Here is a 144,179-nt window from a genome sequence, read left to right as displayed (position 1 = left end):
CCCCCATACTTAATTTAAAATATATTTTTAAATATTATCAATTTAGAATAAATTACAATAATTGTTTTATTATTATCAATTTGAATAATTAATAAGTTAATAATTACAATATAAATTAAATTAATTTAAAGTACTTTTCTTTTTATTATAGTCAATTCGAGTAATTAATATCATTTTACCAATTAACTTGAATCATTAAATTATTATATTCATTTTCTTTCATTATAGTCAAAAATTTAATCAAGGATCCCTTCATTCTCTCCCATCATTGTCACGACATAATAGTTATACTCTACCTCCATCTTCTATTTAACTATTCTAGCACTCTTCACATTAACGTAAAAGCTTAATGTCCCTGAAGATGGGTGAAGAGTTCACCAGAAATTTTAGGCAAATAAATGACAACACGCAGTTCACCAGAAGTTTTGATCCACAACATTTCTACAAGTGTTGAATCCCAATGTATAATGCCACATATATCACAAAAAAGTTCATATAGCATGAAATTGTGTTACAAATGTGTTGTCATTGATGGCAAGGTTGATCAAGATGAAGGTAGTAGTAGAGATGATTGCAAGAAGAAAGAAGAATAACTTAAATAATGGTGAAGGAAAAGATGGTGATGGTGTAGAGAATTTGAACCCATTTTTAGTTAAGAAGATCATTCTTATTTCACTAGGGACCCATTTAGATGGAAAGATATCTGAAAAAACTTTCCACTAGTATGTAGAAGTTCGAAAATGGCCTTCTCAATTGTAAGTTATGGCCATTCAAAGACAAGGACCTCAAAGTCAATGATTACAAAGCTATCAATGGTAGAGGACCTTTGGTTCATGTTTAAGTTTGGTGTTTTATCCAAACACGATGAAGAAGTTAGAAAAGTGATCAAACAAAGAGCTGAGAATATGTGGCATAGAGGAGTAGGTAGAAAGCATTTCTATTGGCCCGACAGTGGAGCCTATTAACACACAATCTCAAAGGAGTTACCCTGGGAAGAGACAAAAAGTGCGCATAAACCTAGGCAAACATGCCTCTGATAGCAATGGTGGAAAAGAATTTCATTGGTGCAAGTCTACAAGAAGGAGGCTCCACTTGACACATCATCTCAACAGGTGTTTTCCCAAACGATTCAAAAGAGTGCACATAAAGAAGGAGTAGGATGGCATACCTCCAAGTGGAGTCAGCAATAGTGACAAGCTTTATTATTGGCATATTTTTTAAAGTGGGAAGGCCCATTATACAGCTCAACCCTCGAAGGCTAGCCTAAAATTTTATAGGTGCATGCAAAAGGAAAAGGATCGAGATGGAAAAAGGTCGGGTAATGTGGGAACAAAGCCACAAAGCTCTGTACTTATAAAATAAATGGAAAGGAGCCTTTCAATTTTTATGAAAAGGATTGAATGTGGTGCTTTTCGTTTAAATAAATTAACAAAGTAAATGGCCACAAAACACAAGGCTCAAGACCCCTTTCTCTCTCCTCTTTGACAGGACATGTGGCAACATTTTATTGGATAGTGATGACATCAGCATAACATCAATACAGTGGACACATGTCATGCATATTTAGTGGTTTTGGGTACCCTAGTGGTCCAAATCTAAGCGGCATGTGTCACCACTTAGATGGAACCACGAGGAATCAGTGACATTAGTATGATGATATCCTCGAAGGTTTTGATTGGTGCACAGGTAGAGGTTGTGGGTTGACTAAGCATCAGGCACATGTGACAGTTATCATAGACAACTCACCCCAACGTGAATTTGATTGGTTCTTGTATGCAACAAGTGCACCAACATTGAACACGTAAGCTCAGGAGAATTTATCTTGGAAGGTAAAACGATGTTGCACAAAGGAAAATGGTCAAGATAATAGGCCCAAGAGATATAAATATTGATAAAATGTAAAGTTTTGAAAAATGATGGAAGGCACGCCCAGGTCACAATTTTTGTAGCATTATGCAGTGTTTTATATAAAATCGCTTAAGGTCTAAAAAAAATTTGCAGTCTTGATTAAGGCCCTCGGGGCTTAAAGTAAAAAAGGGACTACGAATTTTATGGAATATATATGTGTGTGTGTGGAAATGTTTTTTATGAAAGCTTTCGATCTTTGGCATGAAACAAGTAGGTAGTTTTTGGAGTTTTGCAGTTATACCAAACATAACAGCAGGGCGTTGAAGCTTGATAACATAGGCATCAATGAGTTGGCAACATGATAGCATAATGGAAAAATTTAGAGGTATATTTAGTAGAAAATATAAATTTGGAGATTCACCATAATGGAAAAGCCCAATTAAATTCTGATAAAAATTCCAAAACAATATATTTAAATATTTAAACTCGGTTTTTCAAATGGAAAAGGGTGAGGAATATTACCAGACTTGGAGAGCACATTCAAAAGACTTAATTAAAGAAAGGAAAAACAAAAATTCATGATTTATGCATGAGGAAGAGCTAAATATGACTAAAGTCCAATTCCAAAATTATCAATCCAGAATTCTTTAAACGCATCATTTGAGCAAAAAAGTGGGAGGTTGTTAGTGCGATGAGATGCATAGTGTGAGTGTGCATCAAGGGTGAATCAGAGATCAATTTTTGTGTCTAGAAGATGTTGAGAAGGAAGAGAATGAATTGGTGAATAGATTTTTTAAGGATGAAATCAAAAATTGCAAAGGATTGATGTTATTACTGTGTTTGGGGATTTTTCCAGTTCTCAAAGAATTGTTGAAGGTGTTTGTCATGTTTGTGGTAAGTGATTGAGATCATAAATTTATTTTCTTATGAAAGAAAGTGGCATATTTGTTCTAGTTTCAAAATGGATAAAAGATGGATTAGCAATGCTAGCAAGTGGTAGCTCACATTTCAGGGGAAAGAGTCCCTTTCAATGAGGGCAAATAAATGAGTAGCGGCAAGAGTCCCTTTCAACGCATGCTAATAAATGAGCAGGGTAAAGATTCCTTTTGAACATTGGTTAATAAATGAGCAGGGGAAAGATCCCTTTTAGTGAAAGTTGATAAACGAGCAGGGATAGAATTTCCTTTTAGTAGTAGCTAATAAACCTACAAGTAGTAGCTTGTGGGGCAGTGATATAATTGTAGGTTGAAACTTATGTTTGTCAAAGAAATAAAAGGAAGATTGATGTCTTATATATATATATATATATATATATATATATATATATATATATATATATATATATATATATATATATATATATATCACATGTGTATGACACTAGTAATAATGTTATGTTTTACATGATAGAGTTGTTTTGTTGATTCTTGATTGCTTAAGTGATTAAAAAGTGTAATTTGTGAAAATTTGTGTGCTTTGGTCACACTACTAATTCACCCCCCCCCCCCCTTCAGTAGTGTCCTAATTTCCATTCCTTCTAAAAATTGGTATCAGAGTAAACCAAGTTCCTTCAGGATTAGTTTAAGAGCTAGAAGCAAGATCAAGGACCATGGAAGACTAGGAAGGAAGATTTACCAATAGGGAACCTATGTTCAATGGAACAACTATGTGTTTTGGAAAGTAAGGATGATGACATACATTTAATCACTAGGAGCTAATGTATGGGATGTTATAGAAGAAGAATATCAAAACCCTTCAGTAGTGATTACTAAACACCAAAAGCTAGAATTCAAATGTAATGCAAAAGCCATGAATGCATTGCTTGCTAACTTAACTGAATCAAAACTTGTTAAGGTTATGGATTGCACAAATACAAAGGCTATTTGGGACAAGATGAGAAAATACTATGAAGGTGACAGCAAGCTAAAGCAAGCTAAAATTCAAGGTTTTAGAATGTAATTTGAGTCTTTAAAGACACATGATGTTGAAGACATTGCAAAGTACTTCCTAAGAGTTGATGAAGTTGTGAACATTATAAGAGGCCATAATGATAAATTAGAAGATCTTATAGTAGTTCAAAAGGTGTTGAGATATCTCCCAAAGAAATTTAATAAAAAGGTATCAGTTATTGAGGAGATGAACAATCTGAACTCTCTCACTTTAGATCAACAACTCAGTACCCTTACTGATTATGAGATGAAAAGTTTGAATGGAAAGCCCACAACAAAGGAGTCATACTTCAAAGAAGATAAGAAGCCCAAGGAATAGCATGATGATTCATGTTATGAATCAAATGAAGAAGAAGAAAAGTTTGTGAGGAAGCTTAAGAGAGGCTCAGGAAAATATAAAGGTAAGCTACCTTCTAACACAGGGAATTCGCTCAATGAACCTCTAACATAACATGTATGTTCATGGCATGCTAAACAAGACCCTTAATTTGACTAAATATTGTAAAATACCTCTAAAAATAACTTTATTTAACCCCCTACAAATGCGAACCCAATACACCTTCCCAATTTAAAAAAACCCTACTTTCACTAGACATTGTAGATATCCATTTTTTCATTAACATTTTTTAAACCCCTTTGTATGTTTTCATTAACTTTGAGCTCCATTTTTTATACACAAAATATAAAAACCCTCTACCCCCTATTATATGCTCAATATATTTTGTCATTTTCTCCTCAATATATATCCCCCAATATGAATTCACATGGTATGGTATTGCTCCCCCACTAAATCCCCCATGCCTTTTAAGTGCTTTAATTGTAAGAAATTTTTTCACTATGCTTCTAAGTGTCCTTAAAAGAAGAAGAAGGATTATGATCCTAAAGTGAAATTTAAGAAACCTTAAATCGGCAACTCAATGAAAAGTGTTAAGCATGTGAGAGGCTAGAAAGAGAAGTTGTTTTGCTAAGAAAAGTTTTGGAAAAGGAAAAAACCCAACTGAGTTTCAATCAAAAGTTTGGAAAGGGGTATGATAACTTGAATGAGCTTTTACAAGCATAGAGAGGCTCCAAAAATCAATCTACCCTTTGATTTTAGGTTGAATCCAAAATAGCATTAGAATTAAGGGGAAGGAAACCTATTTCCTTCATTCAAGAAGCCAAAAATGGTGACAAAGAAAAAATCAATAATGATTCAACACAACAACAAAAAGACAAAAGTAGCACGCATCCAATGTTAAAAAATAGATTTTCTCCCAAGTATGCAGACATATTTCCAAGGTATTTATTTACATGTGCTGATTATGGAACAAAACAATGAAATGTAGAGTGAATCTATCGTGTAGGAAGATAAGATCGAGAAGAAGAAATTATCAGCAAAATTGATTAATCAAAGGAAAAATGGACCTAGTTACAAAAATTCCTTTTCTCCTTTCAATAATATGTTTCAAATCATTTATTGTGAAAATTTTGGGCATAGAGCTTCAAATTGAAAACTTAAGAATAAGATACCTAAAACATTTATTGAGCAAGCAAGCTAAAAGCCCAAAAATCTGGAATGAAAGGAGAATTCAAAGAAATGCAACATTTTTTTATATGCTCATAATGAAGGAAGCCATTAGTATGTGGACATTGGTTGTTCTAGACACATTTTAAGAGATAGAAGTAGGTTTATTACATGGAAACCAATAGAAAAAGGTAATGTGGCCTTTTGTAATAATGCACCTGCTACGATTGTTGGTAAAGGAGTTTTCAATTTGTCTAATGGTAGAGGTAAAGTCAATAATGTGTTATTTGCATATCGGTTAAAGCATCATCTACTTAGTGTGCCTTAGATGTGTGACGTAAGCTATGATGTGATTTTCAAGGCTAAGAATTATCAAATCAAGTATACATGCACTAGAAAAGTAGTAGTTGAATCTATGAGAACAGATAACAATGTATATGTCCTAAAAGAGAAAATAGAGAGGTGCTTCTTGTCAAAGGTCGATGACTACTAACTGTGGCATAGGAGACTTTGACATATGAATTTTGATCAGATAGTCATATTGGGAAAGAAGAATGTTGTCAAAGATCTTCCAAAGATATCAAAGCCTGGGAATACTATTTGCAAGTTATTGGTCGATAAAAGGTGCCTTTTAAAACTCCTAATTATCCTCACATTAATTATCAATCTAGGTAAGTCTTCTTATTTCAAGAGTGTACATAGTATGTGCCTGTTATTTAACTCAGAGATTAATGTTTCCTAAATTGCAGTATAGATCTTTTAAATACAAGAGTAAAAAATCTAGTAAATTTCAATTTCAATTAAAGAAAACTCAATCCTTTAACGAAATCAAATCTTACATTCATCAAAGTAACAGCAACATCAGTTGAGAGTACAGTAGTGATAACTCATCCCTCTTTAATTGGTTTAATCTAAATCAAACCCAGTCTTCCATAAATAATCTAAACACCAAATGATATCAATCTGAGAGTTTCAAGAGTGATAGTTAATACTCTTTACAGTTGATTATATCAAGCGGAATATTTATCTAAGTAACTTGATCCAAAATGAAAGTAAACTGAATCAACGACAATACTGCAAATTATATAAAGCAAAGAGATTCTGTCAACACTGGAAAATAATAAACAGCGAAGGAAATAAAATCACAGAAAGCAAGAATACTATCAAACCATCACACTTGCGAGAATTGGAAATGTATGACACAAGGAAAGTAGTGGAATCCACCAAAGGCCGGGCCCTTAGCTACCAGCGAACACTACTAAGTTACTTCAGATAATGCGAGGGAACAACAACTTCACTTATATATTAATCATCAAACTGAATGAGCATTACAATATATTCATGTTCTTCTCGACAGCAAGAGTTTGTAATTACAATTACGATCTTAATAATAACAAAGATTCCTCCCCCTTTTCCTTCTTACAAACATCTACTTTTATAATAGGAAAGGGTAAAAGATAAATGATAAACGCGATCCCTCAAGATCTCTCGATCCTGAGGGATTCGCAACAGTTTTCCAACTTCAGACATCCTTTCCTTTCTCACGCTGATTCTTCTGATTTTCTTTGGCCTTATCTGCAACCACCGCATTCCTTCCTTAGCTTGCTGATTTTTGTTGTTCCTTCATAGGGAACAACATTTGTCCCTTTTATTGTTTTCCTGCATAAAGAAAGGTAATAATTAGCTAAGTTGTAACTGCAGACAATTCCTTCATTTCTTACCATAATTCCTTAATAGATTAGTGCATTAAGATATAGAAAAGATAAGAATAAAGGAAAATGATGATGAGGTTAATGGTAAATGCATACCTTTTCCATGGCTCAACATACTCCCCTGCTTACCCTTTTTCATGTCCTCATGAAACGCATGTAGTTCATATGTAGAGCTGTCAAAGAATAAGTTGGAGAAGGAATGTCGTAAAGTGGTCTAAAACCGTGATTCTTGGTCAAGAGCTCAAAGATGTTCCCTTTCTGTCCTTCAAGGAGTTCATGTATAGCCTGATAACCTTCAGCAAGATACCAAACAATAGGGCTGTGGAACCGATAACCTAGCCAATAAGGACCTTCTCTTAAAATGAGATTGCTATAAGTGACAAAGCGTTCTGTAGCCAATTTAAAATTTTTATAATTAAATGGCTCTCTATTCTATACATTACTAGTGGAGACTGTCCACCTGAGCTTGGCTGCAGCCAAGGAGCTTTCTTGAATGGAGAGGAAGTATTCTACTCCCTTTTGTACAATCTCTTTCTGAATAGGACCCAAAATTTTCATTACCCCTTCCCTTTTCATCAAGCTTTTGTGATTGGCCAGCATTAGCAAAGGGTTTTTGGGTTCACCTTTGATCCAAAGGTCTAGTCCATGCTCTTGCCTCTGGAACACGTTATGAGCCTTGAACCATTTCAATTGATTGGTAGCAAATGAAATAAAAGCTTGGAATTGCACATCCCCCACAAAAGGATTGGGGTTCTTTTCAACTTCTTCCTCTAATACAAAATTATATAGGTAAAATTCACACAGCAATCTTTGAACTTTTACCCCATGCTGTTTGCAATAGTTTATGAAATCATCAATTATTTTTAATTCTATTGGTTTTCCATCCCTGACGGCTTTGATTTTCAGCTACAAGTATTTTTCTAGTAAAAATAAGGAATAATTATTGGCAGGAGATCTGCATGCCAAGATATCAGTGTACAGTTAGCAGATAGTATCCGTTTGACTCATGACCTTTTCTAATCTAAGCTTCATTTTCTCAATTTTCTCTTCTACCCTTCAATATTTGTCGAAGGTCTCACTTTTTGATGTATTCATGTCTCAAAGCTGCCTCTGTAATTCTTGGTATTTTTGTTGGGAAAACATTTCTAACTCAAGTCGTTCGACGACAAGCCAAACCTATGATAAATCTTCTTGAAGAGTCAATATATTGGGGTCGTTGCTCGTTATGATATCTTTGGCTTGAATGGTTGTTTGTGTATTCCTGCTATGAGAAGGAATGCCTGTTGTCTGTGTCCTTTATTATGGGAGGCCCAAGCCTCCATCTGGGTATCCACGCTCTAGGAGGGTACCACCTCCATCTGAATAGCTAAGTCATAAGAAGGTATAGCCTCTGTCTGGGTAACTGCTTCTGCAAGAGTTGCATGTTGTTCCTTAACAAGTTGAGTGAGTGTGGCTCCATTTGAGTCCCTGTAGCTTTTATTTCATATAATTCAGTTTGAACTGTTGTGTTTATTATTTTTGGGGTTTTGTCTGAAACCTTCTCCACTGATAATTTTCTTATCTTTCGTCTAAGCCCTTTTACTATTTTCCAGAGCCTCTGTTGTTCCTTCCTAAGCTTTTAATTTTTTTTCTATGCTTTTTAGGAGGAGCAACTATTTTGTTAATCATCTCTGCTCCTAACGAGCCCAGTTGCTCATCTTGGCTTCATTCTAAAAGAACTGTGTCCCCAAATTGGTAGTCATCTTCCTGGTTTATTTCTATTTCTCCTGTTTGACCTACATTCTCCGTATTTAGGCCTACCTAGCTAGGTTCTCCTGGAGGCATATCACCAGGTTGGTTCACCTCTCCATGAGTGGCCTCTGCCCTTGTTTCTACTTCGCAACTTACATTTTCTGATATAATTTTGTCGTGGCCAGAGTTCTCTAAATATTGGGTTGCTTCAATGTTAAAATTGAGTAGTCTTTCGGGCTATATGAAATCATCCATATTGGCCAGAATCTAGGCCAATTCGATATTGTGCAGTAAATCACCTACAGGACTTGTATTTGATGTTGAGGGGAGTTTTGATTCATTTCTTTCTTTGTCTCTAGAATTCCCTGATTCTTCCTCATGGTCCGACTCAGTGTTATCCTAGCCTTCTATCTGCAAGTGTTGTTCACTTCCTGGGCTAGACAATTCTATGGGCTGGCTGATACTGCCCTTGGGGTTTTCGATCGCTCCTAAGTTTGTCCTCAGCCTAGCAGAATGTCTGCGCTTTTGGGGAATGTTTGCTGTAAGGGTATTCATCTTCCTTTTCGGAATAGGGTTAGGCGCAAGCAAAGCTAAGCCCCATTCAATGGAAAATATTAATTCCCCCCAACTTGATTGCTGCTGGGCGAGGTTGTAACTCACTATCAGCCTAATCAAACAGTGGTGGCTCACAACGGTTTATATATGTTGGGACTTTTTTATCCTTTGAGAGGTGTCATGCAATAGGAAATTCAAATATGAAAGTAAATTCACAGAACACTTTTGTTTCAAGACTGCTAAGAGTTTAAGTTGACGCGGCCTTACCACATCTTTTCGCCCATCGCATGTGATGTAATTCTATATGACTCTAGCTAGTTCTCCCCACGGTTCTTCAAGGGATGATGGTTGAACTCCTTTGCCTTTGATGATCAACTCCTATCCTTCATCCTTGAAGACTGCAATAGCATCCCACAACCTCAATCTTTTATTAGCCCATATGGGTCCTTCTGTTGGTAATCCAGACACTTCAGCTATCACAGCATCTGACACTATGATTTGCCTCCCTCTTATCATAGATTGTCTATTTTGTAAATTTTGTAGTAAGTCAATAGCAATTTCTTCGTTGGGTTGTTGAAATCGTGTGAAGTATGTTATCCACCCAGCTCGGGGTAGAATTTCTTTGGCTGCATTAGAAACAGCTAGTATTAGTGGCTCTCAATGCACTGTTCTTCCTCCCATACTGCTTGAATTCTACAAATAGTTAGTGTAGCAGAGATATCACAACAATATATAGAGCCGAGTGATGGAACAACAAGTTGTTATAATTGTTATATCGGATGATACTTTACAGGCATAAATACCATTATCTAGGACTTGCTATTGTACCACATACTCCATAATCATGGAATATCGTATTTTCCCTGCACAATCGAATAAAGGACTAACACGCATACATAAGTACACTGGAGGTTGCTCCTTGCCCCCCTTTGTAATGATAGGTCGCCTTCGACCAAATGAGTGAAGGAATAACGTGTTGGCGGAAAAGTACAGGGGTGATAAAAGTGGCAAGGTATGCATATTAATGAAAGGATCCCAAAATATATCGGAGTGCTGAAATCAATGCATATAACGAGAATTATCAATAAGTGAGGAGATGCCATGAGGTGATTCAAAAAGGAAAAAGGACAACTGACGCGGGAAAGATACTTTGTTGTTATCATTCCACTTAAAGCTACTATGATTGATTTTTAAAATATCTCGCATGCATAAAGGTTCAAAAATAGATTAGGAACATAATCTCTCTGTGCTAAAGGTAAAAAAATAAGAAAAGGGAGTTATAATAATTATTGATGTTAAAAATACGACTTCAATAGCATCAGTAGAGCTTCTATTACCTGCAGGCATTTATAGCCTCGATAGAGTTGCTTTTTCACCCTTTAGAGCCATGATCCTCTATGTATAATTGGGGAAGTGCATTATGATGTCAGAGTAGAGACCAATGTGCTGGCTTGGTAACCAAATGAACACATTGCCATTTGCTGGGAAGGAGCGAAAGGTGGGTAGGCCAGCTCATAATGAGACCTCCTATTCCAAGGACTTTTTCTTGATGCATCCATTGGATCATATCCTTGGTGTGGTGGCCATAGTGGGAATGCCACTTCGTTGCTTCCTTATGATCATGGTAGGCTGGCTCATGACGAGACCCCCTATCCTCCATCTGAAAAATCATAGAATTGTTAGTAAACATATATATATATATATATATATATATATATATATATATATATATATATATATATATATATATATATATATATATATATATATATATATATATATATATATATATATTATTTTTTTTAACAACACTTCTTATTTATATATAGCCCAACACTCCTTAGGAGTAGGGATGGCGGAAGAAGTCTGAACATATCAATAGAGAAAGGTATGCCCTTAACCTTATTTGATGATAATGAACAGAGAGAATTATAGTGGTTAGGGGAGAACCAACATGGTACAAATAATCAATCAACTCGATTTATAGTGAAAATAAGGACAGTGAAGTGATATAGATGGTTGTGTCCTTTCTTTTTCTATCAATACAAAGAAATCTCATTAAATATGATAATATTCGATTTGCTTGTTCTAGTAAACTTCAGATTTGTATCCTTACATATATATTTGTATACTTGCCCTATAGAGGATCATAAAGAGTGAGCAAAGGAAAGAAATGATATTCACAAAGTGCTATTTCCTAAAGCAAACATCAAAAGAAAACCTCACACAAAAAGCATTGTTCCTTATAGAGGATAGCAAGGAAAAACACACAAAAAAGGTGTTGTTCCTTAGAGGGAATAGCAGTTGTTCCCTATAGTGAACAACAAAGAAAATACATACGAAAATTGTTGTTCCTTAGAGGGAACAACAGTTGTTCCCTATAGGGAATAGCAAGGGAAATACACGCCAAAAGTTTGTTGTTCCCTGTGGGGAACAGCGAATAAAATACACACAAAAATTGTTGTTCCTTACAGGGAACACCGGTTGTTCCTTAGAGGGCACAACAGCTATTCCTTAAACGGAGCAGCAATTGTTCCTTGTAAGGAATAACAAGAAAAAGAAAAAACTGGACACGAAATTGTTGTTCCTTAGAGGGAAAAACAATTGTTCCTTAGATGGAACAGCGGGAAAACAAATACACACGAAATTATTGTTCCTTAGAGGGAACAATAGATGTTCCTTATATGTAACAGCAGGAAAACAAATACACATGAAATTGTTGTTCCTTAGAGGGAACAACAACTTTTCCTTAAAGGGAACAACAAAAAGAAAAAAATAATTAATTGCACACGAAATTTTTGTTCCTTAGGGGGAACAATGGCTGTTCCTTAGAGGGAACAACACAAAAAGAAAAAAAATGGAAAATTGTTCACAAAATTATTGTTCCTTAGAGGGAACAACGGTTGTTCCTTAGAGGGAATGACAATTGTTCCTTAGATGGAACAACAGCTATTCCTTAGAGGGAACAACAAAAAGCAAAAATTGCACATGAAATTGCTATTCCTTTAGAGGGAGCAGCAGTTGTTCCTTAGAGGGAATAACAGTTGTTCCTTAGAGGGAACAACAAGAAAATCTACACACAAAATTGCTTTTCCTCAAATGGAACAACGATTGTTCCTTAGAGGGAACAACAACTATTCCTTAAAGGGAATAGCAAGAAGAAAATCCATACGAACATTGTTGTTTTTTAGAGGGAACAATAGTTGTTCCTTAGAGGGAACAGTAGCTGTTCCTTAGAGGGAACAACAAGGAAAAATAAAAAAGAACTTATATACAATTTATACAAGCAAATTCATTCAAATCGAAAGGGAAATTTATGTACAAATTTCAAAAAAAAGAAAATTTTCACTGGGCTGATGCTGTGGATGGGTTGCCCTCCTCAGCAAGAATTTGTATAGTGGAATCTTCCTGTAACTGTTGGCAAAAGGACTCCTTGGTAAGCGGTTGTGATAGAGTCATACTCGATGTCCATTCACTTTAAAAGAGTAACCAGGCCCATCAATGGTGGCTAATGTGAGGGTGTCGTTATCATGCACCTCTTGTATCTCATAGGGGCCTAACCATCTGGTCTGGAGTTTTCTCGGGAAATCCTAGAACCTAGAATCATACAGAAGTGCCCAATCACCTTCATGGAAGATCTTCTTCTTGATAAGGGCATCATGCCATTTCGCTCTTTGTTTTTGGATCTGTGTAGTATGTTGAAGAGCTGATAGCTGAATTTCATCCAATTCATTGATTTGATGTAGCCTATTAATTTGTGCTTCATTTAATTCCAAACCTACCTCCTGAGCTATTCTCAATGTTTTAATTTCAAACTCGATTGGAAAGATAGGTTCTTTGCCAAACACTAGCTGATATGGGGAATATCTCGTGGTATTTCTCCATGTCATGCGGTATGCCCACAAGGCTTCTGGAAATCGGGTAGCCCAGTCATGTCTATGTGATGCAACTGTCTTTGTGAGTATTGCCTCGATTACTTTATTGGTACTTTCTACCTAGCCATTTGCCTGCGGGTGGTATGGAGTTGTGATTTTGTGCATGATATGATGATTTTTTAATGTTGCAGCAATCTTATGGCCTATAAATTGTGGCCCTCCATCCGTGATTATTTCTCTAGGCAAGCCATATCGCACGAATAGTTGGAAAAGAAAGTGGATTACCAAGTCCTCCATTGCCCTTGGTAATGCTTCTGCCTCCACCCATTTAGTCACATATTCTATTGCAACTAGTATGTATGTCTTTTGATTAGATGATGGGTTTATTGGACCAATGAAATCTAACGCCCATCGTTCAAAAGGTTCAATGACTAATTGCGGATGTAGGGGCATCTCATCAAACTGCCCAGGGCATCCCATTCTTTGGCAACTGTCGCATGCCTGGACAAACTTCTTGGTGTCTTTAAAAATGGTGGGCCAATAATAGCCTGTCTGTAAGACTTTGTGACCAGTCTTGTGATCTACAAAATGACCACTGCAAGGCCCATTGTGGCAAGCTTTCAGGATGTCGAAGACTTCGTCTTCCCTGACACATCTTCAAATGTGCATTTCGGCCCCTGTATGATATAAATATCCTCCGATCTAGGAGAACCAAGTACTATGCTATACTATTTGTTTTCTTTCATTGGGCGTCAGGTGCTTGGGTAATTTTCCCGCTGCTAGGTAGTTTGAGACATCCGCGTACCACGGTGTTTTCATAGTTACAGCAAATAAATGTTCATTGGGGAACCGATCTTCTAACGCTACCGAGTCGTCTGTCTTTGGCATACGTGAAAGGAAGTATGCTACTAGATTTTCTTTTCCTAGTCGATCTTTGATTGTTATGTCGAATTCCTACAAAAGAATCAACCATCTTGTCACTCTTCCATTTGTAACAAGTTTATTAGCTAGATATTTAATAGTAAAGTGATCAGTATACAAAACCATAGGGTATCCTCTTATATAATGTCTGAATTTATTGATAGCATAGATTACAACCAAAAATTCTTTTACAGTCATAGTATAATTTAATTCAACAGGAGATAGATTTTTGTTGATGTACAATATTGCATATGGATTCTTATCTTCCTCTTGGCCAAGAACTGCTCCAATGGCCGTATCTGAAGCGTCGGATGAAATCTGGAATGGAAAATCCCAGTTTAGGCCCAGTAATACTGGGGCTGTTGATACAAGCTGTTTTAAATCTTCAAAAGCAACGTCACATTTGTTAGTCTAAATGAAATCGATATTTCCTGTTAATGCATATAATGGTGCATCAATTTGAGAGAAATTCTTTATAAATCTCCTATAATATCCAGAAAATCCTAAGAAACTGCGTACCTCAGTTTTTGTGGAAGGAGTAGGTATTAAAAGAATTATCTAAATTTTTGTTGGACCTACCTGGATTCCAACTGCTGAGATGTAGTGACCTGGGATGAGGCCCTCAGTCAACATCATGTGGCATTTTTCATGGCTTAAACAGAGCCTGGTAGCAATGCATCTTTACAGAACTTTCTCTAATGTTTGTAATGCCGGCTCGAAGTCATCTCCATAAGGTGTAAAGTCATCCATGTACACCTCGAGTCCCTCGTTTATCAGATTTGAAAAAATGTTGAGTATAGCCCTCTGGAATGTGGCACGTGCATTACATAGCCCAAAAGGTAAGACCCTGTAAGAAAATGTCCCCAAAGGGTAGGTAAAGGTAGTCTTATCCTAGTCTTCAGGGGCAATTTGAATTTGATTGTAGTTGCTAAAACCTTCTAGGAAAGAAAATAATTTTTTTGTGCCAATGTGTCCAAGACCTAGTCAATGAACGGAAGGGGAAAATGGTCTTTTTGGGTTGCTTTATTAAGCTCTCTATAGTCAACACATATATGCCACTTTCCATTCTTTTTAGGCACCACTACAAATGGAGAGACCGATTTGTTGTCAGATATAGGATAGATGAAATTCACATCTACTAATTTTTGTAGTTTAGCTTTAACAATATCTTTAAGGTGAGGGTTTAACCTCCGTTGAGGTTGTCAAATGGGCCTGGCATATTTCTCTGTATAGATGTGGTGCATGCATAATTTGGGATCAATCCCTTTCATGTCTGGGTAATCCCATCCGAAAGCCTATTTGTATTTTCTTAAAAGTTTAACAAGCCTCTGCTCCTGGTCAGCAGTCAGGTTTTTTTTTATATTTAAGGTTTTCCCTGGCTCAATTTCTATGGTTTTACTATTATAAATAGAAGTTGTTGGTATTGACTAGTCATTAATATCTTTTAGGGGATCTTCTTCTATTTTGTTATCCAAGGCTACTGATGAGCCCCAACAATGTACAATTATTTGGGCTCATTCAACTTCCTAATTTGACTTAATCCACCATTCTCATTTGTTTATTGCATGTTTTTTATTATTTTTATGTTAATAGAGTGAATTTGGTTAGTCATTATGCCAACAAGTCTAATGGGTGCTTTGTGTAGCCTTGTTGGTCAACTTGGAGACAAAATTGAAGGTCTTAATGAGCACTTGGCAGCCAAATTCGTGGGAGAACAAGCTAGAGGATTTGTAGGAAGGTGTCCCCCTCATTTATGGGCCCTTACCTCGAATTCTCCACCATCAGCTCGGAGTTCAAAGGCCACCAAATCAATGAGCACAAGGGCAGCCAAGCAAGTCAAGTAGGACTGCTGTTAACTACAAGTATTGGGCAGCCAAGTCCCTAACTTTTAGGAGGACTGTTGGGTCCTCAAATTGTATAAATAAGAAGGCTTGGGGCCTCATTTTGGTTAGCTAGTTGGTAGTCATTTTTGTAGCTAGTTAGTCATTTTGTTTTAGCCATTAGTTAGCTAGCTTGTAGTTCGATTTTTAGGCCATGGATTAGCTTTGCTTTCAGCTCATTCTCAAGCTCTCCTTATGGACAGTTTTGATGTACTTTTCATTTCTTGATTAATAAAGATGGATCCAGCTTTGCACCAGCTCTAAATCGCTCTTGGGAGGCTGTAGTTCTTGGGGTTGGGCCCATCTCAAGCGCCCAGTACCTCCCTTGTTTATCTTTATGTGTTTGCTGCATTCTTGAAATAAAATCTGCTCTTTAGATTTAATTCGTGCTTTGTTACTTAGGTTTCTTTTGATGGTTCAAGTAGCTTCTCATGTTTATAACAGATTGGTAGGAGTTTGTATGCATTTAGATCATTTGGCATGTTCTTTCTCACGCGATGTATATGGTTCTCTTTTCAAACAAGGCTGCTGTTTATTCATTCATTAACCGTTGGATTGAGTTAGCTAGGACTTGGTTTGTTTGCAAGAATTCATTGATTTGTTTGAATAAGCATTGTGCAGGGCATCTCTATCACCTTCATCACCTCCTCATTCATTTGAGCCTCGTTCAGATCAGCTCCTCCATCACCAAGTCTGTTTCCTTATCTCCCATCTGCTCTTTTGCCACGTTACCCTACCTTCTTCTCCATTGTTGCCTCAACTACCTTAAAGCCAAATCAGCCTTCCACATATCATCTCATCACTCCATCCATCAGTTCCTAGGTCACTTCAGACCCCCATCCTACCTCCATAACCATCCATGCATCTTCCATCAACCATCCATCCTCAAAAATCCAATTCGCAAACATCCTGTAGAAGAATTACAGAACATCCTGTAGAAGACTTACAGGACTTTCCTGTAGAAACCCCTGCAGACTTCCTGTAGAAGTTCATAAACACGGTTGCATGTCATCCAAACTTTGTGAAACTCTCAGAGAGAATGTCAGGTATCTCTTAGACCCTCTCTGTACCATCCCAGCCTTTCCCAAAGCATTTCATCCCTTGATCCATCCCTGCACAGTGGAAAACTAGCTAAAAGCACATGCATGACAATTCTTATAACTTAATCAAAAATACAAAAAGATGTTTTCTTCAGATAGTGATAACTTAGACACATGCATTTTACCTTCCTAGAAGTAATGGCATCTCTTCTCATAGTTTGCATTCTCATTTTTTTGCATCAGTAGGACTAGTCGGTAGAATTAGGGTTTGCTAGGGTTTGCGTTTCTTTTTGGCTTTCAGTTTCCTTCCGCAAGTAGATTAGCTTCCTTTGAGTTAGCTTTCATCCATCAGTTAAAAAGATTCTTCTAAGAGCTCATAGAAGTTGGTTTGAGCCCCTAGCGGACTTGTGCCAGCTGACCAAGTGACAGCTGCGGCAAGAGCTAGTACTTGTGCATACAGCACCGTCGCTTCCAAGTTTGTTACGAACTACCGGGTTGATAAAATTAAAGAAGGGAGTTCCAGGAGTTGTAGCATTATTGCTACAATACTGGAGCCCACCATCTTTTTGGCGCCGTTGCCGGGGAAGCGGCAGAGTATTGGTGATTGTTGCTATTCTTCTATTTTCTACTACAACCTTCTGCTAAGTAGTTTGTTTCATTTCCATTATGCAATTTCATTTATGCAAAAGTAGATTAGCATTTCTTGCTTTCATAGATTGGCATTTCAATTCCGCAATTTCATTTCTGCAAGCGTAGGGTAGCATTTCAATTCCGCAAGCATAGCCTAGCATTTCATTCTTGCAATTTGATTTGAGCAAAATAGATTAGTCCTTTCCTGCTTTCATTTCAATTCCGCATTTTCATTTTCGCAAGATAGTTAGTTGTAGTTCCATTTATTTCAGTTTTGCAAGTAGAAGTAGAAAAAAAAGCAAAAATCAACCAAAAAGATTTCATTTCATGCTTTGTAGGAGTAGAGATAAGTTAGAAAAATGATTGCACAACACCCCCACTGCTTCACACAGCCAACGTTCTTCTTCGATGGCTGTGATGAAAGAATCCCTGGGTGGACATCAAGACATATATGAAGAACCTCTAGGGGAGAAGAAGAAGAAACATTCCTCTGAAGCAAATGGCTACAAGTAGAGATGTTGGGAGCAACATCTTGTCCAAAGATGAATTTGAAAATCAGATCAAAGATTTCAAGAGTGATATGAGGCAGTTTCTTGCCATGCAACTGGATACCTTGCGGATCCAAAAGAAGCAAGAAGAAGCCAAGAGGGCTTTGGTCATTTTTTGTCCTGGGTGTCTTAAAAAGCATCCTAGGAACGAATGTCCAATGCACTCCCTAGAAGTGTGTTTTGTATGTGAAGGATACCATCCTATAGATCAGTGCCCTTCCTTGCCCAGAATCAAAGCTGCATATCAAAGAGCCAAGGGAGCCACTGAATCACTCTATTATATGAACCAAAGTTGGCCACATGGACCTAGATCTTACCAGCAGGAACTGCAAGGGATACCCGAGACCTATTATGACCCTTATCAAGCCATTTTCATGCCTTCTTGGGATCCCCCTGCTCATCCTTCCTGGTCTACACCTCCTCCTTGGTCATATTATCCTTGTTCCTTCACAGATCCATATTATGCCCAACCAGTTGCTCATTCATTTCACTCTTATGCTCAGCCACAGCCTCAGTGGAATGCACCTTATCAGGAGTGGAGGCCCCTGTACAACTCTCATCCCGCTCATTTTCCTCCACCACCTGCTCTTCCACAACCATCGCCTCCTCCTCCACCAAGGCAACCCCAAATGCCTACCCAACCACAATGTCATCCATCTCCATCTCAGTTTCACACCTCCACTCAACTACCCGTACCATTTCCAAAACCATGCAGTGGAGCAGCTCAACCCAATTGCAAAGCTGAGGCACAACATGTGCAAATGACTCCTTTTGAGCTCAATGATCTTCACCATAGCTCAGGAAAAGCATTGCAAACAAGAGATCATCTTGGAAGCATTGAAGGATCACATCCAGCAAAAGAAGATTCCAAAGAGGAGATCAAAGAACCATTGATTGCACTTGAGGAAGAGAAGAGATCAGAATCAGAGATCGAGAGAGTTCCTTCATGGTTAACATCAAATCTTCCATGCATTCAAGAGAAAGATCAACAAAAAGAGGAAGATGAGAAAGTCATGATAGAAGGTGACATGAAGAATGATCCAAGTCAGCAAGATGACCAAGGATATCAAAGCTATATTGAGATATGGTTTCAGAAGGTCACTAAGTTGCAGCAGTACTCTCCTCCTCAGCTATGTTTTGTACTTTCAAAGTCAGATCATTTTGTCTCTGAGATCTGGATAGTTGTCAAAGCATGCATTCCAAGCCTTTACATCATCTTGTCTCTAATCTCGATGTGTACATGGCTCCATTGGAAGTATTCTTATACTTGAAAATGATTTTGTTTTTCAAGTAGGGTAGGGTAGAAAAAAGAAAAAAAAGAAAAAGAAAAAAAGGAAAAAAAGGAAAATAGAAATCTAAGGTGAAAACCTCCTCGGAGGCGCCTTAGGTTGGCTCATTGACTGAAAACCTCCATGAGGCGGTCAATGGGTTGAAAAAAAAAAAAAGAGAAAAGAGAAAAAGATCTTTGGGTGAAAACCTCCCTTGGAGGCGCCCAAGGCAGGCAATTAGGGTGAAAACCTCCATGAGGCGCCCTAGTTGTTTTTCAAAAAAAAAAAAAAAAAGAGAGAAAAAGAAAAAGAAAAATAAAGCTAATCTCTATTGAATAAGTTCATGTTGCAGCAATGACATTGCAGGTTAAAGAAGGACGTTTCATGGCAGGAGGAGCACTCCAAATCAAGGTCAAAGGAGTTTTTGTGCCTTCTACAGGAAGTTTCGTATCTTCTACAGGAAGCTTACAAAAAAGCCAAATTGATCTCCAAAGAGGACCTGAAGGCTTGGAATATGTCCATGAGGCATACACTCATCTATGTTTCCACTCCTCACCCCTTTTCCATCATTTTTTTTCATGTCATTATGCTTCTTTCCTCAAAACTGTGTTTTCTACAGGAAAGCTCTGAATTTCTACAGGAAACATCCTATAGAACCTTTGGACGAGCCAAACCCAATTTCAAAAGTGAATCTGATGGTGGGAACCTATTGGTTAGGCCTGCAAGCACTTGTGTGTCCATCCCTTGCCTTCATCCATCATTTTTTTCCACCTCCTTGTGCTTCTCATTGTGCTTCTACAGGATCTTCCTGTAGAAATTGTGGGAAACTAGGCATGCATTTCAAAAAGTGGTTTGGCGAACATGGTAGCTTCCTCAAGGGTTCAGAAGTCCTCATGCAGTCTTCCAACTCATCCTCCATCATCTCCATACCTGCATCACAAACAAAATTCATTCTGTCATCCCATGCAAGCACATGCAAAAAACCTTGAAGCAAAAATACATAGAGCAGAATTTGTTTTTGCCATAACTTCAAAACCATGCATCCATTTGACAAACCGTTTTATGGGGGATTGTACAAGGTCGATGACAACATGCCTGAGCAGTTTCATGCAATTCTGGTGCACGGTTTCCAAGGAATCAGCCTCCATCACCATCAGCCATTTTTGCATTTTCTCCATAACCGTGCATCCGTTTCAAAACCTGTTTCATGGGGAGATGTACATGGATGATAGTAGCCTACCCAAGCAGTTTCAGCCGATTCCGATGCACGGTTTCCGAGAAATCGACCTCTGAAATCTTCAGCCATTTTCCATTTTTCTCAAAATCCGTGCATCCGTCGATCACGAATTTGCTATGGGAGATGCATAATGATGATAGAAACATGCTCGGCAAGTGTTAGCTCGATCCGCTTTGGCGTTTGGGAGAAATGTCGAAAACAAGTTCTGGTTTGGTGAAGATGCAGCAACAGCAGCTTGGACGTGCAGATTTGAACGTGGAAACAATTGTCTGGAGCTTGGATCCGGCCAAAGGACGCCTGCACAAGAAAAAAACAACCATGAATCATCAATAAAGCCACCATGCAACTACATCAACACATGCATGCAGCAAATGAAGATCAACACAGGCATGCAGCAAAGCAACCACGCACGACTTGCAGGTACGTGACTAAACTTGTTCCTCTGTTTGCATAAATCTAATCTAAAGCATTGCATGAATGGATGAGATGGTGAGATTCAGCTAGAAAGGTAGCAAGACACCCAGTTCTCTAGCGCTCAAGGAAAAATCACGCAGCATACGTGTGTGGTCATTCATGAGAAATTTGAAAAACACAGTTAATGGAAGATTTGTTGAACTTCAGTGCACAGGGCTTCAATTGATTAACAAATAGAAGGAGACATACAGTTAATAAATAGAAATGTAGTCTGCATGTGGCCACGTACACCTGGCCACTTCACTCCCTCACCAAGAATCACGCAGCAGTGTAAAATGCTCGGCTGAACCTCACACCACCTGCTGTCCATTTGCACTTGACTGAAGTATGCATCCTCCGATTCCAAAAGTGATGAACTAGTCATCCTCCACTGGTTTCTACCTGTTTTCAAAATTATCCCACGTATCAAGCTCGCTCAGAGGCGTGGGGGCACTCTACAGGTGTTTCTACAGGAAGACGTTCTACAGGAAAGAACAGCAGATCCTTCTAGAGCAGAAAAGCTCGGATTTTTCTTCGACAAGTTGGGAATCCCGAAAGTGGTAGGATCGAAAACACTCTTCCATATACTCCAAAAGAGTGGTGAATTGAGCTGTTGTGAATTGAAGGGTGACCATGCATGAATTTTCTTGAAAAACACTTGCTAATAGAATATGTTTTAATGCTTGAAATAGGAGGCATCACAGCAAATGGGTAAAGCAGATCTGAAGTAGTGCGCTCCCTCTACCCAGTCAGCAGGCATCAGAAACAAGGGTTAAGAATGCTCCCTTCTTAACCCTTCTCTCAAAACAGTGTCTCTTCAAATCTGCCCAATCGTACAAGGACAACACCAATCAAAGAAAATGCTCATATTTGTGTTTTCTACATGACTGTTGATTTGTTTGCAGGGCTTGCACCATACATATTGAAATATACGCGTTGGGTTAGACTCTGACTTTGATTCAGAAACAACAAAAAAAAAAAGGGAAAAAGAAAAAAGGGTCAAACAGTCTCATGGAAGTGCTCCTCTGTAAGCTGGTTACAGGAACACCATACAGTTAGAAAGAAAATTGGGAAGCCTTCAAGGGCATGATAGCAGAAAGTGACATAACAACCCTCACCTATGATATCAGTCCTTCTAACCGTGAGGAAGAAGAGAAGAAAGGGGGAGAAGATGAAGGATAGCCACAGCCAATCTGAAAGGAAAATCACCCACAGCCGAGCAGGATATAGTGGTGCTGTTTTTTTCCCTACAGGAAGCCCAAAATTGCAGAAACAGGCTTCTACAGGAAGCCCGAAATTGCAGAAACAGGCTTCTACAGGAAGCCCCAAAAAGGTAAAACCCAAAGAGACGAAGGTGGACATCCTATCAAAGGAGGCAGCAGCCATACTTGCCACCATTAGCACACCTCCAAGACCAAAAAGGAAGGGAAAGAGGCAAACCTTCATGTACTTTGGAGCCAAAAAAAAGGAGCACACAAATAAAAGTGGGCAAACCCAAACCACTGTCAAAGGAGCAAATTTTCATTAAGGACACGAAAGCGGAACAAAAGGAGGAGCCTCCTTCAAAAATATCCATCAGCTATGAGCAGGGAAGGCCGAAGACATCCACTTAGAGAGAAAGAATGAAAATGTTGGACACAAAGGCCTCTCTACAGGATGCTGAGACAGTTCTACAGGAAGTCCTGAAAACACTATTTTGGCTTGGTTCTAATTGATTGTCTTGTGTCTCCTTATTTCACTGATGTTTGTGAAATTTATAAAAGAGGAAGGTGTTTTCAACTTGGGACTTGGGTGTGTTCGTATATTGCTACTTATTCAATTTACTAATATGCTTAAGCACAATAACCTGCTTACCAAAGCCTTTGAAAGTGGGGTGATTTGGTGATAGCTTCATTCTGCTAACTGGTCCAACTTAGAATTTGAGGAATTGTTGGCAAGGTGTTCATCTTTGGTGATTTCTGTGAAGGTCTTACTTTGGAGCTGAGAGGTGATAGTTTGATGGTATATTTGCTTTCACACAAAATGCTGGTAAATTGTCTTTGACAGAGAAGAGGGCACCATTTCTTCCATACGATTGCATAAACTTGTGCACTCATAACAAGGCTGAGGATTCACTAAGAAAAGCTAGCAGACAGTTTCTACAGGAGGACAGAGACTGTTTCTACAGGAAGCCAGCGAACAGTTTCTACAGGAAAGTCTGAAAAGCGGGAAGCCAAAGGAGAAATCGGCCGAAATGCTAGCCAAGGAAGTCACCAAGGCCATCAAAGACAAGGGGAGAGATTTGGTTGCTCAGAGGATGAGCAACACTTTCAGTAGGGGGGTGATGATGAGCCCCAACAATGTACAATTATTTGGGCTCATTCAACTTCCTAATTTGACTTAATCCACCATTCTCATTTGTTTATTGCATGTTTTTTATTATTTTTATGTTAATAGAGTGAATTTGGTTAGTCATTATGCCAACAAGTCTAATGGGTGCTTTGTGTAGCCTTGTTGGTCAACTTGGAGACAAAATTGAAGGTCTTAATGAGCACTTGGCAGCCAAATTCGTGGGAGAACAAGCTAGAGGATTTGTAGGAAGGTGTCCCCCTCATTTATGGGCCCTTACCTCGAATTCTCCACCATCAGCTCGGAGTTCAAAGGCCACCAAATCAATGAGCACAAGGGCAGCCAAGCAAGTCAAGTAGGACTGCTGTTAACTACAAGTCTTGGGCAGCCAAGTCCCTAACTTTTAGGAGGACTGTTGGGTCCTCAAATTGTATAAATAAGAAGGCTTGGGGCCTCATTTTGGTTAGCTAGTTGGTAGTCATTTTTGTAGCTAGTTAGTCATTTTGTTTTATCCATTAGTTAGCTAGCTTGTAGTTCGATTTTTAGGCCATGGATTAGCTTTGCTTTCAGCTCATTCTCAAGCTCTCCTTATGGACAGTTTTGATGTACTTTTCATTTCTTGATTAATAAAGATGGATCCAGCTTTGCACCAGCTCTAAATCGCTCTTGGGAGGCTGTAGTTCTTGGGGTTGGGCCCATCTCAAGCGCCCAATACCTCCCTTGTTTATCTTTATGTGTTTGCTGCATTCTTGAAATAAAATCTACTCTTTAGATTTAATTCGTGCTTTGTTACTTAGGTTTCTTTTGATGGTTCAAGTAGCTTCTCATGTTTATAACAGATTGGTAGGAGTTTGTATGCATTTAGATCATTTGGCATGTTCTTTCTCACGCGATGTATATGGTTCTCTTTTCAAACAAGGCTGCTGTTTATTCATTCATTAACCGTTGGATTGAGTTAGCTAGGACTTGGTTTGTTTGCAAGAATTCATTGATTTGTTTGAATAAGCATTGTGCAGGGCATCTCTATCACCTTCATCACCTCCTCATTCATTTGAGCCTCGTTCAGATCAGCTCCTCTATCACCAAGTCTGTTTCCTTATCTCCCATCTGCTCTTTTGCCACGTTACCCTACCTTCTTCTCCATTGTTGCCTCAACTACCTTAAAGCCAAATCATCCTTCCACATATCATCTCATCACTCCATCCATCAGTTCCTAGGTCACTTCAGACCCCCATCCTACCTCCATAACCATCCATGCATCTTCCATCAACCATCCATCCTCAAAAACCCAATTCGCAAACATCCTGTAGAAGAATTACAGAACATCCTGTAGAAGACTTACAGGACTTTCCTATAGAAACCCCTGCAGACTTCCTGTAGAAGTTCATAAACACGGTTGCATGTCATCCAAACTTTGTGAAACTCTCAGAGAGAATGTCAGGTATCTCTTAGACCCTCTCTGTACCATCCCAGCCTTTCCCAAAGCATTTCATCCCTTGATCCATCCCTGCACAGTGGAAAACTAGTTAAAAGCACATGCATGACAATTCTTATAACTTAATCAAAAATACAAAAAGATGTTTTCTTCAGATAGTGATAACTTAGACACATGCATTTTACCTTCCTAGAAGTAATGGCATCTCTTCTCATAGTTTGCATTCTCATTTTTTTGCATCAGTAGGACTAGTCGGTAGAATTAGGGTTTGGTAGGGTTTGCGTTTCTTTTTGGCTTTCAGTTTCCTTCCGCAAGTAGATTAGCTTCCTTTGAGTTAGCTTTCGTCCATCAGTTAAAAAGCTTCTTCTAAGAGCTCATAGAAGTTGGCTTGAGCCCCTAGCGGACTTGTGCCAGCTGACCAAGTGACAGCTGCGGCAAGAGCTAGTACTTGTGCATACAGCACCGTCGCTTCCAAGTTTGTTACGAACTACCGGGTTGATAAAATTAAAGAAGGGAGTTCCAGGAGTTGTAGCATTATTGCTACAATACTGGAGCCCACCAGCTACTTCGATCATATGACATTTTTGATGGGATATGGCATCTAGTTGGTTAATGTAAGTGTTAATGATGTCATCTTCTCTTTAATCCTTGAATTCAAGAGCATCTTCTATAGTTAGTAGTGATCTAATGTTTTCAGTTAGATATGATACAGGTTGTTTTCTAGTTTTTATTATTGTTAAACTTGGTTGAGCTGGAGGATATCAGGCTAAATTATTCACATTACTTCCTCTTGCTATAGTCATGCTACCTATTGACAGCTTATGTCAACATCTGCGGTTGCTAGCCAAGGTCTACCTAGAATTAGGGGATGTCCATCTAGCCGGTTTCTAGGATTAATGATCAGAAAATCTGTTGGGTATTCCTAAGAATCTACAGACACCATTACATCCTATAATGTGCCTTCTGGTTTGACTACCGATCAGTCAGCCAATTCCAAAAAGGTTATGGTTGGGTCCAAGGATGTAATGCCAAGCTTTTGACAAGTTGTTGTTGTAAGAATATTGATTGTTGCTCCTAGGTCGACTAATACATTGGGGAAGGAGCATCCATTTATTTGCACTGTGACTATAGGGTTTCCTGGGTCTTCATATTTTACGGGTGTTTCTCTGCCTGATAATAAATCAGATAAAGTACCGACTGAATGGACAGTTGGGGTTTTTTTTTATTTTCCTCTTTGGATTTTTCGTACACAATTCCTTAATAATTTTTGCATAAATTGGAATGTCTTGAATAGCTTGGAGGAGAGGTCTTTTTACACACAAATTTTTCAATTCTCCCAGAAGATCGAAATTGGGATATTTGATTAGGTGGGGTATGATTAATCTTTCTGGGAATGGTGGAGAAGAGGTGATCATTTGATCATGAGTTTTCTGTTTAACCCTGTTCTCCACTTGTGGTTCTTGTTCTACAGGTAACAGGTCTTCAATTTGTATATTTTTATCCGCCTCTCATTCTATTATCTGTTCAGACCTTAATTGAAGCTCATTACACTCCCTCAACTCGATTTCTGGTTCTGGTCCTTCAATAATTTGCACAGATTTGACCGGTCTATTGTTGGGATTTAGGTTGGGTTGGGCTAGGAGTTGTGGTCGTAGGTTGGTCTGAGGGTTCTGTTGCAGTGTGTAGGGTGCTGGCAATGTAGGTTGAGGTAGGGGGATTGTTCATGCTGGTTGGTTTGTAGGTCTATGCCATTTTGACTGCCAGTTCTGGTTCTGTGGAGTGGAGGGTGACCATTGAGATTGATATGCATTATTCTGCCAGAATGGTGGGAAGTAAGAGGAATTTGGCAAATTGTTATTTTGATTTGATTGGTTGGGCCAAGGTGGCATATAGAATGGTTGTTGTGACCAATTGGAAAAAGGTGGCTGGTTCTACCACACAACCCTTGGGTATTGTTGTGAATTATATTGCGAGGGCTGAAAGAAAGAAGATGGGTCAGTAGGCGTACCTGTTTGTCATGGTTTCCATTGGCGACGCTGATTTAGTAGGTAGACTGGTTCTATTTCTTCCTCCACCTCCTTATAGACTGATTTTAACCCTAGGAGTGATGGGCAGCTTTCTATGGCATGATCTTTAGTACATATGGCGCAAGTTTGTACCATATCCAGCAGGCACTCTTTGTGACTATGCTTCTTCCTACATCTAGGACAAAATATCACCAAGTTTTGTTCTACTTCAGCCTACTTCTTCTTGGCTTGCATGATGTCTAATAGTGTCGTCAAAGTTCCCAAGATATCTGTTTTGAAATCCTCTAGCAGGTTGCCAATTTTTGCACGAGTTATACTCCCGCCAGAGATTTTGTTGTCCCTGGTGGTCATGTCGCATTTTGTTGGTTTCAATCTCGTACTGCCTCTTGAGCACCTGATACACAATTTAATAATATCAGCATAGTATTCTTGATATATATCACGTTTACCCATAATGTTTAATGTCTCTATCCATTGTTCTTTCATCCCTTTAATCAGTGTAGTTTTTAGCACATTATGAGGAAAAGGCAGAGTTGCATAGGGAGATCGCTGGAGGTTATATTGAAAACGTTTCACTAGGTCTTGCTACCATTTGGAATATTTCATCTTTCAATTCCCTGGATCTACAATAGTCCTGATATTTTTTAAGGAAAGCAGTTTTCATTTGATCCCAATCATTTATTGAGCCTCCACGTAATCCCATAAACCAACGCAGGGCTGCTCCTTTTAATGTAGAGGGAAACAGCTTTAGTTTTTGGGGTCAGTGGTATAATCATAGCCCTGACCTAATTCAAACAGAAATGCATCAGGATCCTCTGATGTAAGTCCATGAAAGGTGGGAATATTTTGGAGAGGGATAGCTTTCATGGGTGTGTTGACAGCTGTGTCAACGATGGGATACTTCAATGTAGAGGTCTGGGATGCTTGTGGGTTGTTGGCCATTTGATCAAATATATGCCAGTACCCTTCCGGGATCTCTAGAGAGCTATTCCTAGGATGATTAGAAGGGGTGGGAATGATCTTAACAGCACTCCTTCGGTCTGGGATACTGGGTGTTCCTTGTTGAATTAATACCTAAGGGGATCTTGGCTCCTCTAATTTCCCTGTTTCTCCTCCTTCACGAATATTACAAGAATTCCCTTCCTGTGAGGAAATTGGGCGCGAATTTTCAATTTCTTGAAAACTCTGCTCAGTTCCTACCATCTTGTTGTGGACCTTAGCGTAGGCTACAGATGGTGAACCTGTGGCCCGAAGGGAGATAGTAGGTTTCCTGGAAGCAACGTTTCGAGGACCTACTAATGGCTAAGACTCAGCTTTCATAAAGATGTTGTCTATGAAAGTTGATCGTCCAAGGATCACTGGTCCCTTCGATCTGTCGAGTTTAGGTAGTGGAATTGGATTGTTTTTGGGTTTTTTGCTTCTTAGTCATTCATGCAAACAATTCAAATGTTTATCTCTACCCTAAGTTCCTAACAATTCTGCTAGAAAGCGGGCGGGGGAGCAAGCATTTACTTGTTCCGTACGTAGGTTCTTACCTTTCATTTTTAATACCTAGTTCTCTCTCAATAGACCAGCATCAAATACCTACTTTAGTTTTCTGTAATTGTGTTAAAAAGTGGGTGGAGGAGCAAGCACTTTACTTGCTCGTTACGTAGGTTCATATCTTTCATTTTCAATACCCAATTATTCTCCAACAACAATCATCAGATGTACATTACTCTTTAGAAATTGCTACAGTCTCCCCAACAATGGCACCAAAATGTTGGTCGATAAAAGGTGCCTTTTAAAACTCCTAATTATCCTCACATTAATTATCAATCCAGGTAAGTCTTCTTATTTAAAGAGTGTACACAGTATGTGGCTGCTATTTAACTCAGAGAATAATGTTTCCTAAATTGCAGTATAGATCTTTTAAATACAAGAGTAAATAGATGCATCTAGTAAATTCCAATTGCAATTAAAGAAAACTCAATCCTTTAACGAAATCAAATATTACATTCATCAAAGTAACAAAAACATCAGTTGAGAGTACAGTAGTGATAACTCATCCCTCTTTAACTAATTTAATCTAAATCAAACCCAGTCTTCCATAAATAATCTAAACAAAAAATGATATCAATCTGAGAGTTTCAATAGTGATAGTTAATACTCTTTATAGTTGATTATATCAAGCGGAATATTGATCTAAGTAACTTGATCCAAAATTAAAGTAAACTGAATCAACGACAATACTACAAATTATATAAAGCAAAGAGATTCTTTCAACACTGGAAAATAAGAAACAGCAAAGGAAATAAAATCACAGAAAGCAAGAATACTATCAAACCATCACACTTGGGAGAATTGGAAATGTATGACACAAAGAAAGCAGTTGAATCCACCAAAGGCCAGACCCTTAGCCACCAGCAAACACTGCTAAGTTACTTCAAATAACGCGAGGGAACAACAACTTCACTTATATAATAATCATCAAACTAAATGAGCATTACAATATATTCGTGTTCTTCTCGATAGCAAGAGTCTGTAATTACAATTACAATCTTAATAATAACAAAGATTCCTCCCCCTTTTCCTTCTTACAAACATCTGCTTTTATAATAGGAAAGGGTAAAAGATAAATGATAGATGTGATCCTTCAGGATCTCTCAATCCTGAGTGATTCACAATAGTTTTCCAACTTCAGACATCCTTTCCTTTCTCACACTGATTCTTCTGATTTGCTTTGGCCTTATCTGCAACCGTCGTGTTCCTTCCTTAGCTTGCTGATTTTTGTTGTTCTTTCATAGGGAAAAACATTTGTCCCTTTTGTTGTTTTCCTGCATAAAGAAAGGTAATAATTAGCTAAGTCATAACTGCGTATAATTCCTTCATTTCTTACCATAATTCCTTAATAGATTAGTGCATTAAGATATAGAAAAGATAAGAATAAAGGAAAAGGATGATGAGGTTAATAGTAAATGCATACCTTTTCCATGACTCAACACAAGTCTTATCAATTGGGTAAGCAAGCACAAGTACCATCAAAGTCCAAGGAAATCTCATCAACTATGCCATTGTAGTTAGTACATATGGACTTTTGTGCACCATCAAGAATGATGTCATCTACTGGTAAATTATATTTCATGCTTATTATTGATGATTCTAGTAGGATGATGTGGGTTGCATTTCTCAAAGAAAAATTAGAAGCTTTTGAGAAGTTCAAATACTTTAAAGCCACGACTAAGAATGAAATTGATTGTAAATCAAGAGCATAAGGTATGATAATGGAGGTGATTTTACCTCAAAAGAGTTTGATGACTATTGCAAGAAACATGACATCAAAAGGAAGTTCACGATAGTAGAGAATCCACACAAAAAATGGTGTACTAGAGAGAATGAATAGATATGTTCAATAGTTAGCCAAAGTCATGATGAGAGAAAGGAACGTTCAGTGGAGATTTTGGGTTGAAGCCATTCACACAATAATAGTGGTTCTAAACAAATCTCACTTCAGAATAAATAGTGACAAAACTCCCTATGATCTTTGGTATGGAATACCTACAATAGTGATGCATTTCAGAGTATTTGGAAGCAAGTGTTATATCAAGAGGAATGATGACAAGCTTGGTAATTTTGATGCAAGGGCTGATGAAAGAAAGTTTCTTGGATATTCTCATAATAGAAAAGGATATAGATGATATAATAAGGATACCAAGAGGATTATTGATTATATTGATGTCATAGTGGATGAATATGTTGAATTTGAAGTTAATCAACCAATAAATACCAGTTCCACTGATCCAGTCAACATTGGTGAGAAGGTTGATGAAACCTTTTCAGATGAAGACAATGAAAAACCCCTCAAAACTCAAGCCAAAGACCCTTTAAGGTATGTGAAAAAACACCACCGAGTTGATCAAATTATTGGTGACTTAAACATAGGTGTACAAATAAGAAGGAAGTTTCTAAATCCCCTTGCTCAAGCGATTGTATCTTTGTTTTCCATGGAGGAACCAAAGGATGTTGCGCAAGCCATCCAGAATGATAATTGGTTAAAATAAATGCATGAAGAGTTCAACTAGATTGAAAAAAGTTAGACATGAGAGCTTTTTCCTAGACCAACAAATGCGAATGTCATAGGAACTAAGTGGGTCTTCATAAATAAATTAAATGAGCAAGGTGAAGTGGTAATGAACGAGGAAATATTGGTGTGCAAAGGTTATGTAAATAGAAGGTCTAGACTTTCATGAAACTTTATCTTATGTTGATCGATTAGAGGCTATTAGAATCTTTTTGACATTTTCTTGTTTCAAGAAATTTAAGATATATCAGATGGTTGTAAAATATGTTTTTCTAAATGGACAGTTTTAGGAATAATTTTACATAGAGTAGCCAAATGGTTTTCAGCTATCAGATCCACCAGATTATGTTTTCAAGTTGAAGAAAGAATTATATGGTCTCAAGCAAGCCCCAAAGGCTTGGTATTCCATGTTTGGAAGTTACTTGCTCAGGTGTGATTTCAAAAGAGGCACAACTGATAGTAATTTATATGTCAAATATAATAATGGAAAATTGATAGTGGTAATTGTCTATGTTGATGATATTATATTTTCCAGTGATTCAGATTCACTAACATGCTAGTTTTCAGCTGATATGAAGTCCAAGTGTGAGATGTCTATGCTTGGAGATATCTCTTATTTTCTTGGCTTACATATTGCACAAACTTTAAAAGGGATTTTTATCTCAGAAAGAAAGTCTCTCAAGGAAGTATTGAAGAAATTTGGCATGGAGGGGTGTTCTTTGGTGAGCACACCAATGGTTATAGGTTGTAATCTAAGAAAGACTAATGAATCACCAAAAGTGGACCAAACCTTATACTATTATTTTATTTGCAACCTCTTACATTTGACAGCCTCTACACCAGACGTAACGCTGGTAGTTGGTATTGTTGGAAGATTTCAAACAGCCCCTAGACAAATCCATCTTTTAGCAGCCAAGAGGATTCTCAGATATCTAAAAGTAATGATGGACTATGGCTTGGTACCTGAGATAAATATTTTTCATTAATTTTTTTTACTAATGGTGATTGGGCAAGTAATGTACATGATCAAAGAGAACAAGTGGTGGTGCTTTCCTTCTTGGAAAATGTCTAGTTTCATTGTTGAGAAAGAAGCAACATTTAATCTCTTTATCTACTTCTAAAGTAGAATATATAGTAGCAGCTTCTTATTGCACTCAACTTTTATGGATGAAGCAGAATTTACAGGATGGATAAGTGTTTTATGATTAGCCTATTCCTATAATATGTGACAATTTAAGTGCCATAGGCATGTCATAGAATCGTGTATTTCACTCAAAGACAAAGCATATTCCAATCAAGTACCATTTCTTAAGAGAGTAGGTTGTAAATCAGATTGTTAATCTAGAGTGTGTTCCTATGAAGAAGAAGGTTGTTGATATCCTCACGAAACCTCTCCCAATATTTTAGTTTGAGTATATAGGGAAAATATTGGGAGTAGTTTTTCTTGCCTCTCTCCACTAGATCTTCCTTAAGAGGAAGAAAGGCATCCAATCAGATTTCATCATATCAAGATGTTGCTGCGAAGTCCATAGGATCTACAAGACATGGGGATATTTTTGACAAGGGGAGATTGTTGCTAGGGGAAGCATGTTAGTGTCTTTGCCATTGATGTCAAAGGAAGAGAAGTATTGTTGATAAAAAAATTAGATAGGAAAGAACTTTAGAATAAGGGGGAGATGTATTAGTGTTCAGAAATGAAAGAATAAGTACTCCAAAATAGTAGTTCAATAGATTAGAAGTGCATCATAGGTGGAGTAACATCCAAAGAAGGAGAAGATGAGAAATAAGAAAGAGCATCACACTTTTCTTTATTTCTTTATGGTCCTCATTTTATTTGCTCAAGGTGTTTCCATCAATGCCAAATGGGGATAATGTTAGAAATGTGTTGTCAATGATGGTAAAGTGAATTTAGATGAAGGTAATAGCAGAGATGATTGCAAAAAGAAGGAAGAATAGCTCAAAGAATGGTAAAGGAAAATATGGTGATGATGTAGAGACATTGAAGCCATTTTTATTAAAGAAGATCATTTCAATTATAGTTGGGACCCACCCAAATGGAAAGAGCTCTGCAAGAGCTTTCAGTGGTATGTGGAAGCTCAAAAATTCACTCCTATATTGTAAGTTATGGCCAATAAAAGACATGGACCCAAAAATTCAAAGAATGTATAACTATTAGTGGTAGAGTACATTTGGTGCATATTTAAGTATGGTGTTTGAGCCAAACATGATAGACAAGTTATCGGAGTAGTCAAACACAGAGTCAGATAGACTTAGCACAAAGGAAAAGGCGGCAATAATTTTTATTGGCCCAATGGTGGAGCTTGTTAACACGCACTCTGAGCGAACTTACCCTGGGAGGAGCCAAAAGGTGCGCATAAGGGATTGCATAGTGATGGGCCTCTAAAGTAGACATAAATTAAGGCCCATGCCTCTAAATTAAACATAAATTAAGGCCCATCTAACCATCCTTCAACATATTAAACCTCTCTTTTTTCATTAGATAATGTATTTTTAACTTTGATATGTTCATTAGGAATGCTTATGAATAATTTCATATTTGTGCCTAATATTATTTATTTTTGTGGAATATTATGAGAATATTGGGCAGATTATGAAGATTTGGAGGAGGAGATAATTTAGGGACTTTCTCCCTGCTACAAGAGGATCAATTTTAGATAATAAATCAACAAGATATTATGGAATTATGGCACACATTGTGGAACTCCAATGATTGAGAAAAACTAGGAATGTGTTCCCTGCCATTTAATGCAGATTCCTAGTATTGGAACCAGATCCACTAATCAAGGATTTTGGTGGGGAAATCTTCCTCCTTTCATGGGGAATGATTCCTAATAATTTTGTATAAGTACCAAGTCGAATTTTCCTATAGGGGTGGATTTTTATTAGCCTTATTGTGGAGAGAACTCGTATTTTTGCAGCTCCACTGTCATTTCTTCTAGGGATGTCATTGTATTAATGAAAATAATGAAGATTGGTGTCATGTTCAACTTCTAAATAGTTTTCTCATCCGTAGCAATCTAGGTTTCCTTGGGCTTGGCTATCCTAAGAGCCTCAGAGCCCTTTTGTATCATTTTTTTTTATTCTTTTCACTTCTTATTCACATGCATCTCTTGTTCTTGTTTCTTTTTATCTCTGCATTTAGTATTAATGATTTATTGTTGTGGGATTGGGTTAAATGGTTAATGTAAGTTTTTTTTGCAGGTTCAAAAGAATCATTTCATCATTGGAAAATATTTGTAAGGTAATAGTAATCATTGATCTACTTGGATTAGTTTTCTTATTCCCAGATATAGATTTCCAAAACTTCTTTGTTGCAAATAGGAGCAAATTTCTGGTATTTTTTAGGGCATGTTAACAAGCTTCAATCAAGTTTATTACACTTTCATTAGATCACAAAAACATTCTAGTTAATAACAAAATTTATCCCATTTCATTTTCACTTGATTACGTAAGGCATTTTATAGATTTACTAGCTCACTAGTTCTCGAATTTCTAGATTTTAGACTAGTAATTTTCTGTTATTTAATAAATCTTTCACATGTATAGATGAATTTGTGGATAGATGAAGACAATAATGTGTGTTGTTACAAGAGCTTCTACATTGCAAGGATACCTCATCTCGTTCACCTCATCCAAGCCTCATCTACCCATGTCGCCAAAATCCACTAAAATCTCGATCTGAATTCTTGCTTTATAAGCAAGAATTTCCATTTCCATTAAGAAAATCCACCCATCTTGAAGCCCTTGCTTGAGTTCTGGGTAGTATGCACTACCTCCATGCCTTATTATTCTATTATCCACCTTTCTCAAGCTCCATTCCACCTTCTAGACCACTTCCTAAGTTTTCGGCCTGTTCTTGTAATAAAATAGGGGATCCTATAGGAACTAGTACATCTTGTATACATCCTGTAGGAAATCCTGTAGCAACCTGTTTTGAGCCCGAATTGATAAAAATGTTCATTTAAGCTAGGATTAGGGCTCTAATTGACCTCCAAGCCATCAAAACCATTGTACCCCTCTTTCTCCATGCCTATCTCCCCTGCCAAAGAACAAGGAAAGATTAGCATTTGCATTTATAAAATGAAAAGATAAAGAAAAATAGTTCTTTTTATTTCTTAATTAACACATGCATGCAGCAATTAATACACCCTAGATCAGATTCCATGCTCAGTTAGTTTAAATCATCACATGTGCTAAATAGGGTTGACTTAGGTTTCTTTTACATTTAGTTCATGATCTTTATGCAATTAGAATATGTTTCTTTCCTTGTACTTTATTTCTTGCAATAGGTTAGGGTTTCCATTTTGAGCAATTCATTTTCTGCAATTACTTTAGGATTTGATTTCAGTACACACACTCCACTACATCATGGAAAAAAAGGAAGGACACATTTTGTGCTGCACATATAATGTCGATACGTCTTAAGTTTGTACGAACCCTGGGTTGATAATTAAAGTCAGCAGCCTTGGGAGTTGCAGCATTCTTGTTGCAATACAGAGGCTCACCACATAGGATGACACAAACACATATAGACATGGCTCTGACAAGAGCGATGACAAATTGTTTCATTTTTTCAAGTCTACAAGTAGGAAGCCCCACTTGAAACATCATCCCAAAACGTGTTTTTGCAGAGGATTCAAAAGAGTGCACATAAGGGAAGTGCAAGATGATGTAGCTCCAAGTGGAGTCAATAGCAGTGGCAAGATTTGTTACTAGAATATTTGTTAAATTGGTGAGGCCCACTATACATCTTATCCCACAAAGGCTAGCCCATAATGCTAAAGGTGTGTGCAAAAGGAAAGGGCCTTAGATGGAACAAGGTCGGGCAATGTGGCAGTAGAGCAGGAAAGGTTGAGATTTTTAAAGTAAATGGCAAGGACCTTTTGAATTTTTATGAAAATGAATGAATACAATGGTTTTTGTTTAAATAATTTAACAAAGGAAATGGTCATAAAACATAAGGCTCGGGACCCCTTTCTCTCTCCTCTCGAATAGGACATGTGGAAACATTCTATTGGACAGTAATGCCATTGATATAGAGGACACATGGCATGCATATTCAATTTTTTTGGGTACCCTAGTGGCCCAAATATGAGTGACATGTGTCACCACTTAGATTTCACCATGTGGATTTGTTGACGTCAACTTGATGATAGCCCAAAATGGCTTTCTTGGAAGGTTTTGAGCAACGCATAGGGAGAGGCTATAGGTTGACTAAGCATCAGGTGCATGTGGCAATTGTCAGAAACAAATTAGCTCAAGGTGCAATTGACTGGTCCCTGTGTTCAGAAGGAAAACCAAAATTGAACACATAAGCCCAAGATGCTTTATTTCGGAAGGGAAAACAATGGTGCGCAAAGGAAAATGGTCGAGATAACATGCCCAAGAGATAGAAAAATTGCAGACAAGTAAAGTTCTAACAAATGACGGAAGGTGTGTCGAGGCCATGGTTTTTGTGGCATTATGCAGTGTTTTATATAAAAGCACTTAGGGCCTAGAACATATCTATAATATTGATTCAAGCCCTCGAGGGTTAAGGTAAAATGGGCCAGCAAATTTTATGGCATCTATATATATATATATATATATATATATATATATATATATATATATATATATATATATATATATATATATATATATATATACAGAGAGAGAGAGAGAGAGAGAGAGAGAGAGAGAGAGAGAGAGAGAGAGAGAGAGATCCTACAACTATTTCTATTAAAGCCTTCGAACATTGGCATGAAATGAGTCAGCAAATTTTAAAGGAAGATTTAGCAGAAATGTTAAATTTGGAGATTCACCAAAATAGAAAAACCAAACTAAATTCTGATAAAAATTCCAAAATAGCATATATAAGTAGTTAAACTCATTTTTAAAGGCAAAAATAGGTGGGGAGTATTAGAATATTTGGAGAGAATATTCAAAATACTTAATTAAAGTAAGACAAAGTTAAAAGTTAATATTTATGCATGAGGAAGAGTTGAGATGACTATAGTCCAATTCCAAAAATAACAGTCCAGAATTCTTTAAATGCAAAATTCAAGCAACCAAGTGGGAGTTTGTTTCTGCAATGAGATGCATAGTGTGAGTGTGCATAAAGAGTGAATTAGAGATCAATTTTTGTGTTTGAAAGGTGTTGAGAAGGAAAAGAATGAATTGGTGAATACCGTTTTTAATGGTGAAATCATAATTGCAAAGGATTGAGGTTGTTGGTGAGTTTAGGAATTAGTCTAGTAATCAAAAAATTGTTGAAGTTGTTTATGGTGTTTGTGGTAAGTGATTGAGATCTGAAATTTCTTTTTTTTTTCAAAAAAAGTGACATATTTTTTCTAGTTTGAAAATGGATGAAAAATGGATCAATAGGGCTAACAAGTGGTAGATTGCATTCTAGGGGAAAGGGTCACTTTTTCAGTGAAGGATGATAAACGAGAAAAGGCAAGAGTCCCTTTCAACGAAGGTTGATAAATGAGTATGGGAAAGAGTCCCTTTTAGTAATGGTTGATAAATGAGTAGGGATAATAGCCCCTTTAATTAAAAGCTGCTAAATGAGTAGGGGAAAATTCCCTCTCAATGAAAGTTAATAAACGAGCATGGATAGAAGTTCCTTTCGGTAGAAGTTGATAAACCTACAAGTAGTATCTTTTGGGGCAATGATGTAATTTCAATTTGAAGCTTATTTTTTTCAAAGAAATAAATGAATATTGATGTCTTATGTATATGTTTCACATGTGTATGAAAATGGTTATAATGTTATGTTTTACATGATTGAGTTTTGTTGTTTATTCTTGAGTGATTAAGTGATTGAATAGTGTATTTTTTGAAAATATATATACTTTGGTCACACTATTGATTCACCGCCCCACCCTCCCCCCTTAGTAGTGTCTTGGTTTCCATTGTTTCTAAAAAATAGCAGACTCAACTCAGGGTGGTGCAATAGAGAGGGACTTCCTATCAATGTAAGAAGATGGAGATGAGGTCAAGGAGGACATATATTAGGTTTGACTCCTCAAATCTATTCCCTTGGTGAAGGCTTCTACAAGATCATAATTTATTGAATCAAAACTTGAGGAAGAATCTCCATATATGAGGGAAGTATGTAGACTGTGACATTGATTAGTGTGATTTGGTAATGATATCTCAAATGTAAAGAAAATAATATGAATCAGAGAATGCATAGGTGATAGGTACTTATCAATTAAGGAGCATGGTCTCATGTGGAGACTTTAAAAGTGTTATCACTTAGATTTTTTCCTTAGAAGTTATCAAAGAAGGAATAGTCTGAGGTAACCACAAACCTAATATTTTAGACTTGGGTTCTAGCCAACCTAAGTCCAGATAGGGCTCTCTCTTTATAATTTAACTTTGTTTTGAATAAGATTTTAGGCTAGTTCTTAATGTTCATGATTGTTTTTTTTATTGGGTGGTGGAATTAAGGAAACAGATGGGCAGAGCAAGTATTTAGGCCATTGGCCTATGGATTCAATCAAGAAAGGCTTAACTCAATTTGATCTATCACTAAGGTAAGAGTCCACAGGGCAAGCTAGCACAACAAAAGCAAATCTGCAGGTTTAAATGGATGGAGTAGTTCTAACTAGGGCAAAGGGAAATGAAGAATCCTTAACCAGGATTAGGATGAAGAAGGGAAGGATGATCAGTAGCAAATGGCAATGAAGAATCCTTTACTATGGACCAAAGGGGGGGTAAACTATGAAAGTAAGAGAGAGACTAAGAATTCCCAAACCAAGGCAGTTTAGTAGAAAACATAAAGAAAGCAAATAGTTAAAACAAAGAGCACTTAAGATAATTCTGATTGTATCATTCCTTGTTTGCTTTACAGATTTAATAAGAAACACATATGAATTTTCAGAACATGAAGAGAATACAATATTTAAACACGAAAAGATGATACTTATTTGTTCCAACTATGCACAAGAATCCAGTGAAATGTCCTTAGCTTTATTTCATTTCCAGCAAAACCAGTGTCTTGAGTACAATAGCTCCTTGGCTCAAAAATAAAATGTCTACAGAAATGTATTTTAATCCACCCTAATTACTTCAATTTGTGAAGTATTTATACAAAATTGATACAAAATACCTCACAACCATATGATAATTATTCTAGGAAACAAAAAATATCTTCAACATGAAGATAGAGACAGAAAGAGAACTGTCTTCTAGCTGTCCCTTTTATTGTGACTGTGCTGGTTGTTGTAACTCGGATTTGGCTCTTTTAGTTGCTTTGTAGTTATGTGTTGGAATCACTTTCTATCTTCTACCTACTGATACTCTTTACCTATTATGCTTTGATCCTATCTTACCTGTTTTACCTGGCAGCCATGTTTTACCATGTAGAATTACTGTAGTAACTTATATTAAATTAGTCAAATTTGTCCACCATTCACTGTCAGGTAATTTCATCCTTATCATTTTCCTATAAAACTCATCAGCTTCTGTGTACTTGGAAAAATTTGGTTTGCTTGTGAACAAGTGCTTGACTTCATGCTCTATGTAGAATAGATTCCCAAGGCCATCATATAACACCTTTCCAATGGGAAAAGATTTCACCCCTGAAGTACTAGCTTGGCTTCTAGCCAGCTTGTTTAACTTTTCATTGTAATCTTCCTAGGTCATCAGCTTGTCATTTATTACCATAGGACTAGGAAGTCCTTTTTCTCTTAAGATGCCATACTTTAGCATAAAGTTGTCAATGTCTGCTTGGATGCTCTGACATATTTTCTCCAGATTGAGCATTAGATTCCTTTTGGTGAGAACCTGTTTTATTTCTATGATTGTTGTTGTTCTATCTTCTATTTCTAGTTCATCAAGCTAATATCTTTTTTTTCTGTTCAAAAATGTGATTAACTGATTGGCTTCTTCAGGTTTATTTCCCAATTCCTCCACTGTCTTGTGGATTGCTTCTATAGCCATTTTGACTAATTCAGTTTGTTCAAAAATAATCTGAATAGAAGGCCAAACATCATTGATGGAATAAATGATGTTAGCCAAAAGAATTTCTTTCATATCTCCCAATGGCTCTTGTAATGTTAAGTCCTTTTCAAGGGTTTTTATCCTGTCTACGATTCTTTGGTTCTTCTGAGCTTCTTCCTTCTGTTGTATTTGTGCAATTTTACTATTGGTTTATAAAATTGACACTTGTTCTCTGAGTTTCTTAATCTCAGTGGCCTGGATACTCATTTCTATCATGGCCTTCATCAATTCTGCAGTCTTCTCTATTGGTGTCTCTATGCTGGTTGATGTAAATGTGCCTGCTGAAGTACCTGTTATTGGTAACACTATAGCTGGTGGAAGTGTAGGTGCCAAGGAAGCTACTAAGGTGGAGGGTACTGTTGTGTAAACTGTAGGTATTACAGTCTAAGGAGTGGTGGCCAACTCACTCTATTTGGACTGTATCAAACTATCCAATTATTTCTTAGTTTCCTTTAACTGTTCATTAAGCTTTAGGACCAAGTCCATAAGCTCTTCCTCCTTTTTGGTTTCCATTACTTTGGCTGTCTGAGGATGATGAAGAGGAGGAATCTTGAGCTACTTTTTTAGTGTAGTTATGTCGTCATTTTTCTCCTTGATAAGCTTCTTTACAGCTTTCACATCCTTGGGATCATGTCCCAGTTCTATGACCAAGTCCTCTAAGGACTTTATCCTAGTGTCTTTGGCCTGTGAAGAGGCCTTCTCCAACTGGAATTGTGTTGACATGTTATTCAGTGAATTCTAAAGTTTTTGCGCTGCTATTGCCTTGTTGGTCAAAGTGGAGTAGACCATTTCACTAGTTTGCTTATGTAATTCAATTTGGTCAATCACATGGATATCCTTTGCTAGTACTTCAAAATCTATTTTTAGGTAATCTTCCATTGATTTAGGTTGTTGTGTGGTTGGCTTCAAAAAACTCATCCGCATTTTCCCTTCTTCTATGTCAAAGGCTAGTTACATTAGCCTTGTTTGGTTTGTTGGAGTCATCGTTAGATAATGTGCATAACTTTGCACCTTTAGCCTTTCATTCCTTGCTTTGATTTCCTTGTATTTTTCCTTGACATCTAGGCTCTGTCCAGTAGGAGCCCTGAAGGAGGACACTTCCACATTCTGTTGCCTTTCCAAAATTTGAGCTTGTGAGGTGGAAGGTTCTTGTGTCCCTCCTGATGGAGTGGTATGCATGCTTTTTGTCCTTTATACTCCTAAAGTTCCCGCTGTTTCCTTAGTGTATTCATGCTCTGAAAATGGATTCAACCTCTACCTTTTGCCATAGGTTTGGGCAGTAGGTCTACTAGGAGTGGCCTCCTCTCTGTCTCTTTTGGGGTTCCTTTCCTCATTTAGAGGAGTCTACAAAATTGGCAGATTTCTCATGATTTGTTCACGTTGAGCAAGTTCCTCTGAAATCTCAGGCTATTCTGATTCTTCTTGTTGTTCTGATGGCCTTGGTTGCCTTGATGGCCTTCCTTCTGTTGTCTACAAACTGTGTCCCTGTGATTGTCTCTAAGATTGAGACTCTCCTGGCACCTGTACAAATGAATTCTCTTCAAGTCTTCTATCTAAATCAATCAAAACATTATTTACAGCAATCTTTGTGCTATCCCGGTCTACCAAAGTATTTTCCACCCATTCAAGCTGATTTTCATACTGCTCAATTTCAGAGATTCTATGATGGATGTAAGGAGATAATTTATTCTTTTGTCTCCTATTACAAATGAACTCTAAGGGATCATAATTCCATATAAAACTCTGTTTTAGTTTCAACCTTTGAAGGATTTCATCTACTTCCTTTCCTTCTTCTCTACTATTACAAATAAATGGGCCCAGCTAATCTTTTATTCTAAGTTGGGCTTTCTTCTTGGCTTTCACAAAATGCAACTCATCTGAATTGATCATTTGCATGTAGTACTCCAGAGTAAACAATCTCATGGGGAGGTATCTAGGCAGCTTGTAGGGAGCCAGCTCACATCCATAGATTCTAATTTCAGTGTGGTTTTGGTAAAAGTACCAATCCCCCACTTTATACTGCTTAAATAATTGTAGGACCCTCCTAATGTCTACATTGATTCTTGGGGGAGGGCTTCCTAGCAGCATAATTGTCACAGGATACACAAATAGGTGTATGAAATAGGTATAAGAGTATTGAGATCATGATCCGGGGTTACCTCTAGTATCAAGATTTTCGAGGGTGATTGGAAATCTATCAGCTTGATAACACAAGAATAAATGATATAGAACTGAGGAGTATTTAAACACTCTTTCATTTTCCAATCTCATGAATTGATCATGTATTTTGTCAGCAATAAACTTAGCATAGTCAAACATGATGGCTGGTGGTTGGCTAGGAGAGTAGATGGACATGAAGGATATTATGATTTTATCAAAAAATTCACTTGTGGTGTAGACTAGCACATTGGATATCATGTCTATGATATTTCGGCCAGGGTTGGAGAATATAATCCACAAATAAGGGGGAGAGTCCTTTGGGGTGTATTGTTCTTCTATGATGAAGGTCTGGTACAACTGAGCAAGTCTTATTGAAGTGAGTGTAGGGTATCTATTTAGCATATCTCCAATGGAAAGAGGAGTCAGACTTTGGCTGGGTTGTGATTGTAGTATTTGGTTAATGGATTTAGCAGTGATAGTAAACAGAACAAACTGTTCAGGGATTCTCACTGCCCTTTGGATAGTATCATAATTCATGTGACAGTAATGTACAATCTTTGGAAATATATGAACTCTGGGGAACTGGTACTTGGGTAAACCTGATTCCCAAAGTCCAATGGAGTCTGCTTGGTTCAAGTACTGGTCTCTATACTTGCAGAAAAGTTTCAAAGGGGATTTTGAGACAGAGGTATCTTTAATCTGGAAATCTTTGTCTGCAAGTGGGAGATGGTCTAAATCTCTGTGAGGAGTCATAATGGGCATGATATTCAATGCAATTGGGGTGTCCATCCTTGGTTCTTGTGGATTCAAGGACGGGGGCAAAGGGTTTTAGAGAAATTGGGATGAACTGGTCTATTTTAGGATGTTTGAGAGTCACCAGGAAACTTATCTAACTAAATTACTTAGTATTTAAAGCAATTTAGTTCAAACTTGGCAAGAAAACAAGGTTTCTCGGTGAAATTGGGGTAAATACCTAGTTTCGACTATTGAACAGAGTAATGGCGATTGTGCATTATTTGCATGAAGCGCACGGGTCTAAAAGGTGGGCTGGAGTTGAGCAACTTTGGTAAGTTGGTGGTTGATAGCGGGTTGACAGTTGAATATATTTTGCTTTGCATGGAAGTCAGAATATTCTTTTCATGATAAAACAAAAAAATTATAATTTTTTTGGTTTTATGCGTAAAGTCAATGACTTTGGTGGGTACATTGGGAAAAGGACAGTTGGTGCCAATGGGGGATGTGACATTTTGGCGTGTAGCAGAGACGGTAAGCGGAATCCATCACACCACTTTTTGGGATTAGTGGTTTTGGGGGGAGGTCGCCCGATGCCATTCATCGGGCGCCACGTAGCAGCGGGGTGAACAGTGAAACTACTCACATCGGGCAAGTAAAGGTCAGCCTTAAGAGGCCGCCCGATATGAGTGTCGGTCGTTGGATCTGAAGGGGTCAAATCGCATGGTGATTGAGGGATGATTTTCTCAAAGGTTTAAAGGAGGGGCACGATGGGCTTTTAATGAGCGGAAAGGTTAATTAACTACAGATTAGGGAGGCTTAATGACATCAGGGGTTATTTGATTGGCGGCGACAGATTTAATTAATCACTGATTAACTAATTACTCCTTTTATTCGGCAGAGGGTTATGGTTCTTAATTGGCCGCTGATCAACTAATTAATCCATTTAATTAATTTATTAATAAGGTTTATGTTTCAAACCTTGGGGGCGGGATATTTATGATATGGGATTTAATAAAATATACGGGGAAGGGTTTATTTTCGGGAGTTAATAACTATAATTAAGATTAAAGGTTAATATGAAATAAAAGCAGAAAAGTGATTTTTGCACTAAGTATAATGTGTTTGACATTTATTTGCATATTTGCATTTGCACATCATAACTTAGGTTAAATGCTTTTTGTGGGTTTTTGTGGAAAAAGGGGTTTTGTATTGGGGTAATAACTTTCCCTAGGTGAATGGTGATTTCACCTTTGGAAAAGGGATTTTTTAGATGAAATGAATGAATTGTGGAGGGGTGAATGTTGGTAAGGGGGTTTTAGTACTTAGAACCTATAAGTTATTGGGCCGAGGGTTTGGTCCCTCCAGAAGTCAGAGAAATGCTCTGAGCCTGGTGGGCTCCAGTATTGCAACAATAATGCTGCAACTCCTGGGACTCCCGTCTTTACTTTTATCAACCCGGTAGTTCGTAACAAACTTGGAAGCGATGGTGCTGTATGCACAAGTACTAGCTCTTACTGCAGCTGTCACTTGGTCAGCTGGCACAAGTCCGCTAGGAGCTTAAGCCAACTTCTATGAGCTCTTAGAAGAAGCTTTTTAATTGATGGATGAAAGCTAACTCGAAGGAAGCTAATCTATTTGCGAAAAGGGATTGAAAAACTGAAGGAAAACGCAAACCCTAGCAAACCCTAATTCTACCAGCTAGTCCTACTATTGCAAAGGAGAGAATGAAAACTACTGAAAGAGATGCCATTACTTCTATGAAGGTAAAATACATGTGTCTAGACTACCTCTATATGAAGAAAACATCTTTTTGTATTTTTTATTAAGCCGTCAGTTTCATCATGCATATGCTTTCACTGTTCTTTCACTGTGCAGGGGTGGATCAAGGAGGAGAAATGCTTGGAAGAGGTCGGGAAGGTTCAGAGAGGGCCTAAGGAGTCCCTAACACCCTTCCAGAGAGTTTCACAAATTTTGGCTATCAAGAAACCTCATTTGTGAGCTTCTACAAGAAGTCTGCAAGAGTTCTACAGGATGTTCAGGAATTTCTATAGGATGTTTAAAAATTGGATTTTGGAGGATGGGTGAGTGAGGGAAGATGCATGAATGGATATGGAGGTAGGATAGGGGTCTGAAGTGGCCCAGGGACTGGTGGATGGAGTGGCGAGGAGGTGTAGATGGGTAAATTGGCTCAAAGAAGGCTGAAACAATGATTGCACATAAAGGTAGGGTTACGTGGGCAAGAGGACAGATGTGAGACGAGGAACCTAGCTAGGAGATGGAGCAGATGGCTCTGATGAAGCTTAGGTGGATGAAAGAGTGGTAGAGATGCTCTGCACCGTATACATTCAACTGAATCAACAAAGTCTTGCAAGGAATCAAAGTCCTAGCTAATCTAATCTAACTAACAATAAAGTGAATGAACAACAGCTTTATTTGAAAGAGAACCATGTATATCAACTAGGCAATGAAACATTTCAGAGATCTGAACACATAACCAACTTCTGCAAATGAAAACAGTACACTAAGGATTGCATGGTAAAGCAAACTAGTGTTTTTGTTTGGGACAACACAGTTACTTCAATTCCAGCCCCTGATCCAACAAGGAAGAGGTGAAACCAGAAGTGTTTGTTGACCCTTTTTTGGAGCCTTTTTCCTGTTATTATCCTACCAATCTATTCTAAAAATCTGAAGCATTCTATTCATAAACAGTGGCCTAGTTAATCCACACAACTTAATCTGCCTAACAGAAATACGTTTCCAAATGCACAAAAGGAAAACAACAATGCTTAAAGGAAAGATAACAGTACATAAAGGAGGCCCTAGGCTCTCAGGTTGGGCCCAGCCCTGAGAGCTACGACTCCTATAGAAAACTCAAAGTTGATATGAAATAGGACTGCTTATCATTATCAAAAAATAGTCATCACTCAAGAGTTATGCCAAAATGGCTACAAGAAAATGAGCTAAAGCTGACAGCACTGTAGTGAAAAAATATGTAATGGTTTCAAAATGTCCCTTAGGAAGGTTGAGGCCTTATCATTTATACACCACGAGGGCCCTAGCAGGCCTCCTAAATCTAGGGGACTTAGCTATCCAACTGTTAGTAGACAGTCCCTTTTCCAAAATCTGCTTGGCTGCCTTCAAGATCTGATTTTTGGTTGCCTCTGAGCTCGGAGTTTGGGGGTGAAGATCCTGAGGAAGGGCTATTTAATGTCATAGACAACCCCCCTACGAATCCTCACCTCAAGCTTGGCTGTCTTCTAGCCCATGATTGCTCGGTTTTGCTCCAACATGTGTCAAAAAAACCTGAAATAAGCACGTGTTAGCCACCTAGGAAGAGTGACCACCCTTATTCATACAAATGACATAAACATACTAAAAAATAATGCATAAGCTATGAAAAATGGAGGATTGAACAAGGACTGAACAAGGATAATTAGGCAAAATGAGCCCAATAGGTTACCCAATTTGGGGGCTCATCATCACCCCCCTGCTGAATCGGTTTCTCATCCTCTGAGCAACTAGTCCATCTCATCATCCTTCATGGCTTTGATCACCTCCCTCACATCCCAAGCCTCTATTGTGATATCCTCTTCCTGATCATGGAATCCTGCCTTCCTCTCCACTTCTTCCCATTGCCTACCCTCCTCCTCTTCCTTTACTCCTTCTAGCAATCCTAGAAGTAAAGGAGGACTGAATTTCAAGCCAATCCAATTGGCTTGCAAGTTCTGCATCAACTTTTTGTAGAGAGGTACCCTTCCCAAGGCCTCCCCCATCCTAGTGGGAGAATGGTATTCCCTTATCTTCAGGCTGTGAGGTAGTGTGTTCCACCACCTTGTGCAGGCATGCATACAGTTTTCTCCCAACAGTCTCTCCATGTCTTCAAAATGGGCAATGGCTTGAGCCTGTTGCTCAATGTATTCCGGCAGATCCTAAGGATTGTTGGCCAAGTGCTAGTGGGCGCTTATCACTGTTGATGGGTCATCTGGCTCTGCTCTGATCATGAGAGGCTCACTGAGCTCTCTGCCTATGATATTGTGGACTTCTGTTGCCCTCTTCTCCTCATGGCTCATCCAAGAGGCCATGGCCATAAGCTGGATATCCCCTATCACCGTGTTAGGATCCCATGCGTTCATGTCTGGAAGGGCAAATTTGTGCAAGTAGAACTCTACCAATTTGGCCCTATCCTCAGATGAACTACTGCCACATAAAGCTGCAAACTGATGATAATTTTGGAAAGGCGTGATGCCCCTTTGAGCCAAGGCATTGATTTGAAATTGTAACCATTGGTCCTTGAGGTAAAGGGCATAGGATTTGGCAGGCTGCCTGCACTATAGAGCCTCCATTGCCCAGCTGGCCATGCAGGCCAGTTGGGCCTCCTATTCTTGTAGCTATTGTTTTAGAGAATGTATATGTAGTTCTTGTTCTTGGAGCTGCCGGTTCAATGCCTCAATTTTAGTCTGTGTCCCTTCCTTCCTTTTTTTTTCATAAGCGATATCTGTGGCTGTTGTGGGCCCCTCCTGTTGCTTTTGTTCCCCCAAGATGTAAGGCCTGTCTTCCTGCCTATGTCCCTGTGACTGTAGCTATTGTTTGAGCTGCTCATTTTCTTCCTGTAGCCTGACCCATTGGATGCTCTCCACATGTCGCACCATAGCCAATTCTCTTCTAGCCTCTTTGAGCTGCTCCTCCAGAGGACCTATATCTGCTACTCCCTTGGACTTAGCGATTTTCATCCAAGTGTGTGTCATCACCCTCTCTTCCTCTAGTGCAAGGAAGAGTAGCACTGTGAATTTCTGAGGAATGATCTTTCCGATCTCCAAGAAGTTATAATAGGAGCCCAAGCTGGGCTAGGGGCTAGGTTCCATAATGTGCTCGACCACTTCTTCCTTCTATGGTGATTTAGCTAACTCACCCTCCATTTCTTCGGTCTCCTTCAGTCTAGCCAATGTTTCCTGTAGAATAGTTTCAGCATCCTGTAGAGAGGTTTTTGTGTCCAACCTTTCCATTCTCTCCCTCCAGGTGGACATCTTCGGACTTCCCCGCTCATAAGTGATGGATGCCTTGGAGGGGTACCTCTCCTTTGGTGTGGTAGGGGTGTCTACAATGGTAATTGGTTCTTTGGATGGAGGTTGGGGTCTGCCGGTTTTAATTCTTACACTTCTTCTTGCCTTAAAGTACAGGGGAGGCTCCCTCTTTCGCTTTTCCTTCTACTTGGGAGAGGTGCTTAGGGTGGCCAGCACAGCTGCTGCCTCCCTAGCTAGAATCTCGGCCGATTTCTCCTTCTGCTGCCCTTTCTTCAGACTTCCTGTAGAAATGCCTGTAGTGGTTGGTTTCTGGCTTCCTGTAGAAGCAGTTTTTGGACTTCCTGTAGAAATGGCCTTCTGGCTTCCTGTAGAACTAGTTGGCACTGTTTTAGCCTGCTTGGCTGAGGGTGCTTTTTCTTTTAGCTTGGCTGAGGCTGCCTTAGTGTTACAGGGAAAAGTGTCTATATAGAACTGCTCTATCCCACTAAGGTGTGACAGCTGCCTTAGAAACAAATAGAGAAAAACTACTTTTATTTTTCCTTTATGAATTATAGATAAAGAGGAACAGAAAGACCAACCTCTGTCTTGCGCTAATCCTTCGATTCGATCCCTCTCTTCTTTGATAGTCCTCAGCTACCTGCTCCCTTGCACGCCCAGCTTCACAAAGTACCTGTAATATCACAGAAGCATAGCACTATACAAAGACATGGATCTATATTCATAAACAATCTAGGATCAGATGTAAATTGACCATACAAATGTAACAAGCATCAATGATACAAAAGTATGGAGGAAAACTCAAATAGTTTTTATTGATAAACAAGAAAAGATCCAGGAGGAGTTACAACTAGTTGTTCTGACCCAGCATCAACCTCCTAGCAAAGAAGCCCCTCTTCACCTCAAACAAAGCTTAGATCACCCAACAATCTGATGTTTGTCTCCAGAAACCAACAGCAATTCCTTACAATATGCAAAATTCCAGCCTCTGGATCTCTGGGGTGAGGGATCCATATATAGATATCTGTAAGGGGAATGAGTCAGCTTGTGATTTGATTATTGTCTTCTCTCTGATAGTTCTTGCTTCCACTTGGAGACTGAAGGCCTCTTACTCATCCTTAGTCGAATTCAGTGAGGCAAGTGTCACAGGAGAAGATTCTAGAAGCTTCCATTGTCTTTCCACCTCGTGGAATGACACTGCCATTTGTCATTTCTCGCCCATCGCACCCTACAGAAGGGAATTTTGAAATGCAACGCACCCTAACAGTGTATTTACGTGAGATGCAACGCACTTAGCCAGTGGAGCAGCTGCAATGATCCTGTTTTGACCAATTCTGAGCAGTTTCTCATGGAGAACTTCTGGGAGAAGCTGTAATCTGTTGACCTTGTTCCTTTAGGGGTTAGAACAACACTTTTAGGGACTTAGGAGCCCTTGGTTTATGGACATTTCATGCTTGTGATTGCAAGGCACAAAAATGTCTATAACACTTAGGGGTGCCTTCACTGGCTTGGACTTTTTCGGTCCTTTCTGCCCTGCTCTGTAGTCTTTTCTCCTTGGGTGTTTGTGTTATTTTACCACCCACTGTTTTGGCCTCAGCAGCTTGGCCTTTTTCTCGTGGCTCTTTCTGTTCTTTCTTTGGTGGTTTGCCTGGGGTTTCTTGACCTTTAGCTTTCTTTTCTGCCTCGGTGTGCTCCTTCTCCTCGTTGCTGGAGGAAGTGAGCTCCTCGGCCAAAATTCGGATGTCATCATCCTTAGACATATTTCGAAAAATTTCCCAGGAGAGAGGGACAGTGTAAGTATGGAGTGCATCTTCCACGAGGAGCTTGATAAGCCCATGATGGGCCAGCTGGTCTGGTGTCCCCTCCCTCAGCTTTGTGGCACACTCGATCAAGGATTGCAGGAGGAAGTAGGGGATGCTCAATTTTTGTTCTGAGGGCAAATCCATTTGGTGCCTGAGTTCTATTAGCAAACGGAAATGATAACCATATACGATGTTGAATCGCCCCTCACAGGTAATATACTTCATAATTTGGAGGCTGACTTCGCTCCAAAATGGCTATAGGCTGGTACTTCGGACCCCATTCTTGTCCTCTGAAAATTGTTCCTTTGGCAAGAAGAACTCCTTTTTAGCCTTTTGACCCAATTTTCTCTCCTCCTTATCCCAGGGTACCCCCATCGGTAGATCAGTGACTCTGCTAATGAGCTGTGGGGTGAGTCTTAGGGTCAATCCTCTGAAGTTGACAGTGGCTAGTGTCTTCGATTTCGGCTTCAGGGACCTTAGGAATTCTTCTGTAATTTCATCATCGTGACCTTGAAGTTTGTCACAGAATGTCATCCAGTGTGCACGGGAAAATAAGTCTACCACCTCAGGGGTTTCTTGGAGTTTCTTGGAGTCCGAGGGTTCCTTTCGGATAAACCCTCCTGGCATGGTGAAAAAGACTCTATTTTTGCTTGCACTTTGAGCAGAAATGGAATTATAGGTGTGTCTCCTTCTCAGAGCATTAAAAACGGTATCTGCAGGCCTCTTCGTATCAATTCCTCTGTTTTGAAACCTGACTGCTCGTGTACAGAAGGACGACTCGGGATTTCTCTAAACAGAGTGCAGGGATATGTTTCCAGCATACACACAATCATATAACATTCACATTTTTTCCACCGGTTAACCTTGACAGTGTCTCACTTCTCTACAGGAGGAATTTAACTCAGGACTTCGTGGAGAAAATCTTGGATGCAAACCACAAAGACAATTTCATGCAACGATAAGTAAACTGCTTTTGGATTCGCATACAGACTTGCTTTTAAATTTTTCTCTACCCCAGCACATCGAATTCACCACCTTTTGAATTATTTTGCATGGGAAAGGTATGTTCGGGCCTACCTCTCTGAGAATTGCCACCCTTGACGTGAACAATCCAAGCTTCTTCGTAATGCTGGGCTTCCTGTAGCGCACCTTCCTGTAGAAAGCTTTCAAGGCTTCTGGAGGACTTTACGATGGTTCTGGACGAGTCTGAGCTGCGGAAGGACATTGGAACAGATCGAGAAGCTCGGGCTAACAACTTGCAGAGGAGGAGGAAGCGTACTCGACTGCAAAAACAGTTGCAAGTGCAAATGACAGTAGTTTATTGTGAGTTATTCGACTAGCCAATTTGAAATGCTGTGGAATTCATGGCATGGGGGTGAGCTATCCAAGTTGATCCATTAGCCGACGTCACAGCCATCATTCCTCGGCGTGTCTCTGACCGCCGAATCCTTCCCTCTGCATTCACCACCGCCATTTCTGTCATACTGCCGATTCTCCCCGACTGGACACTTCCCACGTGTCAACTGCCCGTCTTTTTGGCATAACCAAGCCCATTCGGATCCTACGAGGCCATCTGACTGGCTGTGGGTGGCCAGTTGAATGGCCACCAACCTTGTTCAATCCGCCCATTCTCACAGTCATGCAAATTTTAGAGTATAGTTCATGTAATTCGACGAATAAGGTTAGGCACTTACCTGTGCGGCCGTGGACGTTTTTTTTCAGGCTTCAGGACGAGGAATGTTGGATTTGCTTGCTGCTGCTTCGCGCACGGGTGCTGGAGCTCCTCTTCCATTAGCTGATGCTGGTTCCAAGACCTTGAGACCCAACTCTCTGGTGGTGAATGCTGCATGCACCAGCTTCGTTTGATGTGAGCTGCTGGTGTCTCCATGGTATGTGCTCTAGCCGGATCAGCTCCTCCTGGGGTGCATGCTGAAACAAACAAAGTTGCATTCACGGATGAAGGGTCCTAAGGGTGCCTTGATAGGTAAAGTGTGCGGGCCTCTACATGCTTTATTTTTCACTTGAAAAAAACAATTTTTTATCTGAGAAAACAGGGTTCTGGTATGACTGTGCAGGTATATTCAACCAGATGGTGGCAATGGTGGTGAAAGGAGATGAAACAAGTGGAGGATGGAAGAAAGGAGTGGTTGCATGCCTCCTCAACAGACTTTAAGCTTCAAATCCCTCTCCATAATTGATTCTAGCCTGCCCAAAGGCTCTACAGGATGTTTCCAGCAGAAATACAGAACTTCCTGTAGAAAGTCCTGTAGCTTCCTGTAGAAGGTTGAACCATGACTAGATTGTGTCTGAACCCTGAAAAAAATGAGTGTTCATGGAGGGAGTGGATGTGAGGATGCCTGGTAACTTGGTAGGGACCCTTATCCTTGTGTTGGGAGGCCTCCTTTCTGCATTGTATTCCTGCAACCTGCAACAATTTCCAGGGATTAAACTTGTTTTTTCTCTCTGTTTCTTCCTTCTTTTTCTTTCTCTCTTTATTTATTTATTTATTTATTTATTTTTTAAAAAGAGACAGCAGGGGTGCCTCAATGAGGTTTTCACCCCTACTATCTACCTTGGGTGCCTCAGAGAGGTTTTCGCCCAAGGGTATTTTTATTCAAATTCTTTTTCAGAGAGACAACAGGGGCGCCTCAATGAGGTTTTCACCCCTACCATCTGCCTTGGGCGCCTCGGAGAGGTTTTCACCCAAGGATCTTTTTTTTTTTATGATGATGCTCAGGTTGTGGTCAAAATAGAGGCAGAACCCTTCTCTATTACCAGCACTGATTTTTCCACAGTTTCGATGAACTCTTGCCTCGAAAGAGGTTTCCTGTAGATCTTTAGTCGATGCCCATTGATGAGCATGGGGATGGCTTCTTCATCAATGGTCCGGATAAGGACAGAACCATTGTCGTTAAATTTCTCCACTGTATATGGTCCTAACCATCTTATCCTCAGCTTCCCTTTGAAATCCTTGTATCTTGAGTCATACAGCAGCGCCCAATCTCCCAGCTGGAATTGCTTCTCATTAAGGTGCCGGTCATGCCATATCTTCCTCTGGATTTGAACTACTTCTGAGTGGAGGAGGGACTTCATTCTTTGTTCGTCTAACCCATTCAGCTGCAATAATCTCTCACGTTGAGCATGGCTGAGATCTAGGTCCAGCTAAGCTGCCACCCTCAATGTATTGTACTCTAACTCTATGGACAACAAAGCTTTCTTCCCGTAGACCAGCTCATAAGGTGTGAAACCGGTTATGGTCTTCCAAGTGGTGTTGTAGGCCCAGGTGGCCTCAACCAGGAGATCGGCCCAATCCTTTCTGCCGCTGCTCACAATATTGGTCAAAATCCCTTGCAATGCTCGATTAGTGACTTCCACCTGCCCATTTGCTTTAGGATGATAGGGGGTGGAAGTCTTGTGCTTGATCTTGTGATGAGCGAGCAAATCTTCAATCAGGTTGGAGGTGAACTGGCTTCCTTGATCTGTGACTAACTCTCTTGGGTAACCAAACTTGTAGAAGATATTTTCCCTCAGAAACTCAACCACCTTTTCTTCTATTGCTGCTTTGATTGCCTTTGTTTCTGCCCACTTGGTCAGATAGTCGGTGCACACAATGATGTAAGACCGTTGCTTTGAAGGAGGGTTGATAGGACCCACAAAATCCATGCCCCACTTCTCAAATGGCTCAAAGGTCACTTGAGGTTGGAGAGGCATTTCATCCCTTGGAGGCGGTTTCCCCATCCTCTGACATCGGTCACACTGGCTGACATATCTTCTGACATCCTGATGGAGAGTAGGCCAATAGTAGCCTGCCCGTAGAATTTTGAAGGCAGTCCTTTTTGCTGCAAAGTGGCTTCCACAAGGTCCATCGTGACAGGTTAGGAGGATGTCAAAGACTTCCTCCTCCCTAACACAATGCCTCAAGATCTGATCTAGACCAAGCTTAAACAAGTTGCCCCCGATCCATGTGAACGGGGCACTCTTCCTTACAATTTTGCTCTTCTCTTTTGAGGACAGATGCGGAGGGAACTGTACTGAGACCAAGTAATTTGCTATATCAGCAAACCATGGAGAGAGTACTGAGATAGAAAATAGATGTTCATTTGGCATCTGGTCATCCACTATTCCTTCTTCACCTGCAGGCAAGTCCACTCTAGACAAGAAGTCAGCAACAACATTTTCCTTACCTAGCTTGTCGACAATTGTCAAATCAAATTGCTGTAACAAAAGTAACCATCTAATAATACGAGCATTGACATCAGGTTTATTCATTAAATATCTAATTGCAGCACGATCAGTATGTACAAATGTTTGATATCCAGTGATGTAGTGTCGGAACTTGTTCAGGGAATGGACCACGGCCAGGAACTCCTTCTCAGTTACAGTATAATTCAATTCTGCCTTGGATAACTTTTTGCTGACAAAGTATATGGCATATGGAAGTTTTTCCTCAACTTGTCCTAAGGCTTCCCCTATGGCTTTGTTCGAGGCATCAGTGTAGATGTGGAAAGGTAGGGCCCAGTTTGGACCTCTCAAGATCGGGGCGGACACCAGCTTTTCTTTCATCTCATCCAGTGCCCCTTGACAGTTGTCAGTCCATTTAAACTCAACATCTTTCCATAAGAGTCCAAACAAAGGCAAGGCTAGCTTGCTGAAGTCTTTAATGAATCTTCGATAATATCCTGCTAAGCCTAGGAAACTCCGAACATCCCTTACCTTTTGAGGAGGTGGGACCCTTTGGATGATAGTAATTTTATTAGGATCCACCTGTAGTCCTTGGCGAGAAATGGTATGTCCTAGCACGGTCCCTTCAATCATCAGGAATTCACATTTTTCGGGACTGAGGGATAGGTTCATCTCAATGCCCTTAGTTAGAACTTTTCCCAGATTGGTCAATGCTTCTCGGAAGTTGGACCCATAAGGAGTGAAGTCATCCATTTAGATTTCTACCGAATCATGGACCAACTCAGAGAAGATGCTCAGTACTGCTCTCTGGAAAGTGGCAGGAGCATTGCATAGCCCAAAGGGAAGGACACTATAGGCAAAGGTACCCCAAGGACAGGTGAAGGTGGTTTTATCTTGGTCTTCCGGACTGATTTGGATCTGGTTATACCCGCTGAACCCATCTAGGAAAGAGAAAAACTTCTTCCCTGCTAGTCCATCAAACACCTATTCTATGAAAGGCAAAGGGAAATGGTCTTTCTTAGTGGCTTTGTTAAGTTCTTGGTAATCTACACAGATTCTCCACTTTCCGTTCTTCTTGGGCACAAGCACTAGGGGCAAGACCCACTCACTATCGGAGATAGGATAGATGAATCCTGCATCCAACAGTTTTTGCAATTCTTCTTTGACAATGTCCTTAAGGGCTGGATTCATTCTCCTCTGAGATTTCTTGACTGGTTTACAATCTTCTTTAATGTAGATGTGATGGGTACAGACCGAAGGATGGACTCCTTTCATCTCCTTATAGCTCCAGGCGAAAGCATCTAAATGTTTGCTCAGTAAGCTACACAGCTCCTTCTCCTGGGAAGGAGATAGGGAGGAGCTGATCTTCAAAGTTCTTCCGGGGCCAAACTCCACATTATTAATTCTGGGAGAGGTTGGATCAGTCACCCAGAGGTCCACTAAGGTGCTGGCTTGGGTATCCTCCACCACGTCCTCTAAGGACAGAGCACTGGGAGGTGGATTCCGAATCAAGGTCTCAATCAAATCATCCTCGGTTTGAGGACCTCCCCTAGTTGTTTCTATGGTGCACAAGGGTGCAGAGTATACCTCATCCTCATCTCCTTCTTCCAGCCAGAGTGGTAAGTCATGTTCTAGCAAGGGCTGGGCAGGAGGGTATAGGACTAGCTGTTTGGACATAGGACCATTTTTGATGGTCATGTTTCCAGCTCAGCAACTGATGTAAGCATTAGCAATGGCTAACCAAGGCCTTCCCAAAATGAGGGGGTATCCAGTAAGCTTTTCCTTTGGTTGAAGGACTAAGAAGTCCGCAGGATACTCCCAAGAGTCAACCGAGACCAAGACATCCTCCACAATCCCTTCGGGAGTCACGGTGGAGCGATCTGCCAATTGCAGGACTATCGAAGTCTTCCTTAAGGAACCTTGAAGGTTGAGTTTAAGCATGGTGTCCCTGGTCATCACATTAATGGCAGCCCCTAGATCAATCAAGGTATGGGGGATAATGGTGCCATTGATGTGGACATCAACTACAGGACTCCCAGGGTCCAAATACTTTGGACAGATTACTTGCCCCAACATTAGATCAGACAGTTGTCCTATGACATTGATCGTCGAGGCATCTCTCTTTCTCCTGCCTGGGTGCTTGAAACACTTCTCCTTAATTAATTTGTTGTATATCGGTACATCTTTGATGGCCTGGAGAAGGGATATTTTCACACACAACTGTTTTAGTTCCCCCAAAAGTTCAGTCTCCTCTGGGTTTGGTTGTGTGGTTATTGTTAGTCGCTCAGGAAAGGGTGGAATGGCTTTGGGTTCACTTTCCTATTTCTCCTCCTCGTCCTCTGGGGGAGGAGGTTGGCGATCTGGAAGGGTCTTTCCGGATCGCAGGTTGATCTCCTGGATCTCCACAGCATAGGTAGGACATCTTGTTTCCCTAGTGTATACCTACTGGGCCTGTTGGTTGTTGGGGTTCGGGTTCGATTGGGCATGCATCTGGGGTTGTCTTGGAGGAGCAGGAGGTAATGGTTGTGGTTGAGCCGGTGGTGGAGGCAGAATGGTGGGAGGAGAGTTGTATTGGGGCCTCCACCCTGGTTGAGGTGCATTCCAGTGAGGCTGTGGCTGGACATGTGAGTGAAACGAATGAGCAGTGGGTTGAGAATGGTATTGAGGTGGATAAGACCACAGAGGAGGTGCAGACCAGGAAGGATGAGCAGGGGGACCCCAAGAAGGCATGTGAGCAGATTGGTTGGGGCTATAATAATATTGGGATGTCCCTTGCATCGCCTGCTGGTAAGGTCTAGGTCCATGCGGTCGCCTTTGGTTGAGGAAGTAGAGAGGTTCAGTGGGTGCCACAGTCCCTTGGTACATGGCTTTGAATCCAAGCAAGGTTGGGCATTGGTTTGTAGGGTGGTTCTCCTCACAAACGAAACATACCTCCTCTAAGTGTAATGGATACTCATTCTTAGGGTGCTTCCTCGTACACCTGGGACAGAAAATGGCCAAAGCCCTCTCAGCTTCCTCTTTCTTTTGTTGGATTCGGAACATATCAAGTTGCATGGCAATGGTCTGTCTCACCTCACTTTTGAGGTCTTCCAGCTGATTAGCAAACTCATTCTTGGAGAAGGTAGTACTAGCTGAAAGTGGATTCCTCCTACCTCTTTTCCGGGCTACCCTAGAGTGGTTTCTAAACACAGTCTTTATATCCTCATAAGGTAGTTGGTAAATATCTCCTCCAGCTAGCATGTGAAGGGTATCTAGAAGGCCTTCAGGGACTCCTCAAAGCAGAACCAGCTTTAGAGATTCAGGGTCAAGTGTGCACCTGGCCCGTTTATAGCTAAGTTGGAACCTTTCCTCATAGTCCTCTAGAGACTCATCATTTCCCATGGTCATCCGAAAGATTTCCCCCTTGATTTCCTTTGACCTATAGTAATCCCAGTATTTGTTGTTAAAGGCTTGCTGCATCTGAGCCTAAGTAGTGATACTATTTCCAAGTAACCCCATGAACCAGAGTAATGTTGCATCCTTGAGGGTGGAGGGAAAAAGTTTCAACTTTTGCTCGTCTTCTGTATAGTCATAAGTTCGACAAAGGACAGCAAACTCAAACATGAAGGTATCAGGGTCTTCAGTGGTCAATCCATGGAAATGAGGTAAGGCTGAGGGACTTATGTTCTTCATTTTCATGTCCACATTAGTCTCTCGGATTGGGAAGGTACCTTCTATTCTTTCATCATCGTCTCTACCATTTCTGTTGTCAGCCATAGTCTCAAAAGGAATATTTTCTTGCAATTCATCTGTTATAGGATCTTCGTATATCTCAGGAGGTTCACCTATAGGTTCTTCTGGATCACTGCCACCAAAGAAGAGTGAAGGGTGACTTAGTGAAGTGGTGGTGGTGTTGGGTTTTCCAGTATTATCTCTGTTCCTACGAGGCATGAAAGGACTTTTGGTTGTTTTTTCTTTTTTCTGCTTGTACCTGCAAAACTGAAATAGATGGAATTGCAACTAACTAAAATCTATCTTGCACAAATGAAAATGCGGAATTGAAATGAAAGAAGGGAAAGACTAATCTATTTTGCTGAAATCAGATTGCGAGAAGGAAATACTAGACTACACTTTAGAGAAAGATTTCGACGAAAATCACATGGAATCTCATTTGTCGACGCGTTTCGAACCAACCAGTGTGGTTCATCGTCAGGACAAGTTGAAGAAACAGATCCAGCTTAGCATGTTATATAGACCGAGCAGAGCCTCCAACGGCTAGTTTGACCAACCGTTAATATTGACTAATGGACCGGGATCAAAACATTTTTTATAATAAAACAGGAGATAAGTTATCTAGGAGACCAATAAATCATTTAAATTAGTGATAATAGTTTATTAATAAATATTTAAAAATTAAAGGTCAATTATTTTTAAAAGGAAATTAGTTGCAAAGGACCGCTTCTATGAATAAATTAAATGTGAATAAGAGTTAAATGTGAATAAAAATAACTAAATGAATAAAAATAAAATAAAAATAATAATAACAAATTAAATAACAATAAAATAAATAAATGAATAAAATAAATACAAAAAAACACAAAATAAAAATAATAAAAAATAAAATAAATAAACAAATAAATATAAATATAAATATAAATATAAATATAAATAAATAAATAAATAAAAATAAAAATAAAATAAAATAATAATAAATAAATAAATAAATAAAATAATAAATAAATAAAAATAAATAACTAAATCTGAATAAGAGTTAAATGTGAATAAAAATAACTAAATGAATAAAAATAAATAAAAATAATAATAACAAATTAAATAACAATAAAATGAATAAATGAATAAAATAAATACAAAAAACACAAAATAAAAATAAACAAATAAATAAAAATAAAAATAAAAATAAAAATAAAAAAAAATAATAATAACTAAATAAATAAAAAAATTAATAAAAAAAATAAAAATAATAATAATAATAATAATAATAATAAAAGATGAGTAAGAAGATGAGGTGCGGCACCACCCTACACCTGCGGTGATCTTTCAACCGCTTGTAGCGAGGTGCGGCACCACCGAACACTTTCTTTTTAACAATACTAACGCTTATGGGCTACGCCTATTCCAACTTACTTAGCTTGTGTTCTTATAACCGAATGAAGTGTTATCCCTTATACTTTAACAAAGAACATTCTCAATCATCAATCATGAACAATAAACCGAGAACAATACAAAAGTATAAAGGGAGGTGCAACTCCCGAACAGTCTGCCCAACAATAATATTATAACAGCTTCTTCAATAATACATCAGCAAGTATACTTGGCAAAACTCCAAGTCTATACTTAGAATAATTTACAACCAAGGCATAGACAGCCTTTTACAACATTTTATGCACCTTTGCATAAGAAGGAGTGCTCACCCGAGCCACTCGACCTTCCCACCAAATCCTACATAAAACAACATACAACTTCCACCTTCACACCTCAAACCGTACTTAAGTCAAAACTACACCTTAGAAGTACTATGCATGAGATATGCGTAGTCTTCTTTACCCTTATGTTGTTTTACCCCTTGTACGAATGAAGATGAGCGAAGATTCCATGATGAAATGAGGTGCATCCACCCCTCATATATATGCTTCATATCTTAGCACATAACTTTGGGCCAACATGTAAAATAATGCCATGAAGCCTTCACGTTATGTTTTATGTGGTCGGTTTTGTATATTTTATGCTCCACGTTTAACATGTATATAAAGCTTCACATATCCCTTTTACATGGCTTGATTATATTATATTTTATTGTTTTATTATTCCACATATATATAAACCCCATATGTTCATATAATATGTGTGTCCACATAATACTTAGTCGTATTATGATTTTACATTATTGTCGCATCGTGTCGTTCATCGTCGCATATGACTCCATGGTATCGTCGCAACTAACTCGCAGAAACGTCGCACCGTCATGTGCGCTCACCCGCCGTGTGCCCGTGCCCGCCCGTGTGCCCGCGCCCGCCCGACGCCCGTCGCACCGCAGCTCGGAGGCCTTACATTCTCCTCCACCTGAAATCGTTGTCGTCCTCGACAACATACCATCTCGGTAGCTCTCCACCAAGATCATCATCATTCAGGATGTCGACCTTTCTACACAAGGCAAACATCCTTGCAACATATGTAGAGATTCTTCTCCACTATGTCTCGGCTTAATGACCACTACCACCAAGCTCACCATACCAAGGTATGTATCTCCATAATCCATGCTCAGGTCCATGGAAACTCCATCCATCTCATCTGCAACATGTCATCACCTATCATACCTGCTCTATATGCTTGAGGACTCACTGCCATGAGCAGCTAGCAATGAGCCCATCTTCTTACTCATCTTCTCCAGTTTCGTTTTTCCCCCTGCTGTTTTTAAAGTTTTGGGCAAAGGCTTAAATTTTGCCTTAGCCCCTAGAAAAATCCCTGTGGAGGATATTATCTGTGATATTGAGTTTGGGATCCGAGGTCTACCTGATAGGATCAAGGATACTATCAGGCAGGATTGTGCAGTGGCCTTGAGAAAGGCTAAGCCGCCCAAGAGTAACCTCAGCAGAGATGAATCTTTAGCTCTCAGATCCTTAAACCAGAACAAGGATATCATTGTTCTTAAGGCTGACAAGGGTGGTGCTGCCGTGATTCTTAACATGGTTGATTACCGCAGCAAGATGTTGGATCATCTTCATAATAGTGGTAGCTACAAAAAGCTTTCCAAAAATCCCTTGAAGAAGGTTGCTAGAAATGTGGTTGTGGCCATTAAATCCATTGGCTCATTGAGTTACTTGTACCATAAGCTCATTGAAAGCAACCCTATTACTCCTAGAATCTATGGCCTCCCAAAGATCCACAAGGAAGGTGCCCCCTTAAGGCCCATCGTCAACACCATTGGAGGTCCTACCTATCTTCTTGCGAAGTTCCTGGCTTTAAAGCTTAAGCCCCTCGTTGGTCGGACGGAGTCCTTCGTAAAAGACTCTGCTTCCTTTATCGATGAGCTCAAGGACATTAAGCTTGATCCTGGGGACATTCTTGTCAGTTTTGATGTTGTCTCCCTGTTCACTTGCATCCCTATTAATGAGGCCATGATTGTGATCAACCGCCTAATGGATCCTGACACGGCTAGGTTGGTTGAGATCTGTCTCACTTCCACCTTTTTCAGTTTTGAAGGGGAGTTCTTCGAGCAAACATGTGGGGTTGCAATGGGATCCCCCCTTTCCCCTGTTGTTGCTAGTCTGTTTATGGAAGATTTTGAGTCCAAAGCTCTGAACTCTTCCCGGCTCCTTCCTAAACTATGGAAGAGGTATGTGGATGACACTAATGTCATATGGTCTCATGGCCAGGATGAGCTTGATCTCTTCTTTGATCATCTTAACAGGCAGTCCTCAGCCATTAAGTTCACTAAGGAGCAGGAAGTTGAGGGATGCCTTCCTTTCCTTGATATTCTTATTTCTAGGAATGATGATGGTTCCCTCGCCCATCAAGTTTTTCGAAAGAAAACTCATACAGAGCAGTACCTTCATGCCAGTTCCCACCATTTCCCAGCTCAAAAGATGGGTGTTCTTAGTACCCTTGCTACTCGGGCCCTGAGGATCTCGGACAAGAAGAGCTTTGAGAAGGAAAAATCCCATCTGCTGGATGTCTTTGTGGAGAATGGTTACAGTAGATACATGGGTCATAGGGCTTTCCTTAAAGCTTCCAAGAATTCTCTGGTGAAAAGAGAGCCAAAAGATTGTGTTCCTGGTGTCCATCTACCTTATGTTCAAGGGACCACTGATAGAATTGGTAGGATTCTCAGGAGACATAGTATCCCTGTGTCCTTCAGGCCCCTGAACACCATTCGTTCGTCTCTCAGATCGGTGAAGGATCCCATCGACCCTAAAGATATGAAGGGTGTTTATATGATCCCTTGTTCTTGTGGGACCCCCTATATTGGGGAGACTGGTCGTTCCATTAATCAGAGGATTAGTGAGCACGCAGCGGATCTGAAGCATAGGAGATTTAAGTCTTCCGCTTTGGCTGAACATGCTGAGAAAACCAATCATCATGTTTGTATCGAAGAAGCCAGTGTTATTGCTAAGGTTCCGCATTTCCATCATCGAAAATTCAGGGAAGCGCTTGAGATCGAAAAGAGACCAAGCAATCTCAATAGAGAGGATGGTTGGAAAGTCAGTAGGTGTTGGGTCCCAGCCCTCTCTTCCTAGTCGTTTTTTCGTCCTCTTTGGTTTTTGGTGTCTTTTATCGTTATTTTCACTTATTTATTTATTTTATTATTGTTATTATTATTTTATTTATTTATTTATTTTTTTTTAATCGTGTTTATAGCAACCTATTTCTTCTGATGCCTTTCCTATTATTTTTATTGATTATTTTATTTAAGGGCCTCCGTGTAACTAATTTCCTTTCTTTACTGCTTATATTTCTAATCTATCATCCTTTGTTTTTCTTTATTACCTTTATTATTTAACACACAATTTTTATAATATTTTTAAAATAAAATTAATTTTATACATTACTCTATACATCTAATTTTTCCTTTTATTTATTTATTAATTTTATTATTATTATTATTATTATTATTATTTTATTAATTTCTTTTTTTTTTATTTAGTTATTATTATTTTATTTTTTTTTATTTTTATTTATTTATTTATTCTTATTTTTATTTATTTGTTTATTTTTATTATTTTTATTTTGTGTTTTTTGTATTTATTTTATTCATTTATTTATTTATTTATTTATTGTTATTTAATTTGTTATTATTATTTTTATTATTTATTATTTTTATTCACATTTAACTCTTATTCACATTTAGTTATTTATTTTTATTTATTTATTATTTTATTTTATTTTTATTTTTATTTATTTATTTATTTTTATTTTTATTTTTATTTTTATTTTTATTTTTATTTATTTGTTTATTTATTTTATTTTTATTATTTTTATTTTGTGTTTTTTGTATTTATTTTATTCATTTATTTATTTTATTGTTATTTAATTTGTTATTATTATTTTATTTTTATTCATTTAGTTATTTTTATTCACATTTAACTCTTATTCACATTTAATTTATTCATAGAAGCGGTCTTTTGCAACTAATTTCCTTTTACAAATAATTGAACTTTAATTTTTAAATATTTATTAATAAACTATTATCACTAATTTAAATGATTTATTGGTCTCCTAGATAACTTATCTCCTGTTTTATTATAAAAAATGTTTTGATCCCGGTCCATTAGGCAATATTAACGGTTGGTCAAACTAGCTGTTGGAGGCTCTGCTCGGTCTATATAACATGTTAAGCTAGATCTGTTTCTTCAACTTGTCCTGACGATGAACCACACTGGTTGGTTCGAAACGCGTTGAGAAATGAGATTCCATGTGATTTTCGCCGAAATCTTTCTCTAACTTGATATGGATCACAGAAGCCTAAACTCTATTATAGACTACACTTGCAGAATTGAAATTCTATTATATGCTTGCAGAATTGAAAGGTTAATCTACGAAAGCAGGAAATGTCTAGTTTACTTTTGCAGAAATGAAATTGCAGAATTGGAAATGAAATAAACTACTTAGCAGAAGGCGAGAGTAGGAAAATAGAAGAAAAGCAACAATCACAAATACTCTGATGCTTCCCCGGAAACGGCACCAGAAAGATGGTGGGCTCCAGTATTGCAGCAATAATTCTGCAACTCCTGGGACTCCCGTCTTTACTTTTATCAAGCTAGTAGTTCGTAACAAACTTGGAAGCGACAGTGTTGTATGCACAAGTACTAGCTCTTGTCGCAGCTGTCACTTGGTCAGCTGGCACAAGTCCGCTAGGAGCTTAAGCCAACTTCTATGAGCTCTTAGAAGAAGCTTTTTAATTGATGGATGAAAGCTAACTCGAAGGAAGCTAATCTATTTGCGGAAAGAGATTGAAAAAATGAAGGAAAATGCAAACCCTAACAAACCCTAATTCTACCAGCTAGTCCTACTGATGCAAAGGAGAGAATGCAAACTACTGAAAGAGATGCCATTACTTCTATGAAGGTAAAATACATGTGTCTAGACTACCTCTATCTAAAGAAAACATCTTTTTGTATTTTTGATTAAGTCGTCAGTTTCATCATGCATATTCTTTCATTGTTCTTTCACTGTGCAGGGGTGGATCAAGGAAGAGAAATGCTGGGAAAAGGTCAGGAAGGTTTAGAGAGGGTCTAAGGAGTCCCTAACACCCTTCCAGAGAGTTTCACAAAGTTTGGCTATCAAGAAACCTCATTTGTGAGCTTCTACAGAAAGTTTGCAAGGGTTCTACAGGACATTCAGGAATTTCTACAGGATGTTTAAAAATTGGATTTTGGAGGATGGGTGAGTGAGGAAAGATGCATGAATGGATATGGAGGTAGGATAGGGATCTGAAGTGGCCCAGGGACTAGTGGATGGAGTGGTGAGGAGGTGTAGATGGCTAAATTGGCTCAAAGAAGGCTGAAACAATGATTGCACAAAAAGGTAGGGTTACGTGGGCAAGAGGATAGATGTGAGAGAAGGAACCTAGCTAAGAGATGGAGCAGATGGCTCTGATGAAGATTAGGTGGATGAAAAAGTGGTAGAGATGCTCTGCACCGTATACATTCAACTGAATCAACAAAGTCTTGCAAGGAATCAAAGTCCTAGCTAATCTAATCTAACTAACAATAAAGTGAATGAACAACAGCTTTATTTGAAAGAGAACCATGTATATCAACTAGGAAATGGAACATTTCAAAGATCTGAACACATAACCAACTTCTGCAAATGAAAACAATACACTAAGGATTGCATGGTAAAGCAAACTAGTGTTTTTGTTTGGGACAACATGGTTACTTCAATTCCAACCCCTAATCCAATAAGGAAGAGGTGAAACCAAAAGTGTTTGTTGACCCTTTTTGGAGCCTTTTTCCTATTATTATCCTACCACTCTATTCTAAAAATCTGAAGCATTCTATTCATAAACAATGACCTAGTTAATCCACACAACTTAATCTGCCTAACAGAAATACGTTTCCAAATGCACAAAAGGAAAACAATGATGCTTAAAGGAAAGATGACAGTACATAAAGGAGGCCCTAGGCTCTCAGGTTGGGCCCAACCCTGATAGCTATGGCTCCTATAGAAAACTAAGAGTTGATATGAAATAGGACTGCTTATCATTATCAAAAAATAGTCATTAGTCAAGAGTTATGCCAAAATGGCTACAAGAAAACGAGCTAAAGCTAACAGCACTGTAGTGAAAAAATATGCAATGGTTTTAAAAATTCCCTTACGAAGGTTGAGGCCTTATCATTTATACACCACGAGGGCCCTAGCAGGCCTCCTAAATCTGGGGGACTTGGCTGTCCAACTATTAGTAGACAGTCCCTTTTCCAAAATCTGCTTGGCTGCCTTCAAGATCCGGTTTTTGGTGGCCTGTGAGCTCGGAGTTTGGGGGTGAAGATCCCGAAGAAGGGCTATTTAATGTCATAGACAACCCCCTTACAAATCCTCACCTCAAGCTTGGTTGTCTTCTAGCCCACGATTGCTCGGTTTTGCTCCAACATGTGTCAAAAAAACCTGAAATAAGCATGTGTTAGCCACCTAGGAAGAGTGACCACCCTTATTCGTACAAATGACATAAACATACTAAAAAATAATGCATAAGCTATGAAAAATGGAGGATTGAACAAGGACTGAACAAGGATAATTAGGCAAAATGAGCCCAATAGGTTATCCAATTTGAGGGCTCATCAGAGCCCCTTTAACTTAAGGTTTTAGGTACTTTTGCCTTTACTTATGGGAAATTAGTAAACTTTAGGGTAAAGTGAATGGGGAAATTAATCACTTGACTTTGTAAATGTTCCATTGTCATCCATACTTTTAGCAACTTGATGATGAAGGTAAATGATATGATTTCATCCAATAAATCACCATAATTCTTTCACCATCCAACTACTTACCCATCTACTCATCCTACCATTTTTTCTACTCTTTATTAGGGTGCACTTAAGCTGAAAAACCCTTATCAAAATTTGTTTCTTTTATTTTACAATAGAAATCTATTTAAGTCTATCCTTATTACATCCAATGGCTCAGATTAAACAATTAAGCTCCTTTTATTAACACTACCTATCTACTTATCTGCTAAGATTAAACAATTTGGTCAAATTTTATTCTCTATCTCCAAGCATGAAATTCAAAACATGGAATAACCAAGATTAAACTATTTGGTTACCATGGATTGTGGCATAAATAACAAGTTGCACACAATCATTATTACACAGAAAAATAAATAGCAGTGGCATTTGGACTTGCACACTTTCATGGTATTTTTCTTTCTTGGGGTTCATTTTTTCATCTTTTTTGACCTTTTTTAATCTTTTGTCCCTTGATTTTTCTTTTGGGACATACCCTCTTTATATTTTTAAAATTTTTTTGATTTTTTGAATATGGAAAACATTTGTAGAAAGCAAAGGTATGTACATATTACAGATTTTACCTTAGCCATTCAAAAAATATGATACCTATTGGTATAGGAACATAACAGTGGCTCCACTTGGGGATGGCATTTCCTGGTGAAATGTCAAGAACTAGTAGATCAATGGCCTTCTGAATTACTGTGTTTTTACTTTGCAACTTTTCCCTTTTACTTTGTTGCTTTATTGATACTTATGATAGTAAACTTTTGAAGCTTAGGGCCTTCTCTTCGGGCTTCAACTCCAAAATTTACCATCCAATCCACACTAAACTTTGTGAAGGATATATTATGTACAAGTGATTAGTGAAATCAGTGACTAGGATCTATATAGTGCTTAAGCATCCGACCATTGACTGGTCCTCCTTCTACTTCTACACCATCCAATTCTTTGAGGAAATAAGCATTGTTACCTCTGAAAGCATAAATAATGTAAGGGCCTTTCCATAGGAAGTCAAACTTCCCATGTTTACCTTTATCCTCCCTTCTTGAGTCCCATTTCAAAACTTTATCTCCTAGATAGAAATCTTCTACCTTGGTTCTTTTGTCAAAAGATTTCTTAATTCTTTCCTGCACAATCTGGGATCTGATATACACCTCCTCCCTAGTTTGTTGCAAGTGAATTGTCTGATTGATCCTCCTTTGAATATCATTTGGCTCAACCTATGCTTCTTGGAGTAATTTCATCACTAGGGTTCCCAAAGAAGATGGGAAGACAACCTCCATTCCATAGACTAGCTAATAAGGACCAGTGCCAATGGATTTCTTTGTGGTTAGCCTGTCTTCCCACAAGGCATTTACTAGTTTCTTATTCCAGGTTTTCTTGTTATCTTCCAACAGTTTTTTGATGATATTCATTAAGCTCTTATTGGAAGACTCTGCAAGTCCATTTCCTTCGAGATAGTAGGTTATGGAGTGACCAAGGGTTATGTGATATTTGTTGTAGAAATCAATCATCCTTTTTTATTTAAAGGTTGTTGCATTGTCTGTGATAATTTTGTTGGGGCAACCGAATCTGGACAAAATGTTGGCCTCAAGGAAACCTATTATGACAGTATCAGTGGCTTGTCTTGAGGGCATGGCTTCTATCCACTTTGTAAAATAATCTGTGGCAGTTAAGATCCATCTATGTTGGGCAGAGGAAGGGGGATGAATTTCACCAATGACGTCAAGATCCCACTGTTCAAATGGTGTTTCAGTAAATATAGGTTTCGAAGGTAATGGCAGTAGTTTTCTTTTTCCTTCAAAAATCTGACATTTGTGGCATGAGGTTACAAACTTATTTACATCAGCAAATAGAGTAGGCTAGTAAAAACCAGCCCTTAGAATCTTATTAGTTGTTGTCTTCCAATAAAGATGTCCCCCACAATCACCTACATGAAACTCTTGCAATATTTTGTAAGATTCTTCTTTTAACAAACAATTTAAGAGGGTGCCTTCATGATTTTTCCAAAATAAAGCATTGTCAATTACGCAAAACTTCAAAGATTTCATTTTTAAGAACCTACTTTTAGTCCTGGATAACTCTGGAGGAGCTTGAAGATTTTGTAAAATGTATATTATGTCAGCATACCATGGTGAATCTGTAAAGGCTTGGTTGATCTGTGGAGTCGCCATCTCCTCTTCGTTATCCAATTCTGCAATGAATTTTATGTCTAGGGCCTGGTAGTTTGATTCAGCCATGAGCTTGGCTAAACCTTGGCCTTTGATCAATTTTGTAGGTTTAATTTCTAAATCATACTCTAATATTATAGCTATCCACTTCCCTCTTTTTCCATCAGGTCCATCTTGTGTTAGAATGTCTTTGACTACAACATTGGGAACATAAGCCACTATATGAGAGTACAAGATATAAACTCTGAAATCTTTAATAGCTTTAACTAGAGAAAAAACCTACTTTTCCATTATATTATACTTTAAAGGTGCATCTCTTAGGGTTTTACTGAAGAAGGCTATTGGTTGTTCGAAACCCTAATCATTTTTCTGCGGTAGGACTGTAACAATTGTGTGTTCTGAAGCAAAAGAAAATATGATGAATTCCCTATCAAACATTGGACTGATGAGAATTGGTGTCTGTGTTAGGGCCAACTTTATATCTTCAAATGACTTTTTAGCCTCTAGAGTTCATTTAATGGTTGAATATTTCTTTAACATGTTATTCAGTAATCTAATTAACTCATCTAAATTAGAAACAAATCTCCTCAAAAATTTTATTTTGCCTAAAAATTCTTGAAGTTCTTTGATGTTCCTAGGATGTGGTATCTCTAAAATGGCTCAATTCTTGTTGGGTAAATTTGAATACCATCTTTGGAGATAATGTGGCCTAGCAATTTCCCTTCTTCCAACCCAAATAAAGACTTTTTAGGATTCAGAGAAATCCCATACTTCCTACACTTAGTAAAGACCTACCTAAGATGATCCAGGTGTTGCTGATCTGATTTAGAGAATATTGTGATATCATCTAGGTAGATTACCAAGAAGTCATGGATTTCCTTAGCAAAGGTTATGTCCATTTCTCTTTGAAAGGTGGCCCCTGCATTGTTTAACCTAAATGGCATCTTCACATACATGAAAGTGCCCCATGGTGTAGTGAATGCAGTTTTTGCCTGATCATCTAGGTGGACTAGGATTTGGTTATAACCAGAGAACCCATTAGTAGTGAGATTCTGGTGGAACCTACTACCCTCTGTAATATGTGATCCATTTTAGGAAGAGGATAGTTATCTTTAAGTGAAACTTTATTTAAATTCCTAAGGTCAACACACAGTCTAATTTTGCCAATTTTCTTTCTAGTAGGTACCAAATTAGAAACCCAATCTGAGAGTCTAATTGGTGCAATAATATTGGCTTCATACATTCTTTTGATCTCTTTTTCAATAGAAGGCAGTAGAACATGGTTAATCCTTCTGAGCTTCTGTCTAAAAGGATTTTAGTTTTCCTTTAATGGAATGGTGTGTTGTATTATGCTGGTATCATAGGATTTCAGGCCCTCATAATTCCAGGCAAAAACATCTTGGAATTCCTTTAACAGTTCTATATATTTCACTTTTTCATTGAGAGGTAATGTTTTTGAAAGTTTTATTAGCTTGGGATCCTCTTCAGAACCTATGTTAAATTCCTCAATGTCTAATTTCAAGGGTTCCATTTTAGGATTTTTAGGAATATCATTTGAATCAAATAAGTCCTCCAAAGGAGTTAATCCCTTGGGTAAAAAATTATCTTTAAGATTAATGACTTCAAATTCTTCATCAATTGCTTCATCAATTTCCATTTGTTTTAGATTTCGAATATCTGATTTTATAAACTTTGTGGGATGAAATCTATCTATTTGATCATCTTCTACTTTGTTAATTCCTACTTCATCAGTGTAATCAAAATCTAATGCTATGTCTGTGTCTATGTTGCTATTTACAAATTCCTCATCTAAAGTCAAAAAATTGTTAATTTGTTGATCATTCTCAAATACTTGCCAGTTCTTTAAGTTGTCAGGAATGGCAGGTCTATGCCTAACCTCAGCAGTGTACTGATGGTTGGGCTGAAATGGCAACTTGCAAGTACTAGCAAACATGGCTAAACTGTGAGCTTGCATATTGTGTTTTCTTGGAATAACAACAAGCTTGGTTTCTAAAAAAGTGTTAATTATTTCTATAGTTGTACCTCTATAAAATCCTAACCTAGGATCCCTAGTGATATAAAAAACATTAATTTGTTTGATTACCAACTCAGAATCTCCCATAATAGAGACTCTTATGGCTCCTAACCTTTTGACTAGTTTCAGACCTAACAGAAGTGCTTCATATTCGGCCATGTTGTTTGTACATTTAAAGTTCAATCTGTAGGCATGACCTTCTGCATGATCATTTTCTAAGTTGTAAATCCATACACCTACTCCTACACCTAGTTTGTTGACTGACCCATCAAATTCAAGATGCCAAAGAATTTCATGCTCATAATTTTCACTATTTGGGGAAATGAAATCTTTCTTGACTAAGGTATCTAGGTCATCTTTGTTATTTGAAACCTCATGAATTTGGACATTTTGATTTTATTTTAATACTGCAATTTCTTCTGGTTCTGCTATTATGCTGCTTGAAGTGTCTTCTTGATTAGTTTCAGCGTTGTAAAGTATGAAAGAATCAATATCAGAATGTACTGAATATATAGGAAAGTTTTGAGGCTTCTCCTATGTACTCACTACATACTTCATCAGAGTCTCTCTATACAGTTTCTTGGGATGTCCAAAGACTGATATGGTAGCATATGACATGTTAGGTTGCAGAGATCCCTGGAGTTTAGCACCCCAAGATCTAGACAACGTCATACCATACTTAGGTGGTATATCAGCAACAACTATGTCCATAAGTATGCTCTTAACTTGGCTTGAATCAAAGGAAAACAAATCCTTGTAAGGCCTGGTGATATCGAAGTTTAGCTTTTCCATAACAGCCTTAGGCATAAGATTGTGTGAAGCCCCAGAGTCAAGCATGGAACTATGTAGGATTTTATCGTGGATGTTAAGGCTGATATAGAAGGGTGGTATCCCTCCTTCAACTGGCTTTCCATTAACATCAGGTCTGAAAATTAACTCAAGTTGATCATCAAATAGATTTACAGAGTCTTCATTCTCAATGAAGTTTAGAGATTTACTTATTTGAGATCTGTAAGTTTCATGTTTAACCAATTCTATCAGAGGCACTGAGATTTTGAGTTTGGCTACCTCCGCTCCCAAATTGAAAGGTAGAGGGGTTTTATCTGTTTGAACATTTGAAATCTTAGCACCAAGTTTCTGAGTAGTCTACTCTTCTTATTCATTGTTTGGAGTGTTTTAAATTGGATTTCCTAATATAATTTTTGGAGGTTGTTCCACTGTTCCCTTAAGGGGGACCAAAGTGGAAAGTTGCTCGTTAGAAGGTTGGTTATTGGTTACATCTTCAATGGTGAGACTGGGAGGGTTTTGATGTGGTCTAGAAAGGATTTGTGGGGTTTTTGTAACTTGAGGATTCTGATTCGCAGCTTTTACTTTCTTAGGTTGATTAGGAACTACTTTCTTGTTCTGATTTGGAACATCAGTGTTCTTCTTGCTTCTCAAATTGTATTGTTTATGCACTTTGAAAATAGAAAAGTCATACCCTTGCTTATAGTCGAAAGATTCTCCAGTTTGAGTTTGTAAATGTTGAAGCATGTATAATTCTTGATCATCCTGAGTTAGAAAAACAGTTTCTTCATCATCTAACCCCATTAGGTTGATTTGGGTGTCTATCTCAGGGTCTTCTTGGTGAGAAGTTTCAGTATAATTTTCTTGGAAAGGTGGTCTAATGTTCTGATCAGGCCTGTTTTTACTAGTGTTTTGGTTCTAGTTTTTCATAAAGTTTGGATTCCTTACTAGATTAGCCTGTTGGTTATCCCAGTGAGGTTTTCTTTCAATGACTTCTATCCTATCCATCAATCTTTACATTTCCTTAGCTAAAGAATCCATTTATTGATCAAAGGGTGAAGTTTCATCTTTCAGAGGTGTTCTTCTCTCATTTCTAATTCTAGCCCTTTTGGATAGCAGATTAGCTTCTACACTAATTGCTACACTTTGCATATCTTCAAGTGTAGGGGGGTTCCTTTCTCTAAGTTGAAAAGCCATATTTGTGTCAAATACGTCTGGAAACTTAATCGGGGCTAAGCCAGGTGGAGGCCTAGGGTCAAGTGAGATTGCATTATATACATTGTTAAACCTAGTACAGTAGTCTTGAACAGTTTTGTTTGGTCCCCTTTTAAGGTTTTCATATTCAGAAAGAATTTGAAGGGGGTTCTTTTTCTTCTCCCACCTATTTAAAAATTGTTGGTAAAGAACTTCTAAACTATCTATACTCTGAGGAGGCAAAGATCTAAACCATGTTCTCACTTCTCCAGCTAGAGTTTGGACAAAGATTCTCATTTGAACATCTCCTATGTCAATCTCATGCAGTTCAAAATAATCTGTCATTTTCTTTGTGTGTTGTTGTGTTGTGTAAGTTCCAGTGCCATCAAATAAGGTAATTTTACTCTGATAATCTACTGGTAAGGAACCTTGAGGAGTAGACATCAAAAGGGGGGAATATCTGAGTGCCATAGCTCTAAGTTGGATAGGATTGAGAACAGGAGTTAGGGTGACAGGAGCATTTGGGACAACAAGGGGAGTTGGGGTAACAGAGGTAATGGGTATTTGAGGGGTAGCGATGGGCTGATGGGGGAGTGAAGGTATCAATGGAGATGAGGGATGATCTTCATAGGTGTGGGGAAATGATGGTGAGATAAAATACGTTGAAGTTGTTTTAGAAAGTTCAGGGATTCTATTAGTGATAAGGGATGACTGAGGGGAGTTCAAGAGGTACTGATCAACTGACAAGTTGACTCCTTGGACTTCAAGTTCTCTTGTGAATTCTGGATCTAGGACTGTGTCCACAAGTTCACTCTCAGACTTGGTTCTAACCAGAGAAAGGTCAAAATACTCATCAAAATGGATGTCTTTAATGAATAACCACTCAGCAGGGCATGAATTGGAACTAAAAACAGGTCTATGGCTTACTGAACTTTCTTGCCTTCTAATTATTCTCGGAATAAGCTTGGGATTTTAAAATACAGGCGGAGGATTTGGATCAGGGTTGGCCCTGGTATAGTGAGTTCTCCCTAAAGCAAGATTTCTAGCTTTTTATGATTATTTTTCTTTTTATAAACTTTTTAAAATAACTTCGAATAACCCTTTAAGAGGCTTAAAAATAAAAATTCGAATTTCTCAAAGGCTTATTAAGACTGAGGGTTTTGAATCCCCAGTATGGTTGCCACTATGTTATCACTCAGATTTTTTCCTTAGAAGTTATCAAAGAAGGAATAGTCTGAGGTAACCACAAACCTAATCTTTTAGACTTGGGTTCTAGCCAACCTAAGCCTAGAGAGGGCTCTCTCTTTATAAATTAACTTTGTTTTGAATAAGATTTTAGGCTAGTTCTTAATGTTCATGATTGTTTGTTTTGATTGGGTAGTGGAATTAAGAAAAAAGATGGGCAGAGCAAGTATTCAGGCCATTAGGCTATGGAGTCAATCAAGAAAGGCTTAACTAGATTTGATCTATCATTAAGGTAAGAGTCCACAGGGCAGGCTAGCACAGCAAAATCAAATCTATAGGTTTAAATGGATGGAGTAGTCCTAACCAAGGCAAAGGGCAATGAAGAATCCTTAATTGAGATTAAGATGAAGAAGGGAAGGATGATCAGTAGCAAAGTGCAATGAATAATCCTTTACTATGGACCAAAGGGGGGGTAAACTATGGAAGTAAGGGAGAAATTAAGAATTCACAGACCAAGGTAGTTTAGTAGAAAACATAAAGAAAGAAAACAATTAAAACAAAGAGCACTTAAGCTAATTCTGATGATATCATTCCTTATTTTCTTTACAAATTTAATAAGAAACACATATGAATTTTCATAACATGAAGAGAATACAATATTTAAACACGAAAAGATGATACTTATTTGTTCACACTGTGCACAAGAATCCAGTGAAATGTCCTTAGCTTTATTTCATTTCCAGCAAAACCATTCCAGACATGAGTACAATAACTCCTTGGGTCAAAAATAAATTGTCTACAGAAATGTATTTTAATCCACCCTAATTACTTCAATTTGTGAAGTATTTATACAAAAATTGGTACAAAATATCTCACAACCATATGAGAATTATTCTAGGAAACAAAAAATATCTTCAACACGAAGATAGAGACAGATGGAGAACTATCTTCTAGCTGCCCCTTTTATTGTGACTATGTTGGCTGTTGTAACTCAGATTTGGTTCTTTCAGTTGCTTTGTAGTTATGTGCTGGAATCACTTTCTATCTTCTACCTACTGATACTCTTTACTTGTTCTACTTTGAACCTGTATTACCTATTTTACCTGGCAGGCATGTTTTACCATGTATATTTGCTGTAGTAAATTATAGTAAATCAGTCAAATTTGTCCACCATTCACTGTCAGGTAATTTCATCCTTATCATTTTCTTGTAAACCTCATCAGCTTCTGTGTGCTTGGCAAAGTTTGGTTTACTTGTGAACAGTGCTTGACTTCATGCTCTAGTAGAACAGATTCTCAAGACCATCATATAACACCTTTCTAGTGGGAAAAGATTTCACCCCTGAAGTACTAGCTTGGCTTCTAGCCAGCTTGTTTAACTTTTCATTGTAATCTTCCTAGGTCATCAGTTTTTCATTTATTACCATAGGATTGGGAAGTCCTTTTTCTCTTAAGATGCCATACTTTAGCATAAAGTTGTCAATGTCTGCTTGGATGCTCTAACATCTTTTCTCCACATTGAGCATTAGGTTCCTTTTGGTGAGAACCTTTTTGATTTCTATGATTGTTACTGTTCTGTCTTCTGTTTCCAGTTCATCAAGATGATATCTATTTTTGCTGTTCAAAAATGTGATTAACTGATTGGCTTCTTCAAGTTTATTTCCCAATTCCTCCACTATCTTGTGGATTGCTTCTGTAGCCATTTTGAATAATTCAGTTTGTTCAAAAATAATCTGAATAAAAGGCCAAACATCATTGATGGAATCAATGATGTTAGCCCAAAAAAATTCTTTCATATCTCCCAATGGATTTTGTAATGTTAAGTCCCTTTCAAGGGTTTTTATCCTCTCTACCATTCTTTGGTTCTTCAAAGCTTCTTCCTTCTGTTGTATTTGTGAAAGTTTACAATTGGTCTCTAAACTTGACACTTGTTCTCTGAGTTTCTTAAGCCCAACGGCCTGGATACTCATTTCTTCCATGGTCTTGACTACAGTCTTCTCTGTTGGTGTCTCTATGCTAGTTGATGTAGATGTTCCTGCCAAAGTACCTGTTACTGGCAACGCTGTAACTAGTGGAAGTGTAGGTGCCAAGGTAGCTGCCAAGGTGGAGGGTACTGCTGTGGAAACTGTAGGGATTACAGTCTGAGGAGTGGTGGCCAACTCACTCTATTTGGACTGTATCAAATTATCCAATTCTTTCTCTATTTCCTTTAACTGTTCATTAAGCTTTAGGACCAAGTCCATAAGCTCTTCCTCCATTTTAGTTTCCATTACTTCGGCTGTCTGAGGATGATGAAGAGGAGGAATCTTGAGCTGCTTTTTCAGTGCAGATATGTCGTCATTTTTCTTCTTGATAAGCTTCTTTGCAGTGTTCACATCCTCGGGATCATGTCCCAGCTCTATGACCAAGTCCTCTAAGGACTTTATCCTGGTGTCTTTGGCATGTGAAGAGGCCTTCTCCAACTGGAATTGTGCTGACATGTTATTCAGTGAATTCTGAAGTTGGTGGGCTGCTATTGCCTTGTTGGTCAAAGTGGAGTAGACCATTTCACCAGTTTTCTTATGTAATTCAATTTTGTCAATAGGATGGATATCCTTTGCCAATACTTCAAAATCTATTTTTAGGTAATCTGCCATTGATTTAGGTTGTTGTGTGGTTGGCTTCAAAAAACTCATCTGCATTTTCCCTTCTTTTATGTCAAAGGCTGACATTAGCCTTGTTTGGTTTGTTGGAGCCATCTTCAGATAATGTGCATAACTTTGCACCTTTAGCCTTTCATTCCTTGCTTTGATTTCCTTGTATTTTTCCTTGATATCTAGGCTCTGTCCAGTAGGAGCCCTGAAGGAGGACACTTCCACACTCTGTTTCCTTTCCAACATTTGAGCTTGTGAGGTGGAAGGTTCTTGTGTCCCTCCTGAAGGAGTGGTATGCATGCTTTCTATCCTTTCTTCTCCTGAAGTTCCCATTGTTTCGTTAGTGTATTCCTACTCTGAAAATGGATTCAATCTCCGCCTTTTAGCATAGGTTTGTGCAGTAGGTCTACTGGAAGGAGTGGCCTCCTCTCTGTCTCTTTTGGGGTTCCTTTCCTCATTTAGAGGAGTCTGCAAAATTGGTTGACTACTCATGATTTGTTGAGGTTGAGCAAGTTCCTCTGAAATCTCAGGCTGTTCTGATGGCCTTGGTTGTCCTGATGGCCCTGCTTCTGTTATCTACCCATTGTGTCCCTGTGATTGTCTCTGAGATTGAGACTCTTCTGGCACCTGTACAAATGAATCCTCATCAAGTCTTCCATCTATATAAATGAAAACATTATTTACAGTAGTCTCTGCGCTACCCCGGTCTACCAATGTTTTTTCCACCCATTCAAGCTGATTTGCATACTGCTCAATTTCAGGGATTCTATGATAGATGTTAGGAGATAATTTATTATTTTGTCTCCTATTACAAATGAAGTCTAAGGGATCATAATTCCATATAAAACTCTGTTTTAGTTTCAACCTTTGAAGGATTTCATTTGCTTCCTTTCCTGCTTCCCTACTGTTACAAATAAATGGGCCCAACTGATATTTTATTCTAAGTTGGGCTTTCTTCTTGGCTTTCACAAAATGCACCTCATATGAATTGATCATTTGCCTGTAGTACTCCAGAGAAAACAATCTCATGGGGAGGTATCTAGGCAGCTTGTAGGGAGCCAGCTCACATCCATAGATTCTGATTTCAGTGTGGTTTTGGTACAAGTACCAATCCCCCACTTTATACTACTTAGACAATTGTAGGACCCTCCTAATGTCTGCACTAATTCTTGGGGGAGGGCTTCCTAGCAGCATAGTTGTCATAGGATACACAAAGAGGTCTATGAAATCAGTATAAGAGTATTGAGAGTCAAATTGGTGGATTAATGAAGTCCAAAAGATCACTGATCTGGGGTTACCTCTGGTATCAAGCTTTTGGAGGGTGATTGGAAATCTATCAGCTTGATAATACAAGAATAAATGATATAAAACTGAGGATTATTTAAACACTCTTTCATTTTCAAATCTCATGAATTGATCATGCATTTTGTCATCAATAAACTTAGCATAGTCAAACATGATGGCTGGTCGTTGGATAGAAGATTAGATGGACATGAACGATATTATGATTTCATCAACAAATTCACTTGTGGTGTAGCCTAGCACACTGGATATCATGTCTATGATATCTCGGTCAAGGTTGGAGAATATAGTCCATAGATAAGGGGGAGAGTCCTTTGGGGTGTACTTTTCTTCTATGATAAAGGTCTGGTATAACTAAGAAATTCTTATTGAAGTGAGTGTAGGGTATTTGCTCAGCATATCTCCAATGGAAAGAGGATTCAGAATTTTGCTTGGTTCTAATTGTAGCATTTGGTAAATGGATTCAACAGTGATAGTAAACATAACAGACTGGTCAGGGGTTCTCACTACCCTTTGGATAGGATCATAATTCAAGTGGCAATAATGTACAATCTCTAGAAATATATGAACTCTGGGGAACTGGTACTTGGGTAAACCTGATTCCCAAAGTCTAATGGAGTCTGCTTGGTTCAAGTACTAGTCTCTGTACTTGCAGAGAAGTTTTAAAGGGGATTTTGAGACAGAGGTATATTTAATCTGGAAATCTTTGTCTGCAAGTGGGAGATGGTATAAATCTTTGTGAGGAGTTGTAATGGGCATGATATTCAATGCAATTGGGGTGTCCATCCTTGGTTCTTATGGATTCAAGGACAGGGGAAAAGGGTTTCAGAGAAATTGGGATGAACTGGTTTGTTTCAGGGTGTTTGAGAGTCACCAGGAAACTTATCTAACTAAATTACTTAGTATTTAAAACAATTTAGTTCAAGCTTGGCAAGAAAATAGGGTTTCTCGATGAAATTGTGTTAAATCCCTGGTTTCGACTATTAAACGAAGTAATGGCGATTGTGCACTATTTTCATGAAGCGCACGGGTCTGCAAGGTGGTCTGGAGTTCAACAGCTTTGGCAAGTTGGCGGTTGATAGCAGGTTGACAGTTGAACGTACTCTGCTTTGCATGGAAGTCAGAATGTTCTTTTCACGATAAAATGAAAAAATTATAAGTTTTTTGGTTTTATGCATAAAGTCAATGACTTTGGTGGGTACATCGGGAAAATGACAGTTGGCGCCAATGGGGGATGTGACATTTTGGCATGTAGCGGTGGTGGTAAGCGGAATCCATTGCACCACTTTTTGGGATTAGTGGTTTTGGTGGGAGGTCGCCCGATGCCATTCATCGGGCACCACGTAGCAGCAGGGTGAATAGTGAAACTGCTCACATCGGGCAGGTAAAGGTCGGCCTTCGGAGGCCACCCTATATGAGTGTCGGTCATTGGATCTGAAGGAGTCAGATCGCACGATGATCGGGAGATGATTTTATCAGAGGTTTAATGGAGGGGTCCGACGGGGTTGTAATGAGCGGAAAGGTTAATTAACTATGGATTAGGGAGGCTTAATGACGTCGGGTGTGATTTTATTGGCGGGGACAGATTTAATTAATCACTGATTGACTAATTACTATTTTTATTCGGCGGAGGATTATGGTTCTTAATTGGTCGTTGATCGACTAATTAATCCATTTAATTAATTTATTAATAAGTTTTGTGTTTCAAACCTTGGGGGTGAGATATTTATGATATGGGATTTAATATAATATACGGGGAAGGGTTCATTGTCAGGAGTTAATAACTATAATTAAGATCAAAGGTTAATATGAAATGAAAGTGGAAAATTGATTTTTGCGTTAAGTATAATGTGTTTTACATTTATTTACATATTTTCATTTGCACATTATAACTTAGGCTAAATGCTTTTTGTGGGTTTTTGTGGAAAAGGGGGTTTTGTATAGGGGTAATAACTTTCCCTAGGTGAATGGTGATTTCACCTTAGGGAAAGGGATTTTTTAGATGAAATGAATGAAATATGGAGGGGTGAATGTTGGGAAGGGGGTTTTAGTACTTAGACCCTATAAGTTATTGGGCCAAGGGTCTGGTCCCTCCAGAAGTCAGAGAAATGCTCTGAGACCCTTTATCTTAAGGTTTTAGGTACTTTTGCCTTTACTTATGGGAAATTAGTAAACTTTAGGGTAAAGTGAATGGGGAAATTAATCACTTGACTTTGTAAATGTTTCATTGTCATCCATACTTTTAGCAACTTGATGATGAAAGTAAATGATATGGTTTTAGCCAATCAATCACCATAATTCTGCAACCATCCAACTACTTACCTATCTATTCATCCTACCATTTTTTCTACTCTTTATTAAGGTGCACTTAAGCTGGCAAATCCTTATCAAAACATTTTTCTTTTATTTTACAACAGAAATCTATCTAAGTCTATCCTTATTACATCCAAGGGCTCAGATTAAACAATTGAGCTCCTTTTATTAACACTACCTATCTACTTATCTACCAAGATTAAACAGTTTGGTCAGATTTTATTCTCTATCTCTAAGCATGAAATTCAAAACATGGAATAACCAAGATAAAACTATTTGGTTACCATGGATTGTGGCATAAATAACAAGTTGCACACAATCATTATTATGCAGAAAAATAAATAGTAGTGGCATTTGGACTTGCACACTTTCATGGTCTTTTTCTTTCTCCGGGTTCATTTTTTCATCTTTTTTTGACCTTTTTTAATCTTTTTGTCCCTTGAATTTTCTTTTGGGACATACCCTCTTTACATTTTTAAAATTTTTTCTTTTATTTTTTAAATATGGAAAACATTTGCAGAAAGCAAAGGTATGTACATATTACAGATTTGACCTTAGCCATTCAAAAATTTTGACACCTATTGGTATTGGAACATAAAAAAATGTACAAGATTAGAAGCATCGTATCAAAGGGAGATTTTATCAAAATGGAAGCATAGTAGCAAGAAGACAACATGGTCCAATGAAGCCCACATGATCATCCAGGAATAGGTTATGTAGTTTTGTTTTTACATATACTTATGTAAGATCATCAACATGGTGGTTTCGATAGCTATCTGTGACCCTTTTTCATTGATTTCAATGGGGAAGAGATTGCAAACATTTATGTGCATTAACCAAGGAAGAATTTAAGTAGAGAGAGATTGTAGCCATTGACATTGACTAAGGAAGGCATTTTCTCAAGGGGTGTTTTTGATTTGTTGTCATCAATGACCATCAATGTCTTATGGTGTTTCGTTCAATGACAGAGGGGGATATTATTGCACATTGATTTTTCATTGATGACAACAGAAAGTAATTGGTGTCAAAGGGGATGTCTAAGGAAATATCTGTATGGTTCATGGTTCCTAAGGAAGAAACAAGACTCTTTATGAAGTAATATGATAGATAAATATCTTACAGGTTGTCATCAAGTGAATCTAAAGGTTCTTGTTGGGTAATTTAATTGATGGTCAAATTACTTCATTAATTGTCAACCAAGTTTAGTGTACTTGTGAATTGCATGTGCACAATATATGCTAGGAGTTCTATTTCTTATTTCAAAAGATGAAATTTAGTTAAATATAAATGGAACTAGATTAACTCCAAACATTTCTATGCACATGTTGTTTCCATCAAAATAACTATTTTAAAAGAAAATCAAACTTCAAGGTGAAACCAATTGAAAATTCTAACTATCAAACTGAATCAAAGCGTAATCTACTGCAATGAGAGTTAAAAATTACTCCACTTGAACTGAACTGGAAGATCTATTCTAATGGGAAGAATTGAAACTTTAATTCTACTTGCATAAAATTGAAATATTATTCTAAATGTTCTTTTAAATCAAAATATCTATTCTATGCAACGAAAGATGAAATATTAATCTAATTACTTCAGCAAAATATCAAACTAAAATGTAACTCTAAAGGATCATAGATGTGTGCAATTATGATTAGAATTTCTTTGTCCATTACTCATGAAATAGAGATAAAAATAATTAATTAAAATAAACTATGAAAAGGAAATATTTGTGTATTTTATGAGCGCTTGGCTTGTTCAAACTACTGAAGGTTAAACTAGAAATCGATAAACAAAATACCAATCAAAAACATTAACTAATTGCACTGAAGAAGAGACTATTCATGAAATAAGTTAATATTAACATAAACAAACATTAAACTATCTTACAAATCTCCAAGGGGCCATCCTATTGAGTGAAAGCACCAGACCATCTATCAAACTATTCACCCATTCATTGATCATGAAAGGAACAGAGTAATTTGCATTAAAAGTCAAAGTCTTCAATAGAAAATGATTACAAGTTAAAAAAGAGTAACGATGTTTATTACTTTTCCCCAAGGAATTTTATAATCCTCTGTTAAATCACAATTTTAAGAGTTATGGGTCGATAAGCAAGTTTTTACTTTGACAACTAAGAAATTAAATTTAAATCAGAATATTTCTTCTTGTGATTTGTTACTGGAAGAGAAAATCATGAGAATATTTTGATTTCACATATATAACTTATGATTCCAAATTATTCTCATTCAATTCCACACTTTCTTGATAATGCCATCATCCTCCTTCAAGCCCTGTGCACAATTAGAGTATTATAGCCGGAGTTAACTTCTGGTTTGACCATTAGATCTCTTGAACTGGGTGAATTTCCAAATCATTGTGATAGGTGGATCTCCATATGTCAATCATTTGTCATCTACCTATTTCCTTTATTCCTTCTCAATTATGCTAGAACCTGTCTAACCATGGATATAGCTGCAGAATATTTGGTTAGCTGTAGAATGAGTCTAGTTTGGTAGCTACAGGAATTTTTTGTTTAAATTTCATAAAGAAACAATATATTATAAACCATGAATAATTGATACCTTTTATGATTTTTGAGCATGTCTGAGGTGACCTTTCAACATGGAAACATAGAAAAAATATCATGAAAAGGATGGAAAGGAAAGTGAAAGGGTTATAAAAAAGAAGACAAATTATTCTAGACTTCAACATTTATTTAAGTTTTTAACATATTTATGATGTCCAAATGATCTTATAAACTATATGGTTTTGTAGGTATAGTCAATACCTTTCCAAAAGTATGTCCTACTCTGAAAATCCTCCTAGATGACAATTTATGGGTATTTGAAGTTTGGTATTAAGCGAAGGACCTAGAATATAGTGCAAAGACCCTTGACATCAATATTTTTTTAAATTGTTGTTATGTGGAATTTTCATGATTATGGAAAAAGGTGAATTACCTAGATCTAGTGGTCTGATATAGAATAACATAATAGAAAAAGTTTCGAGTTTTCCTTAGAGAAATTAGAAAATGTGAAAGAAGCCTACCTGGAATCTGGAGTAATCTTTCCTTTCCTCCCCACTTGTAAGCTCCAATTCTAGCTCCAATTGCTGTAATTAGAACCTATACATATAAGTAAAACAAGAAATGGAACCAAAACATCCACGTAGCATAATCTAAAATCTCTATTCAATGAGTCAACATGGCATTGAAGTCCATGAGTGAAAACATAACAAAAAAATATAGTGAAACAAGCTACTCTTTGTATTAACAAATATAGGAGAGACTTTACAACCATAAATAGAAACTCACTTTGTAGACGTCACCCTAAGTTGACTTGTCCTTCCTTTTCACAAAGAACACCTCAAAATCATCCCTAATGCATGAATATTGTGACTCCTTTAGGCTCAAAGAAGCAACATAAAGGAACTATCAATCTCCAAAAGCCAACCCTAATGTTGTGGAAGGCAGTAAATATATAGGGTAAGTGTGGTAGTTTAGTATTTACCATTCTATGCTTGAGATCCACATATGATGGGAAGATGAGATCAAGGCATAAGAGATATGGTCTCCAAGATAGTATCATATAGGAATTGGAGATCTCTATCTATGGTAAATAGTTAAAAATGACCTTGGAATCTTCTTAAATATGAAGCTTTCCTGAATTTATAGAATCAACACACTTGAAAAAGGTAGCATCATGTGTTGACAAGCATTGTTGATCACATATGCAACATGCACTGAACGCAGGTGGCCAAACATGCAATGTGTGTTGGGGCTAAAGACAATGTTTTCAGCAATTTGTCCCAGAAACTCAAACGTTTTGGAGAAGTGGAGCTTATGTCTTTGTGAAGAGATTATGAAAAAATGTTCAAGGATTTTGATTGATCCAATTCGTAGGCCTTTTGGGCTCATGTGACAAATTTAGGGCCTGTAACAATTGTGCCTCTTTCAGGTGGATCCATGGTTTATCATTTTTATCAACTGTGAATCTTTGACAAACATGCATGATATTTAACAATATTAAATGTTGTGCTACTCTCACAGATTAGATATATCTAACAATGGGGTGAAATGATTGAATGGTAGATATGGACCAGAGGTGCATGATGTTTATCCTCACCTATCGTCCCAACAAATGGATGACATACGACTACATTTCACATGATGTTGACATGGATTCCTTAGATGAATGACATGTCGCCCTTTTGCACAATCAGTGACATATTCAACATGACATGTCATTTGATAACGTTGATAGGATGATGTCATGTCATGGGTGTGTGACACATGGAAGGGACAAATGACAACTTTGGATTGGTGAAAAGCTAAAAATGAGTTACATATGGTACCACCCATTGTTGCCATATGGCATGATGACATGATGTGGATGAGTAGGGACCCCTACGACCCAATCATATGGTGCAAGCATATGGTTAAAGGAGCTAAGTCTCATTATCACTTAAACATTAAATTGAGGTCATATGGTCAATTTTGTGTATGTGACCTAAGGCACATTCTCCAGCCCATGGTCATCCCTATGGATTTTGGGACCTCAAGGAAACTTCATATACATGTGACATAAACCTCCACTAGACATAATAATGAAGAAATTAAGTCTTAAGGTTGAAATCAAAGGATAAGTCTTATATTTAAAGTTGGGTCACTCTCTCGTTTGGTTCCCTAACAATGCAAGTTTTGTCATTCCAGTTTCAATTTGTGTTCAAGGATATTTCTAAATCAAGTATTGGTTTCACTACCTCTATGGTGGACAAATGTTTTTCACACTTACAAGGTCATTAGACATAGAATAATTTGTTATCTTAGCAAAAGGTGTAGAAAAATATAACCAAGGCTTGATTGGGGCGATTGAAAATGTTGTTGGCATATATATATACATGTGACAGCATACAATTGGTAGGGTTGGGCACCACATGCAGTGATATGTGGATAAAGCATTGATGTTAAACACTGATACGTAGAGTAATTGTAATGCCATTTGAAGCCACATTAGACGTTGTTCCATGTCTATGACACTTTGAAAATCCACGAGAGTTTTCCAAGCCCTCCACTCATTGAGGTTGATCCTATCACAACAAAAGAAATGCAATAACATTGAATTGAAGGAAACACCCAAAAATGCAATTTATATTGAGTTCTAGTGGGGACCTTGAGGTCATGGGTTCAAACTCCTTCAATTGCCAGGTTTGGTTTGGAATCTATTTTATGTATATGTGTAGCCATCATGCCACACTATTAACAAATCATCAATGGGAATTATATAGATTTACCATTAGAGAAGAGAAATTATGTAGAAGCATGCCTAGAAAAGGGTTTGTTTTATAACTCTTAGTTTATTATATATTTTTATATGGTTTTTATGAGTTTCTAGGGTCAATATTGGTCTGAATTGGATTCCAAAAGAAGATGATATATTAGGGATTAGAGATGGATGTAACCAAGGGTATGTAATTTTTATGGCCATAATCTCTTTTTAATGTCTATGAGAAGATTGCATGGTTTTGGATACATGGTGAGGACACATTTTCAGAAAGCATATTTGTGCCCATATTTATGTTTAAGATGGAGTATGGGAAGTAACATGAAATCTAGTGACAACGTTTAAATGTTAGCTTGTGGCAGTTTTTGTGATAGTGATTATAGTGGTAGTGCATGTAGATTATGATAGTGATTCAAGTGATAATGATTGTAGGTTATGATTATGTTTGTAGATTTTACTTTTCACGCAGTGATAGATGATGACAATGGATCCAATAGAAAAATGATATTAAATAGAGGTACACAAAAATTTTAGGAAGGATGTTAGAGCCTCAATCAATTTGGAGCTTAGAGCAGATTGGATCTTGATCATTATTGAATTTGGAGCTTCTTTAGCATTGAGTTTGATGCCTCATTTAGGTTGTAGCCTACAGTGAGCAAATTATTGCATATTTTTGAGGTTGGTGCCTCAATTAGGTTGTAGCCTACCACAAGTGGTAACTTGCATATCTTGGGGTTAGTTTCCTCTAACAAGTCGAAGCCTACAAATCTATGTAATGAATTCAATATAAATAGGAAAAATATTTGTGTTGTTCTCTCGTATGGGTGTCCATGTAAAATCTTGGGTCTCTTTGTGATGTGATGGATTCTTGATGTGTTATTGATATCATGGTATCTTTATGATGCATTGTTATAGTTGATGATATTATGCTTATGGTTCATTTCTATATGGTTGTTTGATTATGAAAAAATTTGAAATGATAAAATTGACCTCGCATTGATTCACCCCCTTCTTAGTGTCACCTTTTGACCAACAAGAACAGTGTAACTATCATTTTCTAATGCTTTTTTAAGATTACTGAGATCTCCACAAACACTAAAATCTCCATTTTTCTTTCGAACCGAAATAAGGTTAGACACCCTTAAATGTGAATGTTTAACTGGAAAAATAATTTTGGCATTTAATAATTTGTTTAATTATTTTTTTATGTGTCTTGAGTTTAAGGTGCATTTCCTACATTTATACTAAATCGACTTGAGCTCTAGTTTTATGGGAATGATATGTTGAATTATTTTCATACCATAAACTTTAAGTTCATCATAAGTATATGAAAATATCTCTTTAAATTATTTTAAAAGTTTTATAAATCTTTCTCATTCAAAAGGAGAACAATCAATTCCTAGATTCGTATTTTGTTGTTTATGCTTGTTTCCTAGGTTGATTTTATCATATTTCATAGAGAAGTTGTGTGTTTTATAGTTTGTTCTCCCTTTCAAAAAGCCATGAAAATAAAAATGTTTTCCAAACGTACTAATGATTTTGGTATGAGATTTTCTTATTCATTCTCATTCAACAAATCTACATTTAGCGGTAAATCATGTTGATTCCTATCAATCATGGTGCCCTGAAATTTATCCTCAAGTGTGAGTAAATTGATTTTTTGTACATTTTCATCAGATAATCTATGATTGGTAACATAATCAGGAATTGATGAGAAAAAAAATCTCCACAGAGAATTCCTTTGGTGAAAATTTTTCTACATGGAGAAATTTTGATGCCACATTTTCCAGCAATTCATCATCCAAATTTTGTGACCAGGGTATATATATTATTTGAAAGTTATCAAAATTTTGAATTAAATGTGAAACCACTTGAAAATAATTTTCAAATGGTCAGAAATACTATGAGTTTCTATATTGACTGGTTCAACAATGATTTTAGAGTCACCAATATCTTTTAGTTTCTTAACTTTATAATCAATTCCTATTTTGAGTCCTTGAATTAACGCTTCATACTCAACTATATCATTAGTATAATAAAATACTAATCTACATGTTAGAAATAATTTTGTACCTTAACTAGTTTTGCGATATGCATCTAGTGCCTATGCCTTCAATGGCTTTGGAACCATCAAAATATAATAATAACCAATATGTATTTACATCACTATTTACAGAAATAAAAAATTCACATGAAGAATTGGTAACATTATTAATTAAAAAATTTAAAGTATGAATACATGATTCATCACTGGGAGAGACTTCAGAGGTAAATTTATCGAAATAAGAATCGTATCAGTAATTACGAAGCAGAGATTAATTGAACATTATGGTACCATTTGAACCATAAAGATCAATAATGTTATGTTATATGTGCCCTTCATGTTCAACCTTAATTATATTAGTCTTTCCTTTCTAAGGTAACCAAATATGTGGCTAATCAATTGAGAAATATCCATTTAGTTTATATGACCAATCTTGTCTTAATAATAAACCATGTGATTTAGGAATATCTACAGTAATTACATTAATGGTTTTAAAATTTTTGAAATTAGAGGCAAGTCTGATTAGTAATACTTTATTCGCCCCTAACAACTTAACTATAGACCTGTCCAATTTTACAATTTGAATGGAGGTTTTTGGGGTTCTAAATTCAATTTCTTAGCCACTGAGGCTAGCATGACATTAGAGCAAACATTATAATCGACCATACAATTATGGAAATTTCGGTTACAAATCTCAAAATTTAATAGAAAAGGAAAGGAGTGTGAAGTAGAAATATCTCCAATTAGAGCTTCCTTGATATGTGCTACTTTCTTTGACGAAGAATTATCAATGTTCCCTATATAACGGCTAGTTGTGCTATCTTCCATAGCTTTAAATAGTTTACTTTTATGTTGTGTCATTTTAGACAGTTTATACAAATATATATTAGCCCTTGTTTTCTTCATGTATTCAACTAAATCATATTCTAACATTTCCATATGAATATTCTTATTTTAATTAGAATATACCTTTTATGTTGATGTTGTTTTGCTTGCAGGAGTTTGAGTATTTGGATTGGTAGAGGATGAAGCTAGACCTATACTTCTAGTTTGGGCTAAATAAATTTCCTTTAAATTATCATATGCATTTTTACCATTTGTTTCTTCTCAAACATCCAATAACAAATTAACAGAAGGCTTTTTCTAACATTCACATCCTTATCCACCCCATAAGGAGAGTAGTTACTAGGTTAACTTGAGTTATGAAAATGGGTCTTTCTGTCAAGACATATTTTCATTAACATAATGTACTTTCCTTCATGAAACATTGTAGATATCTATAAAAAACATGAAAAGTTTAAAACTTTGAAAATGGGTCTTCCTAGAGAGATAGACTTTATTAACATAAAATGCAAGCTTACTAGATAGTAGTTAGAAACCACTTAAAAGCCATCACTAGAACAAAGAGTGCATACTATATTATAACAATCAAAGAGACAATATTAAAGTCGACCCTTAGAATATCACAAATCAACCTCCTTAGAGAATTTCAAAAATGTATTTTGAAGTACAAATTGAAAATGTGTTCATCAAAGATAAATTGCAGGTGTATTAAAGAGATAAATTGCAAGACATGAGAAATACTAAATAGCTTCATGAAGCATAAATTGTGGATTGGCTTCTAAAGTAGATAAAAACATTCCAAATTCATTATTTATACTAAATGTAATGTTGATAATGAAAAAATTTCATTGCCTTGACAAGAAGACACTATCTTGCATGAAAATGAAGAAAACACAACATCTGAATTTTGCTTTTATTGTTTTGATTCAACCAAAACAACACCCACAGGAGAAATTTTATAGAAGAGGGTCCTTTAAAAATATCCAATTGAACCCAGATGTGAACATAATTCATGAAACCAATCAAAGCCAAAACACATTGTAGAATTTTCCCTTATCGAGAGGCTAATATGGGAGAGTAGTAGTGATGCGGGGTTACCCTCGCCTATACCCATAGTATGCATAAAAATGCATAAACACAACTGTCCCAGGCATTTAACTCACAAAGGAGTCAAATCTCCAACCATACATGGTTAAGGCCCCTTATCATCGGTTCCTTTGTATCAGAACTCGACCACCCCGCCTAAACCTCCTATCAGGAGTTTCTACCTCTCCAAAACCTTTATATAACCCTTGGAACCCGCATACATATATCCTTTCACTTTAATACCTTGTTTATATACATTTTAACATATAAAACCTTCTATCACACCTATTCCCATTATAAACCTTTTATAAAGGAAAATAATCACAAAACACACATTTTTCCACCTTTAAACGACTTCAGCACAATTCCTGAGGCTATCTTTATCGCAATCGCTATCAACTCTTCTGTGGTTCATATTAACCCATACTCCTTCCGCTTCTCGATATGTGACTATCACTTCCCAGAATACACTGTCAGTTCTGTTTCCTTATAAAATCCTTTACAAAGGGAAATGCCCGTAAACATACCTTTTTGCCTATGGTATAGCCTCTGCACGTTTCCCATGATTAACTTTATCGCTAATTGGGGTTCGCTCCTCTGCAGTCACATTAATACATACCTTCTGCTTTCCCGATATGCGATCATATATTCAGGACTTCAAATCCCATTAGCCATGCTTCATTTCCCTATTGGGTCCGCTCTTATAGTCCCTTTGCATAATCGCATATTGCATGTATTAAAGCCATGGTCTACTCCCATAAAGTATTTCAATCCGATCACATCTCCACCGTTGATCCACCTTCCGATCCAACAGTCTTTAACTCCCCTAATCTCCAAAGCTGCTCCGATGGTTCACTATCATTGATCTGCCTTAGCAGATCCAACGGACCACACTGATTTTGGAAAGACAATAAACACGGGGTTTAACTGCCCGATAAAGCGGTTTCTCTTCTCGCCTCCCCTACCATGCGTCATTTGATGAGTGGAATCGGCGCTCATCCTTCAAAACCGCTTATAGTTTTGAAACCGCCCAAAATCCACGTTCACTGTTACGAAATCGCTTTCCTTCATTTAGAGTTCATCGATGCGATCTTTCTTCATCTCCTTTGTGATTGGATCCTAGCCGTTGATCTTAGTGATCCAACGATTGCTGAGAAACCATCCTTTATTTCTTCGCTCAACTACTTACTTATGTTTTTACACTGTTTCTTCAATTTTCTCTGTGATTTAGGGTTTTATTCAAATTTTGGCTTCCTGCTCTTCTACCCCTTCTGAACTTAACTCCACGAATTCTTCCTTCACTATCTCTCCAAAGCTTAATCTAATCCTTTAGCTAGATTCCAAGATCCCATATGATTCCTTTGAATCATTATCACCTCTGCGCATTCTTCAGAACTCTGCCTGCAATCCTCTATTACAGAACCTACGATTTTACGCAGAAATCAATTGTAAAACACTCGATTTACACACTCTGACACAGTCAAGAATAAAACTCTTTATATATATGTAAAAACAAAGATTACATTCAAGACTTCACGGTCTCGCACAGGCATGTTCTTCAATATCGTGGCCTCTTCTTGAGCTCTATCCATAGGCTTACATTTATGCCAGGAAGTTCTATTGAACTCATCCTGGTTTGACTCCTAGATCTATTGAAACGACTCCTAGATGTACTCTATCTTCTATGTCCACTTCTAATTCATTAAATTCCTAAAAGCTCTCCCTCTAGTTCCTCAAATCATGCAACTATTTAAGAGTTCTAATTGACTTTGAACTCTTTTTTCATTACTACCCACTCAGGTTCTCCTTTAATTGGAGAGTATTTACCACTTCTTCTCATTATCTAATTAAATCACTTAAAGGTCTAATATTACATTGACTTGAGACTTAGGAAACTAACTTTTCTAAAGATACATGACCCCCTATGTCTACTTAATTACAATGATTTTCTCTTGGGTTGAATGATCCTGCATCAAGTAGGTAGTAGGAAGGGCTTGGGGCACTCAAGCAAAGGAATTTCCCTCTTCCAATTAACCATAATTCTCAATCAACATGAGCAACTCAATTCAAAATTCTTCCTACAATATCTTCAATCTCAAATTCAGCCAACACATGTAACTATTTCTAATCCTTTCCAAGACTCTTTAAATAAGTTTTCACTCATAACTCATAGTTTCTTGCAAGGAATTGAAGTACTGAGAAAAACCAAACTCTCTGATTATGAATAGAAGATTCTCCTTAAGTAGAAAAAATCACGCATTTCTAACAAATAATTAAGGACTTTTGGTCTTTCCAAAATCATCATAGTAATATTCGCCCTTTCAACAAATATTTATTTTTCTAGCACCCTTTTTGCCATCACTTTGATGCGATATGGTAAATTAGTAAACAATATCTTGGGGAACCAGCCAAAAATAGAGATGAGTAACACCTTATATAAAAAAATAGATATTAGTTTTCTTTATGATTTAAGAAAGCATTATTTCTTGTACAAGCTACCTTTCTTATAAGAGTAATAATACACTTTGTAGAAGTTGCAATCAAAATCAAATATCTAGTTACGGAGTATGATAAAGAACTATTACTTCTGTGTAGGAGCTCCTTAACATGCATCCCATACTAAAAATGTATGAACAATTATCGTATTCTACTAAAATACCTCAGTTTTCTTTTCATTATCGACACTTAACATTCTGACTCTAGAATGGAAACAACTTGTGGATTTTGTCTTTAATTACCTAGCCTTGAAATAAAGCTGGCACATGGTAATTGTGACTATGTATTTCATTCCTCATATGTGTTGATTTCCTCACGCAATAACAATCACATTTTATATGACACTATGTTTTATGCCACTGTTTGGTCAATTTAGTGTGTCCTAAATTGCTAATTAAAATGTCAATCCGGGATTCGTAAACTGACGAAGTGAGGTGTACTATATGTACAAGATAACCATTTTCTTAGTCTTTTGTCGTTTTTGAGTTTTTTTAGTTTGTTTTTGAGTTTATCTTCTATGGATTCCCTAGTGTGTGATGGCAAAATTGAAAGTTAAGTATGGATGGTAATGGTGATTTCTACAGTGATTTTCCAAACTTAAAAGTTTTCAAAAAGAAAGTTCCAAACTGACTGTAATGAAATCAATTCTCAAAAGGAAGTAAATGTACCAAAACAGTGAACTAGTGACAATGGCCTAGTATCCTCACTGCTGTATGAAAAAGAAAGTAAAAACTGAACTTAAAGCAACTCAAAGACTGAAAGAAAAGCAAACTAAATCACACTACTTCAACCCCCGTTCTGACCCTTCATCTTTCAACTCACTCCGTCTATAAGAAGTAATCATAAACAAGCTGAGTAATATGATATCTAAATTGCAGGAAATTAAAGTGTATAAAAGGAAACTAAGATTTAACTACTCATTCATATTTCAACTCTTGAAAATGACATAAGTAATCCAATCTCTAACTTGCTGGAAAACAAACTAAATCATACTACAATAAGTAATATTTTGATTGCTTACTAATAGAGTCACTTGACTATAGAAAGGAAATCATAAATAGATGAGTAATATGATGTCTAAGTAGTAGAAAAGTAAATAAGCAAAACGCAACTTGAAAAATGACAGTGCTGGAATTAAACTCAGGAAATGAAAATCAGTAGAAAGGACAAGATGATCTCATGTCAGTAGTTATCAAAAATATGTAAATCTGCCCAGGCTACCTACAAAAAAACCTATAAAAGAAGCATTGATCAACTAACAATTATAAAAGAAAACATAAATGAAATATGGACAGCAATGAACATCAGAACAGCGCAATATATATACAAGCAATGATTTAAAAACAGTAGATGGAAGCAAGTAAGAAACTATACAAAGCTTTGGTGTACAGGGGCCCTCTGCAACCTCAGCCAGTCAATCACTTAGTCACAAATCAGATTCAGGAATGTTGTCTTCTCATGTATTTAAAGTGCAGTAATAAAACAAATTGAAACACAGTACAGTGGGCTGATGACAACAGTCAAAATTACATTTCAAAAACTAACTATCCAGCGTATATCAACGCGTTATTTATAAGTAAAGGTGCTGCAACTAATTCCTAGATTTTATGTTACCAAGAGACACGTAAATCTCCTTGACCCGAGATCTAGCGTGATGGTCATCATGACAGTTGAATCCATGGAGTGGTGGCTGCTCAATTCAGTTCACGGGCTGCTCTACAGGTGTGCCAGTACATCCGGAAACTAAGGATCATGCCACGCAAACCTTCACGTGGGCAAAAAAAAGCCGTGCCATCGCAAAACTCCTCATTTGGCCCTTCCTTTGACCGTCGTTGACCACGACTGAGTGATTTGGCTGAACTGAGGGGACACACTCCATGTACATGTCACTTGTAGCTTACCCATGTGGCTGGTTTCTCCATTGGACACCTGTAGCATAACTTTTAACAAAATGGTTGTGGAAACTTGGGCTGGCTGCGGAAAGTGACAAGTTTCCACAGCTGCTTGAACAAAAATCTAAATCAAACAACAGTCATAAACATAATTAGGAAACCATTTCATAAGCTCTTTTTAGACTAATATGCAACGATTTGACAGCTTGGTGGATGAAGTAAATGGAAAAAGAAGGCTGAAGGGTATATAGGGAAGTGCAGGTTTGGGACTCAACATACCCCCACTGTGAAGGTGTTGCATGTCCTCATGCAACCAAAATTTAGTCACTCCTCTCTAATCCATATGTTCTGATGCTTCTGCTAGGACATCTAGCCCTCTTTTCTTCTTCTTTGGTGCTACCACCATTCTTGGTTTCCTTATTAGACATCTGAACTTGAGATTGATCAATGCTCTGCTAAACTTTTTGCACTTTTTCTTCAGTTTCTTGTTTTTCTTTTGCCATAGTCCTAAATGGAGCATAGTGTTATCATGAATAATTTTATCTACTTTTCTCTGCTCTTTGAGTGCTTCATTTTCCTGCTTGATATGCCTGTTTAGGACCTCTAATTCAAATACCTCCTGTTTTAAGGACTGAACTTGTGCATCTAGTGGCAGAGTGGTACTTGGACCTGCAGCTGATTTTTCTAATGATTCCAAGTAGTCATATACTTCCTGTTGATTGGGGTCTACTTCAGGTGTCTTTCTTGGACTGAGTTCAAAATCTGGTGGAGGAGGAGGACTGCTCTCTAGCTCTGGCCGAGAAGGGCTTTCATCATGTGGAGGACTGGTTTCAATGCTTGGCTGAGGACGAGGTGGACTACGGCCAGCTGGAGTTTTCTCAGGTGTCTCTCCACCCAAGTCAATGAAGTGGGGCCATTTTATTTGTGTTTTACTCCCTTTTCCTCTTAACGTTGTGCTTCTCCTTAAGTATGGTGGACTAGTACTCTTTTCTTGTATACTTTGTTTTCCTTTTGCCTTTTTCTTTGCTATAGCAACAGCCTGAAGATGTACTAATCTTTTTGACAGTGGTTGATAATCCTCTTCTATGGAAGGCTCAGGAGATTGGTAGACTTCTCGGATGGTCCTTTTTCCTTTTTCTTTCTTCTGTTTCTTGTCTTTAGTTCTGTCTTCTTCTTCTTTTTGACCAATTTCTTGAGTTTCTATAGTAGGGGAGTCTTGGACTATGGTGCTCTTTTCTCTTCTCCTACTTTTTCTTGGTGTCTTTGGTGTACTACTTTCAGAGGCCTCAGATGGCTCTTGGAAGTAGTTTCTTATCAAGAATTGTTCCCATGTATCTTTGTTCTTCTTTAGTTGGTCTTCAATAAGAATTTTTATAAGTCCATGATGGTATAGATGAGGGTCTATATTGCCTATGTGTTTTTGGATTGTAATACTCATCTTCTTCAAACTCAAAAGTAAGAAATAAGGCAAATTAAGAGTCTGATTCTCTAAGAAATTCATCAATAGTCTAGCATGGTACATGTACATCGAACCAAAGCGTCCTTCACAAGTGACAAATTTTTGGATAACTAACAGCAGACTAGCCCATTCTTCCTTCAATGCATGAATAGGAATTCCTTTAGTAAACACAGTGGTGTCCATACCTGGGTTTCTTAGCATAATTCTCCATGCCTGTTCATCCACGCTTTTATTTTTGAACCATCTCTCACCTTCCTGAGGTAAGCCTGTGGCAGCTGCTACTGTTGTTTCGGTCACCGTGAGCTTCAAATCTCCAATCTCCACTTTTTGACCATCGAACGACCGTGCAAAAGCCTTGGTTACTTCTTTGTTATAGCCTTTAAACTTTTGAATGAACCGTAACCATTTGGCTTTCTTCAGTAAATCCTTGGCTTGAGGGTAACCTTCTAGATATTTCGGTCCTTCTGGCTCTGCCCTTAGTAGTTTTCCCATTCCTTTCTCTGTTTTAAATTTCAACTGAGGATGCAATTGCGTATGAGGATTTTAGCAGAGGGAAGTAGCTCGGTTGCAGGGTTTATGGTAAAATGCAATGGCTGCAATCGATAGCAGGTAACGGGAATGCTTCAGATTATAGGCAGAACAGAGGATAAGCAGTAGTGAATGAGTTCACAAATTGAAATGCGTGTGTATGAAAAGGAAGATCTTAAATGAAATGGTAAGTGAACGGTAGTGGAGGCGAGATCTTTTTTTTGAATTAATTGCTCCGTACGGGATATCACACGTTTTGATAGTTGGCTGTGGGAAATACGGTGGAGAAGAGCCGTAAAGGGATTGGTCACATCTTATGAGCGCAGGTGGCAAATGAAAGTGCAGTCAACTTGAGTTTAAACCCGAAAACCCATCATGAGACCATTAAGAAATGAATGCATGGTGTATGGAGTAATATCGTGGGATAGGAGTGGGTAATGGAGCTATCATATCGAATCATTGCACATAGTAGAACTTTTTATGGTTTGATAACTATGCATAATCATGACTTTAATTGCTATTTGATAAAAAAAATTGCTCATACCTTTGGAAACTTTGTCATTTCTTGCTCATAGCTTTTAACCAACTGTTCTTTCTTGATGTCTTGGAGATGCTCCATGTCTTCATGGCATTTGCTCACTTACACTTGCATTTTCATGATTTTTGTACTAACATTTTGACTGTGAATTTGAAAAACAGAGTGGTGGTAGCTGCGGAAATCGTTTCTGGCTGCGGAAACTGTTTCTGGCTGCGGAAACTGCTTCCAGCTGCGGAAACTGGGACAACACCCACTTAGCTGAACAAATATAGTTAGAAAAGAACTAACTGAGTGAAAATAGTTCTGAAAGGAACTTTTATTGATGAAATGAAAATGAAATGAATGGAATGGAATGAAAATGAAGCGGAGTGAAGTGAAGAGAAAATGTGAATGAGATGGAGATGGAGTGGAATGGCAAATGAGGTGGAGTGAAGATGGAAAGAGAAGGAGAGGAGATTTTTTTTGGAAAATATAGAGTGTCAAGTGTCCCTGATTTTCACTCTATATTTTCTGTATAAGACTTCCAATCTATGATTGGTTTTCAGGCTTATACAATTTTTTTTTTTTTTTTTTTTTTAATGAATCAAAGGCTAGGCTGGTGGGGAAGAAGGATTCTTCTCCACCAGCCTTATTGCAGAATTCTCTTGGAACATCTTGATAAATTCTTCTTTTGGGAGTGGCTTATGATAAATTTTCAATCGATGGCCATTCACAATAAGAGAAATCCAAAATTCATCAATGGTCTTGATTCTTACCGCTCCATTGTTAAAGACTTTGTCAATTTCATATGGCCCAAGCCAATGGGTCTGAAATTTACATTTAAAGTCTTTGAACTTGGAATCAAACAGTAATGCCCAATCTCCCTCTTGAAACTTTCTCTCTTTGGTGTATCTATCATGCCACTTAGCTCTTTGATGTTGAACTAGATCAGTCCTTAAAATTGCTTCTTGTCTGATCTCATCTAGCTCATTCAATTGCTCCATTCTGTGCTTTTGGGCTTCTGATAGATTCATCCCCAACTGGACTTCCATCTTGAAAGTCTTGACTTGAAACTCAATGGGGAGCAGGACTTCTTTCCCATAAACAAGTTCATAGGGAGAATGTCTTGTTGTATTCCTCCATGTAGTTCTGTAGGCCCATAAGGCTTCAGGAAGCCTTCTGCCAAATCTTTTCTGTGTAGATGAACAGTTTTGGTGATGATGCTCTCAAGAACTTTTTTTGTAGACTCCACTTGGCCATTTACTTGCGGATGGTAAAGAGTAGATTTTCTGTGCTTGATTTGGTATTCTTCCATCAGCTTCTCCATCAAGTTAGATGTAAATTGACTTCCCTGATCTGTCACAATTTCTCTTGGGACACCAAAACGAGTAAAAATATCCTCAAAAAGAAATTGAACAACTGAATTTTCAGTGGCAGAAGGCAATGCTTTGGCTTCTACCCATTTAGTGACATAATTAGTGCATACCAATATATACTTTTTCTGTTTAAATGGTGGATTAATGGGCCCAATGAAATCTAAAGCCCATTTTTCAAAGGGTTTGATGAGTACCTGTGGTTGTAATGGCATTTCATTTGAAAGAGTCGGTCTCCCAACTCTTTGGCAGCTGTCACACCTTCTGACATATTTTTTTGCATCTTTGAAAAGGGAAGGCCAATAATATCCTAAAGAAAGGATTTTATATGCCGTCCTTTTGTCAGCAAAGTGTCCACCGCATGGTTCATCATGACATGCCTTGAGGATGTCAAGCATTTCATCTTCCCGAACACATCTTCTGATCATACAATCTAGCCTTATTTTAAACAATTCATTAGAAATCCATGAATAACTTGAACTCTCCTGAATAATTCTTCTTTTTTCACCAGGAAATAAATGTGGAGGTAGCTTTCCTGTAACCAAATAGTTAGCAATATCTGCATACCAAGGAGTCTTAGTAGTTACTGCAAATAAATACTCATCTGGAAACTTATCCTCTACAGGAGAATCTTCATTAGTATTTTGGATTCTAGACAAGAAATCAGCTACTGTATTTTGTTTCTCTGGTCTATCCAACACAGTAATATTGAATTCTTGTAAAAGTAAGAGCCATCTTGTAACTCTGCCATTAGTAACAGGTTTATTCATGAGATATCTAATTGCAGAATGATCAGTATGGACAAAAGTTTCATAGCCTATTATATAATGTCTAAACTTATTGATTGCATGTACAACAGCTAAGAACTCTTTTTCAGTCACAGTATAGTTTAACTCGGTGGCAGTCAAATTTTTACTGGTGTAGTAAATGGCATAAGGAACTAAATCCTTTTGTCCCAACACAGCTCCTAGAGCTGTATCTGAAGCATCTGTGGAAATATGGAAAGGAAGTTTCCAATTTGGCCCTCTCAAAATGGGTGCTTCAGATATTCTTGTTTTCAAATTTTCAAATGTAGATTGACAATCAGGATCCCATTTGAATTCACAGTCTTTTGTAAATAATTTGAAGAGTGGAGATGCTATTTTGGTGAATTTTTCAATAAATCTTCTATAGTATCCAGTAAATCCAAGAAAACTTCTAACATCTTTTTGACAATTTGGAATAGGCAACTTGGAGATGACTTCAACTTTTGATCTATCAACTTTAATCCCATCCCCTGAAATATGATGTCCTAAAACAATCCCTTCAGTAAACATCATAAAGCATTTTTCATGACTTAATGATAGGTTTGTTTCTTTACATCTTATAAGGACTTTTTCCAAATTCTCTAATGCCTCTTCAAACGAATTACCATAAACTGTAAAGTCATCCATATAAACCTCTACACAATCATGGATTAGATCAGAAAAGATTCCTAGTACTGCCCTTTGAAATTTTGCGGGTGCATTACATAATCCAAAAGGAAGTACTCGGTAAGCAAAAGTTCCCCATGGACAGGTAAATGTGGTCTTGTCCTGATCTTCAGGTGCTACCTGAATCTGATTATAGCCACTAAAACCATCCAAAAATGAAAAATACTTTTTGCCTGCTAAAGTATCTAATACCTGATCGATAAAGGGTAAAGGAAAGTGATCCTTCAAAGTTGCTTTGTTCAATTCCTTGTAATCAATGCATACCCTCCATTTACCATTCTTTTTAAGTACTATAACCAAAGGAGAAACCCATCGGCTATCTGAAATTGGATAAATGAAGTTTACATTGAGTAGTTTTTGGAGCTCTTCTTTCACTATCTCCCTAAGGTTTGGATTCATCCCTCTCTAAAGTTGTCTGATTGGTCTACTTTTTTCCTCAATGTAGATGTGATGAATGCAAGTCTTAGGGTAAATACCTTTCATATCAGTATATTCCCATGCAAATGCAGTAGAATGTTTTTGCAAGATTTTGGTTAGTTCTTCCTGTTGTGATCTTTCCAAATTTTTGTTGATATTCAATGTTTTACCTGGAAAGACCTCAATGGCGGAACTACCAAACTCTTCCATAGAGAAAAGAGACATTTGTCTAGATGATAGATACTCAATGTCATAATCTAACTGAAATTGTGTGTGGTCATATTCTGAAGACGTTTCAAAGTTTTCTAGTGTGTTCAGAATTTGACTATCTTCACTGACTTTAGAAATGGTAAAGACATGTTGTATAGTATCCTCATCATCAACCCACTCATTATCTCCTATTTCTGTAATTGATTTTGCTGGAAGATACAAATTGAATTTCTTTGTCGAATTACCATCATAAATATACATATCCCCAGACCTACAACTGATGAAAGCGTCAGTTGTGGCTAGCCAAGGTCTTCCTAAGATGAGAGGGTGTCCTCCTAAATTACTCTTGGGAGTTAAAATCATGAAATCTACTGGATATTCCCAAGAGTCTAAGGAGACCGAAATTCCTTCTAATACACCATCTGGTTTGATAATTGATCGATCTGCAAGTTGCAGAAAAGTAGGTGTAAAAAGAAGATTAGGAAGTTTCAACTGTTCCATAGTCTGTCTACTCATAATGTTGATAGCAGCCCCTAAATCAATCAAAGTATTTGGAATTTCAACCCCATTGATATGTGTTTTGACAATTGGACTACCGGGATCTACATACTTTTGCATAGTAATTTTTCCCATCATGATATCTACAATTTTTCCTACCAGGTGGATTCTTCTTGTATCTCTAGGTTTCCTTCCTGGTCTTTTAAGACTCAACTCCTTTATTGTTTTTGCTAGAATAGGAATCTCTCTAATGGCTTGTAACAAGGGAATCTTGATACAGACATTCTTCAATTCATCTAGAAAATCATAGTCAGGCAACATGATTTGTTTTTCCACCCCTTTGTCAATTTGTAATCATTCAGGAAAAGTAGGTGTGGATGAAGATGCAGGTTGCTCAACTATAGGAGTTGTGGGGGTTAGCTCTTTTTCTTTTTCTTTCTGAGTGCTTGGGTTTTGAAGAGATGCTTCAGAACCTTTATTGGCTTCAAGAGAATCTTCCTCAGAAATGCTTTTCTTTTGGGTATCTATAGAAGGTTTATCTAAAACTCTACCAGATCTGAGTTGTACATCATTGAGAGGAACAATCATATAGGTAGGAAATTGTTGACCTTCTACCATGTAAGCATTTTGAGGGTTTTTATTATTGGGGTTTGGCAATGGCTGGGAAGGAAGTTAATTTGACTTCTGTTGGAATGGAAGCAAGAGTTGAGAATTTGGATTCTGTTGAGAAGATTGTTGTTGTTGTTGAAATGGCAATGATAGTTGTGGATTTTGATTTGAAAGTTGTGGAGCCTGTTGGTTTTGAAAAGATGGAGGATATTGATAAAATTCAGCAAATCTCCCATAAGGATTTTGCATGCCTTGTACCCATGATTGAAAAGGATTTTGAGGTTGGGACCAAGGTTGTTGCCAAGGATTCCAATTTGGTGGGGTTTGAAAGTTCATAGAGTTGTTAAACCCTTGGTTTTGTTGCCCCTGCCAAGGTCTCCTTGCAACAAAACAGAGAGACTCAATTGTATTTGGATCTTCTTGGAAGACAGCTTTGAGCCCAGGAATTTAAGGACAATCCTTGGTCTCATGATTCTCTGAACAAATCGCACATGTTTCTACAACTTTTGCATCCAAGGGGCATTCCCTTAGAGAATGTTTCTTTCTACATTTTGGGCAAAATATGGCCAAAGCTTCAGCTTCTGCTTTCTGCTTATTGTGTATCTTAAGAGTGTCTAGTTGCTCACTAAGACTCCCTAAGATATCAGTTTTGAATTCATCAAGCATATTGCCAATCTCAGCCCTACTTACTGATCCAGTTGCAAATTTGTTTGCTCTGATGAGAGAAGGATCTCTAGGCCCTTTTCCAGTTTTAGATTTTCCTCTTGAGAGATGGACACATAGCTCTGCTATGTCATGAAGTGGAAGTTGAGATATGTCTCCTTTTCCCATCATGTTCAAAATATCTATCCATTCATCTCTAATGGCTTTTAATAGAAGGGATTTTAGGGTTTCCTCATCTAAGTTACTCATTTTTTCTCTTTTCAAGTTGTATTGGAATCTTTCAAGTAAATCCTCCAAGTTTTCATCTTCTCTTTGCACCATTTTGAATACTTCATCCTTGTGATTGGTGGGCATACAATAGTCCAGGTATCTATCCAAAAATGTTTGTTTCATATCATTCCAAGTCCTAATGGATTGAGTGAGTAATCCCATGAACCATTTCAAAGCAGCTCCTTTCAATGTTGAAGGAAACAGTTTGAGTTTTTGAGAGTCTTCCAGATAATCATAAGTTTGACACACGACCTCAAACTCAAATAGAAATGTTTCAGGATCCTCATTTCTTAACCCATGAAAGTTTGGGAGGACAGATGGTGAAATATTTTTCATTGTTGCTCGAGAATCCTCATCGACTATAGGAAATCCGAATGAGTTATCTCCATCCCTATTTCCCCCATTGTTACCTCTACCTCCTCCATTGTTTCCTCCTCCCTCTCCTCTACCTCTACCTCTACCAAATCCGTTAACTACCTCCTCTGTCATGATATCTTCCTTGGAGATTTCAGAGTCCTCTGGTTCCTCTACTAATGGCAAACGAGGAGGAATTTCTCCCTCTTCTTCCTTAGGTGATTCTACTTCTTCAATTACAATGTGTCTCCTTGTAGAAGGAAAGAAAGGATCTTTTCCTAATTCAGATTCGATGGATGGTGTGGAAGAGTCTCCTAATTCAACTACTGCCTCTTGAATTCCAGGAATCCTAGGGCTAGGAGTGTGGGTTGGAGATGATGGCAGTGTCTCTTGTCTATTTCTTGAAGTAGATGGAGTTGTGAAAATCAAACTCTTGGCTCTAGCTAAAAACCTTCCCCTAGAATCTCTTGCTCTATGCATGTCATTTTTATTTTTCTTCAAGTCAGGCTAATAATTCTCTTTCTGATCTTCCAGGTCACTCTAGGTGCAAGAAGAGAGCATACTCAAGAAACTATTAAATCAATAACTTTCTCTTTTCTGATCCTCCAGATCACGCTAAGTGCAAGAGGAGAGCATACTTTGAGAGGTTATCAATTTTCCTTCCTTGAAATTTTTTTTTTTTATTATTTTTTTTTTAAGAAATTGGCTACCTAGTTTCACTTCCCCGGCAATGGCGCTAAAATGTTTGGTCAATTTAGTGTGTCCTAAATTTCTAATTAAAATGTCAATCTGGGATTCGTAAACTAACGAAGTGAGGTGTACTATATGTACAAGATAACCATTTTCTTAGTCTTTTGTCGTTTTTGAGTTTTTTTAGTTTGTTTTTGGGTTTATCTTCTATGGATTCCCTAGTGTGTGATGGCGAAATTGAAAGTTAAGTATGGATGGTAATGGTGATTTCTACAGTGATTTTCCAAACTTAAAAGTTTTCAAAAAGAAAGTTCCAAACTAACTGTAATGAAATCAATTCTCAAAAGGAAGTAAATGTACCAAAACAGTGAACTAGTGACAATGGCCCAGTATCCTTACTGCTGTATGAAAAAGAAAGTAAAAACTGAACTTAAAGCAACTCAAAGACTGAAAGAAAAGCAAACTAAATCACACTACTTCAACCCCCGTTCAGACCCTTCACCTTTCAACTCAATCCGTCTATAGGAAGTAATCATAAACAAGCTGAGTAATATGATATCTAAATTGCAGGAAATTAAATTGCATAAAAGGAAACTAAGATTTAACTACTCATTCATATTTCAACTCTTGAAAATGACATAAGTAATCCAATCTCTAACTTGCAGGAAAACAAACTAAATCATACTACAATAAGTGATATTCTGATTCCTTACTAATAGAGTCACTTGACTATAGAAAGGAAATCATAAACAGATGAGTAATATGATGTCTAAGTAGCAGAAAAGTAAATAAGCAAAACGCAACTTGAAAAATGACAGTGCTGGAATTAAACTCAGGAAATGAAAATCAGCAAAAAGGACAAGATGATCTCATGTCAGTAGTTATCAAAAATATGTAAATCTGCCCGGGCTACCTACAAAAAAACCTGTAAAAGAAGCACTGATTAGCTAACAGTTATAAAAGAAAACATAAAGGAAATATGGACAGCAATGAACATCAGAACAACACAATATATATACAAGCAATGATTTAAAAATAGTAAATGAAAGCAAGTAAGAAACTATACAAAGCTTTGGTGTACAGGGGCCCTCTGCAACCTCGGCAAGTCAATCACTTAGTAACAAATCAGATTCAGGATTGTTGTCTTCTCATGTATTTAAAGTGCAGTAATAAAACAAAGTGAAACACAGTGCAGTGGGCTGATGACAATAGTCAGAATTACATTTCAAAAACTAACTATCCAGCGTATATCAACGCGTTATTTATAAGTAAAGGTGCTGCAACTAATTCCTAGATTTTATGCTGCCAAGAGACACGTAAATCTCCTTGACCCGAGATCTAGCGTGATGGTCATCATGACAGTTGAATCCATGGAGTGGTGGCTGCTCAATTCAGCTCACGGGCTGCTCTACAAGTGTGCCAGTACCTCTGGAAACTAAGGATCGTGCCACGCAAACCTTCACGTGGGCAAAATAGAGTCGTGCCACCGCAAAACTCCTCATTTGGCCCTTCCTTTGACCGTCGTTGACCATGACCGTTTATGAGTGATTTGGCTGAACTGAGGGGACACACTCCATGTACATGTCACTTTCAGCTTACCCATGTGGCCAGTTTCTCCATTGGACACCTGTAGCATAGCTTTTAACAAAATGGCTGCAGAAACTTGGGCTAGCTGCGGAAAGTGACAAGTTTCCGCAGCAGCTTGAACAAAAATCTAAATCAAACAACAGTCATAAACATAGTTAGGAAACCATTTCATAAGCTCTTTTTAGACTAATATGCAACGATTTGACAGCTTGGTGGATGAAGTAAATGGAAAAAGAAGGCTGAAAGGGTATATAGGAAAGTGCAGGTTTGGGACTCAATAGCCACCACTATCAAATCAAGCAAACTTTGAAATAACCTTTGACTTGGCTAAAGCAGTAATTAGTTGGGACATTTATACAAGTTACATTATTTACAATTAAAAATATTACACATTCAAGTGCTTAGTCTTTTCTTTGCTCAAACTACTTTTCAAAAATAAAATGCATTATAATTATTCAAGAGACATGACTGCAATATGATCTTGAATATAAAATGGTCATCAAACATTAGAACATTGTATTCCTAATCTAAATCACTGTAACGCAACCCTATACAATGTAAATCTAGTAATAAAACACCTACTATATGAGGGTACAAACCATGGTATGTAGGATTGTGCAACTATTACTGCCCATTTACATATGATTTTTACCCTCGTGTAGCTGTCACCCATGAGCTTGACTCCAAGGCTTGAGAAATTTGTTCCAAGATCAAACCTCCATATGTACCAGGGATTCCAGAGGTTATTCTACCTCCACCCTTCAACTAAAGAGTGCTCAATTACAATATAATATAGGGACCCTAGATGTATGCAACCTCCAACCACTAGCCAATTTACTGCCACAATAACTATACCCAATGAAGTAGATCCAGAGTTAAAGACTAGTCTAGGGACTGCAGAGGTATGCAACCTCCACCCACTAGCCAATTTATCACAACAATACCTCTTCCAAATGAATGGAATCTAGAGTTATAGAATATTCCAGGGACTCCATAGGTATGCAACCTCCACCCACTAGCCAATTTATTACCACAATAACTCCACCTAATGAAGGGAATCCATAGTTATTGACTAGTCTAGGGACTCTAGAGGTATGCAACCTCCACCCACTAGATAATTTATTGCCATAGTAACTCCACCCAATAAAGGGAATCTAGAATATATTTCCAAGTTGCTTGAAATGAGTGAGGGAAGATGGGATCTCTCTAATTTCTGGGAATCCAAGGTGCTAACTCCACATGGTTGTGTAGGGAGTCTAGAGAGCATTGTCTCCACCCTGTATCCCTAAGAATCGAGATGTTTTCATCCTCACCCAGAAGAGAGTTTACCTCTTGTCCTCTACTCAGTCAACATTTTCCTTATTTATTATGAGTTCAACTATGCAAGAAGCCTCCTTTGCTTTATTATACAAATGAAACTATCACTAGTTTCTGTTAATCATATCTTTATAGTCTTATTGTGTCCTTCCTATAGACAACATAGAATAGTTTGAGTTATCCCATCTATGGACCATTGTTGTGCTCTTCCCCTCTATGTATCCCCAAGATATCACATCTCCCATGTTATTTTATTTTTTCTCTTCGTATCTCTTCCTTCGCATAGCTTGTTTCCCTTGCTCCAATTTCTCCTGTCGAATCATGTCCACTAGTGGTTAGTGTCTCATCTAGCCCAAACCTTCTAGACCAACCAAAAATGTCTGAGTTGTCCTCTATCTCTAAAATTTTTATGTTGATTAGACCTATCATTGTTGGTCAGTTTTCTGTCTTCTAGTCTAGTATTGTAGGCCAATAAACCTAATACCACTTATCCTTTTTCCCTTTTCCTATCATTTAACAACAAACAAAATGTGTTTATGCAGGAAAAGAAAAATATTCTCAGACCCTGAAGTAAATTGTCCCTTTTTTTTATTTTCCCTTTTCTAGTGTGTCTAAATCATTATATATATATATATATATATATATATATTCAAAATGTTTACACCATACATACCAATGCAAAATGACCAGAGACATTCACCATATCTACAAGAGTGTAATATAACTCGAGAAGTATTTATAATGTCTCCACAAGTGCGAAATGACCGGGGTCATTACAACCCTATCCTTGGTGATCTATGATTATATATGATAAAATAAAATATACCAAATTTAAATGAATTGTTCATTGATCTAATTGATAATTTCAGTAGATTGATCTAAAGGTTCATATGAATGGTTTATCACTCTATGACATGTGAATGACACACCATTAGCCTTGCTTTCTTTCCTCCACTCAAATGGTAAATAATCTAAGTTAGGAAATGTTCAAGTGATGTAACTATTTATTCATTAATGGTTTTCATTGTCATTACTTTTTTTCGCACCAAAACAAATAATATATTTGCTATTCATTAGACAAATTGGACTCGAATCTTTTTTTATAATTTTGAAAGTCTCCAAGAGGATTTTTAATTTAAGCTTAATAAATGTGGGTTTTCAAAATAAATCATAATTGTTCATTGGTTATAACTCACTGTACAAGGGTTTGATATGTCTAAAATTTTGCAGATACCATAACATATTTTAATTTTTTCTAATGATGACCTTCTCCTTGAGATTGTTGTTGGTTGAAACATTATTTTGAGCACCAAGCTCTGAGTGATATCTTCCCAAATAAATTCTCTAATCTGGATTGTTCATATTTGCATCAATATTGTCATCTAACTCAATTTCTCATGAGTCTCCCATGAGAACTAATCATAATGACTAATTTCTCATGGATTTATGGGACTTGCATACAATAACATAATAAAAAACGTTTAATTTAAACTTTGGGACTTACACATAGTAATATAATAACAAAATTTTATTTTGAACTTTAGGACCTTTAGATAATCAACATATGAAATTCCATTTTCATATCATCTTCATTAATGCATGATTCTCACAAGGGTGAAGAAGTAGGATTGATATTAGAAAAATGAATCACACAATATCAATGATCATCTTCAAGACTTGCACCCAATATTTTTTTTTTTATTTACTATGTTTATTTAAGTTTCAAAGGGCTTCACTTGTTCAAAATATGAAATATCATTTTTTGGGATTATCTAGAGTTACCAAATTGGTCATCAATATGAACAGTCCTCTTGGCAATAACTAAATTCCTCATGAATTTGAATAGTTGTCATGATATTCTTATAAGAGTGCGTATTTATCTTAAGGCAAGTTGCCCTCATTATAACTACTTGGATTGAATGATTTACCTGAATTTGAACAGTTATCATGATGTTATTATAAGAGTATGTGTCTATGTCGATGTGAAATTCTTGATGTATCTGTGTGCCTATTGAGGTCAATGGAAAACAACTCATATTGGTGTGCCCAATAATTGTGCATGGGAGTGAGATATCCATTTCTTTTATTGTTTTCTCTATTCAATTCTCATTTAATCTCTGACTTAAGAATATTGTTCAAAGATTTTGAAAGAAGACCCTCAATTAGAGATGAGATAACAGAGAAATCCTATGTATGCATATATTTCTCAACAAAAGTCCTCACACAGTTGGGAACTAAAGTTCAATAGGCAATCTCTCTTTTGTTTAGAAAACATGAAAAGTAATTTCTATTAAAAAACCCAAAACTATGAATTTGGCGATCAATTTCATTTATATCACATGTTTTTCAATACATTTTTGGACCTATTACATACTTCATGATATGTTTGTCCAATATTAGATGTTTGTCATCTAACCTAGAATTAGTTTCCACAATGCACTTTATATCATTTGGATCTAGACACATGAGAAAAGACTCATTCCAATCTAGATTAGTGAAGCAGATGATTTACCTCATAATCCTCAATATACTATACATTTATTTTATAATCATCATGCATCATCACTAACTTTCACTCTCAGAGAAAATGCATGAATTTATGTGATCATTAGTTCTATTTTTCTAATGGCTTTAACTTTTTTTCTTCAATTTCTATACTTGTTTTTGTGGAAAGTTAGTATGATTTTCTCCATTTGTTGATTACTAGTCAAATTGCAGTCTTCAATCATATAATTCTCTATTGAATCACTTTGAATATTTTCCTTTGTTGCAAACATTTTTCATTTTTAGTTGATTCCAATAATCATAAATTGAGAATTAATTTTATTTTCAACCTTCATAATTTACTATTCACTATTATCTACTAAGTTGATTATTGTAGGAGAGGATTTTGATTTCAAGAGAGAGTGAAAGTGCTCCTATTTGTGGCACCTATTTCAATTATTATCTCATTAATGTCTAGTTGATTGTACTCATATTTCTTCTATGAAAGTTTCCTTTGTTTACTTTATGATTCACATTATTTAATCTAGCTTACTATGACTAATAGGCTACTTTTGCTTGTGATGTAGAGAACTGTAGAAGAAATCAAAATATGGAGCTTATTATGACCGATAAGATACCTTTTCTTGTGATGCAAAGAGATATAGAAGCAATAAAAATATGGAGATAAACTAGAATAAGAATGGAACTCAATGATGGAGATATATAAATAGAAATATCCTCTTGAGGCAAAATAATTCATGACTTTTCTTTAGGGTGGACTTCCTTCTGACTTGGAATTTTCTCTGCCAATAAGTACTAGATTACAATGCTTAATTCTTTGTCTAATATAGAATAATAATAGAATTTGCTGCTAATTTTTGCAAATTTTAATTTGGTATGATGATTACTAAGATAATATTTCCACACCCAACACATGACTCCATTCCAGACATGGACATGATTGGCAATGTGGATTTTGTATGGTTTTCTATGGGGAAATTCAATTATGTTTTGCATCATATAAATTATGTGTGGTTAGGTATATGAATATAGATAATCTCATAATTAGATCAGGTAGATGCAACAAGTGGATATTTTGAAAAAGTGCTTGAATTGAATTGCAAAAGTCATACCTTGTCTAATAGGAGGAAGTGTTGACCTTGCAAGCTCAAAGAAATTATACATAAAAGAATTTGATCATATCGAATAGCTAGAAATGCCATGGGGTTGAAACATCCATTATGGTGCATTATCACTCAGAATTTTCTCTTGAAGTTATAAGAAGAAACAAAATGACCGAGGTAACCACAAACCAACTTTTAGGCTTAGGCTCTAGCCAACCTAAGTCCAGAGAGGGCTCTCTCTATATGATTTAGCTTTGTTTTGCATGGGATATTAGGCTAGTTCTGAAAGGTTCATGGGGTTTTTTATTTGTATTGAAGATAGGGTGGTGGGGATATTTAAACAAATGGATAGAATGATGTCTCTAGACCATTGGGAATATGGAATCAAAGGAAGGCAGCAGAACGGATCAACTTACTAAAGGGAATGTTAAAAGGGCAAGATAGAAGAGTAGAGTGCAGTACTTTAGGCCAGAGGGATGGAAAAGGTTTTAACCAGGGTGAGAGAGAAATTAAGAATTCTAGGACTAGGATTGAAACGAAGAACAGGGGGGAAATTAGAAACAAAGAGAAATTAAGAATCATTTGCTATAGATTAAAAGAAACAACCTAAACTAAGGAGCAATTAAGAATTCCTTAACTTAGATTATTTGTAGAAAACATAGATTTGCCTAGCTGTTATAGCAGAGTGTAATTAAACAAATTCTAATATAATACTTCCAGTTATGGCATCTATATTTAGATCAACAGTATGAAAAATTTAAGAGATAACAACAATGATAGAAAATACTTGTCTACACTTCGCTCTGCACATGAATCCTTTGAAATATCTTGTCTTTATTCACCAATCTAGCTTGCTAGCTTAGTCAATGCTCCAATAGCTTTTACAATCTTTCAGTCAAGAAATCTAAAGAAATGTCTAAGAATCCACACTACATAATTCAATTTGTGAAGTATTTATACTAAGGTGTTATTACAAATATCTCAAACTGAATTGAGATTTAATCTAGGAAATAGAAAATATCTTCTCGCATGAAGATAGAGGCAGATAATGAATTGATTTCATGTTATCCCTTTTATTGTGGTGTTGATGGCTATTATGGTTTGTTTCTAGCTCTTTATGCTCTGGATGTTTGAATCATTTACGTTGGAGGTTATATTTACTTGTGTCTTTCATTTGATACTCTCTGTCATTGATACTCTTTCACTCTAATGACCTGTCTTTATCCTTTATGTGTTTCTTCCTTTTACTGTTACATTTTACCTTTTACTGTGTTTTTCAACAATAAATTCTTATGTTTTATATGTGTATCAGGATTTGGAAGTGGATTTTGATCAAGTTTCATTGTGTTTTATTCATCTTCATCTCTAGTCTGGTTGCTATGTTCTGAACTGTCACTGCTCTGTTCCTTGTCTTCTTCTTGGCTCAGAGTCTATTAGTCTTCATCTTCATTCCTTGTGTAACTGGTCTTCTGCTTATGTACTTATTCTTTTAACAGGTTTCTGGTTCGATTCTTGGAGTAAACAAGTTCTTTGACTAGTATTAGAACTATTTATCCAAGCTCTGATCTTAGTCGGATAACCTGGAAAAATCAATAATATTTAGAAAAGCTTCGGTCTGCATGGAAGGTGATTGATGGCTCATTGGCATGAGAATACTTGGAAAAGGTCTCGGGGTAGCATTTTGGACATAATTTGGAGGGGAAATCGTATCGCAGAGGCACATGGTAGCATTGGAGGGTTTCATGGGCTTATAGTGTAAAATTGGTGAAAGGTGAGAAAACACAGGTTTCCGAGGTTTAAATCTTTAGCGGGAGGATATTTGAAAAAGGGCGGAAAATTCATGTTTTTGAAGGACAAGCGATTTATCGGAAAGGCGAGCGAAGCAGTATTAGGAGGTTGTCACACGACTTTAGAGGCATGGGCGGTTTTGATGAGGGGTCACTCGATGAGCTTTAGGGCATGACACGTAGCTGTCGGGGGATGATGGAAAACCTCCTTATCGAGCAGGTAAAGGCAGGTGATCGGGTTTGGCCAATATAGATGTAGGTTGTTAGATCTACGTGGAGGTGATCAGATGGTAGTGATGTGGGAGAGTTGTGCGGGGGGGAATAAACGGGAGTTGAGGGGGGCCTGGGGGTTTAAACCTTGGCAGTTTGGGATTAACTTAGGCATTAATCGTAGGTTAAGTGATTGGGTCGGGCTTTAAGAGGGATTAGGGAGTTGGATGAAGCCCGATGTGGGATTAACTCAAGTTCTACTAGGATTAGGTAGACTAAGTAGGGTTATGGCAGGATAAGGGGTAGTTTATTATAGTTTTCATTAAAACTAAGGGGTTGGGGTATTTTATATAGGGAATTAGTTTAATATGGGAAAAGGGTTATTATGGGGTTATTTAATAAAGTTAGTTTATTAATATGAAATGTGATGGATCGGTTTTTTCCTAAGCAAATGGGAAAAAAGCATATGTGATTGCGCATTTTGATTTATACTTAGGAAAAAAGGGCTTTTTGTGGGTTTTTTGCGCGAAAGGGATTTACATGGGGGAATATTGTCTTCCTTAGGTAAATAGAGTTTAAACCTTAGGAAAGGGGTTTATATGGGGGTTTTATTACTTTTCCTAGGAGAAAAAGTGTTTATTCTTAGGAAAAGGGGTTTATAGGGTTATGAGGGGAAATGGATTTTTTGAAGGGTGGATGTGCTTAAGGAGGGGATTCTAGTACTTGCATCCATAAGTCATTAAGCCGAGGGTCTGGTCCCTCCAAAAGTCAGAGAAATGCTCTGAGCCTCTTTGACTTGTAGGGTTAAAGTACTTAGAACATAATTGTATATAGGAAATTAGTAAGTAAAGGGGAAAGTGAATGAGGGGGAGTTAATCATATGAATTTGTAACCTTTTTGCCTTTTCCTTCATAGTTTACCATACATGTTGCAAGATGTATATAGGAATGATGTATGTTCTTTGATCCAAGTCACTTTGTAGTTTAGCAACCTTTTTTCTACTTAACCATTTCTTACCTCTAACATATTTTCTTCATTTCTTAGGGTGCATTTAGGCTAACAAACCCTTATTCATCTATTTTTATTTTGAAAAATAAATCTATCAAAATCTAGCCTTATATCATCCAAGGGCTCAAATTAAGCTTATGAGATCCTTTTATTTTCTCTACCTAACTATGATCTACCAAGATTAAACTGTTTGGTCAGATTTTATTCTCTAATCTATAAACATGAAATTCAAAGCATGGAATAACCAATATTAAAGTGTTTGATTACCATGGATTGTGGCATGAATAACAAGTTGCACACAATCATTATTAAGCATAAAAGTAAAAAATATCGGCATTTGAACTTGCACACTTTCATGGTCTTTTTGTTTTTTGGGTTCATATTCTTTCATATTTTTTTTACCTTCTCTTATTATTTTTATCCTTTGATTTATCTTTTAGGACATATCCTCTTTACATTTTTTTATTTTTATAATATGGAAAACATTTGCAGAAAGCAAAGGTATGTACAATATCACAAGGCTTAACCTTAGATATTCAAAATTATGGCTCCTATTGGTATAGGAACCTAACAAGTGCTCCACCTGGGGATGGCATTTCCTTGTGAAATGTCAAGAAATTTATAGATCAATAGCCTTTGAATTGTTGTTGATGTTTCCTTGCAAAATGTCCTTCTATGAATCTGCATTATTGATACTTATGATAGTGAATCTTTTGAAGCTTAGGGCCTTCTCTTTGGGCTTCAACCTCAAAGATCATTATCCAATCCAAACTATAATTTTGAAAATAGAATATATACAAATGAAAATTAGTAATTAGGTTCAAAGTAGTGTTTCAACATTCGACCATTCACTAGCCCACCTTCTGCATCTGTACCATCAATTTCTCTTAAAAAGAAAGCATTACTTCCTTTATAAGCATAAATGACATAGGGACCTTTCCATAGGAAATCAAATTTTCCATGTTTTCCTTTATCTTCCCTTATTGAGCCCTACATTAGCACTTTTTCACCAATGTATAAATCATCAGCCTTCATTCTCTTATCAAAAATCTTCTTTACCTTTTCTTGCACAACTTGGGACTTGACATAAACCTCTTCTCTTGTTTGTTGTAGATGTATAGTTTGGTTGATTCTTCTTTGGATACTATTTCATAGTAGTCAATCTGTCTGCCCATAAGGCACTGACTAGATTTCTATTCCAAGTTTTCTTATTGTCCTCTAGTAACTTCTTGATGATATTTATAGGCTTTTGTTTGAGGATTCAGCGAGTCCATTACCTTGGGGGTAATATGTTGTGGAATGACCAAGGGTGATATGGTATTTATTGCATAATTCTACCATTCTTTTGGATTTAAAGGCTGCTGCATTATCAGTAATGAGCTTCATTAGACATCCAAATCTAGATAGAATATTGGTTTCAAGGAAGGTTATGATAACAGTATTTGTGGCTTGCCTTGAAGGTATGGCCTCTATCCATTTCGTAAAGTAGTCAGTGGTAGTAAGGATCCATTTTTTTTGGGAAAAGGAGGGTGGGTGAATTTCACCAATGAAGTCTAGACCCCATTGTTGAAAAGGTATTTCAGCAGAGATTGGCTTGATGGGCAATGGTAAGAGCTTTTTCTTCCCCTCAAAAATTTGACACTTGTGACAGAAGGTCACATATTTCTTGATATTAACAAACAAGGTAGGCCAGTAGAAACCAGCTCTAAGGATTTTATCTATAGTAGACTTCCAGTAAAGGTTTCCTCCACAGTCTCCTGCATGAAACTCTTGTAAAACTTTGTCAGCTTCTTCTTTTAATAAGAAATTGAGAAGAATACCTTCATGGTCTCTCCAAAACAAAACATTGTCTAATATACACAACCTTAAGGATTTCATCTTTAAAAAATTTCTTTTAGTCCTAGATAATTCAGGAGGAGCTTGTAAATTTAATAAAACATAACAAATATCAACATACCATGGTGATTCAAGAAAGGCCTGGCTGATTACTGGAGTCACCATCTCCTCTTCATTATCTATTGCTACAATAAAGTTAATATCCAAGGCCTAACAATTCGATTCAGCCATTAGCTTGGCTAAACCTTGGCCCTTGATTAACTTTGTTGGTTTAATTTCTATGTCATACTCTAAGATAGTAGCAATCCACTTCTCTCTCTTTCCATCTGGACCTTCCTAAGTTAGATGTCTTTTAATACTGAATTAGGCTACTATGTGAGAATATAGGATGTATACTGTAAAATATTTAATAGCTTTGACCAAAGCCAAGGCCTATTTTTCCATTATATTGTATTTCAAAGGGGCATCTCTTAGGGCTTTGCTAAAGAAAGAAATGGGTTGTTCATAGCCTTGGTAATTTTTCTGTAATAGGACTGCAACTATTGTGTGCTTTGAAGAAAATGAAAATAAAATGAAATCTCTATCAAACTTGGGATTTATTAGTATTGGTGTTTTAGTTAAGGCTAGTTTAATGTCTTCAAAGGATTTCTTAACCTCAACAATCCATTTTATTGTGGAGCCTTTTTTCAGCATACTGTTAAGTGATCTAATTAATTCTGCTAGGTTAGATATAAATCTTCTAAGAAAATTTAGTTTTCCTAAGCAAGGTTGTAATTCTCTAATGTTCCTGAGGTGTCTTATTTGTAAGATGGCTTCTATTCTTGTTGGGTCTATTCTAATACCATCTTTCAAGATTATATGACCTAATAGCATTCCTTCCTCTAACCCAAGCAAGGACTTTTTGGGGTTCAATGAGATTCCAAACTTCCTTCATTTTATAAAGACTTGCCTTAGATGATCTAAATGTTGATTGTCTGACTTTGAGAACATAGTAATGTCATCTAGATATATCACAAGGAACTCATGAATTTCTTTAGCAAAGGTTATATCCATAGCCCTCTCAAAAGTAGCTCCTGCATTAATTAGCCCAAAAGACATTTTCACATACACAAAAGTTCCCCAAGGAGTAGTAAACGCAGTTTTGGGTTGGTCATCAGGATGAACTAAGATTTGATTATAACCAGAAAACCCATCCAACAATGAGATTCTGGTTGATCCAACTACTCTCTGCAAAATGTGATCCATCTTGGGGAGAGGGTAATTGTCTTTCAGTGATACTTTATTGATGTTTCTAAGATCCACACAGAGTCTGATCTCGCCTGTTCCCTTTCTTGTGGGCACTAAGTTTGATACCCAATCAGAGAATTTGATTGGTGCAATTATTTTAACATCATACATCCTTTGAATTTCTTTTTCTACAATAGGAAAGAAGACAGGATTAATCCTTCTTAGTTTTTGTCTGAAATGATTTTCATTTTCTTTTATAGGAATAGTGTGTTGGATGATGTTTGTGTCATAGGATTTAAGGTCCTCGTAAATCTAAGCAAAAACATCCCTAAATTATGTCAACAACTCAATGTATTTCACTTTTTCAGTTGGAGGTAATGATTTTGAAAGTTTGATCATTTTAGGACTTTCATTAGTGCCTATGTTGCATTCCTCAATGTTAGATCTTAATGGTTCCATCTTAGGTTTCTTAGGAACATCATTTGAATCAAATAAATCTTACAAACGGGTTAATCCCCTTGGTAGGAAGTTATCCTTAAGATTAATTACTTCAGTTTCTTCGTTGATCATTTCATCAATTTCCATTAGCTCTAAGTTATCTACATCTAATTTCTTAAATTTGGTTGGGTTAAGTCTATCTATTTTATCATCTTCTATCTTATTTATTTCTATTTTATCTTTAGGGTCAGGATCTATCGATGTATTAGTATCTATGTTATTATCTACAAATTCTTCTTTTGAAAGTAAAAAGTTATTTATCTGTTCATCATTAGTAAATATTTGCGAGTTCTTCAAATTATCAAGAATTGTAGGTCTGTGCCTAACTCTAGCAGTGTACTAATAATTAGGTTGGAAGGCTAATTAACAAGTGCTAGCAAACATTTCTAAACTATGGGCTTGCATTTTATGTTTCCTAGGGATGACTGCAAGCTTTGTTTCTAAGAAAGTATTTAGTATTTCTTCAATAGTATCTCTATAGCAACTTAATCTATGGTCTTTAGTCATATATACAACATCTATTTGTTTCACAATCAATTCAAAGTCTCCCATAATAGAAACTCTTTTAGCTCCTAAATTCCTAACTAACTTAAGACCTAGGATTAATGCTTCATATTCAGCTATATTATTTGTACATTTAAAATTCAGTCTATATGCATGGCCTTCTAAATAATTATTCTATAAGTTATATATCCACACTCTTGCTCTTGCTACTAAGCTATTTACTGATCCATCAAACTCTAAATTCCATAAGGTCTCATGATCATAGTTTTCATTATCTGGTGGAACAAACTCTTCATCATTCACAGCAATTAGACCTTCTTGTTCTTTGAATATCTATGTTGTCTGATTAGTCTCATCTAGTGTAGAAACTGCAACTTCTTTTGTTTCTGTATCAGTGTTGTCTAAAAGTGTTTCTTGAGTCTGATCAGCATTATACAAAATAAAGGAATCAATATCCGAATGTATGGAGTAGATGGGAAAGTTTTGAGGTCGATCCTGGCTACTTACCATATATTTCATTAGGATTTCTCGGTATAGTTTCTTAGGTTGTCCAAAAACAAAAATTGTTTCATAAGACATATCTAGTTGAAGAGATCCCTGAAGTTTGGCTCCCCATGATCTACATAAGATCATGCCATACTTTGGTGGGATGTCAGCCACTACATTGTCCATTAGGATGCTCTTGGCAGGATATTGGACTAAAGTAACACATAGGTCTTTGATTAATCCTAGACACTTTACTTGAGTTGAGTCAAAAGAAAATAAGTCTTTGTAGGGCCTTGTTATGTCTAGGTTCAACTTTTCCATTACTGATTTGGGCATTAAATTGTGAGAAGCTCCAGAATCCAACATTGCATTGTGTAGAATCTTGTCATGGATGCTAAGGCTTATATAAAAAGGTGGAATTCCTCCTTCTAATGGTTTTCCATTAACATCAGGACCAAATATAAGTTCTGGTTTATCATCAAACAAGTTAACTGAATCCTCATTTTTAGCAAAGTTTAAGGTTTGATTTATTTGAGATTTGTAAGGTTCATTCTTGATTAGTTCTATTAAACAGACTAGAATCTTTAGCTTAGCTATCTCTGCTCCCAAATTGAAAAGTAAATAAGCTTTTTCTGATTGAAGGCTTTGAGTTTTAGCAACAGGGATTTGAGTAGGATTGTTTTCTTTTTCTTTATTGGGGATTTCTTTCTGTGGATTTACAAGTGGAATTGAAGTGGATGGTTGATCATCAGAAGGTTGATCAGGTGTTATATCTACAATGGTGGGGCCAAAAGGATTTGGGTTCTGCCTAGGGAGAATTTGAAGGACCTTTGAAACTGGGGCTTCTTTTATCTTCCTGGGCTAATTTTGCGTTGTTTTCTTTTTCTGGTCAGGGACATCCACATTCCTTTTGCTTCTTAGATTATATTTCTTTTGAACTTCGAAAATAGCAGAGTCATACCCTTGTTTATAATCAAATGATTCACCAGATTGTACCTGTAATTGTTGCAGCATATAAATTTCCTACTCATCTTGGGTTAGAAAAATAGTGTCTTCGTCATTTACTCCCATTAAGTTAATTTGTGTGTCATGTTCTGGATTTTCTGGATTGGATGTTTCTACATAATTTTCTTGAAAAGGAGGCCTTATGTTCTGATCTGGTCCATTTTTATCTATGTTTTGGTTATTTCTAAAATTTGGGTTTCTAATTGGAGGTGCTTGTTGGTTATCCCGTTGGGGTTTCCTTTCCATGTTACCTATTCTCTCCATTAGTCTTTCCATGTTTTTATCCAAGTTATCTATTTTAAGATCAGATGATGAAGTTTCTTCCTTAGCAGTTATTTTTTCATTTCTAACTCTAGCCCTTTTAGCTAACAAGTTTACTTCTACACTAATAGCTACACTTTTCATTTCTTCTAAAGTAGGGGGTTTTCTTTCCCTAAGCTGGTATGACATATCAGTATCAAAACCATCAAGGAACTTTATTAAGGCTAAGTCAAGTGGGGGTCTAAGTTTAACTGGGATTGCATTATATATACCATTGAATCTAGTGTAGTAATCTTGAACTATTTCGTTAGGTCCTCTCTTAATATTTTCATATTCTGAAAGGATTTGTAAAGGATTCTTTTTCTTTCCAAACTATCAATAAACAACCTTTGGAAGTTTGTTAGGTCTGCTATGTGATTGGAAGGGAAGGCTTTAAACCACTTCTTGACATCACCAGTCAAATATTGGGCAAAGAGTCTCATCTGAACATCAACTTCGTCTAATTCATGTAGTTCAAAGAAGTTAGACCTCATGTTTACATGTTGATGGGCAGTGTAATGACCAATAACATCAAACAAGGGAATCTTACTCTGATAATCTACATGCATAGCATGAAGTTGGGCAGGTAAAACAAGAGGAGCATATCTGTTTTCCATTGTTGTTGGTTGGGATGGGATAAGTTGTGGGGTAGATATAATTGGGATTAATGCAGTAGTGGATGAAGAACCGAGACTAGTAGGTGGTGAATGAGTAATGATAGGCTAGTGAGGGAGTGAAGGGATAAATGGTGGTGCGGAATGGGATTCAGGAGGTACTGAAGTCGAAGGGAATAATGGTGAACTTAAAGTAGTGGAGATCTGTTCAAAAAGCTCAGGACTAGTAGTGGTATTAATGGATGATTATGTAGATTCCAGAATATACTCATCAATGGATCTGTTTTGCTGTTAGACTTCAAGGTCTGCAATGAATTCTGGGTCTAGAACAGTATCATATATTTCACTTTCAGACTTTGCTTTAAATAATGATAGACCAAATTTGATCTGAAATGGGGCACTAAAGGCTTCTTTTCAAGCTTACAAGAACCTCTCCCACTCTAAAGCTTATATATTCCCAGATTTAGCTTATGCTTGACAATTTGTGGAATTAAAAGAACTTGAAATAGGTGTATGCTTATGTTTTCCTTTAAACTGTCTAATGCCTCAAGTTCTGTTTCTTATGCTAATATTTAAATACATGTAACAATAAATAATGAAGCAAATGAACAAACACATAATACAACAATATAATATGGAGTTCACCCTAATATCTTGGGCTACGTCTCCTTGAGCTCTAGCCAACTCGACTAGGCTCTTTGGGATTATGGCTGAATTCTTTTACAAGCTCCACGCTCAACTCCATTGGTTTACAACTAAACCTATGGGTTTAGAATACCATCTTATCATGCTAGCTGTCCATACTCTGTAGACAGATCTAGGCTTCTCTAGACTAGACTCCTTCAGTCAACGCTCTGAGCTATCTTGAGCTCTAGCTTGCACCAACTCCCTCAAAATTCTCTTACTATCTCTGGAACTCCTTCTTCTGTCTTTAGCACACATCAGACACCAGCAACAACTGGATCATTTGATCTCTTTGATGTTCTCTCGACTCGGGCTCTAGGCTCTGGCTCTAGCTTTGGCTCTAGCTCCAGTTCTTGGCTCTAGCTCTGGCTCTTGGCTCTCTGTGAGCTTCTCGCAGTCACTCCCTAAAGGGAAAACTAGCTTTTCTGTGTTATCAATGGTTCAATTGACCTCCAAGAGACCTCCAAGCAACCCTTGGTCAATTGTGCTCTCTGTGTTTTTGTAACACATCGATTACAGTCCTCCATCATTGAAGAACCTGACTGTTTCTTCACAAGAATTCATTTACACATGGAAAGGAACTGGTGAGCATGGCCACCCAATCCTTTTGCCTTCCTCTAGCCGAAATAGCCAAATAACGAAAATACACAGGAAAATGCATCATGAAGTGTTCAATCAGACTTCAAATATATGCAATCGCATCTATAAACCCATTGGGTCCACCATTCTATCACAAATCACAATCGCATAGGCTAATGGCCAAAAAACCCAATACATGGGAAATACAAAGAAATCCCTTAAATTCGGATTTCAAAAGTTATGAAATCGCACTTATAAACTCTATCAGGTCTGCCTTTTATCGGCATATTGCAAGTCACATATCGTAATGTGCATTGGCCCTTTATATCAGGGATCATCGAATGCTGATCAAATCAGGACCGTTTTTTAGATCCGACGGTTGATATCGCACATCGCATATCGCTATTGCTACGGCCTGAGGGTTCTTTCCATATACCATGGAACACGCCGACACCGATCCGCTGATCCAATCATCGCAATCGCAAGTCACACGTCGCATGGACCTTAGCACTATCTCCTCTGATCGTCAATCGCCGATGCTGATCATTGCATATCGCAATCGGCTCCGCTTGGGTCCTAATATCGCATTTAAGCCTTTCCCCGATGTGATATGTCAGATATCGCTAGCGGGGGTGTCCTTCAGCCTTTAGTTTCTTCGTTGATCATTTCATCAATTTCCATTAGCACTAAATTATCTACATTTGATTTGTTAAATTTGGTTGGGTTAAGTTTATCTATTTTCTCATTTTCTATCTTATTTATTTCTATTTTATCTTTAGGGTCAGGATCTATGGATGTATCAGTATCTGTGTTATTATTTACAAATTCTTCTTCTGAAAGTAAAAATTATTTATCTGTTTATCATTAGTAAATATTTTCCAGTTCTTCAAATTATCAAGAACTGCAGGTCTATGCCTAACTTCAGTAGTGTACTGAAAATTAGGTTGGAAGGGTAATTTACAAGTGCTAGCAAACATTGCTAAACTATGGGCTTGCATTTTATGTTTCCTAGGGATGACTGCAAGCTTTGTTTCTAAGAAAGTATTTAGTATTTCTTCAATAGTATCTCTATAGCAACTTAATCTAGGGTCTTTAGTCATATATACAGAATCTATTTGTTTCACAATTAATTCAGAGTCTCCCATAATAGAAACTTTTTTAGCTCCTAAATTCCTAACTAACTTAAGAACTAGGATTAGTGCTTCATATTTAGCTATGTTATTTGTACATTTAAAATTTAGTCTATATGCATGGCCTTCTAAATAATTATTCTATAAGTTATATATCCACACTCCTACTCTTGCTCCTAAACTATTTACTGATCCAACAAACTCTAAATTCCATAAGATCTCATGATCATAGTTTTCACTATGTGGTGGAAAAAACTCTTCATCATTCACAACAATTAGACCTTCTTGTTCATTAAATATCTATGTTTTCTGATTAGTCTCATCTAGTGTAGAAATTTCAACTTCTTTTGGTTTTGTATCAGTGTTGTCTAAAAGTGTTTCTTGAGTTTGATCAGCATTATACAAAATAAAGGAATCAATATCTGAATGTATGGAGTATATGGGAAAGTTTTCAGGCCGATCCTGGCCACTTACCATATATTTCATTAAGGTTTCTTTGTATAGTTTCTTAGGTTGTCCAAAAATAGAAATTGTTGCATAAGACATATCTAGTTGAAGAGATCCCTGAGGTTTGGCTCCCCATGATCCAGATAAAATCATTCCATACTTCGGTGGGATGTCAGCCACTACAATGTCCATTAGGATGCTCTTTGCAGGATATTGGACTAAAGTAACACGTAGGTCTTTGATTAATTCTAGACACTTTACTTGAGTTGAGTCAAAAGAAAATAAGTCTTTGTAGGGCCTTGTTATGTCTAGGTTCAACTTTTCCATTACTGATTTGGGCATTAAATTGTGAGAAGCTCTAGAATCCAACATTGCATTGTGTAGAATCTTGTCATCGATGTTAAGGCCTGTATAAAAAGGTGGAACTCCTCCTTCTAATGGTTTCCCATTAACATTAGGACCAAATATGAGTTCTAGTTTATCATCAAACAAGTTAATTGAATCCTCATTTTCAGCAAAGTTTAAGGTTTGATTTATCTGAGATTTGTAAGGTTCATTCTTGATTAGTTCTATTAAAGGGACTGGAATCTTCAACTTAGCTATCTCTGCTCCCAAATTGAAAGGTAAAGAGGCTTTTTCTGATTGAAGGTTTTGAGTTTTAGCAGCAGGGATTTGAGTAGGATTGTTTTCTTTTTCTTTATTGGGCATTTCTTTCTGTGGGTTTACAAGTGGAATTGAAGTGGATGGTTGATCATCAGAAGGTTGATCAAGGCTTATATCTACAATGGTGGGGCCAGAAGGATTTGGGTTCTGCCTAGGGAGAATTTGAAGGGCCTTTGAAACAGGGGCTTCTTTTATCTTCTTGGGCCGATTTTGCATTGTTTTCTTTGCTTGATCAGGCACTTCCGCATTCCTTTTGATTCCTAGATTATATTGCTTGTGAACTTCAAAAATAGCATAGTCATACCCTTGTTTATAATCAAATGATTCGCCAGATTGTACCTGTAATTACTGTAGCATATACAGTTCCTGCTCATCTTGGGTTAGAAAAACAGTGTCTTCGTCATTTACTCTCATTAAGTTAATTTTGTGTCATGTTCTGGATTTTCTAGATTGGATGTTTCTACATAATTTTCTTGAAAAGGAGGCCTTATGTTCTGATCTGGTCCATTGTTCCCTATGTTTTGGTTATTTCTGAAATTTGGGTTTCTAATTGGAGGTGCTTGTTGGTTATCCCATTAGGGTTTCCTTTCCATGTTACTTATTCTCTCCATTAGTCTTTCCATGTTTTTAACCAAGTTATCTATTTTAAGATCATATGGTGAAGTTTCTTCCTTAGTATTTATTTTTTCATTTCTAACTCTAGCCCTTTTAGCTAACAAGTTTGCTTCTACACTAACAACTACACTTTTCATTTCTTCTAAAGTAGGGGGGTTTCATTCCCTAAGCTATTATGACATATCAATATCAAAACCATCAAGGAACTTTATTAAGGCTAAGTCGGGTGGGGGTCTAAGGTTAACTGCGATTGAATTATATATACCATTGAATTTAGTGTAGTAATCTTGAACTGTTTCGTTAGGTCCTCTCTTAATATTTTCATATTTTGAAAGGATTTGTAAAGGATCCTTTTTCTTTTCCCACCTATCAATAAACAACCTTTTGAAGTTTGCTAGGTCTGCTATGTGATTGGCAGGGAAGGATTTAAACCACTTTTTGACATCACCAGTCAAATATTGGGCAAAGAGTCTCATCTAAACATAAACTTTGTCTAATTCATGTAGTTCAAAGAAGTCAAACATCCTCTTTACATGCTACTGGGCAGTGTACTGACCAATAGCATCAAACAAGGGAATCTTACTTTTATAATCTACAGGCATAGCATGAAGTTGGGCAGGTATAACAAGAGGAGCATATATGTTTTCCATTGTTGTTGGTTGGGATGTGATAAGTTATGGGGTAGATATAATTGGGATTAATGTAATAGTGGATCAAGAACAGGGACTAATAGGTGGTGAATGAGTAATGATAGGCTGGTTAGGGAGTGAAGGGGTAAATGGCGGTGCAGAATGGGATTTAGGAGGTACTGAAGTCGAAGGGAATAATGGTGAACTTAAATTAGTGGAGATTTGTTCAGAAAGCTTAGGGGTAGTAGTGGTATTAATGGATTATTGTGGAGATTTCATAATATACTCATTAATGCATCTGTTGGCATGTTGGACTTCAACGTCTGAAATGAATTTAGGGTCTAGAACAGTATTGTATATTTCACTTTCAGACTTTGCTTTAAATAATGATTGAACAAATTGCTCATCAAAGGGAATATCTTCTAAAAACAACCACTCATTAGGACATGAATTACCTCTAACTAAAGGTGTGTGACTGACTGAACTTTCTTCCTTTTTGCATTTTCTTGAAATTAGGTTGGGATTATCAACTACTAGGGGAGGATTGGGATCTGGATTAGCCCTAGTAAAGTGAGTCTTCCTAGAAGCCTAAATTTCAAATTTTTAATTTTTTTTGCAAGGTTTTTCAATATAACTTCAAACAAACGACTTTAAGAGGCTTAAAATACAAAATTAGAAATTTCTTAAAGCTTTATTAATTTTGGCTCCCTAGTGGAGTTGCCACTATGTTATCACTCATAATTTTCTCTTGAATTTATAAGAAGAAAGAAAATGGCCGAGGTAACCACAAACCAAATTTTAGGCTTAGGCTCTAGCTAACCTAAGTCTAGAGAGGGCTCTCTCTATATGATTTAGATTTGTTTTGCATGGGACATTAGGCTAGTTCTGAAAGGTTTAGGGGGTTTTTTATTTGTATTGAAGATTGAGTGGTGAGGATCTTTAAGTAGATGGATAGAATGATGTCTCTATACCATTGGGCATATGGAGTCAAAAGAAAGGTAGTAGAATTGGATCAACTCACTAAAGGGAATGTTCAAAGGGAAAGATAGCAGAGTAGAGTGCAGGACTTTAGGCCAGAGGGATGGAAAAGGTTTTAACCAAGGTGAGAGAGGAATTAAGAATTCTCAGATAGGGATTGAAATGAAGAACAGGGGGGAAATCGGAAAAAAAGATCAATTAAGAATCCTTTGCTATAGATTAAAACAAACAACCTAAACTAAGGAGCAATTCAGAATTCTTTAACTTAGATTATTTGTAGAAAACATAGATTTGCCTAACTGTTATAGCAGAGTGTAATTAAACAAATTCTGATATAACACTTCCAGTTATGGCATCTAGATTTAAATTAATAGTATAAAAACTTTAAGAGATAACAACAATGAGAGAAAATACTTATCTACACTTCACTCTGCACATGAATCCCTTGAAATATCTTGTCTTTATTCACCAATCCAACTTGCTGGCTCAATCAATGCTCCAATAGCTTTTACAGTCTTTCAATCAAGCAGTCTAAAGAAATGTCTAAGAATCCACACTACATACTTCAATTTGTGAAGTATTTATACTAAGGTGTTATTACAAATATCTCAAACTGAATTGAGATTTAATCTAGCAAAATAGAAAATCTATTCTCGCAAGAAGATAGAGGCATCTAATGAACTGATTTCATATTGTCCATTTTATTGTGGTGTTGTTGTCCATTATGGTTTGTTTCTAGCTCTTTATGCTTTGGATGTTTGAATCATTTACGCTGGAGGTTGTATTTACTTGTGTGTTTCATCTGATACTCTCTGTCACTGAAACTCTTTCACTCTGATGACCTATCTTTATCCTTTCTATGTTTCTTCCTTTTACTGTTACAATTTACCTTTTACTATGTTTTTCAATAGTAAATTCTTATGTTTTATATGTGTATCAGCAATCAGAAGTGGATTTTGATCAAGTTTCAGCATGTTTTATTCATCTTCATCTCTGGTTTGGTTGCTATGTTCTGAACTATCACTGCTCTGTACCTTGTCTTCTTCTCGGCTCTATGTCTATTAGTCTTCATCTTCGTTCCTTGTGTAACTAGTCTTTTGCTTTTGTATTTATTCTTTTAACAGGGTTTTGGTCTGAGCCTTGGAGTAAACAAGTTCTTTGACTAGTATCAGAATTATTTATCCAAGCTTTGATCTTAGTTGTATAACCTGAAAAAATAAATAATATTTAAAAAAGCTTCGATCTACATGTTAGGTGATTGATGGCTCTCTGGCACTGGAATACTTGGAAAAAGCCTCGGGGCAGTGTTTCGGATGTAATTTGGAGGGGAAATCGTATCGCAGAGGCACAGGGTAGCGCTGGAGGGTTTCATGGGCTTATAGTGTAAAACTAGTGAAAGGCAAGAAAACACAGGTTTCCGGGGTTTAAATCTTTAGCGGGGTAGATATTTGAAAAAGGGTGTGAAATTCATATTTTTGAAGGACAAGTGGTTTATCAGAATGGTGGGGGAAGTGGTATTAGGAGGTTGTTGCACCGCTTTAGAGGCATGGGCGGTTTTGAGGAGGGGTAGCCCGATGAGCTTTAGGGCGTGACACGTAGCTGTCGGGGGTCAATGGAAAACCACCTTATCCGGCGAGTAAAGGAAGGTGATCGGGTTCAGCCGATATTGATGTAGGCCTTTAGATCTACATGGAGACGATCAGATAGTAGTCAGGTGGGAGAGTTGTGCGGGGGGAAATAAACGGGAGTTGAGGGGGGCCCAGGGGTTTAAACCTTGGCGGTTTGGGATTAACTTAGGCTTTAATCGAAGGATAAGTGATTGGTTCGGGCTTTAAGATGGATTAGGGAGTCGAGTGAAGCCCGATGCGGGATTAACTCAAGTTCTATCGGGATTAGGTAGACTAAGTAGGGTTATGGCAGGATAGGGAGTAGTTTACTATAGCTTTTATTAAAACTAAGGGGTTGGGGTATTTTATATAGGGAATTAGTTTAATACATGAAAAGGGTTATAATAGGTTTATTTAATAAATTTAGTTTATTAATATCGAATGCGATGGATGGGATTTTTCCTAAGTAAAAGGGCAAAAAGCATATGCGATTGCGCATTTTGATTTATACTTAGGAAAAAAGGCTTTTTGTGGGTTTTTTGGGGAAAGGGATTTACATGGGGGGGTATTGTTTTCCTTAGGTAAATAGAGTTTAAACCTTAGGAAAGGGGTTTATATGGGGGTTTTATTACTTTTCCTAGGAGAAAAGGTGTTTAACCTTAGGAAAAGAGGTTTATAAGATTATGAAGGGAAATGGATTTTTTGAAGAGGGAATGTGTTTATGGAGGGAATTCTAGTACTTGCATCCATAAGTCATTAAGCTGAGGGTCTGGTCCCTCCAAAAGTCAGAGAAATGCCCTAAGCCTCTTTGACTTGTAGGGTTAAAGTACTTAGAACAAAATTGTAGATAGGAAATTAGTAAGTAAAGGGGAAAGTGAATGAGGGGGGGTTAATCATATGAATTTGTAACCTTTTTGACTTTTTCTTCATAGTTTACCATACATGTTGCAAGATGTATATAAGCATGATGTATGTTCTTTGATCCAAATAACTTTGTAGTTCAACAACCTTTCTTCTACTTACACATTTCTTACCTTTAACATATTTTCTTCATTTCTTAGGGTGCATTTAGGCTAGCAAACCCTTATTCATCTACTTTTCTTTTGAAAAGTAAATCTATCTAATTCTAACCTTATATCATCCAAGGGCTTAGATTAAGCTTATGAGCTCCTTTTATTTTCTCTACCTAACTGTGATCTTCCAGGATTAAAATATTTGGTCAGATTTTATTCTCTAATCTATAAACATGAAATTCAAAGCATGGAATAACCAAGATTAAATTGTTTGATTACCATGGACTGTGGCATGAATAACAAGTTGCACACAATCATTATTAAGCATAAAAGTAAACAGTAGTGGCATTTGGACTTGCACACTTTCGTGGTCTGTTTGTTTTTGGGGTTCATATTCTTTCATTTTTTTTACCTTCTCTTATTCATTTTTTCCTTTGATTTATCTTTTAGGACATACCCTCTTTACATTTTTTAATTTTTATAATATGGAAAACATTTGCAGAAAGCAAAAGTATGTACAATATTATAAGGCTTAACCTTAGATATTCAAAATTATGACTCTTATTGGTATAGGAACCTAACAGTGGATCCACTTGGGGATGGCATTTCCTTGTGAAATGTCAAGAACTTTATAGATCATTAGCCTTTGAATTTTTTTTGATGTTGCCTTGCAAAATTTCCTTCTATGAATCTGCATTATTGATACTTATGATAGTGAATATTTTGAAGCTTAGGGCCTTCTCTTCGAGCTTCAACCTCAAAGATAATTATCCAATCCAAACTAGAATTTTGAAAATAGAATATATACAAATGAAAATTAGTAATTAGTTTCAAAGTAGTGATTCAGCATTTGACCATTCACTGGCCCACCTTCTGCATCTGCACCATCAATTTCTCTTAAAAAGAAAGAATTACTTCCTCTATAAGCATAAATGACATAGCAACCTTTCCATAGGAAATAAATTTTCCATGTTTTCCTTTATCTTCCCTTCTTGAGTCCCACTTTAGCACTTTGTCACCAATATAGAAATCATCAGCCTTGGTTCTCTTATCAAAAATATTCTTTATCTTTTCTTGCACAACTTGGGACTTAACATAAACCTCTTCTCTTGTTTGTTGTAGATGTATAGTTTGGTTGATTCTTCTTTGGATACTGTTTGGTTCAACCTGTATTTCTTGAAGCATCGTCATCACTGGCACTCCCAAAGAGGATGGAAAGACAACTTCCATTCCATAGACTAGTTGATAGGGAGAAGTACCGATTGATTTCTTAGTAGTTAATCTGTCTGCCCATAAGGCATTGACTAGCTTTCTATTCCAAGTTTTCTTATTGTCCTCTAGTAACCTCTTGACGATATTTACTAGGATTTTGTTTGAGGATTTAGCCAGTCCATTACCTTGGGGGTAATATGTTGTGGAATGGCCAAGGGTGATATGGTATTTATTGCAGAATTCTACAATTATTTTGGATTTAAAGGTTGTTGCATTATCAGTAATGAGCTTCGTTTGACATCCAAATCTAGATAGAATATTGGTTTCAAGGAAGGTTATGATAACAGTATCTATGGCTTGCCTTGAAGGTATGGCCTCTATCCATTTTTTAAAGTAGTGAGTGGCAATGAGGATCCATTTGTGTTGGGCAGAGGAGGGTGGGTGAATTTCACCAATGAACTATAGACCCCATTTTTGAAAAGATATTTCAGCAGAGATTGGCTTGATGGGTAATGATAAGAGCTTTTTCTTCCCCTCAGAAATTTGACATTTGTGATAGGAGGTCACATATTTCTTCACATCAACAAACAAGTTAGGCCAGTGGAAACCAGCTCTAAGGATTTTATCTACAGTAGTCTTCTAGTAAAGGTGTCCTCCACAGTCTCCTACATGAAACTCTTGTAAAATTTTGTCAGCTTCTTCTTTTAATAAGCAATTGAGAAGAATACCTTCATGGTCTCTCCAAAACAAAACATTGTCTAATATACAAAACCTTAAGGATTTCATCTTTAAAAACTTTCTTTTAGTCCTAGATAATTCAGGAGGAGCTTGTAAAATTAATAAAACATAACAAATATCAGCATACCATGGTGATTCAAGAAAGGCCTGGTTGATTAGTGGAGCCGCCATCTCCTCTTCATTATCTATTGTTGCAGTAAAGTTAATATCCAAGGCCTGACAATTCAATTAAGCCATTAGCATGGCTAAACCTTGGCCCTTGATTAACTTCGTTGGTTTAATTTATATGTCATACTCTAATATAGTAGCAATCCACTTCCCTCTCTTTCCATATGGACCTTCATGAGTTAGGATGTCTTTTACTACTGAATTAGGAATGTAGGCTACTGTGTGAGAATATAAGATGTATACCCTAAAATCTTTAATGGCTTTGACCAAAGCCAAGGCCTATTTTTCCATTATATTGTATTTCAAAGGGGCATCTCTCAGGGCTTTGCTAAAGAAATCAATGGTTTGTTCATAGCCTTGGTCATTTTTCTGTAGGACTGCAACTATTGTGTGCTCTGAAGCAAATGAAAATAAAATGAAATCTCTATCAAACTTGGGACTTATTAGTACTGGTGTTTTAGTTAAGGCTAGTTTAATGTCTTTAAAGGATTTCTTAGCCTCAACAATCCATTTTATTGTGGAGTCTTTTTTCAGCATATTGTTAAGTGATCTAATTAATTCTGCTAGGTTGGATATAAATATTCTAAGAAAATTGATTTTTCCTAAGAAAGTTTGTAATTCTCTAATGTTCCTAGGGTGTCTTATTTGTAATATGGATTCTATTCTTTCTAGGTCTATTCTAATACCATCTTTTGAGATTATATGACCTAATAACTTTCCTTCCTCTAACCCAAACAAGGAATTTTTGGGGTTCAAGGAGATTCCAAACTTCCTGCATTTTATAGAGACTTGCCTTAGATGATCTAAATGTTGATTGTCTGACTTTGAGAACACATTAATGTCATCTAGATATATCACAAGGAAATCATGAATTTATTTAGCAAAGGCTATATCCATAGCCCTCTGGAAGTAGCTCCTGCATACATTAGCCCAAAAGACATTTTCACATACATAAAAGTGCCCCAAGGAGTAGTAAAGGTAGTTTTTGGTTGGTCATCAGGATGAACTAAGATTTGATTATAACCGAAAAACCCATCCAACAATGAGATTCTGGTTGATCCAACTACTCTCTGTGAAATGTGATCCATCTTGGGGAGAGGGTAATTATCTTTCAGTGATAATTTATTGAGGTTTCTGAGATCCACACAGAGTCTGATCTCACCTATTTTCTTTCTTGTGGGCACTAAGTTTGATACCCAATCAGAGAATCTGATTGGTGAAATTATTTTAGCATTATACATCCTTTGAATTTCTTTTTCTACAACAACCAATAAGACAGGATTAATCCTTCTTAGTTTTTGTTTGAAAGGCTTTTAATTTTATTTTATAGGAATAGTGTGCTGGATGATGTTGGCGTCATAGGATTTAAGGTCCTCGTAACGCCAAGCAAAACATCCCTAAATTATTGCAACAACTCAATGTATTTCACTTTTTTAGTTGGAGGTAATGATTTTTAAATTTTAATCATTTTAGGACTTTCATCAGTGCCTATGTTGCATTCCTCAATGTCAGATCTTAATGGTTCCATCTTAGGTTTCTTAGGAACATCATTTGAATCAAATAAATCTTCCAGACGGGTTAATCCCTTTGGTAAGAAGTTATCATTAAGATTAATTACTTTAGTTTCTTCGTTTATCATCTCATCAATTTCCATTAGCTCTAACTTATCTACATCTGATTTGTTAAATTTGGTTGGGTTAAGTCTATCTATTTTATCATCTTCTATCTTATTTATTTCTATTTTATCTTTAGGGTCAGGATCTATCGATGTATTAGTATCTATGTTATTATCTACAAATTCTTCTTTTGAAAGTAAAAAGTTATTTATCTGTTCATCATTAGTAAATATTTGCGAGTTCTTCAAATTATCAGGAATTGCAGGTCTGTGCCTAACTTCAGCAGTGTACTGATAATTAGGTTGGAAGGGTAATTTACAAGTGCTAGCAAACATTGCTAAACTATGGGCTTGCATGTTATGTTTCCTAGGGATGACTGCAAGCTTTGTTTCTAAGAAAGTATTTATTATTTCTACAATAGTATCCCTATAGCAACTTAATCTAAGGTCTTTAGTCATATATACAGCATCTATTTGTTTCACAATTAATTCAGAGTCTCCCATAATAGAAACTCTTTTAGTTCCTAAATTCCTAACTAACTTAAGACCTAGGATTAATGCTTCATATTCAGCGGTATTATTTGTACATTTAAAATTCAGTCTTTATGCATGGCCTTCTAAATAATTTTCTATAAGTTATATATCCACACTCTTGCTCTTGCTCCTAAGCTATTTACTGATCCATCAAACTCTAAATTCCATAAGATCTCATGATCATAGTTTTCACTATCTGGTGGAACAAACTCTTCGTCATTCACAGCAATTAGACCTTCTTGTTCATTGAATATCTATGTTCCCTGATTAGTCTCATCTAGTGTAGAAACTGCAACTTCTTTTGTTTTTGTATCAGTGTTGTCTAAAAGTGTTTCTTGAGTCCGCTTAGGATTATACAAAATAAAGGAATCAATATCTGAATGTATGCAGCAGATGGGAAAGTTTTGAGGTCGATCCTGGCTACTTACCATATATTTCATTATCGTTTCTCGGTATAGTTTCTTAGGTTGTCAAAAAACAAAAATTGTTGCATAAGACATATCTAGTTGAAGAGATCCCTGAAGTTTTTCTCCCCATGATCTACATAAGATCATGCCATACTTTGGTGGGATGTCAGCCACTACAATGTCCATTAGGATGCTCTTGGTAGGATATTGGACTAAAGTAACACATAGGTCTTTGATTAATCCTAGATGCTTTACTTGAGTTGAGTCAAAAGAAAATAAGTCTTTGTAGGGCCTTGTTATGTCTAGGTTCAACTTTTCCATTACCGATTTGGGCATTAAATTGTGAGAAGCTCCAAAATCCAACATTGCATTGTGTAGAATCTTGTCATGGATGTTAAGGCTTATATAAAAAGGTGGAACTCCTCCTTCTAATGGTTTTCCATTAACGTCAGGACCAAATATGAGTTCTGGTTTATCATCAAACAAGTTAACTGAATCCTCATTTTTAGCAAAGTTTAAGGTCTAATTTATCTAAGATTTGTAAGGTTCATTCTTTATTAGTTCTATTAAAGGGACTGGAATCTCCAACTTAGCTATCTTTGCTCCCAAATTGAAAGGTAAAGAGGCTTTTTTGATTGAAGGTTTTGATTTTTAGCAGCAGGGATTTGAGTAGGATTGTTTTCTTTTTCTTTGTTGGGGATTTCTTTCTGTGGATTTACAAGTGGAATTGAAGTGGATGGTTGATCATCAGAAGGTTGATCAGGGGCTATATCTAAATGGTGGGGCCAGAAGGATTTGGGTTCTACCTAGGGAGAATTTGAAGGACCTTTGAAACAGGGGCTTCTTTTATCTTCTTGGGTTGATTTTGCATTGTTTTCTATGTTTGGTCAGGGACATCCACATTCCTTTTTCCTTTTAGATTATATTTCTTGTGAAATTCGAAAATAGCATAGTCATACCCTTGTTTATAATTAAATGATTCACCAAATTGTACTTGTAATTGTTGCAGCATATACAGTTCTTGCTCATCTTGGGTTAAAAAAATAGTGTCTTCATCATTTACTCCCACTAAGTTAAATTGTGTGTCATGTTCTGGATTCTCTAGATTGGATGTCTCTACATAATTTTGTTGAAAAGGAGTCCTTATGTTCTGATTTGGTCCATTTTTCCCTATGTTTTCGTTATTTCTGGAATTTGGGTTTCTAATTAGAGGTGCTTGTTGGTTATCCCATTGGGGTTTCCTTTCCATGTTACCTATTCTCTCCATTAGTCTTTCCATGTTTTTAGCCAAGTTATCTATTTTAAGATCAGCTGATGAAGTTTCTTCCTTAGTAGTTATTTTTTCATTTCTAACTCTAGCCCTTTTAGCTAACAAGTTAGCTTCTACACTAACAGCTAGTACACTTTGCATTTCATCTAAATTAGGGGGGGTTTCGTTCCCTAAGCTGGTATGACATATCAGTATCAAAACCATCAGGGAAATTTATTAAGGCTAAGTCAGGTGGGGGTCTAAGGTTAACTAGGATTGCATTATATATACCTTTGAATCTAGTGTAGTAATCTTGAACTATTTTGTTAGGTCCTCTCTTAATATTTTCATATTTTGAAAGGATTTGTAAAGGATTCTTTTTCTTTTCCCACCTATCAATAAACAATCTTTGGAAGTTTGCTAGGTCTGCCATGTGATTGGCAGGGAAGGATTTAAACCACTTCTTGACATCACCAATCAAATATTGGGCAAAGAGTCTCATCTGAACATCAGCTTCATCTAATTCATGTAGTTCAAAGAAGTGAGACATCCTGTTTACATGTTGTTGGGTAGTGTACTGACCAATAGAATCAAACAAGGGAATCTTACTCTGATAATCTATAGGCATAGCATGAAGTTGGGTAGGTATAACAAGAGGAGCATATATGTTTTCCATTGTTGTTGGTTGGGATGGGATAAGTTGTGGGGTAGATATAATTGGGATTAATGTAGTAGTGGATGAAGAACCGGGACTAGTAGGTGGTGAATGAGTAATGATAGGCTAGTGAGGAAGTGAAGGGGTAAATGGCAGTGCAGAATGGGATTCAGGAGGTACTAAAGTTGAAGGGAATAATGGTGAAGTTAAAGTAGTGGTGATCTATTCAGAAAGCTCAGGGGTAGTGGTGGTATTAATGGATGATTGTGGAGATTTCAGAATATACTCATCAATGGATCTATTGCCCTGTTGGACTTCAAGGTTTGCAATGAATTCAAGGTCTAGAACAGTATCGTATATTTCACTTTCAGACTTTGCTTTAATTAATGATAGACCAAATTTCTCATCGAAGGGAAGACCTTATAAAAACAACCACTCATCGGGACATGAATTAGCTCTAACTAAAGGTGTGTGACTAACTAAACGTTCTTCTTTTTTGCATTTTCTTGAAATCAGGTTGGGATTATCAACTACTAGGGGAGGATTGGGATCTAGATTAGCCCTAGTAAATTGAGTCTTCCTAGAAGCCTAAATTTCAAATTTTTAATTTTTTTTGCAAGGTTTTTCAATATAACTTCAAACAAACGACTGTAAGAGACTTAAAATATAGAATCAGAAATTTCTTAAAGCTTTATTAGGTCTAAGGAATTGTTGGTTCCCCAGTGGAGTCACCACTATGTTATCACTCAAAATTTTCTCTTGAAGTTATAAGAAGAAAGAAAATGACCAAGGTAACCACAAACCAACTTTTAGGCTTATTCTCTAGCTAACCTAAGTCCAAAGAGGGCTCTCTCTATATGATTTAGATTTGTTTTGCATGGGATATTAAGCTAGTTCTAAAAGGTTTAAGGGGTTTTTTATTTGTATTGAAGATTGGGTGGTGGGGATATTTAAGCAAATGGATAGAATGATGTCTCTAGACCATTGGGCATATGGAGTCAAAAGAAAGGTAGCAAAACTAGATCAACTCACTAAAGGGAATGTTAAAAAGGAAAGATAGCAGAGTAGAGTGCAGGACTTTAGGCCAAAGGGATGGAAAAGGTTTTAACCAGGGTGAGGGAGCAATTAAGAATTCTCATACCAGGATTGAAACGAAGAATAGGGGGGAAATCGGAATCAAAGATCAATTAAGAATCCTTTTCTATAGATTAAAAGAAACAACCTAAACTAAGGAGAAAATAAGAATTCCTTAACTTAGATTATTTGTAGAAAACATAGATTTGCCTAATTGTTATAGCAGAGTGTAATTAAACAAATTCTGATATAATACTTCCAGTTATGGCATCAAGATTTAGATCAACAGTATGAAAACTTTAAGAGATAACAACAACGAGTGAAAATACTTGTCTACCCTTCGCTCTGCACATGAATCCTTTGAAATATCTTGTCTTTATTCACCAATCCATCTTGTTGGCTCAGTCAATGCTCCAATAGCTTTACAGTCTTTCAGTCAAGTAGTCTAAAGAAATGTCTAAGAATCCACACTACATACTTCAATTTGTGAAGTATTTATACCAAGGTGTTATTACAAATATCTCAAACTGAATTGAGATTTAATCTAGGAAATAGAAAATATCTTCTCGCGGGAAGATAGAGGCAACTAATGAACTAATTTCATGTTGTCCCTTTTATTGTGGTGTTGTTGGCTATTATGGTTTGTTTCTAGCTCTTTGCTCTAGATGTTTGAATCATTTACGCTAGAGGTTGTATTTACTTGTGTCTTTCATCTAATACTCTCTGTCACTGATACTTTTTCACTCTAATGACCTGTCTTTATCCTTTTTGTGTTTCTTCCTTTCACTATTACAATTTACCTTTTACTATGTTTTTCAACAGTAAACTATTATGTTTTATATGTGTATCAGCAATCGGAAGTAGATTTTGATGTTTCAGTGTGTTTTATTCATCTTCATCTCTAGTCTGGCTTCTCTATTCTAAATTGTCACTGCTCTAATCCTTGTCTTCTTCTCGGCTCTGAGTCTATTAGTCTTCATCTTCATTCCTTGTGTAACTTGTCTTCTGCTTCTGTATTTATGCTTTTAACAGGTTTTTGGTCTGAGTCTTGGAGTAAACAGGTTCTTTGACTAGTATCAGAACTATTTATCCAAGCTTTGATCTTAGTTGGATAACCTGAAAAAATCAATAATATTTAAAAAATCTTTGGTTTGCATGGAAGGCGATTTATGGCTCTCTGGGACGGGAATACTTGGAAAAGGTCTCGGGTAGCATTTTGGACGTAATTTGGAGGGGAAATCGTATCGCAAAGGCACAGGGTGGCACTAGAGGGTTTCATGGGCTTATAGTGTAAAATTGACAAAACGCAAGAAAACACAGGTTTCCAGGGTTTAAATCTTTAGCGGGCGGATATTTGAAAAAGGGTGCAAAATTCATATTTTGAAAGGACAAGCGGTTTATCATAACTGCGAGGGAAGCGGTATTAGGAGGTTGTTGCAGAGCTTTAGAGGCATGGGCAGATTGGAGGAGGGTTCGCCCGATGAGCTTTAGGGTGTGACATGTAGCTATTGGGGGTTGGTGGAAAACCACCTTATCTAGTGGGTAAAGGTAGGTGATCGGGTTTAGCCAATATTGATGTAGGCTGTTAGATTTGCGCGTAGCCGATAGGACGGTAGTCTAGTGGTAGATCTACATGGGGGGAAATAAATGGGGGTTAAGGGGGGCCCAGGGGTTTAAACCTTGGTGGTTTTAGATTAACTTAGGCTTTAATCATAGGTTAACTGATCAGGTCAGGCTTTAAGAGGGATTAGGGAGTCGGGTGAAACCCGATGCGGGATTAACTCAAGTTTTATCAAGATTAGGTAGACTAAGTAGGGTTATGGCGGGATAAGGGGTATTTTATTATAGTTTTTATTAAAACTAACGGGTTGGGGTATTTTATATAGGGAATTACTTTAATACCGGAAAAGGGTTATAATGGGGTTATTTTATAAACTTAGTTTATAATATGAAATGTGATGGATGGGTTTTATCCTAAGTAAAGAGGAAAAAAACATATGTGATTGCTCATTTTGATTTATACTTAGGAAAAAAGCTTTTTTGTGGGTTTTTTGCGTGAAAGGTATTTACATGGGGGGGTATTGTTTTCCTTAGATAAATAGATTTTAAACCTTAGGAAAGGGGTTTATATGGGGGTTTTATTACTTTTCCTAGGAGAAAAGGTGTTTAACCTTAGGAAAAGGGTTTTATAGGGTTATGAGGGGAAATGGATTTTTTGAAGGGGGAATGTGTTTATGGAGGGGATTCTAGTACTTGCATCCATAAGTCATTAAACTAAGGGTTTGGTCCCTCCAAAAGTCAGAGAAATGCTCTAAGCCTCTTTGACTTGTAGGGTTAAAGTACTTAGAACATAATTGTAGATAGGAAATTAGTAAGTAAACGGGAAAGTGAATGAGGGGGAGTTAATCATATGAATTTGTAACCTTTTTGCCTTTGATTTCATAGTTTACCATACATGTTTCAAGATGTATATAAGCATGATGTATGTTCTTTGATCCTCGTAACTTTGTAGTTCAACAACCTTTCTTCTACTTACCCATTTCTTACCTCTAACATATTTTCTTCATTTCTTAGGGTCCATTTAGGCTAGCAAACCCTTATTCATCTATTTTTCTTTTGAAAAATTAATCTATCTAATTCTAATATTATATCATCCAAGGGCTCAGATTAAGCTTATAAGCTCCTTTTATTTTGTCTACCTAACTATGATCTGCCAAGATTAAACTGTTTGGTCAAATTTTATTCTCTAATCTATAAACATGAAATTCAAAGCATGGAATAACCAAGATTAAACTATTTGATTACCATGGATTGTGGCATGAATAGCAAGTTGCACACAATCATTATTAAGCATAAAAGTAAATAGTAGTGGCATTTGGACTTGCACGCTTTTATGGTCTTTTTGTTTTTTGGGTTCATATGCTTTCATTTTTTTTTCACCTTCTCTTATTCTTTTTGTCCTTTCATTTATCTTTTAGGACATACCCTCTTTACATTTATTAATTTTTATAATATGGAAAACATTTACAGAAGGCAAAGGTATGTACAATATTACAAGGCTTAACCTTAGATATTCAAAATTATGACTCCTATTGGTATAGGAACCTAACATGGTGTGTGAGAACATGTCATGGCTACAATCTCCAATGGAATTTCCTTGCATGGTAGTGGGTTAATCCCATTTGCAGCAACTTTCCTTGTGTTTTCAGACCACATGAAGAATTCAATGAGGCTCTCTATTCTCAACCATGTTGGAGTGGTGTACATACTAATTCATGACTCAATTGGTCTAGTGGAAGATGGCTCAACATACCAGCCAATAAAGAATATTGAAGTTCTATGAGTTGTGTTGAATTTGATGGTCTTAGGACCTAGTGATGAAAATGAAACAATAGATGTATACAAAGTAGAAATTGGATATATAAAAGGACCATGAATTGCACTATCTAGGAAAAAGATGGCTACAAACGTGGTAGGGAAAAAAATGAGGGTGTTGAGAAAGGTGGGTTTGTGATAAATGATAATTCTGACAAAGATGAACCATAACACATCTTGATTGGAATTGGATCATAGCTCTTACTCTATGAGGTTGTGTTGGCATTTGTAGCTTGGGAGATAATCCAAGTTGTAGGGTTCAAGGTTTTGGAGGAATGAGCTTCGCAAAGGGTTTTGTAGACTTAGAACCCAAGGTGTGGCCTTTGTACCTAAGATTTTTGGTTTCAAACCACAAGGATATTGTGATGTTTGACTATTGGAGATCGTAGAGGACCCTAAAAGGAACTAGGGGACACAAAGAAGTAGGGCCACAGAGATCAAGAAGTAGGGCCGACCTGTTTGGCTGAAGCTTGGGATGTTTTGGTATTTTTTTGAGTGGTATTTTCCCTCTATTTTGTAGGTCAAATGGTTTTTTCCATTGCAAGAAGTCGAAGCCTTGTTTGGACAGCTAATAAGGAAGTCATAGGCCTATACCTTGTTTGGAATAAGCATTGATCCATGTAACTTTGTATGGAAAGGTGTTGTAAGGCCTATATAGGGTTGGTAACTCTCCTAGAAGGCAATGAGTAGGAGCAGACTCAAGATAGAGGTGGCCCACAGTTGTGGGAAGGAGTTGGAGTTAGAGAAAAGGGGTAACAAGTCACTATAGTGTGCCTTAACCATACCAAAAACTTGGAAGTAGAGATACACTATCCCTAAGGTATGTTGATGATGTACTTGAGGTTGATTTTTTGCTAGAGAATGGTTCTAGATTAGAAAGAGGTGTATTGGTTATCTTGTCATTGTTGTAGGGAAACAAGTAGGTGCTCAAAGTAGCCCAAGATCTATTGCCAAGAAGGACATTGATAGATGGAAATAAGGATGAAGATTGGGTAAGCCCAAGATTGACTCTTGAAGGATAAAGGAAGGAGGTCAAGGGAGTAGATTACATTAGCCCAATTTCATTATTGGAGATGGGATTATTTTAGTGATAGGTGGCATCCATTTGACTTGAAGTTTATCTTCATTGGAGCATCGCACAAAGGAATTAGAGGGAAGAAGTCCCAAAGGAGATGAGGAGCAATAGTGGGTAGTTGAGAGTTGTTCAAAAAAAGAGTTGTAAACAACTCAATATGAATTTCTCTATGTCGATCCGTTGATGGATAATAACCAACTAGAGAGTAGGTGGCGAGACGTCTTTAGTGACCTAAAGGAGCGAATACATTAATAGAGGAAAGAGTTGTAAATTGGGAATGTAAGGACCAACAGTTGTGTTTAGGGTACGATCGAGGAGTGGTGATGGTGTCCAACATCAGATAGATGATCAATGTATCTTTTTCTTGTATTCTTGTATCAGTGGATGTATGAGGGCCATTATCCTTGGTGCAACATCCCTAAACAATTGTATTATCAGTTTGTTAATATAACGAATTTGGGTTTTGTAAAAATTTGTCTATATTTGTACACAAGTATATTTACTGTTGTATATTGTTCCACTAGGAAAAATAGTTTGTTGTGATAAGTAGATTGGTAGCATCAATTATTATAAGATTTTAATCTAGAATCTAGTATCATGGAAAAACAACATTGTATCGAAGCTACTTCAAAGCACCAATGGATCAGAGTGTGCACAACGAAGTACAGCGTAATAAGGATTTGGTCACATTGTTGTTGAAGGGCTTAAAGCAATGTCGAAACTACAAGTCATTATCTGGTTTGAGGATATGTTGGAAGGGTTGTCCATTTATAGTCCATGGAAGGAAAGGATCAAGTTTGTTCTGATGGTGAGCAGGATCTCGGACTTTGCCAAGAAAGCAATCAAGAATCCAACATATCCTAAGGAGTTGGAAGTGTACGAAGGATTTGATCCAAAGGTGAAGTTGATCATCCTAGACAATGTCAATGATTCCTTAATACCTAATTTGTTCAAGAAGAACACTTCCCATGAGATGTGGGAGGCTCTTCAAAGAATAAGAAGGAGAACTAGGTATTGGTGTTACAAGATAACTTGAAGGCCACCAAGATTATATAGGGTGAAGTGGTGACTTCATATTTGAAGAGGTTGTCTGAGGATTGAGATGTGCTTGCCACTATCGGTGAGATTTTTTTAGATTCTAAGATAGTGAGTATTTCCTTGAAAGATTTTACTCCATAGTGGAATTCATTCATCAAGGAAATCATTGCCTAGGACAAGCTGCTAGACTCAAACAGGTTGTGGGATGACTTTATTCTGGAATAATTGTGAGATCGGGATCTTCATTTGAACCAAAAGGCTTATGATTTTGACATGGCTCTTGTAGTGAGAATGAAGGGCAAGCAGAAGAATAACTTGAGTAAGATCAAGTGTTTCAACTATAGAGAGTTTGGTCATTTTTCGACGAAGTGCCTAGAGAAGAAGTAGGGAGATTGTTACAGGCCATTTTGTTACATCCACTCAAAAGGCTTGAAAACTGGATCAATAGACATCCTTGAACACTTTATCATTATCCCTTTGCAAATCCCTAAGCATTACTTCTCCAAAAAGTCTGAGCTTCTGGGTCAATCATCTAAAAAACTATGTATTTGGACATAGTGCACCTTGCACTTCAGTCCACTTGCAATAGTTCCAAGTTGCATAACTGAGCACCTACATTGCTTGGTGTAGGTTTCTCTACTTTGCAGGTGTGATGGTTTTATAATTTCAGGAAAAAAAAAAAGGAATATTCTCCTTCCAGAAGCTGCTAAGGTCGTTTTAACCATTTGTGATGAATAGAGATATTGAATTCCTATCATATCCTACTCTTGAGGTCTTATCTCTTATCATTAGATCTTATCCTCCTTCATATGTCAATCTCAAACCTAGATTTGGTAAATCCTAAACTACCATTTTTACCCTATAAATAAATTTCTCCTATAGATTTTGGGTTGGATTTTGGAGATTACTAGTGCCCTCATTGATCTAATTTTGATTGCTAGTTTTGTTGTGCTAATATCAATTACAGATTTATAACTATGTGCTTTCTTATTGATTCTTGTGCTGAGGTTTCTTTAGTTGTTTATGCTTTTAAACAAGTAAATTTCCTTAAGTTTAATATGAAATTCATGAGAAAAAATAGCTTAAATGAACAATTTTGAACAACAAAAACATTAAGTACAACAAACCATCATATAGACACATAACACAAAGTTTTGATGAAGTATTTCACCCCTCCTAGGCTGCATCTCCTTGGTCTAGCTTCCATGACTTGGGCCTCTATATTAGCTCAATTATGGAAAAATGTTGTTTTACAAATCTCTATTTCTCCTGATAACTGCACCAATGTGTTCAAAATGTTGAAATTAGCTAGGAACACCCTTTCCTCAACTCAATTTGGTCGAAAATTGCTCTCCCTATGACTCAGACAATTTTTCCCTTGAAAAGCTCCTCTAAATGTGGAAATCTCCAGTTAGGGCCACTAAATTTGGGCATGTTGCCAAAAATGTTGGAGTCCACTAAACCACCACTAGTTTAAACTCCTGGTTAATTAAATGTTAAGCGGGTTTAACTGGAGTGATTAGCACTAATCCCGCAAATTAGGCTAACCATAGTTCGAAACTGTTGGCAGTCTCGTCGGAGGGTCACATGACGTGGTTTCATAGTGCAGATCATCGTGTTAACTAACCTCCATCGAAACCTTGAACATAGAATTAATTTTCAGATCCATTCACATGGTTAACCGTTGGGGTCATGTCTATGCCAAAGTCGCTGTCACATAATTGTTGCAGTCACCGTAGTTGTGTTCACATGTGGCCTAACCATTGTGGTGAAGGTCTTTTGGTGTAGTTGTGGTAACTGTTTACAGTAACCACGTTTGTGTTGACATGTGGAGGGCTGGCCTTCGGGTTGGCCCTCCTAACTGCCCATTCCATTTGCATTAAACTTTAAATATATATGAAGAACTATATGGTTAAGTAACACAGGGTAGCGAAGGCGCTTAAGTCTTGTGGACTGTATACCGGAGGTCATAAGTTTGACCCTATCTTCCTCCAAAATTTTGTTTGATTCTGTCGATCCTTGCCTAGGCCTTTGGGAGGTGCCACATGGTGGCCTCCAAGCTTGCCACATGGCGTTCTCTCATTGGTCCAAAAGCTGACTAATCACACTATGCCACATCACCACATGAAACCCAATAGAAGCGCATCACTTGTCAAACTATGATTGCATGTTGACCAAATTGACCCTGCCTAGTCACTTGCCACATCACTGACTTGCCTAGTCACTAACTATGCAGTGACTAGGCATTTTTTTTGCAAATTTTGCCTATTTAGCAAAGTGAACAGAACACAATAACTTCCTCTTACGAAGTTGGTTTTCAGTGAAAAGAGTTGCAATAGGATTTTTTTGTGAGACGGATGTGTTTGTTTAGGTTTCGATCCATTCTGAGAACTTTGATTTTTGATCTAAACACTGAGTGCTTGATCATTCCTCCCAACTAGAAGCTTTTTGGACCCCAAAAGATACTATAAATTATTCAGCAGGTTAGGGTACAATGCCCTCACCCTCTCAATCTGCAACCATTTGGCTTTAGAAATATTTTGTCCCTTGAGTCCCACTCTAAGGTATTCGACATCTCCTATTTTCAAAGTCCTGGTTCTTCTGTCAACTATGAGATCCTACTGAAGTTCATCAAGATATTCTGGCGAGAAATCATCTATTGATGGTAGGTTAACATGATCTCCTTAATCGTCAATCAAAGGAGGCTCAAACAATCTCAAATTCTCAACATTAACAACAGAGTATATTTTCATATAAGGAGGCAAATCAAGCTTAAATGCATTGTTACCAATCTTTTCCAGGATTTTAAAAGGACCATAACAGATTGTCTTAAGCTTTTTACCTTCCCCTTGAAGTCTCTCTTTGCTAATATATAACCAAACTTTGTCGCCAACTTGAAATTTGTGATCAACCCAGTGTTTGTCATGCCTTGCCTTGTAGCTGCTTTTACTTTTTTCAAGTTGTTCCTGCACTGTATGATGTATCAACTAGATTTTCTCTATGAACTTCCTTGCCTTATCGATGTCACTGTGACCATTGATAGTGACATATTTCTCAAAGATGAAGTCCAATGGTGATCTTGGAAAGCACCCATAACATGCCTCAAATGGCGATGTGTTTTGTGGAAGAGTGCTTTGCCCTGTTGTATGCATGATGTATGTAATGTAATTGTTCATCCCACAACTTGGGATGTTTGCTGCAATATCCTTTAAGTAGATGAATGATTATTCTGTTGACCACCTTGGCTTGTCCATCTATTTGTGGATGAAAGGTTGTACTCTTCTTCAACTTTGTTTCCATCATGTCCCACAAATTTGACCAAAAATTCCCAACAAATCAAGAATCTCGATCAGTTACAATAGAAGTAGGAAGACCAAAATAAACCCAAATGTTTTGGAAGAAGATGAGTTGTTTGTTCAGCTTTAATTTTATTTTTACATGGTGTTAATATACACATTTTTCTGAACCTATCTACAACTACATACAAGTAATCATGACCTTTCCTTGACAATGGAAGACCTCCAACAAAATCCATTGAGATACTCTCCCATGGACATGAAGGTATCGGAAGTGGAGTGTACAATCCAAGTTTCCTGTTACTAGGGTTACTTGTTGCACACAAAGAACATCCTCTTATGAAACAAGAAACATTATCAAACATGTGTGGCCATTAACAATACCTTTGGAGATTCGTTACTGTCTTGCCTACACCAAAGCGTCTAGTAATCAATGAATTGTGCGCCTCCCTTATGATATTGTTTCTTTCTCCCTGTGGAATACACAACTTGCCCAAATAATACAACAAACTATTATGTACATGAAAATTCAACTCTTCAATTTGGTTTTCTTGACTCAAACTTGCATACACATCTTTTTTTTTTCTGAATAAGACTAATTCTATTAAGAAAAGACATATGGTACAATCAGAGCTTTCATAGAAGCAAAGCTAAAGAGCAAGGGAGCCGGAAATGATATGATATCAACCCCGGTCCCAAAGAGCAACCACGACATAAGCAAAAGATGACAGAGAGGATAGAAGGAACGAGCTGGTCTAGGGAGTCTACCCAGTATGGGCAGAATCTTCCAATCTACATTTTTTACCTTCTTTTTACTGACTTTGACCCAACCATTTTGACCTGGCTAGACCGAAACTACTTGCAGATTGTTCTGTGCTAAAGGAGGAGACTCCTTGTCTGAATCAGAAGGCGAAGACTCATGAGAACGTTTCTGCGAGAACAGAGGCGCAGAAGGATCCTCGGCGCGGGCTGAGGGCGCGTCCTTCGGTTGCTCCAAATTCTCCTCTTCCACTTCAATGTCCTCCTCATCAGAGCTAGAGGACTCTATGTCATCCATAGGGGGTATATCACAAGGTTTACAACTCTTCGATTTGGTTTTGCGAGTGATATTCTTCTTTTTTTCGAAGAACGATGCACATGAGTTCTGGAGATGCCCCGTCTGATGGCAATGGCGACACCTGAAGGTTGTGTTCTCATAGTCCAAAATTTGCGTCCAATGGAAGTCCTCGACTTTG

The 144,179-nt window shown here is 37.1% G+C and overlaps 1 pseudogene; it reads left to right on the top strand.

Annotated features, from left to right (window-relative positions):
- Positions 1-40,227: 40,227 nt before the first annotated feature.
- On the top strand, positions 40,228-137,733 carry LOC149180942 (transketolase, chloroplastic-like; annotated as a pseudogene).
- Positions 137,734-144,179: the final 6,446 nt, after the last annotated feature.

The sequence above is a fragment of the Pinus tabuliformis genome, chromosome 3_2 (genome assembly GCF_031772625.1).
Source record: "Pinus tabuliformis cultivar Carrire ecotype Pingquan chromosome 3_2, CPIR1, whole genome shotgun sequence".
In the NCBI taxonomy this organism is placed as follows: domain Eukaryota; kingdom Viridiplantae; phylum Streptophyta; class Pinopsida; order Pinales; family Pinaceae; genus Pinus; species Pinus tabuliformis.
This window is presented reverse-complemented; position numbering and strand designations above follow the sequence as displayed.